General features: G+C 47.0%; 1 protein-coding gene across 1 annotated transcript; it reads left to right on the forward strand.

Moving 5' to 3' along the window:
• The first annotated feature begins 35,196 nt into the window (after window positions 1–35,196).
• LOC146009583 (uncharacterized) lies at window positions 35,197–103,235 on the forward strand. Its single transcript, XM_083150029.1, has 7 exons — window positions 35,197–35,409; window positions 93,315–93,536; window positions 95,409–95,522; window positions 95,719–95,775; window positions 97,424–97,654; window positions 98,483–98,599; window positions 103,078–103,235. The coding sequence occupies exons 1-7, from the start codon at window positions 35,197–35,199 to the stop codon at window positions 103,144–103,146; spliced, it is 1,023 nt and encodes a 340-aa protein (XP_083006155.1). The 3' UTR covers window positions 103,147–103,235.
• The last annotated feature ends 40,944 nt before the right edge of the window (window positions 103,236–144,179 follow it).

Here is a 144,179-nt window from a genome sequence, read left to right on the forward strand (position 1 = left end):
GTAGCTGGTATAGAAGATCAGTGGCATCCCCTGCTATCCCATATTCCCGGTCCAGAGCCGCTAAGTACTCTTGAGCAGTGGCTTGGGAATTACTTCTCCTTACAGCTTGGATTAATTCTCCAGCTGGACCTCTCAGGCTTTCCACTACCCGTTGTCTCTTATAGGGTTCTGAGCAATGCCATTCTGCCAGGTATTGGGAGGCCATCTCCCTCCAAGCTTCATAAGTTTCTTCCCCAGCAGGGACTGGCGTTAGTCCTGAGAAGATTCTGAGCCTTCTATAGCTCCCATCATGCTGTGACTTTCCTAACTGTTCCACCAATTGCTGTACTGCAGTGAGGAACAGTTCACTTTGACCCTTGTCAGTTTCACTAGTACAGGAGGACAGCATAGGATTTTCTTCCCTGGTGGCAGAGAATACTTGTTGGCTAATATTTCCATCAGACACTTCAGCAATAAGAGGTGTTGTAGCTAGGGGTGTTGGCTTCAAAGGAATAACAATGTTCCATCTTTGTTTACTTGGCCCAACTATGATGGAGGGAAGAAAATCTCTATCCAATTTTGCTTGTGTCTCACATAATATCAGGCTGGTCTTGTCAGCATCTCTATGTTTCTGTCCAAGTATTTTAGGCTGTTCAATCCCATAAACCCTGTGAAGCACCTGCATGACTTCATCCTCGGTCACACCTTGAGAATCCCCATAGATCCCTAAACATTGGGTTGGGTCTGCAGCCTGCTGTTCACACCACAAATACATTTCCTCTCTTATACTATCCATGGCGTCTGTGCTGAGTGGTGTTCACTGAGGGTGTCTTCAGAATCTCAGCAGTGCCTCCACTGTAACACCCCCTTCTGTAGTATGCGAAGTGAGGGTATATATGTACCAGATGATGTAGGTGTATCTCACCTCTGAACTTTATTGGCAGTGCCTCCACCCGAATCACGGCTTCTCTTCTGGGGAGTGTTCTGGAAGTACACCAGGGGGAGATTCGGGAAACCCCCTGCCCAGTACTAATACGCTGTGACACACTGTGTGCTGCAGAAGCCAACTTGGCACATTTATTTAACTGGGGCAACTAAATGCAGCTTTTATAATTTTATATGAAAATCATACATTGGAATGACATGACAGAATGACGGGAAAAATACAATAATAGGACATTGGGGATGAAAGCATAACACCAGCTCCTAGCTTATACTGTGGACAATCGGCTAGCACAATAACTCTAAATGATTCCAACAGTCTCTGACATAAACATCACTTGTCATACACTGTTACACTGACTCAGTATCTCAGAGACTAACCTTACAGGTGCTGGCTAATGGGAATAACCACATGTGCTGTATGTAGCATATTTACTTATAACTCTACAATACCTTCCATGCACAATGATACCACACACAACCACACAAATGGAGCAGTGCACTGCAAGTTGGGGCCCTTCTATATTGATGTCAGCATGGCTTGGAAACACTCTCTGTCCAGTTTACAGCTTTGCAGGAGTTGTTAATCCTTTCCAGTAAAGTAGAACAATCCCAGTGTGTACACTTGTATGCAGCAACAAATAGTAATTCCTCAGCTTGTATCCTTGCTTAGGTGTATCCTGAGACTTGTAGTTTCACAGCTTTTATTTATCATCAGGGGAATACCATGGAGTATAAGTTCAAATGCATGATGCTTGCTGTATATTTACCTGCCCTCCCATCTATCCCTAACTCTTCAGCCCTTGTGGCCAGACACAGTCCAAACCCCACTTAAATAACAGTTACTTATCTGCACACATGGGGATCACAAGACTTGAACTTGATTCTCACTCAAGATGGCTGACTAGCAATGTGTCCTTCCTCAGAGGTGCATGCAAGCCTCTCCCTGGTGCTCCTCACTGTCACTTCACAGCACTCCCTCTGGCTCTGGAATCCTTCTTCAAACTGTGAGTTCTGTCTATATCAAGAATATTGTGACTTCTTGTACAGGGTCCCCTCTCCTGGACTTCTCACACAGCACAGTCTCTCTCTCTGGATACTCTTTGATCTCCTCTCCCTCATGCACTGGGGGATTCCAGTCCTCCCACACACAGATCCGTTTTTAGCTCCTCCCCCTTTTTACAGTGGCCTCCTGGGAGGTGTAGTTTCTCTTCCTGGAATGTTAAAAGACATTGTCCATCTCTCTCCTTATTTGTGTAGAAGTTATTAGTAGCCTCTGGGTGCTCAAGTCCAACTGCAGCACTCCCAGGGGTTACACGGTATATGTGTGTGTGTACTATGCGGTATATGTGTGTGTGTGTACTATGCGGTATATGTGTGTGTGTGTACTATGCGGTATGTGTGTGTGTACTATGCGGTATATGTGTGTACTATGTGGTATATGTGTGTGTGTACTATGCGGTATGTGTGTGTGTACTATGCGGTATATGTGTGTGTGTACTATGCGGTATATGTGTGTGTGTACTATGCGGTATATGTGTGTGTACTATGCAGTATATGTGTGGGCCCCATGGGCACCTTATGTCGTAACCTCCAGTACGGCTGCAAATATCTTCTGCGATTAGGATCTAGTTTGCAAATTTGCATTTTATGGGGTCTAGTCAAGTAGAGTCGGATCCATTGTGCATTTGTCGGAATGGATCCGACAAGCCCTATTCAATGAGCGACCAAACCTGACTGTCGGATCTGAGCCAGATCTGACTCTTGGATTTGCCTGTTCCTGGTGTCCCGACCTGCTGCTAAAATCGCAGTTGGCCTGCTGGCCGGGGAGCGCTGCCGGGGGAAAGGAGCCTTACTGCGCCGCCCTCGCCACCTCATCTCCTGAATATGACTTTTTTTAAATTGAGATTGTCGGAAACAGGCCAAACTTGTCGAATTTGTCTTCCGAAAGGTTGGAGCATTCATAAAAAAAAAATGTAATAGGTGGATTTGACAAAAAAGTAGTTTCCGACAAACAGCAGTTTCTGACTCTGATTCTCTAAGCGAAAAATGAGGTAAAAACCCCGTTATCGGGGTTTTTACAGCATTTTGGGATGCTGTAAGCATCCCCCGCCGGGTTACCGTGGCGGGGGGCATCGCCAGAAAAATCTGACGATGCCCCATAGAAGCCAATGGGCTTCTACCGCAACCCTCCGCCGCCCCGCGCCGCCCCCTTCTCCCCCCTCACCTGTGTCCGGGCAGCACAGAGCTGTGCTGCCCGGACCTGTGACCTCCTCCCTGCACTGATCCTCTTCCGGGTGCAGGAAGGAGGAGAGCCCGGAGCAGCAGCAGCAGCGCCGGGTGTGTGAGGGAGGGGGGAGCCGCCGGGACCTGCTGGGACCCGGCGACTCTCACCGCAAAGGACAGCTCTTAACGCAAGATATGCGATAATTAAATATGCGATGGGCGGCGAAGGGGGGCGGAGATTCTTAGAGAATCTCCCCCTCTCATTGAATAGACCCCTTAGTGTCTGTTGCAACACAATCAAGGACTATATGTAATTAAGATGTAATTATTACATTTCTCATTGCACTTATCTTTCCTTTGTTTTCTGGACTGGCTAACTTCTACGCCTTTCAGATATTTATTTACAGTTTCTTATATAGCGCAGCAGACAATTGTAGACAGAGATAAAACAAACTGTGTAACAACAGACAGACTTGGAGGTAAGAGGACCCTGCTGCAAGCTTACAATCTACAGCACGGGTGTCAAACACAAGGCCCGCGGGCCAAATCTGGCCCGACAGACCTCATCATGTGGCCCGCGCGAGGAGATAGCACGCAGGGGCAGTGTGTCTAAAACAGGAGTGCTGCGTCCACGTCCGCCTTACCTGTTCCTCCACTGTCGGCAGCCATGTTCCTGTAGGCACATATGTATGCGGCTACAGAAACATGGCCGCCGGCCTCCACGGCTACGTGGAGGAGGGCCCGGCCGCCTGTTCCCTCTGATGCCCGGCAGTGACAGACACTGGGTGGGGACGTCATGACGATGACGCCGCCCGCCCATGCGTCTGTAGAGAAGTAGGAGCAGGCAGGGAAGCTGGACCGGGAGTTTGGGACAGTGTGGCCGCAGCAAGCAGTGAAGAAAAGCTGGAAGCCGCAGCAGCTGCAGGACAGACGGAGAAACAGTAAGTGAGGATGAGGATCACACTCACAATAAAAAAAAAATATATATATACCTGCTGTTTCCTGAGGTGTCCCCGTTTATAATAATAATAATGCCATGACACCACAGGCTGCTCCTCCTGTATAATCATTTATGTGTCATGGCATTACTTTTATTATATTATACAGGGGGAGCAGTCTGTGGTGTCATGGCATTATTATTATACAGGGGGAGCATCCCGTGGTGTCATGGCATTCATTTTATATTATACAGGGGGAGCAGCCTGTGGTGTCATGGCATTAATTTTATATTATACAGGGGGAGCAGCCTGTGGTGTCATGGCATTAAAATTATACAGGGGGTCCTACAGATACAACCGGCCCTTTGAGGGTGACCAAACTTCTGATGCGGCCCCCGATGAATTTGAGTTTGACACCCCTGATCTACAGGGACATATATAAACCATGGCATTAACCCAGTTTGGACCCTAGATGAGGTTTAAACAGGCGGTTTCATAATTTATCCCACCTGACACCTGGGTGATGGACCCAGGTTGTTCTCTGGTTGTTACCCCTTCTCTGGTTGTCACCCCTTTACCCCTTCACCCCGAGGACTGTCAAATCAGGTCTGACCCTTTTAGACCTACCATAAGAAAGACCATGGTTGACTCCTTGTGCCCCAGCAAGTTCCATGTATGAAAGAGATATTCTTTAAATATTGTTATCCAAGTAATTTAGACTCACCCAATATCCCACCTGGTGTTTGGGATGGCGATTGCTCCTTTTCACCAGTTTCCAATTCATAATGATAGAAAATGTACATTCATAGAACTAGATATACGGGAGTATTCAATATGCACCTTCTATGGCAGTTCCCAACCTCAAGTACCCCCAACAATGGGTGTATTACAGGGGTCCAACAGGCCGGACCCAGACAGCACGGTGAGCGCAACTAAGCCCCTTGCGGGCTCACTGCACTCGCCACGCTGCGGGCACGGTGGCTTGCTACGGTCGCCACCTATTCTATACTCCCTCTATGGGGGTTGTGGACCCCCACAAAGGAAAATAGAGGGTGGCCGTCGGGAACCCGGCTGTCGGTGTTTTGACAGCCGGGATCCCGACGTCGGGTAAATGCCTGTCGGGATCCCGACTGTCGGAACCGCGTCCGGCACCCCCCAACAACGCATGGTTTCCAGGTCACCCAACTGGTGCAGAGGTGCACTCATTAATTACTGACACATTTTAAAAGATCCACAGGTGGAGCTAATTATTTCACTTGCGATTCTGTGCGGGGATCTAGAAAACACAACAGTTGGGGGTACTTGAGGAAGAGTCTGACCATCACATGAGTGAAAAACTTCCTACCATTACATAGTGTTCCTCCAAACTACGGAAACTGTTCCATGGGGTTCTGATGTAAGAGGTCCTTTATTTAGCAATTATCGGCAGTTCTTCATCACAGCGACAGGAGAGTTGTAAATCTTGGGGTTCTGTTGGTGCACTTAGAGATACTGAAGTTGTCCTGTCCTTACGTAGGAGAGAGAATGTCTGACTGGTCAAAAATTGGTCACATGATCACTTGTCTCATTCTATTCCCTCCTCTCTTCCCTACAGAGCCTCTTGCATGGCTTGGCAATTATCTCCCTGCTCATTCTGACCTTGGGTACCTGCATATCTTTCATTAGTCTGTGCTGTAGACTGAAAGCTCTGTGTTCTGACTGCAAGTGTAAGGTAAGTGACGGAAGTAGTCAAGTGTGTCCAATGATGAAATTGGTTTATTTACATTCAGATGTAACCACTGCCAATTATCCCCTTCAGTGGCGGGTTTTTATTACCATGTCACCCCTCCCAGGGTGGGTTTTTAAATGATGAGTTGATCATAAAAACCCATCTTACAAAAATGCATTCAAGAATACAATAATTCGTTTTCAGAATATTTTGCCATGAAGGCAGAGTCTATAAGCAACATGATATAAACAAATTCTAATACTTTCTTCTGAAAGGCTAAAATCATCTACAGATTCATCTTCCATAAAAGTACAAATTGACTCAGCACACATTCTATTTGCTTCTTCTGCTTATTTGCTGTTTTAAAGGCTATTATTCAACTGGATACTTTGAATTAGACTGGATACTTAGTATTGCACACAACTGCTGGCTGTGGTAAAGATACATTTAGCTACCTACTGATACTTTCAGCTATAATAATGGTGCACACTGAACAATGCTGTTGAAAGCCACAAGATGGCGCAATAAGCTCATTTGTGAGGTCTCCTGACAACAAACTCAGTCAGGAGATTAGTGCAAAGCACAGCACAGAGAACGTCCGGGTTTGCAGACTTAAACATTACCGCTCAGCCAGGAAGTTTCACATGAGAACCACTGAAGTGGTTAAAGCCAATAGTCAGATACAAAAATATTTATTCCCTTTTAAAAACCCATAAGGCATGTATCCCAATGAGCATGTGTCATTTTCAGGGATTCTGCACCTTAACATCTGCATCAAAGAAATATCCCACAAAGGACGAACATCTCAACCAAATGGCCCCTCCCCCGCGATCTTATTGGTCTTTTTTTTAGGCTTCTATCCAAAAGGAACATAGCACCAATAGCACAGCACTTCCTCTAATGAGCATGTTGGTATAGTGATTGAGGGGGTGTGATATAGCTCACAGACAATGCCTAGGTCAACCAAAAAGTCGACGCACAAAACTGGCACAAGAAAAAGGTTGACGAGAGTTTTAGCTTTTTTGTGTCCGTGTCGATCCATTTGGATCCCAAATTAGTGTACCACGTCCCCTTGCTTTGCTTGCCAGACAAGCGCCAGGTGCTGTGCTTCACTACTATTGCGCTCGGCACACTTTACTGGTCACATGGGAGGTAATGTATGAAAAAGGGGTTAAAAAATTGAAAGAATCCACAAAAATGTTGACCTTTTTATGTGTTGACAATAGCAATGTTGACCTTTTCCTTGTCAACCTTTGACCATGTGAACTATATGTGTGTCAACAATATAGTGTCGACCTATTGGCTGTAATCCATCCGGATACCCTCCCATACAGTACAGTGGGTGTGATCGCTGCTGGTCACCTTTGTCACAAAGCATATGTCATTGGAGATCTTACAATGATTACCTATGAAGAGCTGAAGCAAAATGGTGATTGGCAGCAGGTTCTGCTGACTGTAAGTGCTGTACTGGCCCCAAGGCACAGGCCCATCACCCTATTCTACGTTCCAGGGGAATCCTCGCTGCCAGAGGACAGTGAGGATTCCCCCAAACAGCGAGGCTAGCGGCTAATACAGGGAGCCCGCTGCATTCAGCCGCAAGCCTCACTTTTTTAGGGCCGCACACGCCATTTCCCCACCGCTGCAAAAACCTAGTGACGGGGAAACGTGCAGGGGGCCAGTTGAAAACTGACCCTGCGAGCTGTGACAGGGAGCAGTCAGCACTGCTCCCTGTCACAGCTCACAAAAATCATTGAATATGCCCCAAAGGTTTGCATCAAATTACTACAATAAGAGGAACATTTTTTAAATTCTTCTTTTTAAAGAGAAAAATCTGCAACTGCAGTGTAAAGCCTCCCATACATTAGGCCAACTTGGACAAGTCAGTCATGATTTCCCCATAGCTCCCGGGAGAGCTCAGTAAGCTCACTTGATGTGCCATTTTCTTACATGTTATAATGCGATTTATGACATGTAAGCCTGGGGAACTGCTGGCTGGGGGGATGGCAGAATTGCAAAATCCTATTCAAAAGACTTGGCGGGCATAGGCGAATCTAGGGGGTGGTCCGGGGGTGCACAGGACCACCCATTAGCCCATTTTGTAGCTGAGGGATGGGGCTTTCCAACGAGCCCAGCCCCGTGTCTCTAGCCCCCTGGGAACCGGAGATACTGCCAGGCAAACCTGGAACGTTTTCCCTATAGGATAACATGGGACCCGCTAATTCTGACCCCCACCCAGTTCAAAGGCTGCCAGTTCCCCCTTCGGCATCACTGAAGCTCGAGTTTGATCTCAATTGAACTCAAATCGCTGGGCCTTCAATCTGATCACAGGCTGGATCCATATGGGTTAATTGGTTCCAGGGATATTGAGGTTAAACCGTTTTTTTTTTTAAATTTCTTAAATGTCATTTCATGACTGTTTATGTTCTTTGAGGGCAGATTTCTCTGGAACCAAACAGCCCAGTTTCACGGGACCAAAATCATTCAAAGCCAACTCAAAAGTTCTTCAATATGATACTGGTCTCATTTAAATGGGTCAGTTGGTTCTGAAGATATAGCTGGTTGGTTAAAGGGGGGTAGGGAGAGGGGAGTAATTGTCTCTCCCCCTCACACCCGAAAATGCAGTCCCTGCATGATCCTGGGATCATATTCCCGGGTAAATCCCTGCATTTTCTGTTGTGAAAGGGGTATTATTTCAAACAGCCGTGACCTGCAGTGCTTTAAATACAGCCGGCAGCCCTCTGCTCTCTGCCCAGCTGTCAATGACTGTCACCGCTGCAGCTTCCGCTCCAATTCTTCTCCCCGCTTTCACCTCAGCCTGCCCCCCCCTTTAAACCTGCGCCCCGTGTGCTCCCCGACGTCACACAACAGCACGCACAATATTTCAAATGTCCACTCGGCTAGAGGTGACACCAGGAGGGGAGTGGGAGCGTGCTCTGCGCTGCGCTCTGCTCCTCTCCCCATACAAGCAGCTGCACCGCTCTCCATCTCTCCCTGCAGCAGCAGCGAAGGCTCATATAAAAATTTACAGTAAGTGGCACTTTTGGGGGCATTGCTTAAGGGACGCTACAAGTGGTGGTATGTGGGGGCATTACGCTTAATGTGTAAGGGGCATTATGGTGTGCAGCATCATGTGTAAGCGGCATTATGTGTGCAGCATCATGTGTAAGGGACATTATGTGTGCGGCATCATGTGTAATGGGTACTATGGTGCGCGGCATCATGTGTAATGGGTACTATGGTGCATGGTTTATGGTCTAAAGGGTAATACCACACCCCTTTTTGTGATGTCACGCATCCTTCCCATGAGGCCACACCCCCTTTTTGCTGCGCGGCTACGCCGCGCAAAGGTCCCCCCTGCTTATTGTGTCTAGGTCTGGGACCACCCATTACCATAATTCTAGATTCGCCTATGTTGGCGGGCTCTGGTTGGCTGCATGTGATGTGATATTGCTGCTGTGAACCACCCTGAAAATGGTCCGGACTTGCCTGCATTGTCCAAGCCACGCCCACCTAACGCTGCATCACCGCCCCCATGTCATCACTCAAACTGTGACCACAGTTTCCATAATTCAACCGCAGTTTGAACCCTCGCACTGGCGCACTGCTTTGGGTGCGCACGTATAGTTGTGATAAAATAGACAAATAGCACTTTTCGCACAATATAGGCTTGCCATTGTAACATACGTTTGCTTTGTGTTCTAGAAGCCTGATGAGGATCCTCTGCTGTCCGCTGATCCTACCGGGGACATACTCACTGTATAGAGAGTCTACGCACATTATCTGCCATAATGATCATCTCCGTGACCTTAATCTCTGCCACTATTACGGCTTCTATCATATTGCAATGAAATAATGAGACTCCAGGGTGACCTGATATCAGCCAACGGAACATTACTTGTATAGGTATAAGTGCACTTACTGTATGAGCACCGTAACTTACTGCTCTCTGTTATAACGTTTCTCTAATTAAAAGATTTGTAATCTGCCAATTTGTGTACGTTGTGTTGTGTATGACATGCAATGGACTGCTGTATATTACTCACAATACTAGTCGTGTGTGTAAGGAGACTGCAGTAACCCTGGTCTAGGTAACATACTAATTGCTCAGTTAATATGTTTATAAGCAACACGGAGCTTCCAGGATTCGATGGTTTCACCCAATGATAGTCATTGCTATTCTTTCACTGGTTGGCTTGTGGACCAATCACAGCCTGAGGGTGGGGTTTCACAGATGTCAGGGGCAGAGCTATGTATCATATTCTGGTTGGAGAGGAGCAGTCCGTATTCCGTGGAATCCGAGCTGCTCCGAACAGTGCCCCCCCCCCCCCCCCCGAGCTGGCCACGAGCCACGCTCGGGAGTTTCCGACATTGCTCAGAAACCAGAGTGTGGCCGAATGGCATAGTCTCGCATCGGTTTCTCGCAAGAAGCTAAGCCTTTATAGGCTCGGCGTCTTGAGAATTCAGCGCCATTTGTCCCACGCTTCCCCAAGAAGCGCACAGCTCTGCAGAGGGGGGGGGGGTTGACATTCAACTTGTTGTACTTGTGCAAACTTAAGTTGTGCTGGGGGTTTGTGCAGGGGGTTTGGTTTGTGCAGTGACAGTAAGATTCATCACATCAGTAAGTGGGCAGGCTGTCAGTGTACTGGTCGCAGGGGCAGATTGGCAATGAAATCCGGCCCGGGAACAATCTTGAAGCAGCCCTGGGAGGGGGAGGGGGGGGGAGCGCTCGCTACTTCCCGGGGTGGGGGGCGGCGTGGAGTGTGTGTGTGTGTGTGTGGGGAGGTGCGCTACTGCCTGGGGGGGATATTACTTATCAGGCACCAGTCACCCGCCGCACCGCCAGGCTGAAGGCGGCTCGTGGATGATGTCACTGACCAGCAGCCTGGTCATAAAGAAAGGCAGGATAGCCCTAAACAAATATGGCAGCAGTACAGATGGCCCGGTTTCCCGGCGGGCCAATCCGCCCCTGACTGGTTAGGCAGGCTGTGTCAGTTAGTGTGTGTCAGTGCGCAGAGGGCAGAGGCTGTCAGTCAGTGTAGTGGGGTATAGTACACAGGCAGGCTATTGGTCAGCTTTTCTTTTCTTTTTTTACATTGTTTGTGGTGTGTGTGGTATGTGTGGTGTGCTGCACTGCACCCCAATACACCATGCTGACAGTATCAGTAAGTGTATTGGGGTGTGTATTGGGGTATGTGTATTCCGTGTGTGATTGTTCTGCCTCTACACAGTGTTGGACAAGCCCCATCCTTAAAAAAAATATATATGAATAAATTATAATTTGGTACTTGTTTCCTAGCACGGCGCCCATCTCGTTGAATGTAAGCCTTAAGTTTAAGGCATTTAAGGCATACAATCAACGCGATGGACCCGATTTTCTGTCAATCACCAGCTAATTTGCCAGTGAAGGAGAAAATCTCGTTGATCGCGTCCATCACGGCCCCTAATAAGGGGCCGCAATGCGACCGACGCGATCAACGCGATTTTAACATAGAGATTAATGTTGAATTATTTTTAAAGTGAAAATCAGGTTGATCGCGTCGGTCGCGGGCCAATAATAATGGCCCGCGATGCGATCAACGCGATTTTAGATAGGGGACAATGTGAAATGGGCCAATATGGGCCATTTCACATTGAATATGGTTAAAAAGTATATTTAATGCCCCCCCATTGTTAATGCCACCCCACTACTGACGCCAACTCGAAGCGTGGCGAGACCTTTTCATACCCCCACTATCCACGTCGGCGTGGAGTTGCTTTTATAAAGTGTGGCGAGCCCCACGAGGGGACGCGTATACCTGTGAAGTTATGCGCATCCCCTCGCGGGGCTCGCTGCGCTCGCCACACTTTATAAAATCAACTCCACGCCGACGTGGATAGTGGGGGTATGAAAAGGTCGTAGGATGCGTACCGCTGCGCTCGCCACGCTTTATAAAATCAACTCCACGCCGACGTGGATAGTGGGGGTATGAATAGGTCGGAGGACGCGTACAATACAAATAAAAACACAATTTATACAATTTAAAACACTTTACCGACAATGGCAGAATGCAGTAGAAAGAATATAACAATCCACAAACACATATATTTAAACAATCATAGCTACAAAAAAGCACAATATTTAGTATAATTAACAACAATACTACTGATACAAAGTATCAATGTGTGAAATCCTTAGAAAACAGTATATTCCAAATCATATTTGCTGTATACTCTATCAGTATATATTGATGCACTACTGCAGCCCTGCATAGTTGAACACCCTAATCATTTAAAGGATACTACAGCGTTTTTATACAAATTGCAATTGGTTCAAGACATTCCGCATGATAGCTGGTTGTGTAGTGTCGATATAACCAGTTTATATATACGATTACAGTGATGGGGTGCGAGCGGTCCGTGATTTAATTACAGATAATCCTTTATATCGGGGATTGGCTAGACCTGACACAGGGGTGCAGAGTCTTACCACGCCATAGGTGTTCCCCAGTGACCCCTCCAGTTGGGATTTGGGCTTCGCTGCTATGGACATGTCGGTCGCGGTCCCCTGAGCAGGTTCCCCATGTGGCACTGGTAACCCCGTGGGAAACAGGTAGCGTGGATTCAGGATTACGCATAGTCATTTTAGCCGGGTTGTACACTGGTAGTCACGGGGCACAGTACACAAGGATCAGACAGAAGAATAGTCAGAAGGCAAGCCAAGGTCATCCACTGGTAATCACTGGGTATCATCTGCCAAGTTGTGTACTATGTGTTTTGTATGACATGCAATGGACTGCTGTTTATTATGTACAATACAACAGAGTCATATGTATAAGAGCAGGAGACTGCAGTAACCATGTTCTGGGCAAAGCACAAGCTTCCAAGATGCAATGGTTTCACCCAATGATAGTCATCACTATTCTTTCACTGGTTGTCCCGTAAAATGACAGACTCTGATTGGTTCCTAGCACACCCTGCTACAGTTTTGCTATTTGGACATGTGTTTGCAGGGCATTCTGTTCAACAACAGCTGGAAGGCCATAGGTTCCCCATTCCTGATCTAGATTATCTCTCCCCGTCAAAGGAGGTTCCAGAGTTGGAGATTCCAGAGTTGGGGCTGCAGCGCTGTTCACTGGGGTGTGTCAACAAGTCAGGGGGTCCTGGCCTCACAGCACGTCCACTTTTATCTGTACGTTAGCCAAAAAACAGGCGGAAAGGCAGGGGTGAACTGAGATCGGGAAGTTAGCGCACAGCCAGTTTGGGCCAACCCAACAAGTAATTGGGCCTTCTAGAATTTGCTGGATGGCCAGTCCAGCCTGGAGGTCTCCTTTTCAGTACATATTTGCTCTGAGGGAGCTTAGCAGATCTTTCGATTGACACAAATGTTAAATTGCAGTTTTGTTCTGCCATGCGTGGGGTCCCCTTGTGTATGGACTATGCAAAGGCTAGCCTTTGATAGCCTCTCCTAAGGTGATTGACAGGCACCGAGCATTTGGGGGGTAACACCTGCGTTTTCCGGGAGTGCCCTTCATATGGGTCATTTAAAATGTGGAGGGGGCCTGTGTGCAATCACTGTTCAGGCCTATTCTTCTTTAGCTGGCTTCCCCACAGACTTTGAGATTTCAGCCATGTCTGAATGCCAACCAACCTACTGATTACAGTACATACCCTTTAAAAATTCTGTGATATAAAACATGGAAATTTCAGCTGCACGTGTTTTTCCACTTCATTTCTAGATAACAAATCTGTGTTCCAATTTAAAAAAAAGTTTTCTTTGGTAAACGCTTCTGTAAATGCTTCGTGATGGAATGGTATTAAGTTAATCACTAACCTTGATTCTATAAAATCAATAGAGAGTAAAGAGGCTGAGAAAACAAAAAATTCCTCTGATTCCTTCTACGGGGTGTGCCACAAACTCCATCTCTTAACTGTCCTGATTACAGGAGACGGTCTCGCTAATTGGAGACTGTCCTGCTGTCCCTCCCGCAGCCTTGAAAAAGCCCCCCATGCGGTGAAACACGTGTGGGCGGCCAGGACATGCTGTTGTCTAATGATACAATTGTATATACATGAAAAATTGTGCATAAATATGTGTTAGGAGAATTTATAAGTTGAGATATATTTTCATGTGGATGGAGAGTGGAATAATGGGAATACTTATGGAGTAAAGCCCCCCAGACAACCAAGAGGAAAACCCCGATTTAAAGGTTACCCGCCGGTCTAGGCAGGAACCAGGGGACCAGTACTTGTCTGGGAAATAAAGCGTCTAATAAGTATTACTCCCACACTCCCACTATTACTAACACCTCTGCCGCCATCTGTCCGTACTCACTTTATGAACAAGAAAGATCATCCCCTGTATTCCATAAATTGCTATATATCAACATATAATCCCCATTAATTCCATTAAGATGCATTTGAATAATTTCAACCAGCATAGCCAGGGCCAGTATTTTTAACACTATCACACAATTTCTCTCTTTATGAACACAAATTAAATGTTGTTGATGTCTAAAAAGTTTTAATCCCTGTTTCACCCTCAGGGAATTCCCCCTGTTTTCCCCAAAAGGTAGGAACATAGGGATTTTACATTGATACCAATAAAAGTGAAATTTTATTTCCAGTAACTGTCTCTCATAGGTGTGCGTCTAGTATTGGCATCTATTTTTCTTCTCTTTTTCGTGTACCAATTTATTTGCCATAGACTGCACCCCCGCAAATAAAATTATAGGTACTTGTGTATTATCACGGCGCCCGGTTTTACTACATACGCAAACGTAGTAAAATCGCATCGCATTGCATGCCATTATGGTATGGCATGCGATGCGATTTTAACACTTATAATGGCATTTCATGTACTATACCATTAAATGACATATAGGGGGAAATTTACTAAAGGAAACTTGTAAAAAATAGGTGTATTTGTATCCAGAAATACACTTATTTTTGACATTTACTATACCAAAAATACGGCAATTCGTATTCGTATTGATAGCACATCAATATAAATACGAATTGCCGTATTTTTGGGATAGTAAATGTCAAAAATAAGTGTATTTCTGGATAGAAATAAACCTTTTTTTTACAAATTTCATTTAGTAAATTTCCCCCATAATGTAATTTATTAAGGCCCCCTCAGTATCGACGTGATCCCGAAGCGTAGCGAGTGCAGTGAGCCCCGCGAGGGCCGGCGGGGCGCGTCCAGCTGACATTTTCATACCCCCACTATCCACGTCGGTGGGGAGCCGATTTTATACAGTGTGGCGAGCGCAGCGAGCCACCGAGCCCGAAGCATGGCGAGCCGACGCGTACTGTTACATGTATTACACGTCCCCTCACGTGGCTCGCTGCGCTCGCCACACTATATAAAATCAACTCCACGCCGACGTGGATAGTGGCGGTATGAAAAGGTCCGAGGACGCGTACCGCCACCACTCGCCACACTTCAGGATGACGTGGATAGTGAGGGGGGTGGGGGGCCTAAATAAATTACATGATATGTCATTTAATGGTATAGCACATTAAATGCATTATTATAGGTACAATCAGAACCGATATCTCATCGCATCACATGCCATACAATAATGGCATGCGATGCGATTTTATATCGCACCCTATGTTTTTAATTGATTCACTGACACACAGCAGTGAATACATTAAATAGGAAAATCGCATCTCATCGCAGGTGGCAATGGTGTGTTTGTGTGTGTGTGTGTGTATGTGGGGGGGGGGGAGGGGGCAGAGGGGCAGATGGGGGGAGCCGGAGATCACCGCTGCTCTGCTCCGATAATGACAAAAAATGGGGTCCCTGTGCTAGGCCATGCCCATCCACCCAAATCCACGCCCATCCACTCGGTAGATCCGCCCCATTTTCAGTCCACTCAGCAAACCAGTGACATTGCACATTCCCCCAAAATGGTCCGGACAACACAGGCGACCCAATAACTATCATTCACTGCCCCCAAAATGCTTGTTCGCCACTTCTGGACACATTTTTTTCAATGCGACTGCAGTTTAAGGCCCATTGCATGTACGTTAGCAAAAATCTCGATTTGCCATTGTTGCAAATTAGCGGGCCAAGCTGAATTGGGCCTACTTTGGGGAATACAGATAATAGGTTAATAAAAAATAAAAATTACATGATTAAGAAGCCCATTTACTGCTTATTGAGGTTTAGACGTGCTAAATCAAATTTTGTATCAGAACTATTCAACCATTTGGCGTTTGTGGGCTCATGTCAGTGTCTTATTTTTTTTCAACAAGTACAGTAGATTTTATTGACTGTTTTGGGGCTCATCTACATTTGGATGTCAGTCATTTTATGACACGCCTCTCAGACATACTTGTCTACTTTTGAAAACTAGTTTCAGGGAGATTATTATTGGTAGTAGAATTTTGCACAGCGACCAATGAGGGGGCGTATCATGCTCCACTTAAAGGGCGTGTCTAGTTCCATATATGGAGAGACTGTGAAAAAAAATTGTGAATGTGGCACCTAGAAGCGTGGGTGTGTACATCTAAATGTAGATGAGCCCCAAAGCAGTTAGTAAGATCTACTATACTTTCTAAAGTGCAGGGTAATGGTGCTGATGATTCAATGTAACTGTATCTGTCTCTTGTTCCTTTTTCCCCTTAAAATGTCACAGTATATTGTGGGCTAGGTGAAATGAGGGAGATTGCTAGACTGATGAGGGATAGAGGGAGATTGCTGTTGTTTCAGGGAGTCTCCTGCAGAATGCAGGAGGGTAGGCAACTATGCCCTCAGATGTAGCAGTACATGCCCACTGTGCTTCTAGGTGCCACCTTCACAATCTCCCTGACATGCTTCTTCAAAAGTAAGCAAGTATGCTCCAGTCATATACAATAAGTGCCACCTCTTCCCCAGCAGCACCTCCTCTGGTAAGGCTGTAGCCTTACAATACAAAGCTCAGGTACTTGGGACTATTGTACTGTATGTGCAGTTAGTGCTCGGCTGGCAGGGAGAGGCCCGGGAGCTGTGACTGTGTCTGCCGGATGGATAGTGAGTAGTTACTGTATGTTATGCCCCATACACACTACACGATCGCAGCCGCGGCCGCTGGTGGCCAATACCGTTCTTTTTTAATTATTTTTACAAATTGAATATGCAAATAGCTTATTTTAGATGCTTGTGCATTTATTTTTGAAGTTTATTTTGTTATTTGTCTTTTTATTAATTATTATTATTATTATATATTTGTTGGTATAAAGTAGTTTATATAAGCATCCTGTGATGACGCACTGCTCTGCAGCATGATCTCCAGGCTGACTGTGCGCCTGCGGTTAATTACTGCGTTGTATATATTTTGGTTAGCTTGCCTCTTCTTGTAAATACATTATAATATAGCTATCATATGCCTGGCTGAATGTTAGCTCCGGGCATTGGGATCATGGTCGGCACACAGGTGGGCTTGTCCAGCGGACATGACATCACAATCGTATCACCGTGGCAGGAATAAAAAAAACAGGCAATTTATAGCAGGGGCGGGGCTATGATAATGAGGTTCAGCACAAATTGCATCATCGGTCCCCTTGGCCTGCCCACTTTTATTGTTGGTTGATTTTTGGGGGCCTCCCAGCCATTGGAAGTAAGGGTGGCAAGTATGTTTGTGCATCCATAGTAAATACACGGAGGCGGATCCATCCAAAATACACCGAAAAATGCGGATCCACCAATAAAACGCCTCCTACATATGAGGTGAACAGGAAAAGCTGGGTCAATGTTAATTACATAGAGAAAAGATGGATAAAAGCATAAAAACACATGCGCAAACTCCAGACATCGGACGGGGGAGCATATTCAGCCCACACTGAGCGGGTCCGATTTGCCTCCTAAATTTACTCAAAGCCGTCCAGCTCCACACAATAGGGCAGATTTCTTGGTACTGGTTTCCTAGCAGGGCGCCCACTAAAGCTATTTGCTTAGTGGGCTATTCTGCGTAGTGAAATCACATCGTACATCGCATCGCACATGGCTTTTTGTGCCTTGTGATGTGTGCGATGCGATCTCAGTAGTTAATTTAGTTAATTTATTCACTGCACTCTGAGTGAAATCGCATCGCAGATGAGATGAGATCTCAGTAGTTCATATGGTAAAACACCTAAAACAGCACCACTCTCCAGTCTCCCCGAAGCGTGGCGAGTGCAGCGGAACGCATCGGACCTTTTCATACACCCACTATCCACATCGGCGCAGAGTTGATTTTATATAGTGTGGCGAGCGCAGCGAGCCACCGAGCCTGAAGTGTGGCGAGCGTACGTGGATTACTTTAAATGTATTCTGCGTCCCCTCGCAGGGCTCGCTACGCTCGCCACACTATCTAAAATCGGCTCCATGCCGACCTGGATAGTGGGGTATGAAAAGGTCGGAGGATGCGTTCCGCCACCCCTCGCGTGGCTCGCCACACTTCGGGGTGACGTGGAGAGTGGTGCTGTTTTAGGTGTTTTACCATATGAACTACTGAGATCTCGGGGGTTATTCTGGTTCACTCCTTCTGGCAAATTCCTTCTTAGATGGACAAAACCATGTGCAATGCAGGTGGGGTAGATGTTACTTGTGCAGAGAGAATTAGATTTGGGTGGGGTTCACTTCAAAGTGAGATCTATATTTCAGTGTAAAAATAAAGCAGCCAGTATTTACCCTGCACAGAAACAAAATAACTCACCCAAATCTAATTGTCTATGCACATGTTACATCTGCCCCCCTGCAGTGCACATGGTTTTGTCCATCTAAGAAGGAATTTGCCAGAAGGAGTGAACCGGAATAACCCCCCTCATCTCATCTCACATCTCATGTCACAAAAAAGGGCCACGTGATGCGATTTCACTCAGAGTGCAGTGTATAAATTAACTTAATTAACTACTACGTAGGAAATCTGGGCGCCTGCTAGGAAACAAGTACTGATTTCTCAATACTGAGATGCCTGCTGGGACTTTCACTACACCATGGCTAGAAAAATGGGGGGGGGGGGCGTAGGAGATACAGTACCCTGGGCCCACCTCTGTCAGGGGGCCCCCTGGCCAGAGCACAGTGACATCACTAGCTCTCCTGATTCCTATCCCAATCCAGACAAAGAGCATTCCAGCATGGGCAATGTTGGGAGGTAGGCACTACCCAATATACCTCCCTGGTTCAGTATTCTGTTCCCAAGCCTTAATCTGCCACTGCACCCAAACTGACCACATAGATCAGCTGGCCCAGTCACAGAGATGGAGCCTGCCAATCAGGGATTCTGGTGCAGGTAAGGTTTTTTTTAAAATTTATTTATTTTTATTTATTTTTTTCATTTTATTTTTAATTTATTCAATATGTACAAATAGACCTTTACACATTTGCATGACATACATATTACATACAAAAAAACATTACATACATTTAAAATGTGACTATTCCATTGATTCATTTTATTCAACAGTATTTACGCTGGTGCTTTCTACCATTGCCCCTTCTTATACCTAAAAGAGCCCCAGGGTCGTTGACCTTGTTATCACTAGCCTTACCCATCCATACCTCTGTTATTATTCCTGCATTACTGTACTTCTTGTTTCTCCTCCCACTCCATCTCTGTTCCCCCCCTCCCTCCGTCGTATTATTTCTCTCCCATTAAAAAGGTTCTATTCCGTTGATCTCAATCTCCATATTATACCATGATGTCGATGAGACCGTTTTTTTTTATGATTTCTCTAACCTGACTGGGTAGTTTTTTAACATGTGGTGACCATATCTCAAAAAAGGACTGAATCTTTTTGTCTTTATCTAGGACCATCTCTATCCAGTCCATCTGGTATAAATATAGAATTCTGGGTTTGAACAAGGTGATCGTGAGTGTGTTAGCCACTGTCCACTGTGATAGGATCGTTTTTCTTGTGGCTGCTGCTATTTTGGCTATAGTCTATTCTGTGTATTAGTTATATTTATGTCCCATATAGCCCACTCTGGAGTAAGTTGTATATCTATCCCGTAATTATTTTGTATGTATTCTACTACCGACTTCCAAAATTGTTGCACTTCCGGGCACTCATACATGCAGTGATACAGATCCGCTTCCGGATTCAAACATTCAAAGCAGTTTGAATCTGGGGATGTTCCCATTTGCAGTTTTTTCTTAGGCGTGTAATATGCCCAATGCAGCAGTTTGTACTGCATTTCCGTGTATGATGCCGTCCCTAGGTTTTTATTTATTCTGCCAAACGCCATCAGTATGGCTTGGAGAGATATCCCGGGGAAGTCTCCACCCCAAAGGTCTCAGTGTTGTTTATCCAGTCTATGGCGCACCTGTAATTAGCCACCAGCCCGTAGCTCCATATGCAGGGCAGGTTTATTCCTCCCATATCAGTCTTCTGGCTTAGTTTATGTATGGATATTCTTGCCTTCTTCCCTGCCCAGATAAAGGTACTAATAGCAGAATTCAGTGTTCGCAGATCTGCCTCCCCTATCATTATCGGGAGCATCTGAATATAATATAGTAATCGTGGGAAGACCACCATCTTTCATAGGGAGGTGTCACCTGATCTAAATTTATTTTCTAATGTAGTTTGTGCTAAACTTTTTTGTACTGTAATCAGGCCTATATTTAGGATGTATTCAGCATGTTCTGTATATTTAATATGGATCCGGATTTTACCCTCTTCCGATACTGCTGAAATAATAATGTCTCAGTGATAACAAATGATATATATACTAGGTGATTCATCGCGCCCTATGGGCGCTCTTCACACCGTCGTAAGGGGCTGCGCCCCCTTAATTTGTGAACATTTGTATATGAGAAAGATGGTTAGAATTGTATGAAAGATGCCTGTATTGCAACTTGAGTTATAGGTGAAATGTGTTAAATAGAGAGCATATGATGTGGAAGGGGTGTGTGTTGTTTTGTTTAATTAAAAAGTGGTTACAGAGTAAGATGTACATTGATAGTGTGGATGGTACAGTGACATTTGTGGGTGTGGGGGGGGCTGTGTGTGCATGTTGTTTAGGTGTGTGTGTGCAATAGTATAGTAGGGTGTTTTTGAGTCAGCGGCTCCCCACTGGCGGAGGTCACGACACAGGAAAACAGGAGGCTGGGTAGTGATAGGGGTGTGTGGGCATAAGGGGGACTAAAGAGGAGGGTGGGAGATACTGTGCAGCTTCTGCCAGTGGGTGAGGGTCCAGCATGGCAGTACAAGATGGTGGCCCTTAGTCAGTGTCTCCTCCTACTGGGTGGGAGTTCGGGTGCATGAGAGCAGGAGGCTGGGCTATGAGGCATGATATGGGCATGTGGGCAAAACAGCGTCAGCGACTCCCCAGTGGTGGAAGTTATAGTTCAGGAGAGCAGGAAGCTGGGTAGTGATAGGGGTGTGTGAGTATACGGGGGACTAAAGAGGGGCTTAGGGGTGCCGTGAATTGCGGGAGGGGCGCGGGGGGTGCCGTGAATCAAGGGAGGGGGGGGCGCAGGTGTCGGCGAATCGCGGGAGAGGGCGGGGGTCTGCAAAGCGTGGGAGGGGGCGTGAATTGCGCGAGGGGGGGTTGCGAATCACGGGAGGGGGGGTCCGTGAATTGCGGGAGGGAAAGGGGGGCACGGGGTGCGATGAATCACCTAGTTGGTTATATATTCTTGTAGAAGGATGGTAGGATGTTGCTGTCATTCAGAATGCATTTACATAAACAGTAATAGTAGCAGTAAAAGGTCTGACTTAAAACACCTACAGTAAAACAGAACAGGTGTTATATATTATACAAAGAATTGGTTGATGATGTGTAGGTTGACGTGCACATAGTTCATAGTTGTCACTGTAAAAAAATTGCTACAAGAAAAAATCAACACAGAAAGTTCAACACATGTAAATGTTGACATAAGTGTGGCACTTCATCGGTGTCCATGTCGACACATGAGAATGAATATGAAAACATTCCAAAAAAGAAAAATAAATCTTCAAAAACTCATGTCAACCTTTTTCATTGTCGACCATAGCCGTGCCAGTGTTTTGCATGTGCCATTTAATCCTGGGGCTGCCGTGAATCGCGCGCGGGGGTGGGGGGGGAGGGAGGAGGTGAGGGGTGTCCGCGAATCACGGGAGGAGGGGTCGTGGGTGGATGCCGTGAATTGCGGGAGGGGGGGGCGCGGGGGGTTGCAGTGAATCGCGGGAGGGTGGGTCGCGGGGGCGGGTGGTTGCCGCAATGTCAGGAGGGGGGGTCAGGGGTGGGGAATTGCGGTAGGGGGTGGTCGTGGGGGGCACCGTGAACCGCGGGAGGGGGGGCCCGGTGCGAATCGTGGGAGGGGGGGTCGCGGGGTGCCGCGAATCACAGGAGGGGGGTGTGTGTCACGGGGTGGGGCCGCGAATCGCGGGAGTCACCGGGGTGCTGCGAATTGCGGGGAGTGTGCTGCAAATCGCGGGAGGGGGGTCGCGGGGGGGGTGCCGCGAATCGCCACAAGAAAAAATCAACACAGAAAGTTCAACACATGTAAATGTTGACATAAGTGTCCATGTCGACTCATGAGAATGAATATGAAAACATTCAAAAAAAGAAAAATAAATCTTCAAAAACTCATGTCAACCTTTTTCATTGTCGACCATAGCCGTGCCAGTGTTTTGCATGTGCCATTTAATCCTGGGGTTGCCGTGAATCGCACGCGGGGGTGGGGGGGGGGAGGGAGGAGGTGAGGGGTGTCCGCGAATCACGGGAGGAGCGGTCGTGGGTGGATGCCGTGAATTGCGGGAGGGGGAGGTCGCGGGGGGTGTGGGTGCCGCGAATTGTGGGAGGGGGGGCGCGGGGGGTTGCAGTGAATCGCGGGAGTTTGGGTCGCGGGGGCGGGTGGTTGCCGCAATGACAGGAGGGGGGGTCAGGGGTGGGGAATTGTGGTAGGGGGGGTCATGAGGGGCACCATGAACCGCGGGAGGGGGGGCCCGGCGCGAATCGTTGGAGGGGGGGTCGCGGCGTGCCGCGAATCACAGGAGGGGGGGTGTCACGGGGTGGGGCCGCGAATCGCGGGAGTCACCGGGGGTGCCGCAAATTGCGGGGGGGTGTGCTGCAAATCACAGGAGGGGGGTCGCGGGGGGTGCAGCGAATCGCCACAAGAAAAAATCAACACAGAAAGTTCAACACATGTAAATGTCGACATAAGTGTCCATGTCGACACATGAGAATGAATATGAAAACATTCAAAAAAAGAAAAATAAATCTTCAAAAACTCATGTCGACCATAGCCGTGCCAGTGTTTTGCATGTGCCATTTAATCCTGGGGTTGCCGTGAATCGTGCGCGGGGGTGGGGGGGGGGGGGAGGAGGTGAGGGGTGTCCGCGAATCACGGGAGGAGGGGTCATGGGTGGATGCCGTAAATTACGGGAGGGGGGGTCGCGGGGGGGGTGTGGGTGCCGCGAATTGTGGGAGGGGGGGGGCGCGGGGGGTTGCAGTGAATCGCAGGAGGGTGGGTCGCGGGGGCGGGGGGTTGCCGCAATGACAGGAGGGGGGGTCAGGGGTGGGGAATCGCGGTAGGGGGGGTCGTGGGGGGCACCGTGAACCGCGGGAGGGGGGGCCCGGGGGGTTGGCGCGAATCGTGGGAGGGGGGGTCGCGGGGTGCTGCGAATCACAGGAGGGGATGCCGCGAATTGCGGGGGGTGTGCTGCAAATCGCGGGAGGGGGGTCGCGGGGGGTGCCGCGAATCGCCACAAGAAAAAAATCAACACAGAAAGGTCAACACATGTAAATGTTGACATAAGTGTGGCACTTCATTGGTGTCCATTTCGACACATGAGAATGAATATGAAAACATTGAAAAAGTGAAAAATAAATCTTGTCAACCTTTTTCATTGTCGACCATAGCCATGTCAGTGTTTTGCATGTGCCATTTAATCGTGGGGATGCCGTGAATGGGGGGGAGGGGGGAGGGAGGTGCATACCTCCCAACATGACCCTCTCCAGGAGGGACACATTGCTCTGTTTCTGGACTTTCTTCTTAATTTATGGATTACCATCACCTGTGCTTAAACACCTTTCTTATCAATTACCCTGTTTAAAATGGCAGGTGATGACAATCATAAATTAAGATGGAAGTCCACAACCCAGCGTTACAGCTCCAGACACACTTTGAGTGACAGATGTAGCCGAATATATAAGAGATATCTAATGTAGAAGGACTTTGAAGCTAGGCAGTAAATATACCAGGTGTGTTGACATCACTATTTCTAAGTGGAATGTTATCTCCAGGACATTGCATATTTACTTATATAGACAATGGGACAGATGCACTAAGCTTCAAAAGTGATAAAATGGAGAGTGATAAACAGCCAGCCAATCAGCTCCTACCTGTCATGTCACAGACTTTGTTTGAAAAATGTCAGGCAGGAGCTGATTGGCTGGTTGGTTATCACTCTCCATTTTATCACTTTTGAACCTTAGTACATCTGTCCCAATGTCTATATTTTTTCTACTAATGGAAAAAAAAACATTCACTAGGATTCACAATGCTAGATGACAGATATATAGGGTTAAAATTACTGAGACGGGAGTTCTGTTGAAGATGGGATGTTGCCTATTGCAACCGATAAGATTCTACTTATTTATTTAGCACCTTCTAGAAGATAATATATAATGAAGGAGATTCTCTAAGCTAAAAATGTGGTAAAAAAACTGTTATCGGGGTGTTTACCGCATTTTGGGATGCACTAAGCATCCCCCGCCGGTTACCGCGGTGGGGGGTATCACCAGAAAAATCTGGCAATGCCCTATAGAAGCCTGTGGGCTTCTAACGCGATCCCCCGCTGCCCCGTAAAATTACTGTAGGTGCCTCGGCTTATATTCGGGTCGACTTATACTCGAGTATATACGGTAACTTACTTTGGGTTTCTCACCCGCGTGCACATAATGTTATCTTTAACAGGTCCACTCCAATGGTAAGTAATTTAATCGGACATCCATGAATGGAACAAGGTAAAAACATAACACGGAGGAGGCAGCGGTCCGGCTCAAAAGTCTATGTGATGGCGCTGGCTGGTAGCGCTGCAGACGCGACAAGCTCGGCAACTCACAAAGCCATAGATGTTGTGCGCCGCTGGTCTCCTTCCACGAATCCTGAGCTCCGGCCGACTGAACGGACGTGCAGTTACGGCTGGGCGTCAACGCGTTTCGGATAAACGATCCTTTCTCAAGACGTGCCGTACTGATCTCCTAGCACTGCTTATAAAGCCCAGCATAAGTGTCATGTGACTCTAGGTGGCCACTCAGCGGACCTAAAACCCGGCTCCATATTTATAGTATCAAATAGACATTTTATGCATAATTTCAATAATCAAACAGATCATTCCGTATTACAATAAATTAGGTCACATATACATAGTCGTGCAAAATAGCTTAAAATGGTAAATAAGACTTAAAATATATAATGGTATATATAACCCATTCACATATGAGCCGGGCATAGGAAAAAGAGAAAATACAATGATTAAAAAACGATAAAAGTAGAAGTGGACCTGGAACATAAACCATGTCTGTTAATCAAATAAACCACTTATACTCAAAGTCCATGTTAAGACCTCGAGGGTGCAATGTACGTAATTCAAAAATAGTTTTCATTTCCATTTTTGCAAGATCACTTTCGGAGTTTTTGATCTCCAATTCTTGTCTGCTATTTTTGTCCCACAAAAACTTTTTATATGGGCAGTATTACATGCACGCATGTTTATCTCTAAAATGTGGGGAGACATTATGGAGCTCATATCCTTTATTCATATTACGAATATGCTCATTCAGACGCTCCTTGAGCATCCTACTAGTTCTCCCAACATACTGGTCCCCACAAATGCATTCCAGCAGGTAAATAACATTTTTAGTGCCGCATGTGATAAAGTTTTTAATTTTATATGTTTGTTTCATCACATTTGATGTATATTCTGTAAGTTTTTTGTCATAAACTTACCATCGGCAATCTTTATGCCCCACACTTTAATAAACTTATCTAAACGTATCTATTCTTAACACTAAAATAACAAGACGGACACAAGTGCTGGCGTTTAAATATGAATGTCAAATTTATTGATTGACAGTTATTTATATTGATCTATTAAAGAGGGTGGCGGCCCTAAAGAACGGTCATAGAGAAAAGAAGGGTAGGATGACATCACACCGTTCACACATCGTTGGTGTTCAACTCTCCCACGCAACCCACCCGTGCGGATGGTGTAGCCCATCCCCTGTCCAAGGGGCATGGGCTAGTGACGTATCACTGTCGGGAGAGCGCACCCCACTATCCTCATACTACTACCATTTGAACAAGGACTGTTCTTTACCTCCGCCAAGAAGATAGAAAAATAGGGACGGAGGGTGGGGCAAACCGGCCAGAGAGACAGATCACCTGACTTCCTGGCTATTCCTAACTATAGGAACTCCTCCCCTGCTCCCTAATTGGCTAATGCTTCAGCATCATAGCCCCTAGCAAAAACACACAACCTAAAGTGCAGGCAGCTCAGAATCCTTCGGTAGTTTATGTCACCTCAAGCTTAGTCAGCCTTCGGTTTTCTGTCTTACAGATTTTGCACATACTGCACTGTCCGCCCCTGTAGAAACCTTTAGAGGTGATTGTGAAAAAAAGACCAAGTAGAATCACCTCTAAAGGTTTTTACAAGTGTGGGCAGTGCAATATGTGCAGAACCTGTAAGACTGACAAAAAACTTACAGAATATACATCAAATGTGACGAACCAAACATATCACATGCGGCACTAAAAATGTTATTTACCTGCTGGAATGCATTTGTGGGGACCAGTATGTAGGGAGAACTAGTAGGATGCTCAAGGAGCGTCTGAATGAGCATATTCGTAATATAAATAAAGGATATGAGCTCCATAATGACTCCCCACATTTTAACCCCTTCCCGACATTTGACGTACATTTACGTCATGGTCGGGATGTACTTCCCGACACATGGCATAAATGTACGTCATGCCATTAAACTGTCACCGCGTCTATAGACGCGGTGACAGAGGGACGATGTTTGCTGTCCCTGACAGCAGACATCTTCCCTCATTGCCCAGGGGGGGCAGCGATGCCCCCACCCATCGGCGATCGCTGTGATTGGCTGTTCAATGTGAACAGCCAATTACAGCGTTTTCTGTGTACCGGCGAATAACGTTCGCCGGTGACACAGGGATCGGTGGTGATTGGTGCTGTTAAGTACAGCACCAATCACCACCGGGTGTAAGGGTGTCACTGGTGGTCACCCCACCTCACCCCACCTGCCCCCAAAGGCTGTGATTGGTCCGTCGGACCGACGGACCAATCACAGCCATTACACCTCAAATGAAATAACGGAGACAGCCCTGCAGCCGCCATTCCGGTCAGGAACAGCGTGCAGAGCGGTCTCCGTGCCCATCTGTGCCTATACTGACCTGATCAGCGTTGGTGGCATCCGTGCTGCCAGCTCCTGCTGTGACTTCCTGGTGGTTGTGCTGCTGGTGCTGCTGCTGCAGCAGCGTCATTGTGTCAGAGATTTAAATTGTGTGATATAATTTTGTATCTGCTGCCCCCCTTTTGTGCTGATCAGTGTAAACTAAGTGTTCAGCATTTTTTTTGGGGTGCAGGGTTTTTTTTTTATATATACCCTGTCAGGTTGCACCCACAGTTGTGTGCCTGCTGCCTCTCACTGCTAATCAGTGTTGCATCACTGATCAGCAGTTTTTTTTTTTTGAGGGTGCTGTGGGGGTTTTTTTTTACATTTTTTTTACACCCACGGTGATTTTGTGGGTGTCCTGTGGCCGCAGAGCGCTGATCAGTGATGTACATCACTGATCAGCATTTTTGATCTAATTTTTTTTTTTGGGATCAAATTCCTGTTGTCTTTGACTCATCAGAAGTTTTTTTTAATTTTTTTTTTTTGGAGGGTGCTGTGGAGTCTTTTTTTAAAATTTTTTTTACACCCACGGTGCTTTTGTGGGTGTCCTGTGCCCGCTGAGCGCTGATCAGTGACGTACATCACTGATCAGCATTTTTGATCTATTTTTTTTTGTTGGATCAAATTCCTGTTGTCTTTGACTCATCAGAAGTTTTTTTTTTTTTTTTGGAGGGTGCTGTGGAGTCTTTTTTTTTAATTTTTTTTACACCCACGGTGCTTTTGTGGGTGTCCTGTGCCGGCTGAGCGCTGATCAGTGACGGACGTTACTGACCAACATCTGTGCTCAATTTTTGGCGCAGGAGCTTATTTTTTTTCTTTTAACTTATACGTGTTAAAGCACTACATACACACTACATACCCCCCGTGTTGAAATAAAGTTTGTACCCTACACTATACACGCCTACACAAAAATAATAAAAATGTCCCAATCATCACAAAGACTGTTTTCAGCGGAGGAGGCATATGCCTTTATTGCCTCTGACACTGACACAGCCAGTGAAGAAAGCGATGAATTTGCATTCGTCTTAAGCTCCTCTTCCTCCTCTAGTGATGAGGGACCCCCTCAAAGATGCCCCCGTAGAGCAGCTGAGACCCCCCCCCAATGATTGATCTCGTATGGACCCCACCACCAGACAATTTTGAGCCCCAGGTTCCTGAGTTTTTGGCCAACCCAGGAATCCAATTTGATACTACAGGCCTCAAAGAAATTGACTTTTTCAAAGTCTTTTTCTCTGATGATTTTATAAATTTAATGGTGGACCAAAGTAATTTATATGCCCAGCAGTTTATTGCCCAAAACCCCACGTCATCATTTGCTAGGTGGACCCCTGTAGATGCAGTAGAGATGATGACGTTTTGGGGTCTGGTGTTACATATGGGCATAGTTAAAAAGCCAGAAATTAGGCAATATTGGAGTACAGATGTTCTGTACAGCACCCCATTTTACCGTATGGCCATGACTCGGACTCGTTTTGAGACAATCCTTAAATTTTTACATTACACCGATAATGCACAGTGCCCACCCAGAGATGATCCCACCTTTGACCGGCTATTCAAAGTCAGGCCGGTCATTGATCATTTCAGCGCCAAATTTGCTGAGATGTACATCCCCCAAAAATTCATTTGTGTAGACGAGTCACTTATACATTTTAAAGGAAGGGTTAAATTCCGCCAGTACCTTCCCAGTAAGAGGGCAAGGTATGGCATAAAAATGTATAAGCTGTGCAAAAGTACCTCAGGGTACACCCACAGGTTTAGAGTATATGAAGGGAAGGACACAAGAATTGAACCGCCAGAATGCCCCCCCCCTCCCTCGTAGGTGTTAGTGGAAAGATTGTCTGGGATTTAGTGCACCCCTTCCTGGATAAGGGTTATCACCTCTATGTGGATAACTTTTACACCAGCATCCCCCTGTTTAAGGCCCTTGGTTCAAGAGGTACAGCAGCTTGCGGTACTGTGCGCAAGAACCAAAGAGGCCTCCCAAAAACGCACGTTGCCCAATTACTGAGAAAGGGTGAAAGCAGGGGAATATGCACCGAAAATATGTTGTTGGTCAAATATAAGGACAAGAGGGATGTCCTTATACTGACAACAATTCACGGAGACAGTACCACCTCCGTCCCTGTACGAGGTACCAGTACCCACACCTCAAAACCTATTTGTATCCTAGATTACAATAAGTACATGGGCGGAGTGGATCTTTCAGATCAGGTACTGAAGCCGTACAGTGCCCTGCGGAAAACAAAAATATGGTATAAGAAGCTGGCCGTGTATATCATCCAGATGGCACTGTATAACGCTTACGTACTATTCCGTTCTACCAGCCAGACGGGGACATTTATGCACTTTCAAGAGGAAGTCATAAAGGGCCTAATATTTGGGAACCAGCAGGCAGAGGGCCCCAGTACTTCTAGTACTGGCCCCAGTACTTCTAGTACTGGCCCCCGTATTGTATCAGGGCAGCATTTTCCTAACGAAATCCCCTCCACTGGAAAAAAGGGCAGGACACAAAAAAAGGTGCAAAGTTTGCTATAAAAAGGGAATACGAAAGCAAACTATTTTCCACTGTGAAACTTGCCCCGACAAACCCGGCCTATGTATGAAGGAGTGCTTTAAAATATACCACACATCTATGGATTATTAGTTTCATCATTTCACCGTGCTTCGGGGGTCTTGCTAATGCGACATAGCTCCCACCATTCATTCCACCAGAATGTGTGCTGCAAAATCCAAATATCACTCCTTCCCTTCTGAGTCCTGCCATGCACCCAAATGGTATTTTTTGGTCACATATGAGGCATTGCCGTACTCGGGAGAAATTGGGGCACAGATTTTGGGGTGCTTTGTCTCCTTCATTCCTTGTGAAAATGAAATATTTTGAGCCAGAACTGCATTTTTGTGTAAAAAATGTAATTTTTCATTTTCACAGCCCAGTTGTACCACAATTGGTGAAACCCCTGGGGGTTTGAAATGTACACTATACCCCTAGATGAATTCCCTGAGGGGTGTAGTTTGCAAAATGGGGTCACTTGTGGGGGGGTTCCACTGTATTGGTGCTTCGGGGGTCTTGCTAATGCGACATAGCACCCACCATTCATTCCACCAGAATCTGTGCTGCAAAATCCAAATATCACTCCTTCCCTTCTGAGTCCTGCCATTTTTTGGTCACATATGAGGCATTGCCGTACTCGAGAGACATTGGGGCACAGATTTTGGGGTGCTTTGTCTCCTTCATTCCTTGTGAAAATGAAAAATTTTGAGCCAGAACTGCATTTTTGTGTAAAAAAATGTAATTTTTCATTTTCACAGCCCAGTTGTACCAAAATTGGTGAAACCCCTGGGGGTTTGAAATGTACACTATACCCCTAGATGAATTCCCTGAGGGGTGTAGTTTGCAAAATGGGGTCACTTGTGGGGGGGGGGTTCCACTGTATTGGTGCTTCGGGGGTCTTGCTAATGCGACATAGCACCCACCATTCATTCCACCAGAATCTGTGCTGCAAAATCCAAATATCACTCCTTCCCTTCTGAGTCCTGCCATTTTTTGGTCACATATGAGGCATTGCCGTACTCGGGAGACATTGGGGCACAGATTTTGGGGTGCTTTGTCTCCTTCATTCCTTGTGAAAATGAAATATTTTGAGCCAGAACTGCATTTTTGTGTAAAAAATGTAATTTTTCATTTTCACAGCCCAGTTGTACCACAATTGGTGAAACCCCTGGGGGTTTGAAATGTACACTATACCCCTAGATGAATTCCCTGAGGGGTGTAGTTTGCAAAATGGGGTCACTTGTGGGGGGGTTCCACTGTATTGGTGCTTCGGGGGTCTTGCTAATGCGACATAGCACCCACCATTCATTCCACCAGAATCTGTGCTGCAAAATCCAAATATCACTCCTTCCCTTCTGAGTCCTGCCATGCACCCAAATGGTATTTTTTGGTCACATATGAGGCATTGCCGTACTCGGGAGAAATTGGGGCACAGATTTTGTGGTGCTTTGTCTCCTTCATTCCTTGTGAAAATGAAAAATTTTGAGCCAGAACTGCATTTTTGTGTAAAAAAATGTAATTTTTCATTTTCACAGCCCAGTTGTACCAAAATTGGTGAAACCCCTGGGGGTTTGAAATGTACACTATACCCCTAGATGAATTCCCTGAGGGGTGTAGTTTGCAAAATGGGGTCACTTGTGGGGGGGTTCCACTGTATTGGTGCTTCGGGGGTCTTGCTAATGCGACATAGCACCCACCATTCATTCCACCAGAATGTGTGCTGCAAAATCCAAATATCACTCCTTCCCTTCTGAGTCCTGCCATGCACCCAAATGGTATTTTTTGGTCACATATGAGGCATTGCCGTACTCGGGAGAAATTGGGGCACAGATTTTGGGGTGCTTTGTCTCCTTCATTCCTTGTGAAAATAAAAAATTTGAGCCAGAACTGCATTTTTGTGTAAAAAATGTAATTTTTCATTTTCACAGCCCAGTTGTACCACAATTGGTGAAACCCCTGGGGGTTTGAAATGTACACTATACCCCTAGATGAATTCCCTGAGGGGTGTAGTTTGCAAAATGGGGTCACTTGTGGGGGGGTTCCACTGTATTGGTGCTTCGGGGGTCTTGCTAATGCGACATAGCACCCACCATTCATTCCACAAGAATCTGTGCTGCAAAATCCAAATATCACTCCTTCCCTTCTGAGTCCTGCCATGCACCCAAATGGTATTTTTTGGTCACATATGAGGCATTGCCGTACTCGGGAGAAATTGCGGCACAGATTTTGGGGTGCTTTGTCTCCTTAATTCCTTGTGAAAATGAAAAATTTTGAGCCAGAACTGCATTTTTGTGTAAAAAAATGTAATTTTTCATTTTCACAGCCCAGTTGTACCACAATTGGTGAAACCCCTGGGGGTTTGAAATGCACACTATACCCCTAGATGAATTCCCTGAGGGGTGTAGTTTTCAAAATGGGGTCACTTGTGGGGGGGTTCCTAACTTTTAGCATCTTATGGTGCCTAGAAACCTACATGGTGCCTAAAAAATAATCTCATAAAAAGGAGGCTCCAAAATCGAATAGGTGCTCCTTCTATTATGAAGCCTGTGGTTTGGTCAACGTGCACACTAGGGCCACATATAGGATATTTATGAAAACAAAAGAATTGGGGGAATCAATTTTTAGTCACATTTCTCTAATAAAATCTACTGTGTTCCTTAGAAAAATGTATTAAAATTGAAAATCTGCTAAAAAAATGAAATTTTGAAATTTCACCTTCACTTTGTTTTAATTCCTGTGAAACACCTAAAGGGTTAACAAACTTCCAAAATGCTGTTTTGAATACTGTGAGGGGTGCAGTTTTTGAAATGGCATCATTTATGGGGGTGTCTCACATACAAGTCCCTCAAAGTCACATCAGAACTGAACTGGTCCCTAAAAAAATCAGTGTTTGAAATTTTCTTGAAAATTTGAGAATTTGCTATTCATATTTTAAGCCTCCTAGTGTCCAAAAAAATTAAAAGGAGGTTGAAATAATGATGGAAACATAAAGTATACATATGGTCTATGTTAGTTATTAACTATTTTGAGTGGTATGATTATTTGTCTCACAAGCAGAAAATTTAACATTTTGCAAATTGCTAAATTTTCAATTTTTTTTACGACATTTTGGTATTTTTCAAAAAAACACAGACTGTATCGACCAAAATTTACCACTAACTTGAAGTACAATGTGTCACGAGAAAACAATCTCAAAATCACTGGGATAAGTTAAAAGCAAAAAAAAGTTATCCCCACTTAAGTGATACATGTCAGGTTTGAAAAAAAGGGCTCTGTCAGGAAGGCAAAAACAGGCTGCGTCGGTAAGGGGTTAAAGATAAGCGTGCGTGCATGTAATACTGCCCATATAAAAAGTTTTGGTACCTGTGTAATATCTGGACGCCTGATTTTTTCATTGTATTACATCGCATCGCATCGATAGTGGCATACAATTCATGTGATGTGATTTTTCATTGTAAAGACCTAATTTTTAATTGTATAGTCACCCATGGGTGATTTCATACCCCCACTATCCAACTACGCATGGAGTTGATTTTATATAGTGTGCCGAGCGCAGCGAGCCACCGAGCCCAAAGCGTGGCAAGCGGACGCAGAATACATGTAAAGTAATCCGTGTCCCCTCGCGGGGCTTGCTGTGCTTGCCATGCTTCGGGCTATATAGTTGGATAGTGGGGGTATGAAATCACCCATGGTTGACTATACAATTAAAAATCGGGTCTTTACAATGAAAAATTGCATCGCATCGCATGCCTTAAATAGTGGCATGCGATGAAAACATCGGGCGCCCAGATAATACACAAGTACCAAAGTTTTTGTGGGATAAAAACAGCAGACAAGAATTGGAGATCAAAAAACTCCGAAAGTGATCTTGCAAAAAAGGAAATGAAAACTATTTTTGAATTACGTACATTGCACCCTCGAGGTCTTAACATGGACTTTGAGTATAAGTGGTTTATTTGATTAACAGACATGGTTTATGTTCCAGGTCCACTTCTACTTTTATCGTTTTTTTAATCATTGTATTTTCTCTTTTTCCTATGCCCGGCTCATATGTGAATGGGTTATATATACCATTATATATTATTTTAAGTCTTATTTACCATTTTAAGCTATTTTGCACGACTATGTATATGTGAATTAATTTATTGTAATACGGAATGATCTGTTTGATTATTGAAATTATGCATAAAATGTCTATTTGATACTATAAATATGGAGCCGGGTTTTAGGTCCGCTGAGTGGCCACCTAGAGTCACATGACACTTATGCTGGGCTTTATAAGCAGTGCTAGGAGATCAGTACGGCACGTCTTGAGAAAGGATCGTTTATCCGAAACGCGTTGACGTCCAGCCGTAACTGCACGTCCGTTCACTCAGCCGGAGCTCAGGATTCGTGGCAGAGATGGGCAAAACGGATCATTAAGCTGAGCCGGGATCTGGCGGATCTCTCGGTAAAAAGATACTTATCTTTTAGGCAGATCCTCGACTCGCTTTAAAAAAAAAAGGGGGAATATACATGAACGAGTAAAAACACTGATTGATGGCTGGGTGCAGAATCGCCATCGATGATAACCATCGATGGCGTCCGCACCGATGGCCATCCCTGGCAGCAGCAGCTAATCTTTCTATCACTTGTAGTCACAGCACTGTACTTAGTCTACAGAGGTAGTACATCTCAGCTGCCACAGGTGGCAGCACTGAGATCAGGAAAATGCATTGTAAACTGAAACGGATCACCTTTTTGGGATCAGGGGCTCATTCGTTCTTGGGTGGGATCCGTTCAAAAGATCCGGTTAGTTCGCGAACGACCCATCTCTAATTCGTGGGAGGAGACCAGCGGCGCACACCATCTCTGTCTTTGTGAGTTGCCTAGCTCGTCGCGTCTGCAGCGCTACCAGCCAGCGCCATCACATAGACTTTTGAGCCGGACCGCTGCCTCCTCAGTGTTATGTTTTTACCTTGATGTTTGTTCCATTCATGGATGTCCAATTAATTCCGTTTTTACTTACCATTGGAGTGGACCTGTTAAAGATAACGTTATGTGCACGTGGGTGAGAAACCCAAAGTAAGTTATATCGTTTCTGCCACATTATACCGACCGTGCGATTTTAAACTAAAAGATACCTTGATGTGAATGCGGGTGAGAACTTTAAAGTAAGTTCCTGCCCACATGAGTTTCTAGAGGTCGCCCTTAGAAACTTTTATGTGCACTCGTGGGTGAACCTATATGTTTGGTTCCCTAAGGGTGCAGTTTGATAGATCACCTGCAATCAATTTAGAGCGCTGGGATTATCCAAAAGCCCTTTGTGTATCCTGTGTCTATTCTTTCAGAGGTTGATGGTCTCTGAGGATTTTCTACCAGCTGCTTGTTATTTATTTAACTACATTTGGCGCTAGTCTTGAAAAATCTTTTTTCTGCAATATTGTATAGATTCGTTATTAATATATAACTTTTCCCTTAACTCTGCTATTTTCCCCGTTATCTCAAGTTGCACAAAATGGTCCAGATCAGCACAATAAACATTGAAAATGGGAAAGTCTCCAACAAGACTACGGGTGGAACCGTGATCAACATCAGCATTAATCAGCCTTCTGCCGTGGATTGTCTGCTGGACAAGATCCGGACGCTCTCGATCAAGGCAAAATCTCTTACGGAGACCAAGCCGACCTGTGGGACTGTTCATAGCCATGGGGACGCTCTGTGGCTCGGGGTAAGTGTCTTCGTTTAGAAGTCATACTTGTTTCGATTTTGCAGCAGCATGGAATCCCCATCATGCCCATCAGCCACGACTCATGGTGGTAGCCGCCATTGGTCAGTCTGTATAAGCCAGGCATGTCCAAACGATGGCCCTCCAGCTGTTGTGAAACTTCAAGTCCCATCATGTCTTGCCCCAGTTTTCCTATTAAGAAATGCAAAAACTATGGCAAGGCATGCTGGGATGTGTAGTTTCACAACAGCTGGTGGGCCACAGTTTGCACATGCCTGGTAAAAGCCAAAGTTTACTCGGGCCGCTCCTACTCCTTACATCATGATAGTGATACGGACTATGCTTATTGGTTGAGAAATCGTTAACGTCCAAAATATTTATGTCTGGACCAGAAGGCCCAGTAAGAGTCCTAGATGACGGCCATTAGTATAACCCAACATTAGTACAGAGGCATAACACAATCCTGTCGCATTCACAGGTGGCATGATGTAGGTAAGGAGAAGAGATAAGGATCTGGAATAAAGGCTCGACAGTGTCTAGATAGGCGGTCAACACCAAAAGGTCGACATGCAAAAGGCTGACATTGGCCAAATGTTGACACACGCAAAATATAAATGTTCGACACATAAATGATCGACTTCAGTTTTTCACGTTTTTTGGTGCCAGTGTCGACACCTCAATTGTGGCACGTATCCTCGCATGGCTCACTAGGCTTCAGGCCTGGTGACTCGCTCCTCCACCGCTGCGCTCGGCACACTTTTCCGTCCACTAACATAGTACATATGGGTGTTAAAGTATGAAAAATTCCAAAATGTAAAAAAAAAACCATGAAAAAATCATGTCAACCACTGCATGTCAACCTTTTGGTGTCAACATATTGCCTGTCTATCTAGACCGTGTTGACCTATCATCCGGATACCAGGAGAAAAGCAATAGATGTCTTATTGGGGATCCAGTCACTAGGTCGACAGTGTCTGTGTCGACAAGTGCCACCACTGGCCAGAACAATTTCTATAGGTGCCATGACAATTTTTATTGACATTAGACTTTGAGCACCACGACTTCTGGAAACTGTACAGCGACGAGTTCATTACCATAAATCCAATGAGTCACGTGTTCACCTGAACTCTGTGGCAGTGGTATGATGTGGGCTGGAATTATGGGAACGTCTGCTCTGAAGCTATGGTGCTCCCATTAGGCCTCATCACTTAACATGCATGCAAGAGGCTATGTATAACACATGATTTATATGGCATGCGTGTGGTACATTTGGTTGACGTTTATGTCCCAGTGCTCTAGAGGCTATTAGCGTGGTTGGCTCTATGTGTCTCCATGGAGATATATAGCTCAGCCCTGATTGGCTGAAAGCATCTCCATGGAGACGCATAGAGCCAACCACGCTCATAGCTTCTATAGCACTGGGACACTATAAAGCTGTTAGCAGCGACAGAGGAAGCCGGCTCACCCCACTGTCAGTGTGGGGTGAGCTGGCTGTGAAGGAGGGAGTCAGCGCTGGACCCTGGTTCGGTAAGTACAGTATGTTGGTGTAAAAGTGAGGTGTGTTTGTGTATGTAATAAAGTTGGACTTTTCTCTGTATGTGTTTTTTATTTTAACATTCTTTTTACAGGTGGACTACAAGTCCCAGCGGGCCCATTAATGCCCCACATGCTGGGAGGGGGAGGCCTGCTGGAACTTGTAGTTCACCTGTATAAAGCAATGTTATGTATGAATGATTTAACCCAGGCCGGCGTCCAAGGCCCATGGACGCCGGTGACAGCCGCGGGATTCAGCCCTGGATGGGTGAAGCCTGAGGGGGGACCCCTTTATTGGGGCGGTCCCCACTCCCCCAGGTACCCCGACCAAGGCTGACCCGCCACGGTGCTCATGGTATGGCCAGGGGACCTTATGTAAAAAGTGTCCCCCGGCTGTGGCATGACACCGCGGGCTGTTGGAGCGCGGTGCTGGCTTCAGAATATGGAGGAGCCCCAGATTTTTTGTCCTCCCTAATTTTGGAACCAGGACCGGTCCAAGAGTACAGGGCTGGTTATGCTCAGGAGCGGGGGACCCCACGCCATATATATATTTTTTTACTTTTACACATTTTTTAAGACAGAGGGCCAGATGTATCAAGCTTCAAAAGTGGTAAATTGGAGAGTGATAAACAATCAGCCAATCAGCTGCTACCTGTCATTTTTCAAACCCAGTCAGTGACATGGCAGGTAGGAGCTGATTGGCTGGTTGTTTATCACTCTACATGTTATCACTTTTTGAAGCTTGATACATCTGGCCCAGAACCATGTACATATCTCAATGATCTGTGCATGGTTCTGGCAAATTCGCCTGTCAGATCCTGGTCTGCATGTGTGGCGATTTTTAGACACATTTTCACGAATTTGCATCTCATCAAATATGCGATTTGTATACTTTATAATGGGAAAACATCTGGATGCGAGTTCAGGCATTACTAAAAATCACAACTTCAAAATGTGCGATTTCGCAGCAAAATGCATGATTTTTGCCGCAATTCGCATATCATTAAGTATGCAATTTCGGGAAAAATAGTGAAAACGGCCATTTTTGGCAAAAATATCACCAAAAATAAAAAATCTCATCCCATTAAATATCACCCTTTTTCTCTATCTGCACCTACCTTCAATCTCTGTCTTCCCAGCTCCCTCTCTCTATGGGGCCTATTTATCAAGTAATATTTGCGGTTAAATCCCCGGGGGTTAACGGCAAATATTAAGTAGCATGGGCAAACTATTAAGGGGGACCGCAGCAGGAATCTCCGATCCCTGCTGCGAATCCCCCCTGCAGCGCTGCTGGCCGCATCCCCCATAGGTTTCTATGGGCTATCGCCATTGGGATATGGCGATAGCCCCAGTGGCGTAGCTATGTTTTGGGCGCCCCCCGCCGCCCCGCCAAGCACCCCTACCCCCCCGCCGCCGCCGCCCATGCAAACCCCCCTCAATCCCCCACAGCCTTACCTATCGCGCTGGTCCCGGCGGCTCCGTTCTTCTGCTGAGGACCACCACAAAATGGCCGCCCCCATACAGCAGACAGTTTCAGAGAACAGTGTGCTATATATGGGGGCAGCCATTTTGTGGTGGTCCTCAGCAGATGAACGGAGCCGCTGGGACCAGAGAGATAGGTAAGTCTGCGGGGGATTGGGGAGGGGGGTTTAACTATATCACCGCAGCCCCCGGCGCCCCCACATGCACAGCGCCCCCCCCGCGGTGGCGGGGGCTGCGGTGCTATAGTTACGTCGCTGGATAGCCCTATATCCAGCAAGTTTGAAACAGATCATTTGCTTTAACTTATTTAGTCCGTCAAGTGACCTCTAGTGGTCATTGTCAGTACTTCACCCCAAAAAGCTGAGCAATAGTCAGGCTTTTATATATAGATTCTGGGGGTTATTCTGGTTCACTTGCAAAGGCACAATCACTCTCTAATGGACAAAACCATGTGCACTGCAGGTGGGGCTGATGTAACATGTGCAGAGAGAGTTAGATTTGGGTGTTTTATTGTTTCTGTGCAGGGTAAATACTGGCTGCTTTATTTTTACACTGCAATATAGAGCACAGTTTGAAGTACAAACCCCACCCAAATCTAACTCTCTCTGCACATGTTACATCAGCCCCACCTGCAGTGAATATGGTTTTGTCCATTAGAGAGTGATTGTGCCTTTGTTAGTGAACCAGAATAACCCCCTCTGTCCTATGATGCCTTATGGTGCCCATACACTATGCGATTTTGGGCCGATTTCACCCGATTTCGGCACTTTGGGCTGATAAATCGGGTGAAATTTCCCCAAAATCGCATTTGTGTGAAATTTGATCCAATGTGCGGTCCAATGCCCATAAGACCGGATCAGGAGGCCGGACTTGCAGCATTTACAACAGTATCTGACATCAGGCAGTGGCGGCTATTAGAATTTTAAAATAATGTGTCAAATGACTGGCCAACCTCTGATTGGCTGAGAGAGAGCTCTCTCAGCTAATCAGTGGCTGCCAGGAAGGTAATTTGTCACTTCTAATAGCCGGTGCTGCCCACCCACTGCACTGATCTCCACCGCTGCACCCACTGTCCGCCCCACTTTTCCTCACCACCACTGCACCTGCCGCCTGCCCCACTGCTCCTCACCGCCCTTCACCTCCCCGGTTTTATATGTGATAAATTGCACATATATGGCCCATCAACCGTCAAATTGTAGGATTTTGTGGTTCGGGGTTTTTTCTCAGGCGCTCACAAAGGTTGCAGCTGGTGATGTATCGGCTGGGTCTAACCTTAAAGGCCCAAAGTATAGACGTGGAGGAAAATAGGGGGTGATACACCACAATATAGCGCTACCCTTGTTGGGACACCACTGTGACGGAAGAAAAAATAAATAAATACTTCCCCTTCCTTTAAGTTCGGGTATATTTCTTTCTATTTCTGATAGAGTGGTTCTGTCCGATAGACTCCAAATATGTTTTCCAGATGTATATATGGAAATGGAGAGAAAACAAACAAAAGGCCACTGGTTTTGTATCTGGCGTTATATCTCTTTCTTTTTTTGAAATATTATGTTTGTGAGGCTTGAAATCAATGCATACCTCACTTACATAATATCAGATGTAGTCAATCACATAAAGGTATCTTTACATTCATTGGTTGGTGTACCCGTACTCACGATGTAATGGCGATGTAGACACGTATCAAGGTATCTTTTTCCCAGAATCTTGTGCCAAAAAATGTATTTATTGATGTAAGTACAATACAGAATAAAAGGTAAAAATGAAGCTGGAGAATACTATAAAAAACGTATCAGAGCATGACCGTACCACGCTTATAGAAGCCAAGAAAGTCGGAGGAGAAAATAAAGAACTAAATCTACAACAACAACAACAGAATAATTTCCAATTTGCATTTATATCAAGGTTTGACAAAAATCATAAAAAGCTGGAAAGTATATTCAAGAAAAACTGGCATATTCTACAGAGGGATCCCATCTTAAGAGAAGTGTTACCACCCAAACCTAAATTTATATATCGAAAATCAAAAAAATTTGAAGATCTTTTGGTGAGAAGCACACTACCTGAAGGACAGACAATGATTAGAACACGAGGGTTCCATCGATGCAGCTTATGCCAAGGGTGCAAATGGATACCAAGCACGGAATCAAAAACAACCACCATCTGCATTAATGGGACAAATGTTAAAATAGAGGATTTCATAACATGTCAAACCTCAAATATAGTTTACGCCATAGAATGCTCCTGTGGCCTTTTCTATATAGGTCGCACCACCAGACCCCTTAAAACCCGCGTAGCCGAACACCTAAGAAATATTAAACGAGGTCTACAAACCCATCACCTCTCCAACCATTTTAAGAATATACATTCATGCTCCACAAAACATCTTAAACGATTTGTAGGCATTAAAAAAATCACCTCCACATGGAAAGACCACAATGTGGAGACAAATCTAGCTAAAGCGGAGATGAAGTTAATTCATACTTTGAAAACCTTGAATCCGAAAGGCCTGAACCAGGACTTTGAACTTAAATGGTTCCTGTAACACGGTCACCCTCCAGGCAAAAACTGCTCCCTTCTAGTTTATGTCTCTCTTACCTTCTTTTAATTATTTTCCACAAGTTTTTAATCCCCACAAAAACCTTTTAGACATCCTTTCACATGATTTTTTAACTTGCATATATATATATGTCTGAATTTTATTATTTTATATATATATCTGAATTTTACTGTTTATACCTGCAATTGTTATACTTGCATATTTACACTTGTTTATATCCATTCACTAAAGGTATAATAGAACCAGGAGTACCAAATTCAATAGATATTGCCCATAAGAATAAAACGCAATACAAAGGAGGAAGCTCTAAACAGAAGAAAACTGAAATTCATACACGCGTTCCCATGACAACCAGAAATGCACCTTAGTGAAATAGAATGGTACTGACTCTCCATGTCCGGCTATTGAAACGCAAGCGATGCGTTCCAAAGAAAGAGGAGGACTTCCGTAATTTCAGAAGACCGTCAAATCCGGAAATTGTAAAAGATTGCGTCTACAACATCCGGCCGCTGGAACGCAAGCCGTGCGTTCCATAGACGGAAGATGACTTCCGGAAATTCAGAAAAGGAGAACTTTGAAACGCTGCAACAAGGCGTCTTCCCGAAAATAACTTTTAAATAATACAGCGTTATATTAACAGAGTGTACACCCTATTTATATGTCAAGTATGTTAAACATATAAGTTTATTTTATGTCACGGAGATCACCGGAAGTGACACCTCCGATAACAGGAAGTCCCTCTGGGGGAGGGTATTTAAACCAGTATAGTGTGGTTCAAGCTCCCACCTTGAAAAAGGGACGTGGAGTCCCGAAACATGTTGGTCTAGGAGCTTGTAACCACTTTTTTATCCATCCTATTGTTGTGGACCGGAGGTAGGAACTATAGAGTGTCTGGCATATAGACCAGTTTTTTGTCTTGTCCGGATCGAGCATCACTGTTTACATTGCCAGCCACCTTAAGAACCTGCCACGCTCCAGCTTCATTTTTACCTTTTATTCTGTATTGTACTTACATCAATAAATACATTTTTTGGCACAAGATTCTGGGAAAAAGATACCTTGATACGTGTCTACATCGCCATTACATCGTGAGTACGGGTACGCCACCCAATGAATGTAAAGATACCTTTATGTGATTGACTACATCTGATATTATGTAAGTGAGGTATGCATTGATTTCAAGCCTCACAAACATAATATTTCAAAAAAAGAAAGAGATATAACGCCAGATACAAAACCAGTGGCCTTTTGTTTGTTTTCTCTCCATTTCCATATATACATCTGGAAAACATATTTGGAGTCTATCGGACAGAACCACTCTATCAGAAATAGAAAGAAATATACCCGAACTTAAAGGAAGGGGAAGTATTTATTTATTTTTTCTTCCGTCACAGTGGTGTCCCAACAAGGGTAGCGCTATATTGTGGTGTATCACCCCCTATTTTCCTCAACTGTCAAATTGTATCTGAGCCTCCCGGGAAGCTGCCGGGGGCGGCTTGCGGGAGAATTGGGTTCGACTTGTCCTTAGGACAAGTCGTCCTTTAGGCGTGGCATTTTTTACAGTAAGGGCAGACAAACTATGGAACTCTCTTCCTGGTGAGGTGGTGTCGGCAGACACAATAAATATTTTTAATATAAGGTTGGACAAACATCTATTGGTTAAAAACATCCAGGGGTACAAGCAATAGTCATAATCTGTCTTTAAATATATCAGAATACACTACGTATAACAAGGGAGGAAGCTAATCGATCATACTCGCTAACAGCAAGGTTGAACTAGATGGACGGGAGTCTTTATTCAGCCTTAAATACTATGTAACTATGTAACTATGACCTCATTCTCTAATAGTACCATAGAGAACTCACAGAATCCAGACTAGCAGGAAATAATCGCCAGTTTCTGAGCTGGCTTGATACATTGCATTGTATGTATACATACCTCCCAACTTTGAGGAGGGATGAGGAGGGACGCTCGTGCGCGCAGTAGATGCGCCCAAAATTTTGGGGGCATGGCCTAGCGAAAAGTGGGCATGGCTCTTGTGAGACCACACACCTATTTTTGCTGTTAAGGGGGCATGAATAGATGCTGTGCGAAAAAACCAGATGATCCTGCGGAAAGCGGGACAGTTGGGAGGTACGTGTGTAATTGTATATACGATACAACATGTAGGCAACACTGAAGATAATTATTTGTCTCTGTCTGTAGGCTATGTTGATCAGCTCGGGCTGTGTCTGCATCCTGATGGCGGTATACTTTGTATTGTACAACCAAGTCTCTTCATCTCATATCGTGGTATACATATATCTTCCTGTAAGTATTGTCTCAGATGTACACAATAAAAATGGCACAGAATATATTATACCAATGTTCTAATGTTCTTTGGCTGTATCCCCTGCTGAAGTTTTTTTCCACTGACCGTTACAGTGTATTTGAAATGAAGAGCGCTGCACTGGGAAAATCATATTATTTGTCTCTAAATATAGGGCCTGATTCAGGATGGTTCGCTGCTTCGCAAGCTCGTATACACTGCCTGACCAAAAGCCCCCCCACTTCTGCTGCCCGCCCGCTGCACTGATCTCCCCCGCTGCACCTGCTGTCTGCCCCACTTTTCCTCACCGCCACTGCACCTGCCGCCTGCCCCACTGCTCCTCACCACCCATCAGCTCCCCTGTTTACATGTGATAAATTGCATGCGATTTATCACATGTAAAAAATGGCACATCAAGTGTCAAATTGTATCTGAGCCAGTGGCGTAACTACTGTAAGGCAGCCCCAGCAGCCGCTTGGGGGAGCAAGCAGCAGCAGGGTCTGTGTGGGTGCCAGCACCCGCTCGACTCACTGACATGCTGCTGCCTGCCGCTGCCCACTGGCTGAGCACCGGAGGCAAGTCAACTGCAGCGCGGGTGCTGCCATGGCAGAGACGACAAATCCCCCCACTGATTCAATTGACTGTACACAGAGCCGGCTATTGGCTACTGTGTACAGGATGGGCGGGTGCGTCGGAGCCAAGGGAAGCAGCAGTGTCTGCTGGTCTCTCTTCCTCTCTCCTGCTTCACCTTCTCCGTTATGCACGTAACATCATCACATCACACGGTGGTGAAACATTTTTGGAGAGGAGCCTGGGGAAGGGAGGGGGGGGGGTCACCACAAACTTTTTGGCAGGAGGGAGCAAAATTGATAGTTACGCCACTGATCTGAGCCTCCCGGGAAGCTGACGGGTGGCTCGCCGGAGAATTGGGTCCGACTTGTCCTTAGGACAAGTCGTCCTTTAGGTGTGGCAGACAAACTATGAAACTCTCTTCCTGGTGAGGTGGTGTCGGCAGACCCAATAAATATGTTTAAAATAAGGTTGGACAAACATCTATTGGTTAAAAACATCCAGGGGTACAAGCAATAGTCATAATCTGTCTTTAAAGATATCAGAATACACTACGTATAACAAGGGAGGAAGCTAATTGATCATACTCGCTAACACCAAGGTTGAACTAGATGGACGGGAGTCTTTATTCAGCCTTAAATACTATGTAACTATGACCTCATTCTCTAATAGTACCATAGAGAACTCACAGAATCCAGACTAGCAGGAAATAATCGCCAGTTTTTGAGCTGGCTTGATACATTGCATTGTATGTATACATACCTCCCAACTTTGAGGAGGGACGCTCGTGCGCACAGTAGATGCGCCCGGAATTTTGGGGGCATGGCCTAGCAAAAAGTGGGCATGGCTCTTGTGAGGCCACGCCCCTGTTTTTGCTGTTGAATAGATACTGTGCGAAAAAAACGGATGATCCTGCGGAAAGCGGGACAGTTGGGAGGTACGTGTATAATTGTATATACTCACTATCTGAAGACGCCGCTGAGACCCAAGGGAGGCGGAGAAACGCGTTATACCACAATTTGATTTTGTTGAGCGTCCATCTTTCTGGTGATCACACGGGATCCCTCCTGTCTACCTGCTGATATTATCACCCCCCCCCCACTAAGTGGCTGATCCGGGGTATTACCACCACAGCTTCACACTCCTCAGTGAGTCGCTGACCCAAGGTACCACTACCACAGCTCCACAGAACAGCCCTGAGTTCCAGAGTCTGCACCACCAGTAAGGGCTACAAAAATCTATCTAAATTGGGGTGAATAACCACACAGCAGGTACCCGGAGAATTCTCCCGTTTTATTTTTATTCTAAAAAAAAAAAAATTCTGTCTGGCCAGACAAGAGGATAGAGAGCACTGGCCTCTATTCCTTATAAGAGGACATATTTCATGGGAATTCTACCAAACATCAAACCAAAGTTGAACTAACCTCCTTTGGATCCAATAAATCCATTACTATTAACTAGACTGGATTAACTTTACTAACCATATAGGATTAACCCTATCAGTTCACTAATAAGCTTACGATTAACATAATTCTTGTTCTTTTAACTAATCAAATTCGTTTTTTTTTTTAAATTTTGTGTATTTTTTTTTATATATGTTTTGTGTTGTGATGTCCACTGCCCAGTGTATTTTAGTATAATAAATAAGATAAGATAATAGTTTATTGTCAGTGTGACACAACATAAAAATTGTAAAACAACAAAATTACATTCTGAGTCACAGAGAAGCACAAATTAACAATTTTGATTAAAATCGATAATTGCCACTGGGAATAAACAATTTTTCATACGCGATGTCCTTGACTTATTGCACCTTAGCCGTTTCTTTGAAGGTAAAAAAGAAAATATATAATTATAGGGATGATGGCAATCTTGCACAATGCTATCTCTTTTTCGACGACAATTACTAAAAAATATATCCTCAATAAAAGACACCTCGCAGCCAATAATGGCCGCTGCAGTGTGTATCACCCACTCCAATTTATTAAGATTTTTTTTGTGCTATTACGGAACCACACTACAACACAATATGACAGGATACTTTCAATAACCCATTTATAAAACCCCAATAGGTGAATGTAGAAATATGGTAATGGCTGTTCCCATATCCAAACTCACAAGCAAGGGGGACCTTTGCGCGGTGTAGCCGCGCGGCGAGAATGGGGCGTGGCCTCATGGGATGGAGGCGTGGCATCACAAAATTGTGCGTGGTATTACACTTTAGACCACAACGTAATGCCCATTGGGGGAGGGAATTGCTCGTTTCCAAGGTGGGGAGGAAATTGCTAATTGCCAAGGAGGATGTCATACTACTGGATGCACCTAAAGAAATGACAGCCGGGCAGAGAGCCGGCTGTTTAGTCTAAGGAATTGCTTGTTGCCAAGGGGGATGTCTCACGCTGCTGGACTCACCTAATTGAAATAAATGACAGCCGGGCAGAGAGCGCTGTGCGCTGCCCGGCTGTAGTCTAAGCAGTAACATCGATATTTTCAGTTCTCGCACTGAGGTCCGGCAGCCAATCAGGAGCAGCTACCAATACCACCAATGCCACCAATGCCACTCCTGATTGGCTGCCGGCGGTCCAGAGGGAAAACTGAAAATATCGATGCCACTGCTTAGACTACAGCCGGGCAGCGCACAGCGCTCTCTGCTGTCATTTATTTCAATTAGGTGCGTTCAGTGGCGTGAGACATCCTCCTTGGCAACAAGCAATTCCTTATGGTGTGTACACACGGGGGCGATATGGATTCCGATGTTCCCGATTTAGTGAACATCGGAAGCCATATCGCATGTTGATTGGTGGCTTTTTAGGGCTAACGAGCCCGATGCGCTGCCGATGCGCGCTCCCAAGTGAGCATAAATCTGCAGCGATATAGTGAGGGCAGGCAGATCTGCACTATATAGTCTAAATTGTGTCCCTGCCGCATGCCGTGCGATGCGAGTCCGGATACCAGCTGATCGTATCGGGACTCACATAGCACGGCATATCTGCCGTCTGTACACACCTTAAGACTAGGTGGTCCGGTGCACCCCTTAGATTCACCTTTGCCCTCCCATATAATACATTAGGTCCCCCACTCAGATAATAGTACAGCACATAGGCCCCCAATAAAAACACATTACATAGGTCCCACCAACTCAAATAATACAGCACATAGGCCCCCCCATATAATACATTACATAGGCCCCCAATAACATACATTACATAGGTCCCCCCAACTCAAATAGTACAGCACATAGGCCCCCAATAACATACATTACATAGGTCCCCCCACTCAAATAGTACAGCACATAGGCCCCCAATAACAAACATTACATAGGTCCCCCCACTCAAATAGTGCAGCACATAGGCCCCCAATAACATACATTACATAGGTCCCCCCACTCAAATAGTGCAGCACATAGGCCCCCAATAACATACATTACATAGGTCCCCCCACTCAAATAGTACAGCACATAGGCTCCCAATAACATACATTACATAGGTCCCCCCACTCAAATAGTGCAGCACATAGGCCCCCAATAACATACATTACATAGGTCCCCCCACTCAAATAGTGCAGCACATAGGCCCCCAATAACATACATAGGTCCCCCCACTCAAATAGTACAGCACATAGGCCCCCCAATAACATACATTACATAGGTCCCCCCACTCAAATAGTGCAGCACATAGGCCCCCAATATAGTACATTACATAGATCCTCCCTACACAGATAATATGGCGCACACACACACACACATACATACACATACACACACACATATACATACATACACACACACATACACAATACAGCGCATACCCCTAAAAAACAACAACACAGAATATAAAAAAAGTTAATACTGCAAATGGTTAGGCTAGTTACCTACCAGTTTGCAGACGGGTAACAAAAGCAGTTTTCTCTCTACCCCCACAGCTCTTATTGTGCTGGGGGGGGGGGGGGATCTGTGCTGCTGTTTGGGGCCCCGGCGGTGGCTGCTCCCATCCTGTGCAGACCCGCCTGAATCAGGTGGCCTGATGTGCTGCGCCGGCAGGAGTTGGGACAACTGTCACTGTGGCGTCTGATGTCATGACGCAGCGCGACAGGGTTCCAGCTCCTAAGCCCTGCTTGCAGCTGCCGTGCCTTTGCTATTGCGGAGGCGGGGAGAGGGATAAAGAGTGATAGCCCCGCCCCCTAAACAAGTGGGCGGGGTCCAAAATCACCGGGGCCCACCGGGGGATTCCCCGGTTCCCCCCCAGGCCAGTCCGAGCCTGGACAAAACAGTAGAGGCCAGAGAGTCCACATCAGTGGCATAACTATAACTTTTGCTCCCCCCTGCCAAAGAAATTGTGCCCCCCCAGACTGCTCTCCAGCGTGTTTCCCCAGTATGTGACGTGATGAAGCAGGATAGAGGAAGTGAGACCACCAGACACTGCTGCTTCCCTTGGCTCCGACGCATCCCAGGCCGCCCTAGCACGCCCATCCGCCAACCCATCCTGTACACAGTAGCCAATAGCCAGCTCTGTGTACAGTAAATTGAATCATTGGAGGGATTTGTCATCTCTGCCATGGCCGCACCACGCAGCGGTTGACTGGCCTTCGGTGCTCAGCCAGTGGGCAGCGACAGGCAGCAGCCATATCAGTGCGTCAAGCAGGTGCCGATGCCCACACAGACCCCACTGTGGCTTGCTCCCCCAAGCGGCAGCTGGGGCTGCCTTACAGTAGTTAAGCCACTGGTCCACATCTACTAAGGAGTCGTTAGTGGATTCTTGAACAAACAGATTCCAGTCTGTGGTATCAAGACAGTCTCGTAATTCATCCAACACTCCATTCGGCCAAGTACAAACCATTTTTCTAGCAGGTTTAACGCATTTAGCAACAGGCTTATATTTCGGTGCAAAAAATAAAGATACGTGATCCGAAAGACCTATATGAGAACGAACCACTACTTTATAAGCATCTTCAATATTGCAGTAGAGTCGATCCAAAATATTTCCCCCCCCCCCCCCAAATATCTCATGTCTTAATATTATATATTGTTTCCAGCGCGTTTATATGTCTCTTTTTCTAGTTGTATATACGATATAAGATGTAGGAAACACTAATTATTTGTCTCTGTCTGTAGGGTTTGTTTATCAGCTCGGGCTGTGTCTGCATCCTGATGGCGGTATACTTTATATTGTACAACCAAGTCTCTTCATCTTGTATGATGCTATACTGTACCAGGGCCGGTGCTAGGGTGTCCGGCGCCCTCCTGCAAACCATACATTTTGCGCCCTTTCCATTGCAACAAGCTGCAGCCCGATTGTGGGAGCATATGAAACATGCAATCCTATGGAGGATCTCGGGTGCATACACCATCTCAGTGCTGTGTCCGCAAAATGTAGCAGGCGATCAGAAAGCAGTACAAAAAGTATGTGCAGCACTCGTGAATGAGGGGGAAAGGAGGGGAGAGAAGGAGGAGATGGAAGAAGAGGGGAGAAGATAGAGGGGGCGGAGTGTTGAGGACTGGCAACGGCACTGGCACAGCACACTGAGAAGAGGGAAGGAAGGGGAGCCGGCGCTTCTGCCTGTTCGTCTTTTGATTGACAGCTGACAGGAGACAATGGGTAGGGGGCGGATCCGGACATGACATGTCATCCAGGCATTCACAGACAGCCCTACATGCCTCAGCGCAAGTGTCCATGAGGAAGAGGGGGCAGGTCGCAGGAGGAGAACAGTGTGTGTGCAGTGCAGGGAGCTGCTCAGCCTCTCCATACTGCCGCCCGCTGTCAGACATTCGCTGCGGGTGGCATGCAGTGACAGTGAGGGCTGAGGCAGATTTTAGCAGAGCAGGGAGGGAGACAGCGCCTTTTCAGCATGGCGCCTCCCTGCTTTGCAGGAGCTGCTGAGTGGGTAGCGCCGGCCCTGTACTGTACATATGTCTTAGTATGTCTTCCTGTGAGTATTGTCTCAAATGTACACAATAAACATGGTACAGAATATTATACCAATGTTCTAATGTTCTTTGGCTGTATCCCCTGCTGAAGTTTTTTTCCACTGACCATTACAGTGTATTTGAAATGAAGAGCGCTGCACTGTGAAAATCCTATTATTTGTCTCTAAATATAGGGCCTGATTCAGTACGTTCGCTGCTTCGCAAGCTCGTATACACTGCCTGGCCGAAACCCCCCCCCATCCCCTTGCATGCGGCCATAGGGGAGAGAAATCATATGAATCATTCGCCGACCATCGTGTGATTTCTCCCCCCCTTCGGATATAAAAGTTAGTCTAAACTTGACTGTTATTTCCGTTGGAGTCCGCCAAAGAGGGGGCAGGCGCTACGTCATGTGCTGAGCAGGGAAAGCCCCGCCTGCGTTCCCAGGGGAATGTCCATAAAACTCGGGGTTCCCCCGTAGCGGCCCCCAGCTCCCCCTCCCCGCAGCGAACGGCCGGCAAGTATGTAACTCGCCAAAGCCGTTCGCTGCTGAGGTTTGCTCATGTGCAGAACCGAGCGATCCTGAATCGGACCCATTTTGTGTTGTTATATAGTTCATTTTATCTGGTGTGTTGAAAGTTGTGTCTTACAGCAATCCAAGGACATCCTGGGTTATGTCTGGATTGTTATTTTATCATCAAGGGCCAGATGCACTTAGGGCCAGATGTATCAAGTTTCAAAAAGTGATAAAATGGAGAGTGATAAACAACCAGGCAATCAGCTCCTGCCTGACATTTTTTCAAACACAGTCTGTGACATGGCAGGTAGGAGCTGATTGGCTGGCTGTTTATCACTCTCCATTTTATCACTTTAGAAGCTTAGTGCATCTGGCCCTTAGCCTGTTTGCCCAATTTGTTTTACCTCTGTAAACTAGTGTATATCTGAAATAGCTTTGGTTGTTTCAGCTGGTCAATTGGCGGTAAAATGTAAATATAATGTTCCAACAACCACCAATCTCAGAGGGACACCCAGCCCTCCACAATTGAATCTAGGGATGACCATCGATGATTCACATTCATCGATGGTTTAAGACCGCTGTTGAAGGGTATTGCCATCGATGGGTTTTGCAACTTTTTGTAGTGTTGATGCCTGCTTGGGGCAGTTGACGTGACAGGATGGCAGCGCCTTCCCCAAATTTGGCCATCTCCGGCCAGGATAAAAGTCAGTTTATACTCACTTTAGTTTATGGGGAACAAAAATAATTTGATGGTGAGCGACCATTGAATTTTTTCCACCGTGCGACCGCATGCGACTGGACGTGCAAGCGCACACATCCACTCATATGCTAATGCAGGAATTTGCATGGTGAGGGGGGGGGGGGGGGCAGTGTTTGCATGTCTGAATCAGGCCTAATGTACAGTATGTACAGTAACACAAGTTGTCACAGTAGCATACTGTAAGTTGTATGTCATATGGGGACGATAAAAGCTTTATTAAGTAAATAGCCATATCCCAGGGTGGCTAATGGCGGATGTCTGATGTTTTTGTTAGATTGCAGCGCTCAGCGCCTGTCTCATACACTGTTTAGTGTAAGGCTCACAGTCTGCCTTGTCCCCTTGCAGCCAACGTAGCTAGGCGTCACCCTGAGTGACAGCTCGCTTAAGCGAATAGCAGGGCAGAGACCCCTGACCCTGCTGGCAGCGTCCCTTTCCTGTTTGGAAGTCCCCGCGTAGTGTGTGCCTCAGAGAGAGCGTGTGTGACTCCGTCCATGCTGTTTGTAGCTCCACGTGCACCGGAGCGCATAGGAGCAAGCCCCGCTGTAATCCCCGTTACAAGCGTGACCTTTGCACAGGGAGATCCATCATCATTGGCAGCAGCGAGACTGGGAGAGATACCGCAGCGTAAACCAGCTAACTGTCATTAACCCTGCACAAGCCAAACGCTACAGCTAAGTAACAACCTGACACTGTGACCCAATGTACCAGTTGTATTACTGCTTGAAGTTAACTGCAAAAGTACTGTTGTAATCTACAAGCCTGCCACTTGAATAAATCCTTCAGTTGGTTATATCTTCGGAGTGTGTGTTTAACAACCACCCTGCACGTACTTATAGACACTCTGCCAATAGGTTATGGGCCCAGCACGTCACGTGCGCGAAGATTAACCCCCTAAAGACAAAGTGCTAGCGCAGTACATAAAAGAACACAAAGGAATTATTTCTGAATTGCCATTTGTGGAAGAGTTAACGAGAATGCACAGTACAGGGCATAGCATGAACTTTCCAAAGCTCAAAGGCTCAGAGAATTATACTACATGGAAGTTCGCTATGGAAATGCAGCTTAAGAGGGAGAAGCTATGGAAAGTCACAATAGCCCCAGGAGATAGTCCAAACCCAGAAGAGGTAGACAAGGCCATTGGCACAATAGGCCTGGCTGTGGAGCAGCATGTTTATTCTACTATCTGTGGGAAGGAGTCCGCTAAGGACATGTGGACAACTCTACAAGGTGCTTATGAGAATAAAGGCTTAATGAGAAGGATAAGTCTGAGACGCACACTGTATGGAACAAAGCTGAATGCATGCAAGGACATGAACGATTATATTGATAAGATACTATCGATAGCTCAGCAATTGGCATGTGTAGGAGCAAAAGTGGATGAGGAAGAAGTGGCGATGGTAATGCTGCAGAACTTGACAGAAGAATTTGACTTCCTAGTTGTCGCACTAGAGTCAAATGAAACCAAGCTTACAACTGAAGTTGTGAGAGCCAAGCTACTACAGTTCCAAGAGAGAATCCACAAGGATGCCATGGCTGAGGGTTCTGCCTTAGTAGCAAAGGGTGCGAAACCCAAGAAATGCACGTTCAAATGTTATGTGTGCCACAAAGTAGGACACAAGGCTTCAGAATGCAGGATGAAGAACACTAGTGGCATGCACAAGCGGCATGATAAGAAGAACGAGTCAGCACTGAATGTAACAGACAAGCCAAGGAGGGATCTCTGGTACATGGACTCGGGAGCCTCTAGACACTTCAGCTGCAACAAGGAGTGGTTCGATTCTTTAACACAGTGTACACCCACAACAGTTACCGGGATTGGTGAAAAGGTCCTTACTGCATCAAATGTTGGGACAATCACAGTGAGACTAAGAATTGAGGGACAGACAGTAGTCACAGATATTCAAGACGTCCTGTATGTACCAGAATTGGGAAGTAACCTCATCGCTATCAGCGTACTCGAGGCAAAAGGCTACAGAGTCCAGTTTGCAAAGGGCAGGTGTATGGTGCATAATGAAAGAGGGACTGTAATTGCTTCAGCAACCCGATGCAACCAACTATACGTCCTAGACACGGATGAATGTGTAGCTTTGGCAGCCTCTGCTGAAAATGAGTCGATGGAACTCTGGCACAGACGTTTGGGACACTTAGGATATGATAATGTCCAGAAATTAGCTGATGGGATGGCAACAGGAATCACAGTGAAAGACACCGGAAGACCTGTGTGCGAGAGTTGCATAAAAGGCAAGCAGACCCGCAACCCATTTCCCAAGTCAGCAGGCAGAGCAGAATCACAACTAGCTCTGGTGCACACAGATGTGTGCGGACCAATGGAAGAGGAGTCAACCAGTGGTTACAAATACTTCATGACTCTCATCGATGACGCCACAAGAATGACACACGTATACTTCATAAGGAAGAAAAGTGAGGTGATCAAGAAAATTGTGGAGTACAAGAACCTAGTGGAAACTCAGACGGGCCTAAAGCTAAAGGTCCTGAGATCCGACAATGGGGGAGAGTACGAAAATGGAGAAGTAACCGACTTCCTAAAAAGGCATGGCATAAAGCATCAGCTGACGATGGCCTACACGCCTGAACAGAATGGCGTAAGTGAAAGGGCGAACAGAACAATCGTTGAAAGAGCACGAGCGATGGTGAACGATGCTGGCCTTGAGAAGAGTTTTTGGGCAGAAGCTGTATCTACTGCAGTATACCTGAAAAACAGAACACCTACGGTGGCCGTGAAGGGAAAAACCCCCTTAGAGGCCTGGTCTGGGAAGAAGCCAGACATCAGTCATCTCCGTGTCTTTGGGAGCAGAGCTTATGCGCATATACCAAAGGAGAAAAGGAAGAAACTTGACCCAAAATCAAGACAGTGCATATTGCTAGGCTATTGTGAGGAGAGCAAAGGGTACAGGCTCTGGGATGCAGAGAACAGACGTCTTCTGAAATCAAGAGATGTGATATTCCAAGAAACAGCACCACCCACAAAAGCAAAAGAACAAGAAAAGCAAGCACTAGTAGAGGTGTGTGAAATAGAAAGCATACCTGAAACAGAAAATACTGAAGAGGGAAGCGAACCAACAAACAGAGCTTCTGTAAGAAGAAACAAGGGCATACCAGCCAGGAGATATGAGGAAGAATATGCGAATATTGCTTTCAGTGAACCTCAGAGTATTCAAGAAGCGAAAGCGTGCAGTGATTGGGCGAAATGGAAATCTGCAATAGACACAGAGCTATCAGCACTGAGAGAGAACGATACTTGGACCATAGTAGATAGGCCAAGCAACCGCAAGACAGTCAAGAACAAGTGGGTCTTCTGCAAGAAGTTAAATTCAGACGGAGAAGTTGCCCGTTACAAAGCCCGTCTTGTTGCTAAGGGATACACACAGAGATCCGGAATTGACTATGGGGAGATATACTCACCTGTTGCGAGGTATAACACTCTCAGGTTAGTAATTGCAGTCGCCACCTTACAAGACTTACTGCTATACCAACTAGACTTCGACTCAGCGTTCCTAAATGGAGAGCTACTTGAAGAAATCTATATGGAATCGCCAGATCATTATAATGAGGATGAACTTCAGACAGAAAAGGTGTGTCTTCTGAAGAAATCCATATACGGTCTAAAGCAGAGTGGTCGTTGCTGGTACATAAAATTGGACACAGTACTACTTGAAATGAATTTTATTAGATCAGAGACTGACCACTGCCTTTATCACAAAACTCTAGGAGAAAAGTTGTTCATCATAGCAGTCTATGTGGATGATATACTTATAGCAGGTCACGAAGATCACATCACAAGTGTGAGAGATCAACTGAAACAGAGATTCAAGTTGAAAGACTTAGGTCCAGCCAATCATCTGTTGGGCATGAGAATTGTTCAAAACTTGCAAAAGGGAACAGTCACAGTCGACCAACAAATGTACATCGAGGCAACAATCTTGAAGTATGGGATGGCAGACTCCAAGTCAGTGAATACACCAATTGACAAAAGCATCAAGATTACAAAAGGTATGTCACCAACCACACAAGAAGAAGCAGAGAAAATGCAAGATGTTCCTTACAAGAACGTGGTTGGAAGTCTTATGTATGCAAGTATTGGAACCCGTCCAGACATCACTCATGCAGTCAGTCGGGTGAGCCAATTTGCAATAAATCCTGGAAGACAACACTGGATCGCAGTGAAGAGGATTCTGAGATACCTAAAAGGTACCAGTTCCTTGAAATTAAAATTCGCCAAGACAAGCAATTCAAATTTGAAAGTCTTCTGCGATGCCGACTGGGGAGCAGATGAAGATGATCGTCGTTCCCACACCGGTTACCTGTTCACACTGGCCGGAGCAGCAGTTAGTTGGGCGAGTAGGAAACAACCAACCGTTGCTCTCTCAACAACTGAGGCCGAATACATGGCTCTTACAGAGACATCAAAAGAAGCACTCTGGATCAAAGAGACTTTGTGTGAGTTAGGTCTACTTTATGAAGAAGAGACTATCAGTATCGCATGTGACAACAGGGGAGCAATAGATCTTTCTTGTACTACCAAGCATCATGGAAGGTCGAAACACATCGCGATAAGACACCACTCCATCAGAGAACTAGTGGAGAACAAGTCCATCGATGTTGAATACATTGCAAGTGAACAGAATGTTGCCGACATGCTTACTAAAGGACTGTCGTCAAACTTGCTTATTAAGTTCGTGAAGGACTGTGGACTTGTCTAAGTTCAAAATGTTGACTTGAAGTTTTTGATGTTCTAAATGTCTCTTCTCTCTAACCATGTTTTCGGTTACAGGTATCACAAAAGGACAAAGCACTGTATTAAGTTCTTTTATGTAGCCGAAGACAGCCTTGAGCGAGGGGGAGTGTTAGATTGCAGCGCTCAGCGCCTGTCTCATACACTGTTTAGTGTAAGGCTCACAGTCTGCCTTGTCCCCTTGCAGCCAACGTAGCTAGGCGTCACCCTGAGTGACAGCTCGCTTAAGCGAATAGCAGGGCAGAGACCCCTGACCCTGCTGGCAGCGTCCCTTTCCTGTTTGGAAGTCCCCGCGTAGTGTGTGCCTCAGAGAGAGCGTGTGTGACTCCGTCCATGCTGTTTGTAGCTCCACGTGCACCGGAGCGCATAGGAGCAAGCCCCGCTGTAATCCCCGTTACAAGCGTGACCTTTGCACAGGGAGATCCATCATCATTGGCAGCAGCGAGACTGGGAGAGATACCGCAGCGTAAACCAGCTAACTGTCATTAACCCTGCACAAGCCAAACGCTACAGCTAAGTAACAACCTGACACTCTGACCCAATGTACCAGTTGTATTACTGCTTGAAGTTAACTGCAAAAGTACTGTTGTAATCTACAAGCCTGCCACTTGAATAAATCCTTCAGTTGGTTATATCTTCGGAGTGTGTGTTTAACAACCACCCTGCACGTACTTATAGACACTCTGCCAATAGTTTTCACGCTGTCAGGCGGCCCAGTTACTGTAATCTGCGCAAGTCCAAACCCCAACAGCGAACGGCTGCGGCGAGTTACACACTTTACACACGTTTCGCAGCGGGGAGGAAGGGAAGGGGCGGAAGAGGGCTTTGCCGGTGCCAGACCATGGGAACGCCCATTGTTTTATGGATGTCTCCATGCTTCTTAAATACCCCTTTCGCATTGCCAAAATAACCCGGGTAATTCCCGGGTTGCTGACTTGTCGACCCAGGTGCGGTGTGAAAGCACCAAACCTAATAACCTGAGTCTACCGACTCGACAATTCGACCCAAGTTATAAGAAGGGTTAAACTCAGGTCATCCTCTGTAAAATGGGCGACTCGGGTTTAGTGTGAAAACGCAGGACCTATAGCATATTCATAACCCTTTATATATGCTATTAGGGGGCAGCCATTTTGTCGTGACATTTTTCATTACTGCAGGAGACGGAGCCCGGAGGCTATCTGCGGTGCCGGACTGAATGCGGTGGCGGCGGTATGCGGAGGGGTAAGGGGGGGTCTGACCAGAGTGCCCGGGCACCGGGGGCGCCCCGCTGGCGCTTGCTCCCCCAAGCAGCCGCGGTGGCTGCCTTACGGTAGCTACGCCTCTGGTTATGGTATATTAGACTCCTCCCATCACTCTGTGCCCCCACAATGCTGCCATGTATGTGCTGTCTGCTGCCTACACATGTGATGTGATGGGTTATGGTATATTAGACTCCTCCCATCACTCTGTGCCTCCACAATGCTGCCATGTATGTGCTGTCTGCTGACTACACATGTGATGTGATGGGTTATGGTATATTAGACTCCTCCCATCATTTTTAGGCCTCCACAATGCTGCCATGTATGTGCTGTATGCTGACTACACATGTGATGTGATGACCTTCTGCAGTAACTTGCTGGGGTCCTATAATTATTTTTATTGCCTGATGGGGTCCCGGAGCAAATGAGTTTGAAGACCCCTGAATTAACTTAATTAAAATATTTATTGCATATACTGTAAATTAGGTAGGCAAATTTTGAGTTAATAGAGTATGAAAATATTGAATTAGAACAAATCGCAATGATTTGGTGTATGACCTACAATGCCAGCAAATCGTTGTCCAATAGGGAGGACTTTGAGACCAAAATTTACTTAGTGTCTCATTCTTCTACTTTAAAAGTGTCATCACTGGGATATGTTATTTGTAAGATGATATCACATATGTTTGCTTTGCATTACAGGCACCAAATAAAGAGAAGGAAGACCCCTCTGCTGTCCGCTGATCATACCGGGGACATAATCACTATTTAGAGAGAGAAGTGTCTACTCACACAGGGGTCCTCTGAAGCTCTCTCTGCGAAGCGTACGCAGACCACACACATCGTGTGTGTGCTTCCAGCCTCCCCCTCCCTCATGAAATGTTGAAATTTTTTAACTGTTTAGCTTAAACCTAATGAGCGGTCTCGGTCCTGGTAACATACCCGTCTCAGCCTGAAGACACATGGGGTGACATTCTATGGGATGAGAAGTTTAGACTTTTGCGAGTTTTTTCGCAAAAACGGCCGAAATCGCATTTTTTTGCATTTTCGCATGTTTAATGAGCTGCGAAAATGTGAAAAAAGTGCGATTTTGGCCAACAAGTTGGACACACTGGAAATGCGATGGCTGCTTTTCGCAGCACATCGCATCCAGATGTTTTCACATGAAAAAGTATACAAATCGCATATTTAATGGTATGCGATTTGTATAAAGTGTGTCTATAATTCAGACCAGGTTCTGATGGGCGAATTAGCCTGAACCCTACACAGATCGCAATGATCTGTGCAGGGTTCTGGTGTAAAAAATAAATAAACAGTTAAAATAAAAAAAAAAACGAGCACGGAATCCCCCGCCCGAGCATAACCAGCCCCGGGCTCATTGAGCCGGTGCTGGTGACATTAAATCAGGGTCCCCGACAATTAGGGGTCCCCTTGATTTAATGAAACCAGCACCAGGCTCAAGGTCCGGCGCTGGTTCCCAAAATACGGGGGACAAAATGACTAGGGGTCCCCCGTATTTTAAGAACCAGCACCAGACCCAACCAGCCAGCAGGGTAATGCCACAGCCGGGGGACACTTATTATATAAGGTCCCGCGGCCAAAGCTTTATCCCCCTGGCTGGTCAGCATGGGCAGGGGTCCTGGGGAAGTGGGGACCCCCCCAATGAAGAGGTCCCCCCCCTCCAGAACTTACCAGCCCATGCTGAAAGTCCAGGGGCTGTCCCCGATGCCCCTGCGCGGTGGGCATCGGGCTGATGTAAAGTGTAAAAAAAAGAAGATAAACTATTGTTTTCTACTGTCGAACTATGAGTCCCAGCAAGCCTACCCCGCATGCTGGGACTTGGAGAACCACAAGTCCCAGCATGCGGGGCATTAAAGGGCCCGCTGGCACTTGTAGTTCTACAGTACAAAAAATAGTTAAAGAAAACACACTGACACCCTGAAAAATAAAAGTTTAATACACACATAACACACACACACACACTGATACTTACCTACCTTGAGCCCGTAGGTCGGTCCCTGTATCCTGGGTCCGGGCTCCGGGGCACCAGGGCTGAAGAGTCCGGTTCCGGGGCCTTGGTCCTGGTTCCGGGGCTGGTCCTGGGGTTCCGGAGCTCCAGGGCTGAAGAGTCCGGTTCCGGGGCCTTGGTCCTGGTTCCGGGGCTGGTCCGGGGTCCAGGATCTGATGAAGTCCACAGGGGTACCTGAGGAAGGAAATCCTACTCACCTGGTCCCCGGCGACGACATCGGCATCCTCTCCGGCAGACGCGCTGCTCCTGGCTGCTGTGGTACCCGCTCTCGGACTGAAGAGGCGCAGAGATGTTTCATCTTCCGCGCCTCTTCTCAGAGATCCGAGAAAGTCGGCTCCTGATTGGCCGCTAGGCGGCCAATAGAATCATCCGGAGGAAAGGCGCGGAAGATGAAAATCTCTGCGTCTCTTCAGTCTGAGAGCGGGTACCACAGCAGCCGGGAGCAGCGCGTCTGCCGGAGAGGATGCCGATGTCGTCGCCGGGGACCAGGTGAGTAGGATTTCCTTCCTCAGGTACCCCTGTGGACTTCATCGGATCCTGGACCCCGGACCAGCCCCGGAACCAGGACCAAGGCCCAGAACCGGACTCTTCAGCCCCGGAACCCCAGGACCAGCCCCGGAACCAGGACCAAGGCCCCGGAACCGGACTCTTCAGCCCTGGAGCCCCGGAGCCCGGACCCAGGATCCAGGGACCGACCTACGGGCTCAAGGTAGGTAAGTATCAGTGTGTGTGTGTTATGTGTGTATTAAACTTTTATTTTTCAGGGTGTCAGTGTGTTTTCTTTAACTATTTTTTAATGCCCCGCATGCTGGGACTTGTGGTTCTCCAAGTCCCAGCATGCGGGGTAGGCTTGCTGGGACTCATAGTTCGACAGTAGAAAACAATAGTTTATCTTCTTTTTTTTACACTTTACATCAGCCCGATGCCCACCACCCAGGGGCATCGGGGACAGCCCTGGACTTTCAGCATGGGCTGGTAAGTCCTGGAGGGGGGGGGGACCCCTTCATTGGGGGGGTCCCCACTTCCCCAGGACCCCTGCCCATGCTGACCAGCCAGGGGGATAATGCTTTGGCCGCGGGACCTTATATAATAAGTGTCCCCCGGCTGTGGCATTACCCTGCTGGCTGGTTGGGTCCGGTGCTGGTTCTTAAAATACGGGGGACCCCTAGTCATTTTGTCCCCCGTATTTTGGGAACCAGCGCCGGACCTTGAGCCTGGTGCTGGTTTCATTAAATCAAGGGGACCCCTATTTGTCGGGGACCCTGATTTTATGTCACCAGCACCGGCTCAATGAGCCCGGGGCTGGTTATGCTCGGGCGGGGGACCCCGCGCTCGTTTTTTTTTTTATTTGCGCTTTCCTGCAAACGTGCGATTTTCAGACATGAAAATCGCACATTTTCAGGACTAAAGACATCGCACCACCTCGCACCTATTCGCACTATTTGGCCCGTTTTTCGCATCTCATTAAATATGCGAAAAACGGGCCAATCTTGCGATTTTAAAAAGGGCGAAGTGATGCGATAAAAAAAATGCGCATTTAGCACATCCCATAGAATGTCACCCTGTGTCTCACCGTGGCACACGGCGTCCAGCTTACAGCACCTCCAGGCAGACGGAGTAGTGAGAGTGCAGCAGTGTACCTTAACCGATGTCACTCATTGCAGAAAAGCTGCGGCGGCTTGTGTGTATTGCTGTGTTCCCTGCCGAATACTGAGCAAGCCAGGCTCACGGCATCACACGGAAATAAAACAGCATTCATCTCACTCCCGCCGCCAATTATATATGTTATCCATACCCATATCTGCCTATTAAATTATTTCCGGATCAGAGATGCCGACATACTGTGTCAACACTGCCATTTACCTATAGGGTTAAGATAGCAGTTCTAAAAACACACACTTATCAGCTAACTACTATACTGAAGTGAGACATACCCTGGGGCCCCACGGTGTGAGGATTCTATATCCTTTTTATATGTCATTGTTTTGTTTCATGTGTATATGTGTTTTATATTTCGCAGTTTAAAAAAAAAATATTGAATAAAAGTTAAATTTTGCAAACTCTCTAGGTGCACCACACAGAGACATTCTTTTCTTTCTTATGTGCCAGTAACCCTGTGTCCTGTGGTAGCACACCCCTTATCAGATATATGTCAAGCTGAATCAGATCTATTTAGGATGGGTCCACCATAAAATTTACCTTTGGGGGGTGACCCCCCAAAATATTCTCCATCTACTCACACTGGGCCAGATGCACTAAGCTTCAAAAGTGATAAAATGGAGAGTGATAAACAACCAATCAGCTCCTGCCTGACATTTTTCAAACACAGTCTGTTAAATGGCAGGTATGAGCTGATTGGCTGGCTGTCCATTTCATCACTTTTGAAGCTTAGTCCATCTGGCCCATAATCTGCCATTATTATCATCACCGTGACCTCAGCTTTGCCATTATTAGGGTTTCTATCATGTTAAAATTAAATACTGAGACACCAGGGTTCATGTTCAGTCTGTAATACTTTACACTGAAATGCATGTACAGTATTTAAGGAATAACATGCAATCCTGTGAAATATAAGAATATATCCTTTTGGTGTACGATTGCTTTTAATTTGTCATGAAACTCGTTGGTGGGTCTAGTCAGGGCCGGCGCTACCCGCTCAGCAAGACCTGCAAAGCAGGGAGGAGCCGGGCTCTAGAGGCGCTCTCCCTGCTGATGGCTGCTGCGCCTGTTACATCAGGACAGACAGCATCAACGCTGGCATAGTGAAAACTCTATGTCCTCCCCTTCCCTATCCTCTATACTCCTCCTTCTGTCCTGTCAAACAGCATAACACATGCAGCAGCACCGCGGAAGAAGTCTGCAGGGAAGTAGGGAGAAGCCTGCAGGGAAGGACTCACGTGGAGCGCATGGGAGAGTGAGGAGCCCCAGCACCGCAGAGCACAGGTGGCAAGTAAGGGGTGCAGCAGAGCCCAGTCCCAGAGTGCAGCAGCAGCAGCAGCAGAGCCCAGCAACATTTTGAACCCAGCTGAACCCTGCCTGCTAATCATGAGTGTGTCATTGTGATTTATGGGCTGCTGTGTCAAAGCAAATGGCCAAAGGGTGAGGGCATAGATGGAGTTAATCCTTGGCAGGCCATCAGAATAATTTGGTTATAGGACGTTCCCAGTAACGTACCGAGGTGTAGCTGAGTGTGGCAACGTGAAAGCGCCCACACTAGCCTGACCTGAAGGTTGCACCAAGAATTGCCATGGCCTCATCCATATAGAGACCTGCCTTTGAGGTTCCTGGAAAATACCTTAAGGACCAGGTTACTTTTTAAGGGTCTACATCAGAATCCCTGGAGTAATAGTGCCACCCGGTGGCCCAAGAGTAAAAGTACAGCCTTTGTTATATCTTGAAGAGAAGACCTTTACTAGTCAAAGTGTGATTTTCTCCCTGGACGCTAACACGGTGCACCGGTTCCGTTCAGGACTGGCCGGCCCTAGTAATAGAGAGTACCCGGGTACTGCAGGTTAGCATGTATTGTGATTATTGTTGATTATTGCTGAATTATTGTTGAATTTCTGCATTGTGATTATTGTGTGCTATTGAAGTCCTTATTTTGTGCTGAATACTGGAAGGTTGGTGCCCCTAGTTACAGACCCCAGAATAAAAGGTCAAAATTTATATTTGTTGTCCATCTTTCCTTGGTGTCCATTACGTGGAAGTGAGAAGACTACTGACCGGTACGAAGAAGACTGGGTGTGAATTGGTTTCAGCACCTGCAAGCCAAGGTAATTGTGTTCGCTTTGCCAGTGGTTACAGCTGTATGTGCTCTAACAGCAGATGACGGGCAGCGCCCCCTAATGCTGTGCTGAGTCAGGGTTATTTCACACGCTCTGGCTCCTGCCGGGCGTGTGAAATAGCCCTGCAGGCAGCCAATAGCCCGCAGCCAAAAGCCGTGCTGTGCACAGTAGTTAATATTGGACACGATTGTGCCCAGTTGCAGCTGGCTGTCACCACTGGAAGGCTGTGGCCATCCCCACCATTCTAAACTTCCTTGTGCGGCACGATTTCTCGGCCGTGCGGGGTTTCGCCGCCTGGCAGGAGCCGGAGCGTGTGAAATAGGCCTCAGTGTGTTGCTTCCTGCTGAGGCACGAACAGGAAGTCACATGATTGTCCACACTGGAGGAGCTGGCCCAGCAGGCAAGACAGGAGAGGAGCAGCCCAGCTTGTGTAGTAGCCTGAAGCAGCACCCACACCACCCACCTCCACCTGCACACAGAGGAGCAGCTACTCAGCAATGCCTCAGGTAAGATCTGCTGCAAGTTCTTATACCAACAATGGGTGGTAGTGTTAGTGACATGTCACTGATGATAGTACCATGCATTGTCATTAAAACATGTGTGCTGTTATATTTTTTTTTTGGTGGGGTGGGTGGGTTAATGGACTGTCTGTCACCCAGTGACTCTCCCTGACTGTCACCTCTCTCTCCTGTCTCCCACTGACTCTCTCTCCCTGTTACGTCTATTACCTGTCTACCAGTGACTCTCTTTCTCTCCCCATCACCTCTCTCCTGTCAGTAGTGTAACATAAAATTTTGCCCCCCCCCTCCCCAGCCAAAAATAGTCTGTGGCGCCCCCTCCCAACATTCTGGACTGCTGCTGTGCCGTACTCTCACCCCGGGGTCCAGCCACCAGTGCATGCCATGCATTCTCCTCTGTCCAGGAGGGGGCTGGTCACTTAGGACAAATGAAGCATACAGCGAAGTGTGCAGTGCTGGAGGGGGTGAAGTGACATGGGGCAAGCTGACAGGGGGCAATAGGTGGAGATGACTTCATCCCCGCTGACTCTATCCCTCTCCCCGTCACCTGCTGACTCTATCCCTCTCCCTGTCACCCACTGACCCTCTCCATGTCACCTCTCTCTCCTGTCACCCGCTGACTCTCACTCTCCCTATCACCTGTCTCATGTCACCCGCTGACTCCCTCCTGGTCACCTCTCTCATGTCACCCGCTGACTCCCTCCTGGTCACCTCTCTCCTGTCACCCGCTGACTCTTTCCATCACCTCTCTCTCTCCTGTCACCCGCTGACTCTCTCCCTCTCCAAGTCACCTCTCTCTCCTGTCACCCATTGACTCCTTTCCTGTCACCCGCTGACTCTCTCCATCACCTCTCCTGTCACCCGCTGACTCTTTCCATCACCTCTCTCTCTCCTGTCACCCGCTGACTCTCTCCCTCTCCAAGTCACCTCTCTCTCCTGTCACCCATTGACTCTTTTCCTGTCACCCGCTGACTCTCTCCATCACCTCTCCGGTCACCCGCTGACTCCCTCCTGGTCACCTCTCTCATGTCACCGCTGACTCCCTCCTGGTCACCTCTCTCCTGTCACCCGCTAACTCTTTCCATCACCTCTCTCTCTCCTGTCACCCGCTGACTCTCTCCCTCTCCCAGTCACCTCTCTCTCCTGTCACCCATTGACTCTTTTCCTGTCACCCGCTGACTCTCTCCATCATCTCTCCGGTCACCCGCTGACTCTTTCCCTGTCACCTCTCTCTCCTGTCACCCACTGACTCTCTCCTCCCCATCACCTCTCCTGTCACCCACTGACTCTCTCACTCTCCTCGTTACCTCTCCTGTCACCCACTGACTCTCTCCTCCCCATCACCTCTCCTGTCACCCACTGACTCTCTCACTCTCCTCGTCACCTCTCCTGTCACCCGCTGACTCTTTCCCTGTCACCTCTCTTCTGTCATCTTTCTCATGTCACCCGCTGACTCTCACTCTCTCCATCACCTCTCCTGTCACCCGCTGACTCTTTCCCTGTCACCTCTCTCTCTCTACTGTCACCCACTGACTCTCTCCTTCTCCCCATCACCTCTCCTGTCACCTACTTACTTTCCCCCCTCCCAGTCACTCTCATTTTTGACTCTATGCTTGTCTCCCTCTACCTCTCACTGTCACCCCCGGCCTCTCCCTATAATCACTCTCTGCCCGTCTCCATTGCCTTTCCCCTGCTGTTATCCTCTCCCCATCACCTCTCTCTTCTGTCGCCTTTTTCCTGTCACCCACTAAATCTCACCCTCTCCAAGTCTCCCTTTCAAACTATGAAGAATTGTAAAGATACATATCAAGAGGACAAACAGATGTGTCCCTTCTTAGCCGAAACGCTTATTGCAGCTTACTTGACTCATTTGCTTCGATAAGCGCACCCATGAATGTGCATGCGCCCACAATTCATAAGATTGCATGGTGAGTACCCTCCCATGAGCGGGCCATGGCTAGGCACACGCATGATGCAGAATGACACTGACAACATCTGTATTTGTAAGAGGGTGCAAACTTTACAGTTTGCAGGAGGGAGCTGGACACCATAGCGCCGGCCCTGGGTCTAGTATTCAATTTAGAATTCTCAGAGGGAGGTACAGTAGCTAGACTCTCATTCCAAGTGGTATATTTACTAAGCACCACTTTTTCAAAGCAGCTGCTTATGAGTCGCGGGGTTTCAACTGGCAATAATAATAAAATCAGGCATTTTTTGCATTTTCTACTGTTGCCGCTTTAAACCCTGAAGATGGAACCGCCGAAATCTCATATCCTGTCTCCGGATCCAAGTGTAGTGAGTGCCAGAAGTATGGCGAGCGGACACTGTGTACTTATTTGGTGTCCATGTTGACCTATGTCCACCTAGTAACTGTCAATCACATCTCCGTCTATCTAAAGGTCCATACACAATGGGCGACTATGCCCAGCGTGTATGGACAGCGATGATCACTATCATCGCTGCATACACACTGATCGGCTTTCCCCCTGCCCACCGCCGACGGAGGGGGGGAAGATGGTGTTGCATAGCGCAGAGCTATGCAAAGCCGCCCTGAAAGCTGCTCATCTGCTGGTATAACCAGCAGATGAGCGGCTTTCCCGGCGACGTTGTGGGAGCGCGTAGCAGCGCTTATTGCCGGGCCATACACACTGGGCGGCGTTGAGGCTGTTTTGAGCAACTTTCAGCTCAAAGCCGCCCAGTGTGTATGGGTCTTAAAACTTGCATCTAACTTCCATTATTCTCGATCTAGATGCTGTCGACTATCTTTAGGTGTCTAGATGTCTTCGACCAAGAGTGTTCGAGCACGGGATTGTCAACCCGCTATACCAGAACCCCAAAATCTACGGCTCTAAAAAGCTGCAGCCTAGTAAGTATATTCCAACCACCAGTATTCACAACATAGCATTAAAAAAAGTCCCAAATAAAAGTTCCCCTCAAAAAATGTTTGCGCAGTTGACTGTAGTGTTTTGTACTGAACCTTCGTCTGAGGCACGATGCACCTGTACAATGGTGCATCCAAATTTCCTTGCACGCCGTAACATAAATCCCTGAGATAGCAGCATTGCTGAAGGTTACACTGTCAGTCACATCAATCACTTCCTATGTCCAATGCATGACACAGCCACCTGTCAACACCAATCTATTACCTGGGTAATAATTGAAGCAGAATCAGATGGCTAAACTAATCCTTTTTGACCCATCTGATATGCAATCATTCAGTGTACCACAGAGAGATAAAGGGGAGAGAGATAAGGTCATAGTTGCCTACTGTTAATGTCTATTAAATATGACCAAAGAAACAATAAGTGAAAAGCGCAGGTTACGTATTATGTCCGTAACCTGCGTACCCTTTATACCTAGCTACGTGCGAACAAAACGTAGCGCAGCGTAGCGTACCTTTATTGTGTATTACACACCAAAGAACCAGTACCTTAATAAGAGATCCTTTCGCAGTACTTTGAATCTAATCTGCGAATATACCTTTTTGGACAGTGTCCGTAATATACCTTATCGCTATGCGAATAACAGACACAACCACGGTATAGAAGTAAGGAGATAGAAACTCTGTAAAAGGATGTATTTAAGTCCCTAATGGACAAAAGGGGGTTACAGGAATAGAAAATACAGGTATAACAAGTAATACAGTAGTCTAACAATGAGTATAATAATCAGGCTCTGCTAGGGGAAGAAAAACAGATACAGGATACAATCATAATCAGCCACATTACATAAAAAGGGGAATACGAATGTTTACCTTCAGGGGAAATAGCGCAGCGCAGTCCGGTCGGAGCTCACTATGTTCAGGTTTGAACATAGTCCGGTCAATGGTCAGGGAAAGGAAGATGTGCCGAAGTGACCAAGGTCGCCCTGGGTCACCTATCTTATAGGATCAGAAGGGGGAGGTCAAAGGCCATTCCTATTGGTCAGGGTTCGTATGTCAAGTCCTCTGTGATTGGGGCAAAGTAATACAACTGGTTTGCAAAGGTGCAGGGGGAAGGTGAACTTTGGAGTCCTTTGTTCTGTTGGTATCGTCGTCAGGGGTTGTAAATAGCAGTGAGAACCGGTTTTAATAGATTCCTTTGTTATACACTTTTTAACAGAAACTGTCTTGGAAATATGGATTTTGTCCATAACTATCGGACCGTATGTCTTGCGAAATATTCGCAATGACCGGAATACTGCGCATAAGAAACGGAACGTAACGGTACTAAACATGATACAGACGGATGTACAGTATGCAATGCTAACTAAGCTATGTGTGGCGTTCTAAACCTTTAACGGTACTTGTTTCCTAGCACGGCCACACCGATTTACATCGGGGTGGTCGTGTCGGAAAAATCGGGTCGATCGCATCGCATGCGATTTGGTCGCATGCGATGCGATCGACGCGACCGACCCGATTTTTTGATTGAATGAAATGTAAATCGGGTCCCTGGGACCCGATTTTACATTGGATTCAATGTAAAATATTCCCAACCCCCCCAAATTTAACGGCGTAAACCACACCCCACGATAGACGCCAACCCGAAGCGTGGCGAGCGCAGCGAGCCCGCGAGGGGCGGCGGTGCGCGTCCTCCGACCTTTTCATTCCCCTACTATCCACGTCGGCGTGGAGTTGAGAATAGAATAGTGTGGCTAGCGCAGCAAGCCACCGAGCCCGAAGCGTGGCGAGCGCAGCGAGCCCCGCGAGGGGACGCGTATACCTGTGAAGTTATACGCGGCCCCTCGCGGGGCTCGCTGCGCTCGCCACGCTTCGGGCTCGGTGGCTCGCTGCGCTCGCCACACTATTTTATTCTCAACTCCACGCCGACGTGGATAGTAGGGGAATGAAAAGGTCGGAGGACACGCACCGCCGCCCCTCGCGGGCTCGCTGCGCTCGCCACGCTTCGGGTTGGCGTCTATCGTGGGGTGACGACGGGGACATCTATAATGTGAAATGGGTCATATTGGCCCATTTCACATTTTTCACATTTTCTCAGGATTTCAATGTTAAAAAATATTTTAACATTGAAGCCTATGAAAAAATCGGGGGCATCGCGTCGGGGCCAATGTTAATGGTCCCGACCGACGCGATGCCCCCGATATTTTACCTTTCCCGACACGATTTCAATGTTAAAATATTTTTTAACATTGAAGCCTATGGAAAAATCGGGGGCATCGCGTCGGTCGCGTCGGGACCAATGTTAATGGTCCCGACCGACGCGATGCCCCCGATATTGTGTCTTAGCCGGCCAAATGGACCTGATTTCAAAGAAAATCGGGTCCATCGTGTGGATCGTGTACCTTAACCCCTTCCTGACGCAGCATGTTTTTGCCTTCCTGACAGAGCCCTTTTTTTCAAATCTGACATGTATCACTTAAGTGGGGATAACTTTTTTTTGCTTTTACTTATCGCAGTGATTTTGAGACTGTTTTCTCGTGACACATTGTACTTCAAGTTAGTGGTAAATTTGGGTCGATACAGTCTGTGTTTTTTTGTGAAAAATACCAAAATGTCGTAAAAAAATGGAAAATTTAGCAATTTTCAAAATGTTAAATTTTCTGCTTGTGAGACAAATAATCATACCACTCAAAATAGTTAATAACTAATATAGACCATATGTCTACTTTATGTTTCCATCATTATTTCAACATCCTTTTAATTTTTTTGGACACTAGGAGGCTTAAAATATGAATAGCACATTCTCAAATTTTCAAGAAAATTTCAAACACTGATTTTTTTAGGGACCAGTTCAGTTCTGATGTGACTTTGAGGGACTTGTATGTGAGACACCCCCATAAATGATGCCATTTCAAAAACTGCACCCCTCACAGTATTCAAAACAGCATTTTGGAAGTTTGTTAACCCTTTAGGTGTTTCACAGGAATTAAAACAAAGTGTAGGTGAAATTTCAAAATTTCATTTTTTTTGCAGATTTGCAATTTTAATAAATTTTTCTAAGGAACACAGTAGATTTTACTAGAGAAATGTGACTAAAAATTGATTCCCCCAATTCTTTTGTTTTCATAAATATCCTATATGTGGCCCTAGTGTGCACGTTGACCAAACCACAGGCTTCATAATAGAAGGAGCACCTACTTGATTTTGGAGCCTCCTTTTTATGAGATTATTTTTTAGGCACCATGTAGGTTTCTAGGCACCATAAGATGCTAAAAGTTAGGAACCCCCCCACAAGTGACCCCATTTTGCAAACTACACCCCTCAGGGAATTCATCTAGGGGTATAGTGTACATTTCAAACCCCCAGGGGTTTCACCAATTGTGGTACAACTGGGCAGTGAAAATGAAAAATTAATTTTTTTACACAAAAATGCAGTTCTGGCTCCAAATTTTTCATTTTCACAAGGAATGAAGGAGACAAAGCACCCCAAAATCTGTGCCCCAATTTCTCCCGAGTACGGCAATGCCTCACATGTGACCAAAAAATACCATTTGGGTGCATGGCAGGACTCAGAAGGGAAGGAGTGATTTTTGGATTTTGCAGCTCAGATTCTGGTGGAATGTTGGTGTGTGCTATGTCGCATTAGCAAGACCCCCGAAGCACCAATACAGTGGAACCCCCCCACAAGTGACCCCATTTTGCAAACTACACCCCTCAGGGAATTCATCTAGGGGTATAGTGTACATTTCAAACCCCCAGGGGTTTCACCAATTTTGATACAACTGGGCTGTGCAAATGAAAAATTAAATTTTTTACACAAAAATGCAGTTCTGGCTCCAAATTTTTCATTTTCACAAGGAATGAAGGAGACAAAGCACCCCAAAATATGTGCCCCAATTTCTCCCGAGTACGGCAATGCCTCACATGTGACCAAAAAAATACCATTTGGGTGCATGGCAGGACTCAGAAGGGAAGGAGTGATATTTGGATTTTGCAGCACAGATTCTGGTGGAATGTTGGTGGGTGCTATGTCGCATTAGCAAGACCCCCGAAGCACCAATACAGTGGAACCCCCCCACAAGTGACCCCATTTTGCAAACTACACCCCTCAGGGAATTCATCTAGGGGTATAGTGTACATTTCAAACCCCCAGGGGTTTCACCAATTGTGGTACAACTGGGCAGTGAAAATGAAAAATTAATTTTTTTACACAAAAATGCAGTTCTGGCTCCAAATTTTTCATTTTCACAAGGAATGAAGGAGACAAAGCACCCCAAAATCTGTGCCCCAATTTCTCCCGAGTACGGCAATGCCTCACATGTGACCAAAAAATACCATTTGGGTGCATGGCAGGACTCAGAAGGGAAGGAGTGATTTTTGGATTTTGCAGCTCAGATTCTGGTGGAATGAATGGTGGGTGCTATGTGGCATTAGCAAGACCCCCGAAGCACGGTGAAATGATGAACCTAATAATCCATAGATGTGTGGTATATTTTAAAACACTCCTTTATACATAGGCCGGGTTTGTCGGGGCAAGTTTCACAGTGGAAAATAGAATCCTTTCTTATTCCCTTTTTATAGCAAACTTTGCACCTTTTTTGTGTCCTGCCCTTTCTTGCAGTGGAGGGGATTTCGTTAGGAAAATGCTGCCCTGGTACAATACGGGGGCCAGTACTAGAAGTACTGGGGCCCTCTGCCTGCTGGTTCCCAAATATTAGGCCCTTTATGACTTCCTCTTGAAAGTGCATAAATGTCCCCCTCTGGCTGGTAGAACGGAATAGCACGTAAGCGTTATACAGTGCCATCTGGATGATATACACGGCCAGCTTCTTGTACCAGATTTTTGTTTTCCGCAGGGGACTGTACGGCTTCAGTACCTGATCTGAAAGATCCACTCCGCCCATGTACTTATTGTAATCTAGGATACAATTAGGTTTTGAGGTGTGGGTACTGGTACCTCGTACAGGGATGGAGGTGGTACTGTCTCCATGAATTGTTGTCAGTATAAGGACATCCCTCTTGTCCTTATATTTGACCAACAACATATTTTCGGTGGATTGTGCCCTGCTTTCACCCCTTCTCAGTACTTGGGCAATGTGCGTTTTTGGGAGGCCTCTTTGGTTCTTGCGCACAGTACCGCAAGCTGCTGTACCTCTTGAACAAAGGGCCTTAAACAGAGGGATGCTAGTGTAAAAGTTATCCACATAGAGGTGAAAACCTTTATCCAGGAAGGGGTGCACTAAATCCCAGACAATTTTTCCACTAACACCTACGAGGGAGGGGGGGCATTCTGGCGGTTCAATTCTTGAATCCTTCCCTTCATATACCCTAAACCTGTGGGTGTACCCTGAGGTGCTTTCACACAGTTTATACATTTTTATGCCATACCTTGCCCTCTTACTGGGAAGGTACTGGCGGAATTGAACCCTTCCTTTAAAATGTATAAGGGACTCGTCGATACAAATAAATTTTTCAGGGATGTACATCTCTGCAAATTTGGCAAGGAAATGATCAATGACCGGCCTGACTTTGAATAGCCGGTCAAAGGTGGGATCATCTCTGGGTGGGCACTGTGCATTATCGGTGTAATGTAAAAATTTAAGGATTGTCTCAAAACGAGTCTGAGTCATGGCCATACGGTAAAATGGGGTGCTGTACAGAACATCTGTACTCCAATATTGCCTAATTTCTGGCTTTTTTACTATGCCCATATGTAACACCAGACCCCAAAACGTCATCATCTCTACTGCATCTACAGGGGTCCACCTAGCAAATGATGACGTGGGGTTTTGAGCAATAAACTGCTGGGCATATAAATTACTTTGGTCCACCATTAAATTTATAAAATCATCAGAGAAAAATAATTTGAAAAAGTCAATTTCTCTGAGACCTGTTGAATCAAATTGGATTCCTGGGGCTCAAAATTGTCTGGTGGTGGGGTCCATACGGGATCAATCATTTGGGGGGGGTCTCAGCTGCTCTACGGGGGCGTCTTTGAGGGGGTCCCTCATCACTAGAGGAGGAAGAGGAGCTTAAGACGAATCCTTCAAATTCCCCGCTTGCATCACTGGCTGTGTCAGAGTCAGAGGCAAGCATGGCATATGCCTCCTCCGCTGAATACATTCTTCTGGATGACTGGGATGACATTTGGGATGACATTTGGGATGACATTTTTATTTTTGTGTTTCTGTAAGTGTAATGTTTCAACACGTGTATAGTGTAGGGGGGGTACAAACTTTATTTCAACACGGGGGGTATGTAGTGTGTAGTGTGTATGTAGTGCAGAAAAAAAAATACTTTATACAGGAATTTGATCCCAATAAAAAAAAAAAATTGAAGGGGTTAAAAAAAAAAAAAAAAAAGGTCCTGCGCCAAAAATTGAGCACAGATCCGTCACTGAACAGCGCTCAAAGGCAACAGGACACCCACAAAAGCAACGTGGGTGTAAAAACAATTAAAAAAATAAATAAACCACAGCACTCTCCAAAAAAAAAAACAATAAAAAAAAACTGCAGAAAAAAAATGATATCAACCCTGTGCCAAAAATGCTGTTCAGTGATGTACGTCACTGATCAGTGGCCACAGGACACCCACAAAAGCAACGTGGGTGTAATAAACCACAGCACTCTCCAAAAAAAAAAAAAAATTAAAAAAACTGCAGAAAAAAAATGATATCAACCCTGTGCCAAAAATGCTGTTCAGTGATGTACGTCACTGATCAGCGGCCACAGGACACCCACAAAAGCAACGTGGGTGTAATAAACCACAGCACTCTCCCAAAAAAAAAACAATTAAAAAAAACTGCAGAAAAAAAATGATATCAACCCTGTGCCAAAAATGCTGTTCAGTGATGTACGTCACTGATCAGCGGCCACAGGACACCCACAAAAGCACCCACAAAAGCAACGTGGGTGTAAAAACAAAACCCCACTGCAATCCCCCCCCCCCAAAAAAAAAACTGCAGATCAGTGATGCAGTGATGCGACACTGATTAGCAGTGAGGGGCAGCAGGCAGACAACTTTGGGTGCAACCTGACAGGGTATATATATATATAAAAAAAAAAAACCCTGGACCCCCAAAAAGTTGCTGATCAGTTAATTAATTTAAACTGATCAGCACAAAAGGGTGGGGAAGCAGTCAGTTGCACAGGCAGCACAACCTTTGGTGCAACTGACAGGTATATATATAAAAAAAACAAAAACCAAAAAGTTGCTGATCAGCACAGATATACTGATCAGCACAAAAGGGGTGCAACAGACACAAAATATAGCACTCTCTATCACTCTCTGTCACTCTCTGTCACTATCTGTCACTATCTGTCACTATCTCTCACGATCTGTGACTCTATGACACTGCAGCAGCAGGACACAGGAAGTCACAAGATCCAGGAAGCATCCAGCTGCTGGCAGCACGCCACCAGCGGTGATCAGTGGTGATCAGGTAAGTATCAGGCAAGGTTCAGGTATGTATATCACGACAGAGTGGCCGGTGACCGCTCTGCACGCAATTCCAGACCGGAATGGCGTCTGCAGCGCAGTCACCGTTAGTTTAAATGATGCGCCTTGGCTGTGATTGGTCCGTCGGTCCGACGGACCAATCACAGCCTTGGGGGCAGGTGGGGTGAGGTGGGGTGAGGTGTGGTCATCACCGGTGACCCCCTCATGCCCCCTCACACCCGGCGGTGATTGACACCTGTGTTACCGAGCGTCTGATTCGCCGGTAACACAGGAAAACGCTGCGACTGGCTGTTCACATTGAACAGCCAATCACAGCGATCGCCGACGGGGGGGAGGCATCGCCACCCCCCCTGGGCATGCAGGGACATGTCTGCTGTCAGGGACAGCAGACATGTTTAAACTGTCCCCGCGTCTATAGACACGGGGACAGTTTAAAGTCATGACGTATATATACGTCATGTGTCGGGAAGTACATCCCGGCCATGACGCATATATACGTCAAATGTCGGGAAGGGGTTAAATTAAAGGTACACGATCCATAAGATTGTGGCCGTGCTAGGAAACAAGTACCCCTTTAACTATATTTTATTTAGTGTCAGTATGTTCTTATGAATTTATGTGTAATAGTATGGCTACGCTTCTGGTCCACTTTGTCACACAGACTCGGGTATGGAAACTTTATTTGCGCAACTCTGCGAACCAAAATGGCGGCCATACTATTCTAAAATGGCGTGTGTGCAACTCGACTTTAACACTACCCTCCTACATTATGGAGTAGACTCCCTGAAATAGCATACATACAGATAGTGGTAGATGCTCAATTAGTTCAGTAGCATTTCCCAGGTGCATGAGGGAGGGGTTAAATACTGGGTAAGTAAAACAAGACATTTTTTCCCTCAGCACACTGAGCAATGCTAGTAACCAATCTAGAACACTACATGATAATAGAATTTAGAGATATTGGTTACATATACCTGCGCAGGTGTATGCTATGCCCCCAAGCCGCGTCAAGGCTTCTCTGTATATTGGGGGTCCATAGTGCTTGTCAACTGTTTTTACCTTTGCACACTGAACTGGAAAGGAAGAGGTAAGTGGATGAGTGACTGTCCACACGTTTTTTAGGTCCGGACTCCTGGGAAATTTGTGTGTAGACTACACTTCATCACTGCCTCTACCTAGTAACCAGACTAAAGTGTACATGTTTTGGATTAAAAATGTTCTGGAATATTGTTTGAATAAAAATTTATCTTTGAGAGAAAACCGTTTCAAAGAAACCATTATATACGTGGAAAGCTACCCTTGATCGTGAGTAGTGGTACGCAGTGTTGCAAGTAAGGGGGTACGGCGTGGTACGGAGTACCTGTAAGAAATATGTTGCAGGTACGCAGTACCACTTACCCCCTGAGCCACTGTCAATTCTATTTTTATTTTAAGTCTAAATATAATGCATCCACAGCCCACCCAGCGTTATGATTGGTGCTGTATGCAGCTACCGGCTACTGCTGATTTAGCCTGTCACACTGACAGGCATCAGCGGCGCTGACAGCATGAAGAGCAGGCTCCACAATTGTAAGCACAAGCTGCCCGGCTCTCCCCCAAGCAAGAGCCAACCCACCCCCAGTCATTCCCTGTTTCTCATTCCCCGTCTCCTGATGCCACGCCACTATTGTCATTTAGTCACTCCTCTAGCTTTGTGTGACCACACCCCCTCATGACACATAGCCACGCCCATTTTTGGTGGAGGCTATCAGTACCACCAAGAAAAAAATTCTACTTGCACCACTGGTGGTACGACATCCTATTACAAAAAGATACCTTTATACGTGCGTCTCAGCTTACCACTAGTGAGTTGATGTACGCCCACGTGATGTGATTCGATTAATTGATCATAACTTTACGAATACGTTCTTTACACATTGGATTTTCTATATTTCTTATTTTTCATAATCAACATCGAGGATACGCCAGAGAAATAGGAGAAAATTGAGGAAAAGTGGAACGGAGGACTGCACATATAAGGAGAGTATTGTGTATATTCCTAAATTTTCTCCTATCTTCCAGATTAAATCACTGAGAAAGGGGCGCCCAGTTTAGAGTAAAATAAAAATTATTTTTGCCATATCTTGTATTGGGTATTTTGGGAAAATACCCCTTTACTCTGAATAGGCGACCCAGAAATCATATTAGCGCCAGGAGACTCACTCAAAACCATATAAGATAGCTTCCGTTATATAGTCTATAGTGTTTTGAATGACGACACTGCCGCCTTTATCGGCGGCTTTAACCGCGATAGAGGTGTCTTTTTTTAGTACAACAAACAAAAGGATTTTTTATAGATTAACCCGGTGCTTGATCGCTGCCTTAGGTATCTGACGGTTTGTATGATTCACCTTACATACAGAAAGCAGAAAGAGTACCGACAGTTTCCTTAGGCGCTGATCTTGAATATATTCTCATGTGGTGAGTACCCAAAAGAAAAAAAAAGAAATTGCCACAATGGTGTAATATAGTTTTTAAGAAATGTACAATATAACACTCTCTCAAAAATAAAATGGACTCGTACCCTCTGGTTTGATCTACTTTTTAGGGTAGACCAAGGATAGCCTGGGGGGGGAGTGGTCTCGTCACCGTCAAAGCACCCAATTTTTCAATTCCACTTGCACATATAGAAGAAAGAAAGCTGGTATGGTGTAATACCGCTTTATTCACATAACATTTAAAAACATAAGCAATGGGATGATAAACAGCAGACTCTCACCGAGTTTCGGTGTCTACAAAGCATAGGCAGACAAATAGGCAGATGTTTAGATACCAGGCGTCCCTGCAGCCTCTATCAGTGATAGTCCAGTGTGATCACCCCTTCACTCCGAGGCCAACGCGTTTCTAGACCACAATGGTCTCTTTTTCAAGACATGTGGAGTGTGTAACAAATGCACATATTTATACCCCCTTTCGGGGAGGCCTAATTCCAGACATAGATCATCTACAAATTAAATCCCCCTTGCACCCCGCTCCCAAATCCGGAATTACCGTCCACATTTTATGTAGTATCAGCTGTCCGCAGCTGTTTCAAGTTGTGGTCAGAATTCGTCTCCCGCTGCTGGCGGAAGTGACGCTTATCCTCTTCCGTCTGGTGTGAAACGCATTTGCGTTCCACACTCGATTACAGGCTCCGGCTTTCATCATGGGCGGAAATGATGTGTGTTATTTCTCTGTTGAACGCGGATGATGTTATTGCGTTCCACACGTTATCATGTCCAGGAAGTCCCGCGGTTTGTGCGTTCCACTGATTTTCAGCATGTCACCTTTCATTCTTTATAACCTCCGGCTGTTTACTTCATAACAGGGAGCATGATCTCCCATGTATTCACAATGTTTTATGTGAACAGAAAAAATATATCAATTAGATCATTTTGGAGATACATGATGGGGGATATAGTTTTCAAAAGTGACTGCTCTATTTTCCCATTGATTTGTGCTGCACTACCATTATGGGACCACGGTAAAACAAACAGCATTTTCTAGCACATCTATAAAACATTGCCACAAAACAGTGACAATTTCCCATATTTATGTTGTATGGTAATGACATGTACAATTTAACAAACCAAGCACTTCAGCAAAAGGGGCTGCCATCTTTGTGGCTGAAGTGGTTGTTTAATTTTTAGGCCTCCACAAACAATTGATTGGGAAGGACTCATATAACTAATGAAGAGATTGCTGATGAAAATGTTGGCAATGGAGATGAAATGGACTGGTCCAAACTGCAGTTAGCTAATACTGATAACTAGGTGATTCATCGCGCCCTACGGGCGCTCTTCACACCGTCGTAAGGGGCTGTGCCCCCTTAATTTGTGAACGTTTGTATATGAGAAATATGGTTAGAATTGTATGAAAGATGCCCTGTATTGCAACTTAGGTGTCCGCGAATCGCGGGAGGGGGGGTCGCGGAGGGTGCCGCGAATTGCAGGAGGGGGGGTCGCGGGGGGTGCCGCGAATTGCAGGAGGGGGGGTTGTGGGGGGGTGGATGCTGCGAATCGCGGGAGGGGAGGGATTGCAGAGAATCGCGGGAGGGGGGTCGCGGGGTGGGTTGCCGCAAATCGCGGGAGAGGGTTACGGGGGCGGGGGTTGCGGCGAATCATGGTAGGGGGGGTCGCGGGGGGTGTGCCGTGAATCACGGGAGGGGGGTCACGGGGTGGGGTGCCGAGAATCGCGGGGGGGTGTGTGTGTGCCGTGAATCGCGGGAGTGGGGGTTGCGGGGGGGGGTGACGTGAATCGCCACAAGAAAATCAACACAGAAAGGTCAACACATGTAAATGTTGACATAAGTGTGGCACTTCATTGGTGTCCATGTCGACACATGAGAATGAATATGAAAACATTAAAAAAATGAAATAAATCTTCAAAAACTCATGTCAACCTTTTTCATTGTCGACCATAGCCGTGCCAGTATTTTGCATGTGCCATTTAATCCTGGGGCTGCCGCGAATCGCGGGGGGTGCCGCGATTTGCGGGAGGGGGGGGTTGCGGGGGGTGGGTGCCGCGAATCGCGGGAGAGCGGGGTTCATGGGGGTTCCTGTGGGGGGTTGCCGCGAATTGCGGGAGGGGGGGGGGTCGCGGGGGGGGGGGGTGCCGGGGTGCCGCGAATCGCCGGAGGGGGGGTTGCGGGGGGTGTGACGCAAATCACACCACAAGATCAAAATCAACACAGAAAGGTCAACACATGTAAATGTTGACATAAGTGTGGCACTTCATTGGTGTCCATGTCGACACATGAGAATGAATATGAAAATATTCAAAAAATTACAAAAAAACTTCAAAAACTCATGTCAACCTTTTTCATTGTCGACCATAGCCATGTCAGTGTTTTCCATGTGCAATTTAATTCTGGAGCTGCCGCGAATCACGGGGGGGGGGGGGGTGCCGCGAATTGCGGGAGGGGGGGTCGCGGGGGTGGGTGCCGCGAATCGCGGGAGGGCGGGGTTCACAGGGGTTCCAGTGGGGGGTTGCCGCGAATTGCGGGAGGTGGGGGGTCACGGGGGTGCCGCGAATCGCGGGAGGGGGGGTTGCGGGGGGGTGTGACGCGAATCGCCACAAGAAAAAATCAACACAGAAAGGTCAACACATGTAAATGTTGACATAAGTGTGCCACTTCATTGGTGTCCATGTCGACACATGACAATGAATATGAAAAAATTAAAAAAATTAAAAATAAATCTTCAAAAACTCATGTCAACCTTTTTCATTGTCGACCATAGCCATGTCAGTGTTTTGCATGTGCCATTTAATCCTGGGGCTGCTGCGAATCGCGGTGGGGGGGTCGCGGGGGAGCGGGTGTTTTTGCCGCGAATCCCGGGAGGGGGGCGCGCGGGGGGGGAGGTTTTGCCGCAAATCGCGGGAGGGGGGCGCTCACCTGGTGGCTGTGGAGTAGCAGTGCTGGGCAACATGGGAAGGCAGTGGGTGTCTGGCACTGTCTGTGGGCTCACTGGGCTGGTTCTCTGTCACATACCTCCCAACATGACCCTCTCCAGGAGGGACACAATGCTCTGTTTCTAGACTTCCCCTTAATGTATGATTGCCATCACCTGTTTTAAACAGGTTAATTTCTCAGAAAGGTGTTCAGCACCGATGAAGGCAATCACACATTAAGAGGAAAGTCCAGGAACAGAGCGTTATAGACACAGACACCCACTTTGAGTGACAGATGTAGCCAAATATATAGGAGATACTAGATATTATTTTAGAAATTATTATAATTCTGTATGTCCAATAAATTGCATGAACTTGCGGCAAATGACGTACAACACGGAGGTGCCTCGATGGTAAACGTCCCTACCTCTACTAACTTTGGCCTAAAAAATGGAGCAGATGCCATCACAAACATTGTCAGGCATAACACTGGCTTCCTTTTTATTACGGACAAGAACTGATGCCACTAGTGGCGGACTTACACAAACAACCTTATCAACATCTTCACTATCGTCTGATATAAACAATTATCCCGTCATCCTGTTGTACTTCCACACTTTCATCCTCAATTTCTATTATGTCATCATGACCATGTTTGCTTGTACGGTTCATCACTACATTTGCAGATGGTGCAGAAATGGTGGAGGGAGGTAAAGAATGCTTCTCTATGAGTACAGTGTAATACATGTAAGACTCATGTCACACCAGGGGTCTGAGTCGACGTGACTGAGACCTCTGGTGGGGACCTGGACCGGTACCTGAACCGGGGAGGTTGGAGAGGACCCTTACGCATGCCATGCGTGACAGTGCACCTTGAGCCAGAAAACAGTCAGGGTAAGATACAACCGAGTTTTATTATTGCAGATGGTTGTACACACAGACAGTAAAGTATGCAGATGATGAATATACAAAGTCACTGTAATGGCAATACTTTACTGCTGGTCCGGATGATGTAATCGATGGTGGAACATCGGAAGAAATATGGAGATGATGACTGTGGGTCCGGAACAACGGACTTGAAGAGGAAAACTGTGGGTCCGGAATGACGGACTGGAGCTGGAGCTGTGGGTCCGGAATATCGGACTTGCAGGAAGACTGTAGGTCCGGAGTATCGGACTAACGATGGTGGAACATCGATGGACCAGAGTCCTGGAGCTAGGCTTGGAATGCTGGGCCGGAGATGCAGGATCACAGGAGATGTATAACCTGGACTTCACAGGAGATGGTATGCCTGGAGTACTCTGCAGATGGAAGATAATATGCACCAGCAAGAAAACAACTTGAACAAGACAAGGACAGCTGATCACACACTGGAGACAACTGAAGCACTAGCAATGGTTCTGAGAGCTCCCAGCATACTTATCCCCACTGGGTGGCCAGGATTGGCCGAGGAAGTATGACAGGGAGATCAGAACCTTCAGGATTGGACAGTGCAGACATGTGACTGAAATGAACATGGCAGCCCCCATGTCAGTTTTGGCGGGAAAGAGTGTTTGTTGCTGCCATGCTTGTGGCCGGGAGCAATGGCGGCGGACAGATGGATGCCGGGCGCTGGATACTGTCTCTGGGAGCCAGGAGAGTGGTGCACCGCGCAGCCGCAGTCTCAGCAGCGCTGAGAGGACTGGATGATGACAGCAGGGATGGCGCACGGCAGGCAGGACGCCGGCTGAGATGGGATCTGAACCGCAAGCTGAGCCTGCGGAGGCGCTTAGCTGGTAAGATGGTCTGCCGTAGAACCCGGATCGTGACAGCACCCCCCCCCTTTAGGGGTGGCCCCAGGACACCTTTTCGGCTTGCGGGGAAACTTGGAGTAGAACGCCCGGATCAGTCTGGGAGCATGGACATCGCTGGCATTGGTCCATGATCTCTCTTCGGGGCCGTAGCCCTTCCAATCGATCAGATACTGCAGTCGACCATATCGGATGCGAGAGTCCAAGATTTTACTGACCTCGTATTCTGTTCCACGCTGGGTGCAAACTTTAGGTGCCTTGGGGAGCCTGGAATGAAAGCGGTTGAGAACCAGCGGTTTGAGTAGCGAAATGTGGAAGGTAGCTGGAACTTTCAAATAAGGCGGCAGTTTGAGTTTGTAGGCCACGGGGTTGACGACTCGCTCAACTGGAAATGGACCAATATACCGGGGAGCAAACTTCATGGATGGCACTCTCAAACGAAGGTTCTTGGTTGACAGCCAGACACGATCTCCTGGACGTAGGGCTGGCACAGCTCTGCGTTTCCTGTCGGCAAATTTCTTGTACCTGCTGGAAGCTTTCAGGAGAGAAGCACGAATGAGCTTCCAGGCTTTGACGAATTGCCGGATGGTCGTGTCGACCGCTGGAACTGAAGACACAGGTTGCAGACTGAAGTCAGGAACTCGAGGATGGAACCCATAATTGGCGAGGAATGGAGTGGCATCTGAAGAAGAGTGGTATTGGTTATTGTGGCAGAACTCTGCCCATGGAAGAAGTTGAGCCCAGTCGTCTTGAGAAGAAGAAATATATGTGCGTAGAAAAGCTTCAAGATCCTGATTCACCCTCTCCGTTTGGCCGTTTGTCTGAGGGTGATAAGCTGTGGAAAACTTTAGCTTGACTTGAAGCAGGGAGCACAGACTTCGCCAGAATTTGGCTACGAATTGGACCCCTCTATCGGAGATGATTTCTAGAGGCAGTCCATGAAGCTTGAATATCTCCTTTATGAAAAGTTGAGATAATTTGGAAGCTGACGGAAGACCGGTGAGGGGAATGAAGTGAGCCATCTTGGTGAACCGGTCGACAACCACCCAGATGGTATTGAATTTGTCAGACTCTGGAAGATCAGTTACAAAGTCCATCAAAATATGAGTCCAGGGACGATGTGGTACTGACAATGGCATCAATTGCCCAGGAGGAGACTGACGACTGATCTTGTGCTGGGCACACTTAGCACAAGAAGACACAAAGTCCTGTACATCCTGTTTGAGGGACGGCCACCAGTAGGACCTGGTGATAAACTCATAAGTTTTCTGAATGCCTGCATGGCCAGCGAATTTTGAAGAATGCGCCCAACAGAGCAATTTCTTTCGTAGAGCTGGCTTTACATAACTTTTCCCTGCAGGGGGCGTGAGATTTGTTACTCCTGTTGCGGAGAAGGCCACCGGGTCAATAATAAAGTGTTGACTTGTGGACTTAGACTCACCATCTTGCTCCCATGATCGGGAAAGGGCATCAGCTTTTCGGTTTTGAGTCCCTGGACAGAATGACAGCTTGAAACGGAATCTGGAAAAGAAGAGCGCCCATCTGGCTTGACGTGGATTTAAACATTGAGCAGACTTGAGATACAGAAGATTCTTGTGGTCTGTGATAATTGTGACCTCATGAACAGCGCCCTCTAGAAGATATCTCCACTCTTCTAGTGCCAATTTGATGGCGAGGAGTTCTTGATCACCGATGGCATAATTACACTCTGCAGGCAGGAACTTATGAGAAAAGAACCCACAGGGGTGAAGACGTCCATCAGGCGCTTTCTGTGAGAGAACTGCCCCCACGCCCACAGAGGAGGCGTCGACCTCGATGATGAAGGGTAGAGTGGTGTCAGGTTGTCGTAACACAGGAGCTGAAGTGAACCTCTGTTTTAACAGGTGGAAGGCTTCGATGGCATCAGCCGGCCACTTCGCTGGATTAGACCCTTTCTTTGTCAAGGCAGTGATGGGTGCCACAATAGACGAGAAATTGCGAATGAATTTTCTGTAATAGTTGGCAAAACCGAGAAAACGTTGAACACCTTTCAGCGTAGAGGGGATTGGCCAATCTTGAATAGCCTGCAATTTTCCTGGGTCCATTTGAAGACCAGAACCGGAGACGATGTACCCTAGGAAGGGTATAGACTTCACCTCGAAGACACATTTCTCCAATTTACAATACAGATGATTGGCTCGGAGTCGGGACAAGACTTCTTTGACCCAATAACGATGTTCTTCGATGTTATTGGCGTAGATCAAGATGTCATCGAGATATACAACTACATGTTGATATAGAATGTCCCGAAATATCTCATTAACATAATGCTGGAATACGGCTGGGGCGTTGCTGAGCCCAAAGAGCATGACGAGGTACTCGTAGTGGCCGTCTCTGGTGTTGAACGCCGTCTTCCACTCGTCGCCCTCTCGTATACGGATAAGGTTATATGCACCCCTCAGGTCGAGTTTAGTGAAGATGGTCACACCACTGACACGGTCAAATAACTCGGTGATGAGGGGTAACGGATATCTGTTTTTCACAGTAATGTCGTTGAGACCACGATAATCGATGCACGGACGTAGACCTCCGTCCTTCTTTTTCACGAAGAAGAATCCTGCACCAGCAGGAGAAGATGAAGGACGAATGAATCCCTTTGCCAGGTTTTCATTAATGTAGTCAGTCATGGCCTGAGTTTATGGAAGAGATAACGGATAAGTTCTACCTCTAAGAGGTTCTTTACCTGGCACAAGATCAATAGGACAGTCCCAGGGTCTGTGAGGAGGCAGAACATCAGCGCCAGATTTGCTAAAAACATCAGAATATTCTCTGTAGGGAAGAGGTGGAAGGTCTGTTGCATCTGATGAAGAATGACGAGCTGGAAGTACCTTTTGGAGGCAGGTACCGGAGCAGGAGGGATCCCAGGAAAGGATTTCGGATGTCTTCCAATCAAGACGAGGATTATGAAGACGAAGCCAGGGTAAGCCCAGGACCAGAGCATGAGTGGCTCTGGGTAGTACCAGGAAAGACAAAAGTTCTGTGTGCAGAGCTCCCACTCTAACAGTAAGTGGCAAAGTTCTGCGGGAGACTGTTGCATCAGGAATCCTACTGCCATCCACAGCAGTGAGGAAAACAGTCTGGGGAAGACATTCAGTGGGTAACCCCAACTTACGGACCAGTTCAGCAGTCACAAAGTTGCCAGCAGCACCGGAAACAAGAAGAGCAGAAACAGTCTTGAAATGCTGGCCAACTCGTATGGAGACTGACAAAACACAATCGATTGCTGTTGGAGAGGACTTGATTACTCCTAGCCTACCCTCTCCTTGATGGGCTAGAAGGAGGAGTTTTCCTGACGCTTTGGGCATGCAGAAATCTGATGTGTTGGGTCGGCACAGTATAGGCAGAGTTGTGCCAGTCGACGGCGTCGCCGTTCTCCTGGAGATAGACGGAAACGGTTTATCTCCATGGGTTCTTCTTTAGGATGGACCACCGGAGTAGCAGGAAAAGAAGACGAGGGAGTCGGCATTTTAGCTGGAGTCGACACTTTAACTGGAGAATTTCTGTTGCGCTCTATAGCCCTTTCACGAAAGCGCAGGTCCACTTTAATGCAAAGTGAGATAAGATCGTCTAAGCTAGACGGTAAGTCTCTTGTAGCAAGTTCATCCTTGATGCGGTCGGATAGACCCTGCCAGAAGGCTGTGTATAAGGCCCCATTACACCAGGAGAGCTCGGATGCAAGGATCTGGAACTGGACCAGGTATTGCCCGACGGAGCGGGATCCTTGCCTGAGTCGGAGGAGTTCAGTGGAGGCAGACGCTGCTCGCCCAGGCTCATCGAAGATGCGTCGGAATGATGTCACAAAGTTCTTGTAATTGGACAGGATGGCATCAGATTTTTCCCACAATGGGGACGCCCATTCCAACGCTGCTCCACATAGGAGGGAGATGATGTAGGCGACCTTGACCCTTTCAGTAGGGAAGTTACTGGGTTGCAGTTCGAAATGAATCTCGCACTGATTGAGGAAGCCCCTGCAGGTCTTCGGATTCCCATCATACTTGGTGGGCACAGAGAGATGAAGACGAGGTGCAGCAGCCAATACAGGAGGATGAATAGACACGGAAGGTACACTGACTGGCTCGGGGCCACTGAGAGTGGTCTGTAGCTTATCCAGCCGGGAAGACAGGTCGTGGAGACATTGGATCACTTGACCCTGCGCAGCTTCTTGCTGATCCAAGCGTACAGCCAGTTGTTGTACCGGGCTGGGTGGAGGGGCTTGGCTCGCGGCTGGATCCATTTGGCTAGTGCTTACTGTCACACCAGGGGTCTGAGTCGACGTGACTGAGACCTCTGGTGGGGACCTGGACCGGTACCTGAACCGGGGAGGTTGGAGAGGACCCTTACGCATGCAATGCGTGACAGTGCACCTGGAGCCAGAAAACAGTCAGGGTAAGATACAACCGAGTTTTATTATTGCAGATGGTTGTACACACAGACAGTAAAGTATGCAGATGATGAATATACAAAGTCACTGTAATGGCAATACTTTACTGCTGGTCCGGATGATGTAATCGATGGTGGAACATCGGAAGAAATATGGAGATGATGACTGTGGGTCCGGAACAACGGACTTGAAGAGGAAAACTGTGGGTCCGGAATGACGGACTGGAGCTGGAGCTGTGGGTCCGGAATATCGGACTTGCAGGAAGACTGTAGGTCCAGAGTATCGGACTAACGATGGTGGAACATCGATGGACCAGAGTCCTGGAGCTAGGCTTGGAATGCTGGGCCGGAGATGCAGGATCACAGGAGATGTATAACCTGGACTTCACAGGAGATGGTATGCCTGGAGTACTCTGCAGATGGAAGATAATATGCACCAGCAAGAAAACAACTTGAACAAGACAAGGACAGCTGATCACACACTGGAGACAACTGAAGCACTAGCAATGGTTCTGAGAGCTCCCAGCATACTTATCCCCACTGGGTGGCCAGGATTGGCCGAGGAAGTATGACAGGGAGATCAGAACCTTCAGGATTGGACAGTGCAGACATGTGACTGAAATGAACATGGCAATCCCCATGTCAGTTTTGGCGGGAAAGAGTGTTTGTTGCTGCCATGCTTGTGGCCGGGAGCAATGGCGGCGGACAGATGGATGCCGGGCGCTGGATACTGTCTCTGGGAGCCAGGAGAGCGGTGCACCGCGCAGCCGCAGTCTCAGCAGCGCTGAGAGGACTGGATGATGACAGCAGGGATGGCGCACGGCAGGCAGGACGCCGGCTGAGATGGGATCTGAACCGCAAGCTGAGCCTGCGGAGGCACTTAGCTGGTAAGATGGTCTGCCGTAGAACCCGGATCGTGACAACTCACACATAGCTAAAATTGATCCTCAGGGATTTGTAAACACACAACCTCAGTGTTTTCTTTTAGCACCTGCTCTTCTATTGACTGATTGTGATGCCAGTGCTTATATTTATAAATTCAGTGGGGCACAGCATTTACTGGGATTTATTGAATGTACTAGTTGTACAACAACAATAAAAACAACCTTTGGGGGGTATTCAATGTTTAGGTCACGTGACCCTGTCCCGTTCTCGGTCAGCCCGTCCGAGAACATGCAGGTGGGATTCAATGTCCCGCCTGCCGGGGAGCGAGAAGGGGGCGTGGCCGCGAGATGCAGTCGGGAAGAGGTGAGCTGCAGCCAGCAGTTCGTCACTTCCCGGCCATTCTGCTCAACAGCCGGGAAGACAGCATTGAATAGGGCCCGGCGGCCATCTCCCCGTGGTCGCCGGTGATTGAATACCCCCCTTTTGTGCTTTTTCACAAATGCAACTCACACTACGGGCTCACGGTGCTTATATTTATTAACGCAGTTGGGCACGACCTGGTCCTGAACACAAATGTTTTATTTTTATATATTTTTTGTTTTACGCACTGCAACCAGGGCTTAAAGTGGTCATGTAGAGGTGGGGAACTCGCCTTGGTACTTCATATGTGCATACCAGAGATTCCATGGGCTGCAGCTGAAGCAGCCCATAGAGGCATCGCAGAGTGAGGGAACACCTCCCAATGGGAATGCCTTGGATCACAGTGCAGTCTCACAGACTGCATCTGGCTTCACTTAGGAAGAACGCAGTGGCGGAATTCATCTGGGGGGACTGCAGTCCTGCAGCCCATTGGTAGAAACTGCCACTGCTGATATGTTAATTTCTGCCCTGGCAGTGTAGTGTGTGCTCTCCCTCTGGCACCCGTATTACACTGTGATGGACTTATATCGAATCCAAAATACGAGAGTGCGACGCCGGGAAATACTATGTTTTGCCTTGTTTTGGAATCCGATCCTGACCTTAAATCCCAAACCACTGCTCAGATTCCACCAGATCCTGGGAGTTCAAGTGGGTTTGGTTCTCCCAGAACCGAGCCAGCTCATCTCTACTACTAAGCTTCTCTGTTCCACTGTATAGGAACAATAGAAAGTAAACTGAAGCTTAGAAACAAATAGTCCTCTGATTTCTCCCATATCCTTCCACCATATACAATGTGCCGGCCTCTTCCCCAGCAGCAGCGCCTCCTCTGTTACAGGCTGTTTCCTAACAATACAAAGCTCAGGTACTTGGGACTATTGAACTGTATGTACAGTTACTGCTCATCTGGCAGGGAGACGCCCGGGAGCTGTGACTGTGTCTGCTGCACTGATAGTGAGTATACTGTATGTTATTCCTATTCCCACTGCACTACGCACACAAGGTGATGTTATGTATATATATATATATATATATATATATATATATATATATATATATATATATATATATATATATATATATATTGTGACAAGTAAGCATGTATACTGGATCAGATGAAGTCTTGGAGACTTTATTTTTGTAGCAGGTGAGCAGCATACCAGGTAATCAACACAGCAATAAAGGTCACAGCATTGCAGCATACAGGTCTCACAGCATAGTACAAACACTTCAGAAAGCTCCAGTGGTCCCTACTGTAGCCCACACCCCGGCCTGTCACTTGGGCCGCTGTTCCACCATCAGGAGCAATAACCCTCTACGCTTGAAACACTTATATCAGGGGAGCACAGGTGCTGCTTAATCAGCCCAAACCTAATTACATCAGTTTCCCTGCTGCTGCTGCTCCAAAACCTGGACCGGATGCTCCAAATTATCGTCATGCGTGAAGATGCTGTATTAATGTGCGCTTAACTACTACTATTGGGCAATAACTCATGGGACCCCGGAATACGTTTCCGGACTGATGTGTTGTCACCGCTAAAGGGGGTCTACTCTGGCTGCTTGTTGGGGGTTATGCTTGACCTTCCTTAGGCATACGTAGCATAATTCCAAAAAATATATCAGCACTGGGGCTAATAGGATAGCTTACTGTATGTCTAAAGAAGAGGATGGCTAAATAAGGTATGCTATTATAAATATCCCATGCTGGTGCCATCACCCATGACTAGACAGGTAGCTGGCTTACCCAAGGTTCACTGCTGTATGTAGCGGAGCCGTAACTACAAGTTCGTGGGCCCCATAGCAAAATCCTGAGAGGGGTTCCCCCTCCATTGTCACTGCAAAAGACAAAAAAGGCAATATAATATATTGTTATTGTTTAATTAAACTGATAGGTTTCTAACTAATGAGCCCTGAGACTTTAAATATAATATATGTGTAGGAGGAGGAGGAGGGGGGGAGAGAGGAGAAGGGGGGGGAGAGAGGGGGAGGGGAGAGGTGGGAAGAGAGGGGGAGCAAGGGTTTGAAAGTGTTCGATTGGTTACCAACCCCGGGCAGTGGACTGAACTCACCAGCTCCTTTCACTGGTGCTGGGCTCTCCTGCTCTTCTGTGCTTCCCAGCACCGCGGTCCCCTGCTCCCCTCCGAGAGGCTTGTCTGCTGGCTGCTGCCACTGGCTTTACTGCTCCTCCGGCCGGCTCCAGGTGGCGTAGGCTTTACTGATTTACGGCGCTGGGCTCCCCGGGCGGCGCCGTCAATTACTTCTCACCGGGCGGTGCTAATAGTCTGTACTGCAGTGCTTCCGGTCCCTAGGCTGAGGCTCACTGCTCCCCAGTGGCGGCGCAACTGACTTTAGAAGACGGCAGCGTGGCCACCATTGCCTCAGTGCCTGCCCTGCAATTTTTATATAAAAAAAACTGAAAAGAAAAAAAAAGATCATGGGGGTGCAGGGGATAGCCTGCTGGGGCCCCGGGCCCCGCCAAGGCCCAGGCCCCATAGCAATTGCATCCTCTGCACCCACTATATTTACGCCACTGGTATGTAGTTTCCAGCTGAGATATGCCCCACAATTTGACAAGGAATCAAATACACTGGATAAGATGAAGTCTTAAGCCGGGATGCACTAAAGGAAAAATGCGGTAAAAACCCCATTATCGGCAGCCAGCAGCCGGGTAGGAGGGTAGAGCTGCTGGGGACCCGATCACCCTCCGCCGGCTGCTTCGCATAGGGCAGCTATTATCTCAAGAGTCGTTGCTATTCTAATCGCATATGTTAGAGCAGTGGTAGCCAACTCCAGTCCTCAACAGCTACCAACAGTTCACATTTTCCAGACAACCTAGCTGCTGCAAAGGTGCACTCATTACTCACTGGCCTGTTTCCCTGGTTACCCAGCTGCTGCACAGGTGTACACGTTACTCACTGACCTGTTTCCCTGGTTACCTAGCTGCTGCACAGGTGCACTTTTTACTCACTGACATGTTTCCCAGATCACCCAGCAGGTGCACAGGTGCACTCATTATTTACTGACACATTTTAAAAGATCCACAGGTGGAGCAAATTACTTCACTTGTGATTCTGTGAGGAGACATGGAAAAATGTGCACTGTTGGTAGCTCTCGAGGACTGGAGTTGGCTAACCTAGTGTTAGAGCATATGCAATTAGTATCGTTGTGGTAGCCGGCAGAGGGGGTCGCTAACTGGCGGTAGAGGATAATGCATCCCACCCTTGGTTTTTTTTTTTAAACACCTTTTACATACCCTCCAACATGACCCATTCCATTCGGTACACAATGCTCTGTTCCTGGACGTCCCTTGTAATGTATGATTGCCATCACCTGTGTTGAAACACCCTTCTCTTCAATTACCTAGTTCCACACAGGTGCTGGCAATCATACATTACCAGGGACGTCCAGGAACAGAGCATTGTGTACCGAATGGAATGGGTCATGTTGGAGGGTATGCTTTTATTGGGTGAATCACTTTCAATTGACAGGTATAACAAAGTACCTTGGCATTTACAAATCACCCTTGGTTTTTAATTTTGGAGCAGTTCACAGCATGCCAGGTACACAGCATAGGCAAGTATAGTTACAGCATTGCAGCGAGTCATATGCAGTCTGTGGCTCACATGGACTATTGGAAGTCCTACCTGCCAGTCACCAACAGGGCAGGCAGTCCCCTTGGGAGATGTTCTTCAATGCCATATTTAAATCCTACTGTCCCAGAATGACCATTATGATCACGAAAGTTGGGTGGCCCTCCCGTCCACCCATAAAGGAGGGCAAGCCTTCAGTATGCTGGAAACATCTCCTGGAGAAGTTATGGGTAGCCGGAGCATCACTCCCTGCTACCTTCTCCGGCTCCCCTGTCCCCAATGTACTGTGCCATGACATTAAGTCAACAATGTACGTGGACAAGGTGGACAATGTACGTGGACAAGGTGGACAATGTACGGGGACAAATCCCTGGGTTGGATTAACCCCTTCCCGACGAGGCCTTTTTTGTTAATTTTTTTTTTTTCCTCCTCGCGTTCAAATAAGCGTAACTTTTTTAATTTTCCGGCTATATAGACACATGAGGGCTTTTTTTTTGCGGGACAAGTTGTACTTTTTAATGGTACCATTTACTATACCGTATAATATTCTGGGGAATCAGGAAATAATTCAATGTGGGGTAAAAAAGAAAAAAAACGCAATTCCACAATTTTGCGCTGGTTACGTTTTTTTTGGAGTTCATAGTTCGTTTAAAATGATGGGTTATCTTTATTCTATGGGTCGTTACGATTCCGGTGATACCAAACTTATATAGTTTTCGTTATGTTTTACCACTAAAAAAAAAAAATAGAAAATTTTACGGTTTTTCTAATTTGCGTCGCGTCGCCATGTTCTGCGGCTTATAACTTTTTTATTTTTCCACCTACGGACCTGGGTGAGGGCTCATTTTTTGCGGGCTGAAGTGTACTTTTTAATTAATACCATTATGGGATATGGGCGACTTTCTGATCTCTTTTAGTTATTTTTTTTTGGGTAGGCAATGCGACCAAAAAACGTAGTTTTGGCGTTGGGAATTATTTTCCGTTTACGCCTTTAACCGTGCGGGATAACTAATGTTATATTTTAATAGATCGGACTTTTAGGAACGCGGCGATACCAAATATGTTTATTTTTTTTATTTTTTATTTATTTTTATTTGTGAAATGGGGAAAGGGGGGTGATTTGAACTTTTAAAATTTTTTTTTTTTTTTTAAACTTATTTTTTTTTTTTTTTTACTTTTACTACAAGGCCCCCTAGTGTACTTGACCACTAGGGGGCGCGATCGCCTGTACTAGGTTCAGCCATAGAGCTCTATGGCTGAACATAGTGATTTTCAGCACTTTCTATTACATCCTGCCTCAGGCAGGATGTAATAGGAATGCTGACACGGCCAGCACAGGGGTCTACATTAGACCCCTGGCTACCATGGCAACCGATCGGCACCCTCCGATCTCGCCGCGGGGGGCCCCGATCGGCGCCGGAGGGGGGCGCCCCCCCTCCGATCAGCTATTTAAGCACTGCGGGCGCTTTGCCCGCGGTGCTTAAAGGGTTAAACGGCCACGATCGGCGAACTCGCCGCTCGTGGCCGTGAGAGCAGGTACCTGGCTGTAATATACAGCCATTACCTGCTCTCTTTCAAGCCAGCTCACTCCGTGAGCTGGCTTGATTCCCCCGCAACCGACATATGACGTAAATGTATGTCATATGTCGGGAAGGGGTTAAGAAGTGGAACTACTGTATAGTGGGTCTATTCTTTTTTGGAGCAAATCCTGTGTCATTGCACACCCACACACAGTGCTGCGTCATTGCCCACCAACCCAGTGCCCGCTGAGCCACATCCTGATTGGCTGAAGCCATATGGTGGCGGGTGTGGGTGAAGCTGGGCAGCATTCCCAAAATAGGGGCTGTGCATCTTCCAATGCAGACATCCTGGCCCCAGCTACAGAGCTTCAAGGGCCAAATGGAGTAACCTCAGAGATAGTCAGACGGACAATGGTCTCACAGATGATCCGATGCTGCATTTTGACGTCAATCTTTTATCATAACCGCTGGTTTCCAGCATACTTAGATACGGTTTTTCTATTTGTACTGCCGTTGGGCACATGGGTCCTGATTCAATCCTGTTCGCTAGGCTGCCAGGTATATGGATTCAGGATATGATTGATTGTGTATAAAGAGCATTAGTGCTTGGGTGGATGTTTTTTTTTTTTCAAAAATGTGTTTATTTGCGAATCACAATACAATATAGAAATAGCTCCATAACACAGAGACAATAAAGTCCACATTTAGAATAGAACAATCAGCTGTGGTGCAATACGAAAACAAAGACGTGATTCATTTTAACAGTTTTATAGGGAGATAGGAAGAAATTGTGGGTAGAGGATAGGTGAGAAAGGGAAGAGAGTGAAACCAAGCGGTATAGAGGGAGTAGAATGGAGGTAGAGAGAGAAATAGAAAGGGAAGGAAAGCGAAAGAGGAAGAAGGTTGAAGAAGGTTGGGTCCTCGGTGGCATATGATGGTGACAGTATTATATTAGGGATCAGTCGGCTAGGCTCGGTATCATATACTGAAAGGGGAGGTGGTCTGTTGGAGGGTTGCCCAGGGGGTCCAAACAGAATTGAATTTTTTGGAGGAATGGTTAAGGATGCTTGTCATATACTCCATGCGGTACACATGCCACAAGCGGGATATTATGGAGTGCATGGAGGGAACCACCAGCTTTTTCCAATCCATCGCGATCTGGCAGGTGGTCGCAGAGACCACGTGACGCATCAGTTTGTTTTGTGGCTTGGAGAGAGATGGGACATCCAGTGGTAGGAGAAAATATTTGGGATCGTTTGGGATGGGAGCAGATAATAGATTTTCTATGTATTGGATGACCTCTTTCCATAGATCCGCTATCTTAGGGCATGTCCACCATATATCCATGAATGATCCTTCAGCATCACATCCTCTCCAGCATCTGTCCGATACATTTGGGTATATTTAGCTAAGTTTGGAGGGGACGTCGTAATACCACCTATAAATCAGTTTATAGGTGTTTTCTTTCATTTTGACACATATAGAGCTTGAGGCAGCATTGTCCCAGATCTCCGACCAGTCCTCTTCACTTGGATGTTACATTCTTAATATATAACTGAAGTCTGCTTGTTCTTTATCTCTAGTTGTACAAAATGGTTCCAATCAGCACCATAAACACTGAACATGGGAAAGTTTCCTGTGAGACTCGGGATGGAACCGTGATCAACATCAGCATTAACCAGCGATCTGTCCTGGACTGTCTGCTGGACAAGATCCGGATGCTCCGGACCACGGCGAAATCTAATACAGAGACCAAGCCGACCTCTGGGACTGCTCCTAGTCAGGTGTCCCCTCTGTGGCTCGGGGTAAGGCCTCCTGAATTAGAAAACCCTTTATGATCTTGTTCCATTAACTAAAATGTCATATAGGATAATCTGCTAATGATCGGATAAGCTTAAGGAAGCGGCAAGCAACCGCGTGTGGGGTCCCCTCCAATTGTCTGCCCAGCTAGCAGGGGCTTCTGGCTTCCTTTGCAGTCAGGGTGCCATTGCCGGAATGCGGGGAGGTGACGGTGAGCAATCCGGCACTCAAGTGGGTCAGCTCCTGCCAGGTGCGCCCTAACCTGGCGGGTAGGGGACCGGAGCTGCGGGTTGATCATTGCAGCGTCTGTGCCTTTGTCAGCAGCCCTTGTGTGTATTAACTAGCTTAATGAGACACACCTTCAGCATGTAAAACCTATGCTCGTTCCATAGATGTGGGCTTCCACAAAGCCCTGGTTCATGCTTGGTAGCCAATTTGTTAACCCGCTCGGTGCTCGAGCCTGGCCTGCTCGTACTGTTCATACTGTAGCGGAAATTTGTGTTTAACCAGTGTAGCGCAATGAGACGCACGTACGTAAGCAGTGCCCTTACACAAATGTAAACTTTGCAGTCATTAGCTATATATTTGTGGGCTCCCATGAAGCCCTGGCTGGTAGCCATTTTGTTAACCCGAGTTACTGTAGCCCTGGCTGGTAGCCATTTTGTTAACCCGAGTCTGGCCTGCTACAGTATGTACTTCAACCACACTGTACTGTATACTCGCTCACTTATCCCCATGGCTCTAAATTGGGTAATGAGATGCACGTCTATGCATTAGTATTTTCTGAGAATAATGCAGGGTTGCCAAGTTGCAAAAAATCCTCTCCGTGAGAAGCCCGGAGAGGAATATTTCATACGAGTTTGGGGGCGGGGCTTAACAGTGACATCATTAAGCCCCGCCCCCATTACGGCAAACTGATCTCCATGGAGGGGGCAGGGCTAAAATGACACGATTGTGCCATTTTAGCTCCGCCCCCTCCTCTGAGACCCGCGGATTGCGGCATTTAAATGCCGCGATCGGGGGTGGTGGGGGGGGGGGGGTTCGCTCAGTGGGGGTCCCCCTGATTCCGGGAGGGTTTCCCACCCTTCTGGGGGCCGGGAGGGGGCGGGACCCGATTTTCGGGAGACTCCCGCAAATTCCGGGAGGGTCGGCAACCCTGGAATAATGTCTATTTAACATACTGTACGGTAAAGTATTTCTTGCATTATAGTGCATTTCCATGGACACTTTATGCACGTGGATTCTTTCACTATAGCATTGCATAAGACAGCTGACGCTTGTGCAGTGGTGATTTTAAAATGCGGCATCTGGTGGATGATCGCTGGTATTGCACTCATTCGGTAACACCATATGCCACAGGGTTGCCGACCCTCCCGGAATTTCCGGGAGTCTCCCGAAAATCGGGTCCCCCCTCCCGGCTCCCGGAAGGGTGGGCAACCCTCCCGGATTAAGGGGGCACCCCCGCTGTCCCCCGGATCGCGGCATTAAAATGCCGCAATCCTCGGGTCTCGGAGGAGGGGGCGGAGCTAAAACGACACAATCGCGTCATTTTAGCCCCGCCCCCTCCACAGAGATCCGTAAAATTACTGGTTTCGCATCATGGGGGCGGGGCTTAGGGATGTCACGCTTAAGCCCCGCCCCCTGAACGGCTGCTGAAACTCTCCTCTCCGGGCTTCTCCCGGAGAGGAGAATAACAAAGTCGGCAACCCTGATATGCCATATGACATACCGTGCGACTCACTGCGCTGCAGAGCGACTAGGAATGCTGTGACGAATTGGCGGGACAAACGCCCTAGGCAGGCAAGATGACGGCTGCTCCATCTGTACGATATAACATGTCAGAAACACTAAACAGAATTGTTTGTCTCTGTCTGTAGGCTACGCTGATCAGTTTGGGCTGTGTCTGTGTCATGCTGGCTGTAATACTCTGTGTTGTACAGCCTAACCTCTTCATCTTTTATACCGGTGCACACTTCTGGGTAGGATTTCCGGTGAGTATTGAGATAAAAGCAAAATGTACACAATAAACATGGCGCAGAATATATTATGCCAATGTTCTAATGTTACGGAACTTTTTTCTCGTTGAAATGTTTTTTCCACTGACCAGTGCAGTGTCTTAGAAATGAAGAGCGCTGTACCGGGAAAATTATATTATTTGTCTCTAAAATATTGTGTATTGCTTTATAGTTAATTGTCTCGGGTGCGCTGAATGTTGTGTCTTACAGCAATCCGAAGACATCCAGGGTGAGTGTTATATCTGGATTGTTATTTTTATCTTTCTAATGCCCCGTACACACGGGGGAGATATATTGCTCAGCAATATATTGCTGAGTGTCTCTCCTGTTCATCAGCGACCAGAGATGGTCGCTGATAATCAGGAGACTCTGCCGGGGGAAGAGGCAGGGAAATAGCTGATCGCAGGAGCAAGCTCCTGCGACCAGCGACCATCAGGGGCTGCACACGGGAGCGCGCACCCGGCGATTCATCGCCGACAGCACACACAAATCACTGGCAATATGGTCGCTTAGCGACCATATTCCCAGGGATATGTGCTGAAATTGCACCCGTGTGTACTCACCTTAAGGGCCAGATGTACTAAGCTTCAAAAGTGATAAAATGGAGAGTGATAAACAGCCAGCCAATCAGCTCCTGCCTGCCATGTCACAGACTGTGTTTGAAAAATGTCAGGCAGGAGCTCATTGGTTGGTTGTTTCTCACTCTCCATTTTAGTACTTTTGAAGCTTAGTGTCTTGTTTTGTCATACTTGTCTGCCTTAAGAGTATCCTCTCTGGGAGAAGCCCAGAGAGGAGACTATCTGCAGCTTATTCGGAGGGTGGGGCTTGTTGTCATTGAGCCACGCCCCATTGATGTAAATGCCATGGTTCATGGCTCTTCGGGGAGGGGTGGTACTAAATTACATGATTTGCTTAATTTTAGCCCCACCCCCTCCCCAAAGAGCCACCAATGTCGGTTTTGATTGGCAGAGAGAGAGGGTGCTGGGGCTGATCCTGGGGCACCGTTAAATGCGGAGGCTTGCCCAACTTTCTGGTGGGCCACGAGGCGGACCCGACTGTCGGGACCCTCCCGGCCATTCCCGGGAGGGTAGGTAAGAATGCTGTAAATAAGTGTAGATGTTAAATAGCTTTGGTTGTTCCAGCCGGTCAGTTGATGGTAAATGCTTCGATAAACTTCCAGAAGTCACCAAGCTCAGAGGGACACCCAGCTCTCAGCAATTCTATCTAGGGATGACCATCGATGATTCAGAATCATTGATGGTTTATGACCAAATTTGAATGGTTTTGCCATCAATGGGAGAGAACCAGATAGTTTCCCTCCATCAATGGCACAGAATCAACAACTTTTTGTTCGCTTAACTTTTTTGGGGGGGGATTTGTCAAAACTTGGCGAGAGATAAAGCATAGGGGTTGCCCCTACCGACCAATCAACATCTGTGCTAGAAAAATGCCAGACCTAGACTTCATTCCCTTATGTATATCTATGTATACGTGAATTAGTTCTCATTCCAGTACCTTGCATCTTCCAAAACCCGTGCAGTTCCTCTTCCCTGTCTGAGGTGTCGCTTTCTGCTGTGGTGCTTCTAGCACAGTCTGGTCTGCATATCAATGCTTAAATACAGACCACACTGTGCTAGAAGTATCACAGCAGAGAGCAGCACCCCAGGCAGGGAAAAGGAACTTCATGGGTTTCGGAAGATGCCGGGTGCTATGATTCTCATTAAGTCATGTAATGTATGAGAGCATCTATGTAAGCACCGGGGAGATTTGATCTCCTGCTACTGGGTGCGGTGGTCACTGGTGGACATAATCTTCGTTTCCATACACTGACGCCAAACTGTTCCTAATTCTCCTGTCTCATTTGTATTCTCCCACAGAAGGTAATGGCCTCCCTCGGCCTCTTGGCCAGCCTTGCCGTTTCCATTGCAGGCCTGGTCATTGCTGTTGGTGATCGGAGATATATGTACTACGACACTATTGTCTGTGACAATCTTCACAAGGGGACAATCTATGGCAACTCCGGCTACGTAGTGACAAGGTCTCCCAGAGAATATGAGAACTTATCCTGGGATTTTCAGAGATGCAGGACAGGATTTCTGGAGTTCCAGGTGTGTACTCTGCGGTATTTGGGTGGGCCCCATGTGTTCCTTAAGCTGCAATCTCCAGTGTGGCTGTAAATATCTTCTGCAGCTGGGGTAGGGATGGCCATTGACCATCCATGATTCTAAATTATCGATGGTTTATGGTCAATGCAGAATAGTTTTGCTATCGATGGTGGAGAACCAGATGGTTTACCTCCATTGATGTCCAGCATCTGACCATTATGGGAGGGGCCTAATATGAGCAAACATCTTCCTACCTATACAGTGTTCTTCTACAAAAACACTTGGGGCAGGATGTATTAAAATACATCGCTGCTCCTCGCTGTGCCACCGCAGCGATGTTATCGAATATGTACTGTACTAACATCATCGTAATGTTGTGACGGAGGCCCCCCCTCGATACCTGTGATGTGGTATGTGGGGGGGGGGTCACCTTCGCATCCCTGGGCTCTTCCTCTTCTGGGGGGTGGCGGCTGGTGTTAAGAAGCCCATAGGCTTCTATAGGGTATCGCCACCCAAAGGTGGCAATACTCTGGGTGGCGAAAATGCGGTGGCCAGGTCTAAGTATATTTTAAAAATGCAGTAAAACCCCTGAAAACAGGGGTTTTGCCGCATTTTTTCCTTAGTACATCCCACCCTTGGTGAGACTGGGCCATAGGGTTCTAAATCCAGGGTTCTGTAGATGCACTCAAAAGATACTGCAGTTGTCCTATCGGGGTGTACCATCCTTAAGTAGGGGGGACAGTGACTTACTGGCTGTGATTAGCGGTACAACTCTGTCACATAATCACAAGCACCCCTCTCGTATTATGTTCTGTCCTCTCCTCCCTACAGAGTCTGTTGCATGGCTTACTAATTATGACGCAGGTCTTGATGGTCTCTGGTCTCTCCATATCTGTCATTGGTCTGGGCTGCAGACTGATAGCTCTGTGTTCTGGCCGCACATGTCAGGTAAGGGATCGTACATCGCATCACTACCCATCAGTATTATACTATACCGCGCCTTTGTGCATTGGCACCTAGAATAGCACATTTTGGGGGAAATTTACCAATATGAAAAACCTAGTTTTTCGTATTGGTTGTTTCCCTACGACTGCATACGACTGTTTAAGTCGTATGCAAAGTCGTGTTCCGGAGGGGGATTTACAAAGCAGTCAGATACGACTGCTTTGTAACCCTCCGATGGTGTAATGATTCGTATTAGCGGCCGTATATACGGCCGCTAATACGAATTATTTCTAGCAGTCTGCACGGATCAAGTCAGATCCGTGCAGGCTGCAAGGTGTAAAAAAAATAGAAAAATAAATAAATAAAAAAAAAAAACGGCGTGGGGTCCCCCCCACAGCTGTAACCAGCACCAGGCTGACGGAGCCGGGGCCGGTAATTGAAAATCAGGGAACCCGACAAATAGGGGTTCCCCGATTTTTAACAACCAGCCCCAGGCTCCAGGTCCGGGGCTGGTTCCCAAAATACGGGGGACAAAATGAGTAGGGGTCCCCCGTATTTTAAGAACCAGCCCCAGGCACAACCAGCCGGCAGGGTAATGTCACAGCCGGGGGACACTTATAATATAAGGTCCCGCGGCCAAAACATTCTCCCTACCGACCAGTCAGCCTGGCCAGGGGCCCTGGGGGAGTGGGGACCCCCCCAATAAAGGGGTCCCCCCCCTCCAGGACTTACCTGACCAGGCTGAAGCCTGGTGCTGTCCTCGATGCCCCTGGGCGGTGGGCATCGAGCTGATAAATGTTGTAAAAAATAGATAAACCATTGTTTTTTACTGTGGCACTACAAGTGCCAGCAAGCCTCCCCAGCAAGCTGGGACTTGGAGAACCACAAGTCCCAGCCTGCTGGGCATTAAAGGGCCCGCTGGCACTTGTAGTTCTACAGTTAAAAAAATAGTGCACAAAACACACTGACACACTTTTAAAATAAAACTTTATTACACACAAAGCCCACACACACTAATACTTACCTATCTTCTCTCCGTAGGTAGCCCTGATGTCCTGTGTCGGCGTCTTCTGGTCCTGTGTCGTCTTCTTCCTCCATGTCGACGTCGCTGTCGGCGATGGTGTCCCCGTCCGGATCCGAAGAAATCCATTTGGGAAGCTGTGGAAGGAAACCATACTCACCTGTCCCAGCGCGACGTAGTCCAGGTAAGGGTCTTTGCAAAAAAATAAACCGAAAACCCCGAAACCAAACCGGACACGACGGAGACGCACGGTGTGTTTACATCGTGCGGCTCCGCCTCCCGAATGCCGCTATTGGCCGCCTTGCGGCCTAGCGGCCAATAGCGGCATTCGGGAGGCGGAGCCGCACGATGTAAACAAACACACCGTGCGTCTCCGTCGTGTCCGGTTTGGTTTCGGGGTTTTCGGTTTATTTTTTTGCAAAGACCCTTACCTGGACTACGTCGCGCTGGGACAGGTGAGTATGGTTTCCTTCCACAGCTTCCCAAATGGATTTCTTCGGATCCGGACGGGGACACCATCGCCGACAGCGACGTCGACATGGAGGAAGAAGACGACACAGGACCAGAAGACGCCGACACAGGACATCAGGGCTACCTACGGAGAGAAGATAGGTAAGTATTAGTGTGTGTGGGCTTTGTGTGTAATAAAGTTTTATTTTAAAAGTGTGTCAGTGTGTTTTGTGCACTATTTTTTTAACTGTAGAACTACAAGTGCCAGCGGGCCCTTTAATGCCCAGCAGGCTGGGACTTGTGGTTCTCCAAGTCCCAGCTTGCTGGGGAGGCTTGCTGGCACTTGTAGTGCCACAGTAAAAAACAATGGTTTATCTATTTTTTACAACATTTATCAGCTCGATGCCCACCGCCCAGGGGCATCGAGGACAGCACCAGGCTTCAGCCTGGTCAGGTAAGTCCTGGAGGGGGGGGACCCCTTTATTGGGGGGGTCCCCACTCCCCCAGGGCCCCTGGCCAGGCTGACTGGTCGGTAGGGAGAATGTTTTGGCCGCGGGACCTTATATTATAAGTGTCCCCCGGCTGTGACATTACCCTGCCGGCTGGTTGTGCCTGGGGCTGGTTCTTAAAATACGGGGGACCCCTACTCATTTTGTCCCCCGTATTTTGGGAACCAGCCCCGGACCTGGAGCCTGGGGCTGGTTGTTAAAAATCGGGGAACCCCTATTTGTCGGGCTCCCTGATTTTTAATTACCGGCCCCGGCTCCTTCAGCCTGGTGCTGGTTATGGCTGTGGGGGGGACCCCACGCCGTTTTTTTTTTTTATTTATTTATTTTTCTATTTTTTTTACACTGAAGCCTGCACGGATCTGACTGATCCGTGCAGGCTAAAACGCAAATAGAACAGGAAAATGGTGTTCTATTTTCCTGTCGTATTTGCGTGGGTGTTTCACACCACTAAGCAGCCGTATTGTCAGTACGGCTGCTTAGTAAATCAGAAACCACCATTCTTTTGAATGGTGATTTCTGTCGTATCCTATCGATGGTGTAGACATTCGTATTTGTAACTACAAATACGAATGTTCCATCTTTAGGACTACGAATTGTTGTATTTTTGGGATTGTAAATCCCGAAAATACAAATTCGTAAAAAAAAGGTGTATTTCTCCCTACGAATACACCTTTTTTCTACGAATCCATTTTGGTAAATGTCCCCCAATATGTTTTATCCACATATTTATTTAATACCATAATATATATACATTAGCATAAGCTGTCAGAATAGCATACATTGGGGCTTATTCTGGTTGATTCGCAAGGCTGCGTATTCGCAGCCTTGCGAGTCCACCAAACCCCGCCCAGCGAATGAGAACGGTCTGCCCCCCCATTGTCTTAATAGAGAAAATGTGACCATACAGCTTAAAGCTTGATTAAGGAAATGGCTATACCTCAGGTCGGCTGATGTTTGCAGGATGTGTTAGAAAGCAGCGCCCTGCGTCTGTCTCCATACACTGTTTAGTGTGCAGCCTACAGACTGCCTTGTCCCCTTGCAGCCACTGTAGCTAGACGTCACCCTGAGTGACAGCTCACATAGCGAATAGCAGGGCAGAGACCCCTGACCCTGCTGGCAGCGTTTCCTTTCTTGTAGGGAAGTGATAGCGTGATAGTGTGCCTCAGCGCGTGTGTGACATCCTCCATGCCTGTTTGCAGCTCCACGTGCACCGGAGCGCGTAAGAGCAAGCCCCGCTGTACTCCCGTTACAAGCGTGACCTTTATACAGGGAGATTCATCATCTGTGGCAGCAGCCTCGCTGGGAGAGATACCGCAGCGTAAACCAGTCAATTGCCATTAACCCTGCACAAGCTGAACGCTACAGTTAAGTAACACCTGAGACTGTGATTCCATGCATCAGTTGTATTACACCTGAAGTTAACTACTGAAGTACTGTTATATTCTACAAGCTTGTCACTTGAATAAACCTCAAGCTGGTTATATCTTCTAAGTGTGTCGTCTAACAACCACACAGCACGTATATATAGACACTCTGCCAATAGGATGTTCGGGCTATGTTCACTAGAGCACCCAGGGAGAGCTTCTGAGTACCCAGAAACCTCCTCAGAATAGAGAAACAAACCAAGCCCTGTCCCCTCGTGGCATTTTGCAGGTCAATGTGGAGTGGGAGGAGCCAGTGTGATGAGATTCCTTTAGAATGATGTCATTTTAGCCACACCCTCTCCCAGAAGTTGTAATGTTGTGTGCACACACGTGCGATTAGCCCTTTGATTTTTACTATATAGTCATAATCGAATCGCTATTGCATAGACATCGTATGGAGACCGACCATGGTTTTAAAGGTTTCAATCCCGATTCGATGCCGATGAGCACTACCGTTTAGCCGAAATCGAATAGCCAAATAGTTACAGGCTTGATTTGAAATATGACAGGCTGCGCTATCTCTTATATATTTAGCCAGATCTGTCACTCATCCCCTGTGTAGCTAACGTTCCCGCCCAGCGGCATAAACAAACCCGCCCCCCCCTAGGGAAAAGACCAGTGTTTTATGTGTATAACGTTTATCTAGTTACGCCCCTTTTTGTAATTCCAGTAGACCTCACAAACAGGGAATTAGGTGCCTGATTCTGGTATGATCGGATGGGCCCCTATGTTCCTGATAATTCCTTTTCTTGTATGTATACGATGGCTTCCTAGGGTTACCAGCCATGTTTGAGGTGTTACAGTAGACACATTTATGGCAAATTTGTTCTGCGATTTGTTCTCTGTAATTGGAGTTGCTGGAGGAATCCATCATGCATCTGACCGCGCAAAACAAGTTTTCGGGAATAAAGAAACGGAGGCAATGCCGTTCACTACACATGCGCCAGTGGGAAAACACCACACCATCTATCGGCAAATACATGAACCCACTGCGGTTAGATAGAACGCTGCTACAGCAATCTACTGCAGGCTTGTTATTTGTAAGATGACATCACATATGTTTGCTTTGCATTACAGGCGCCTCACGAAGAGAAGGAAGATCCTCTGCTTTCCGCGGATCATACTGGAGACATAATCACTATCTAGAGAGAGAACGATCAACTCACATAAACTGCCATAATTATCATCACCGTGACCTCAGCTTTGCCATTATTAGGGTATATGTCATGTTAAAATTAAATACCGAGACACCGTGGTTCATGTTCAGTATTTAACCCTTTCAGGTTCAACGTCTAGTCAGGCTCAACAGCCCTAGCGCTAGTAGCAGATCCAATGGGGAGCCACTTTAAAATAAGAACTTTAACAACGTTCAACATTCAATGTAGACCAGCGGTTCCCAAACTGTGCGCCGCGGCTCCCTGGGGTGCCGCGGCGCTGTCACAGGGGTGCTGCGGCTGGTGGCTTTATCATGCAGACTGACAGCCACATACCTTTCTCCTCACGTTATCTCTGGCATCTTTTTCACCAGACCTCTAAGCTCCCGGCGCCACCTGGATGAGGTCACGCTGGTGCAACGGCTTAGGAGGCTCAGCAGTTGTCAGGTACCCGACGCCCTTGCTCCTGGAATCCCGACAGTTGGTCTCTGAGCAGGATGCGGCCCAGTAGAGGCCCCAGCAGGACGTCATCTCTGGTTTCCTGGTGGTCGCAGGAGCTCCGTGCTCCCAGCGCCCCCAGACCATTGCCCAGAAACCAGATGCCCACATTCCCGGTAACTCATCTTCTGGTGGCGGCCTCCGTGATGTGACAGACCTCAAGGTGAGGGGGCTTCTGCCCTAGGAGGCTCCAGCGGCCTCCCTAGACCCACGCTGGCCTAGCCTTGGCCCCTGCTAGTCCCCCCCCATAATAAAGTGATACCCCAGGTCTTTCGCAGCAGCTGCACCCCCCTAGAGTGAAGTTGTGACATCCCCCCTAAACCCTGGAGTCATGCCATGGGGGGAGGCGGGGGGATTAAAAGGAACACAGTCATATCTGTACTGGGAGGGGGTAGAGATATATACACACAATGATGCCTGTCTCTGTGTGTGTGTCTCTCTCTCCACACTCTCTCTCTATTCTCCATCTCTCTCTGCTTTCCAAATCTCTCTCCCTCTGCTCTCTGCTCCTTTTCTTTTTCTCTCCTTTTCTTTCTCTCTCTCTCTCTCTCTCTCTCTCTCTCTCTCTCTCCCTCCGCTCTCCATTTCTTTCTCTCTGTTCTGCATCTCTCTCTTTCTACTCTACATCTCTCTCGCCCCCCATTCTCCAATTATCTCTCTCTCTCATTGTTCTACATCTATCTCTTTCTCCACTCCTCCTCAGTGGTGGCTCCAGAGGGGTGGCTGTAGCGCAGTCCAAAATTCAGATAGAAGAGTTACACCAACTGCCACTCCAAATACTGCCAGTAAGTCATGGCCGGAGATGTTTGGCAGTATTTGGAGTGGTAGTTTTTGTAACCCTTCCACCATCCTTTTTGCAAAAAAAATAAGTATTTTTTTCCCTAATCCAAAAACGAATCTCATTATTTTTACCCAACTACTTAAAAAAAGGGAGACTTTGGTTATTATTTTTGCTTGAGGTTGCCTTCAAAGAATCTTAGAGACCCAAAGGGTGCCTTTAACTAAAAAAGTTTGGGAACCCCTGGGTTAAGGGATAACATCCCATCCTATGAAATATAAGACTATATAATTTTGGTGTACCATAGCATGTTGCATTCAATTTGTCGTGAAACTCATTGGTGGGTCTAGTGTTCAATTTAGAATTCTTAGAGGGAGGTACAGTATCTAGACTCTAGTATCTTTGCATTTACTACTGTTGCCGCTTTAAACCCTGAAGACAGAACCGCCAAAATCTACGGTTCTAAAAAGCTGAAGCTTAGCAAGTAAGTAAGTAAGTTTTATTTATATAGCGCACTTTCTCCAACAGGACTCAAGGCGCTTTACAGACATTAAGAATAACAATGTGCATACTGTAATACAAAGGGTTATCAGTACAAGGATTAAGCAACAATGGCAGTACAGTTATACATCACACGTACAGATGCTGTATGCACTAGACGCATTCTAATAAGGGACTCGGACGTGGGGAACATATTTACCGAGCTGTGCAGCACCCAAACAGCCATTCAGCGGCGCCACATGGTGATTGCACAGCCAGCTAGGTAGCCAGTAACAGTACTGATATATATATACTGTATATATACTAGATGTACTCTAATGAGGGACACGGACATGGGGAACATATAATTACCGAGCTGTGCAGCACCCAGGCAGCCATTCAGTGGCGCCACATGGTGATTGCACCAGCCAGATAGGTAGCCAAGTAACAGTACAGATATATATATATATATATATATATATATATATATATATATATATATATATAGTCTGCAGATAGGTCCGGCACTCCACATACACAAATAATTCACCGTGTGCTCCTGCCACATAGGGTAATGTAGTATTCCAAGCGGGCTTGTTGACAAACAGGCTCAATGGCGGCACCACAGATTTGAGTAATCAAAAGTTTTTATTAACGTTTCGGAGAACGTCAGTCTCCGTCGTCAGAACAAACAAATTGCTGTTTGCTGTTCTGACGACAGAGACTAACGTACTCCGAAACGTTAATAAAAACTTTTGATTACTCAAATCCGTGGTGCCGCCATTGAGCCTGTTTGTCAACAAGCCCGCTTGGAATACTATATATATATATATGGAAAGAAATTAAAAAAGATAATGGCGACCAATTATTGTGAATTTAAAAGATATGAAAAAATATATAAATATATAAAAAGTATTTATTGGGATGACAATATAAGGGTAGGACAGTAAAAGATAAGACAACTATGCATACATGAGCATATCAATCTATATAAAAGGACAATGCTGTGGGTATTATATAGAAAAAATAGGACGATAAAAAAATGGGAAATTAGGATAAAACGACACTTGAATCTAACAAATGGAGGAACTAGAGATAAAAAGGTTCAAATATAAAAAGATATATGTATATATAAAAGTTAAGATATAAGAATCCTTAACTTATGAGGTAGTAGGAGGTAGGTGTCCCAACGCGTTTCGTCGATGTGACTTCTTCAAGAGCCCTTGAAGAAGTCACATCGACGAAACGCGTTGGGACACCTACCTCCTACTACCTCATAAGTTAAGGATTCTTATATCTTAACTTTTATATATACATATATCTTTTTATATTTGAACCTTTTTATCTCTAGTTCCTCCATTTTTTAGATTCAAGTGTCGTTTTATCCTAATTTCCCATTTTTTTATCGTCCTATTTTTTCTATATAATACCCACAGCATTGTCCTTTTATATAAATTGATATGCTCATGTATGCATAGTTGTCTTATCTTTTACTGTCCTACCCTTATATTGTCATCCCAATAAATACTTTTTATATATTTATATATTTTTTCATATCTTTTAAATTCACAGTAATTGGTCGCCATTATCTTTTTTCATTTCTTTCCATAACCTTATAAGTAACATACCATTACTTTTATTGAAAGATAGGCTGACACCTTCATAATATAAGGGAACATTATTGTGAGTCTTCTATTTATCTAGCACAGGTGGCGCCTCTTTTCCAAAACAAACAATATATATATATATATATATATATATATATATATATATATATATATATATATATATTGTACCTCCCAATACAACATAGTAAATTCACATCAAAATACACATTTCTGAAATTAGTGTTCTTGTGTTTGAGGATGTTCCCAATGATTAGGCTCAGTCCATTTCAGGGTAAATTGTCCTTTTATTGGTGAAGAAAAACTGACGCGTTTCGTCTCTAAGACTTCATCAGGGGTAAGAACCAATAGGCGAATTCATTTTGTGTTGCTGGTCCTATTGGAAATTTCTGCTGATCACAGCTGATTCAAAAAAATATATATCACCAAGTAATTTTCGATAGATCTCGATTAAATGGATTTATTCTGTACTAAGTTGAAAGTTTAGTATGGGTCCTTGCTGGGAACAATATCAGGACGCTCTCTCTGTAGTAACCTCCTCGCTCTGCATTCAGAATGGGAATGCAGAGCGAGGAGGTTACTACAGAGAGAGCGTCCTGATATTGTTCCCAGCAAGGACCCATACTAAACTTTCAACTTAGTACAGAATAAATCCATTTAATCGAGATCTATCGAAAATTACTTGGTGATATATATTTTTTTGAATCAGCTGTGATCAGCAGAAATTTCCAATAGGACCAACTATACAAAATTAATTCGCCTATTGGTTCTTACCCCTGATGAAGTCTTAGAGACGAAAGGCGTCGGGTTTTTTCTTCACCAATAAAAGGACTATTTACCCTGAAATAGACTGAGCCTAATCATTGGGAACATCCTCAAACACAAGAACACTAATTTCAGAAATGTGTATTTTGATGTGATTTTACTATGTTGTATTGGGAGGTACATCCTCCGCACTCGGCACTCTCCGTCTCCCCCCTCCTTCCTCCATACCATCCTCTGTCCTCCTCCCATCCTCACACGGCAAAACACACCTCTGGGGCAGAGGATGGAAGCTCCGAGGATGGAGTATCGGAGCTCACGTGAATGCGACCATCACCGGCCCCCACCGGAAGCATAGTCATTATAGTCCAACCCCTGCATTGCAAATAAACAAATGCATTCGTCTGTGCACCACAATAGAGATGTTCAGTGGAAAAACAGCAACCACAGAGATAAATATATCTTGCACACAGTACATTGAGAAATTATTTGTTGAGTATTCCAGCTGTAATTACAATAAAAATAAATTAAAATAAAATACAACTTGAAAGATAAAGCAAAAATGTCTTGTGTGTGGTTTTTTCCCATATAAGTCATTTAGTCCCCAGGGAAAATACCGCAACCCGAGTCTAAGAATATAAGACAATAGGGGGGTTACCCAATAGGGCCCTGGCAATGAGTATGTAAACCCCTGGCAATGAGCATGTAACTTCCTGACAAGTATGTAACCCACTGGTAACAAGCAAAAACAAAAAAAAAAAACACTGCCAATGAATAAGAAATCCCTTAAAATAAGCATGTAACCTCTGGCACTGAATATGAAACACCTGGCAACAGCATGTACCTTATGTCAATGAGCATGAAACCCCTGGTAATGAGCATTTAGGTAAAAAAAAAACATAATAAATGTATGGGGGTGTTTGGGGGCGATGGGCAATTATTTACGCTACTGCTACACACCTTGTATTATACCAGCTGTGTTTAGATCTTAAATAATCTCACCCACTGGAGGCATCTCAGGTCCACACCACAGCTTGTGTACATGTTGTATATGCAACCATCAAGCGTATATCGGTGGATTGACCTTCTGAGTAATTCTATCGCTGAACAGAGTGGCCAATAGAATGGAGATGCCTGAGCCATTTCAGGTCTGATGCATGAGAAAAAACGAGACAGAAAAAACATTGTTTTTTATGATCACAACAACATGTATGTATTTTGGTTTGTAAAAGCCTAAATTGCGTATCCACTTAGTGCCTCATTCTCAGGCAGTTTATACAGTTTATGGCACATCTATGAAACATTGCGACAAATAATTGACAAATTCCCACATAATAATGACATGTACAGCTTAACAAACCAAGCACTTCAGCAAAAGGGACTGACACTTTTGTGGCTGAAGTGATTGTTTTATTTTTAGGCGTCCACAAACAATTTTTCGGGAAGGACTATATCTAATCACTAATGAGGAGGTTGATGATGAGGGTGTTGGCAGTGGAGATTGTATGGACTGGTCCAAACTGCTGATAGCTAATACTGGACTGCTTGATATTGTTTTACAAATTGCTATAATTTTGTATGTCCGATAAATTTCATGAACTTGCCACAAATGACGTACAACATGGAGGTGCCTAGATCTTTAACGTCCCCACATCTACTAACTTTGGCCTCAAAAAATGGAGCAGATGCCTTCACAAACATTGTCAGGCACTAGCTTTCTTTTTATCACGGGCAAGAACTGGCGCTACTGGTGGCTGACTTACACAAACATCTTCAACATCCTCATCCACCTCATTATCGTCAGATAAAAATAAATATCCCATCATCCTGTTGTACTTCCGCACTAGGGTCCTCAATTTCTATGATGTCATCATCACAATCTTTCTGTGTATGGTTCATCCCTACATCTGCAGATGGTGCAGAAATGGTGGAGGGAGGTAAAGGTTATCTAGTACAGTGTAAGAAATTTCAGATTCACACCCCTAGACTCTTCTCAGGGATTGGTGAACACAGTTTCTTTTTCAGCCTAAGTAGGTTTTTTTAGCACTTGCTTTTCTATCGACTGATTGTAAAACCTGTTGACTCTGAGTGCTTATATTTATAAATGCAATGGGGCACGGCACGTACTGGGATTTAATGAATATACTAGGTGTACTACAACAATAAAAACAACCTCTTGTGTTTTTTCACAAATGGCACCTTCCACTGTGGGTTCACAGTGCTTTTACTTATTAACGCAGTAGGGCACCGCCTAGTCTATACGTTTTTTTATGTATATTTATTATTTTACACACAGAGGTGTGTAAAATACACCTCTGTGCCATCTAATTATAGATGCTTTGGGTACTCCCATAACCGAGCCAGCTCACCTCTACTACTAAGCTACTCTGTTCTACTGTATAGGAACTATAGAAAGTAAACTGAAGCTTAGAAAACAAATAGTCCTCTGATTCCTCCCATATCCTTCCACCATATACAATAAGTGCCGGCCTCTTCCACAGCAGCAGCGCCTCCTCTGTTACGGGCCGTATCCTTACAATACAAAGCTCAGGTACTTGGGACTATTGTACTGTATGTACAGTTATTGCTCGTCTGGCAGGGAGACGCCCGGGAGCTGTGACTGTGTCTGCTGCACTGATAGTGAGTATACTGTATGTTATTCCTATTCCCACACAAGGTGATGTTACAGTATGTATACAGTATATATATGTGTGTGTGTATGTATATATATATATATCAGAGGAAGTCTTGGTCTTTATTTTTGTAGCAGGTGAACAGCATACCAGGTAATCAACACAGCAATAAAGGTCACAGCATTGCAGCATACAGGTGTCACAGCATAGTACAAACACTTCAGAAAGCTCCAGTGGCCCCTACCATAGCCCACACACTGGACTGTCACTTGGGCAGCTATTCCACCATCAGGAGCAATAACCCTCTACGCTGGAAACACTTATATCATGGGAGCACAGGTGCTGCTAATTAGCACAAACCGAACACATCAGCTTCCCTGCTGCTGCTGCTGGTGCGGATGCTCAAAATTATCGTCAAGTGTGAAGATGCTGCATAAATGTGCGGTTACCTAATACTATTGGTTCAATAACTCATGGGACCCTGGGATACCGCAAAAAGGCATCTCCTCTGGCTGCTTGATGAGGGAAATGTCCGCATTGGGGCTAATAGGATAGCTTATGTCTAAAGAAGAGGATGGCTAAATAATTGATGCTATTATAAATATCCCATGCTGGTGCCATCACCCATGCCTGCTTTACTAGCCACTTTTAACACAAAACTCCAGAATGTTAATGATGTGGTGGCCCTTTAAGGCTGCCTGCCTCTCACACCACAAGTTTTACCCAAGGTTCTCTGCTGTATGTAGTTTCCAGCTGAGATGTGCCCCATGTTGGGCGCCAAATGTGACAAGGGATCAAATACACTGAAGTAGATGAAGTCTTGGTCTTTATTTTTGAAGCAGGTCGCAGCATACCAGGCACACAGCATAGGCAAGTATTGTTAGAGCATTGAAGCATTCAGGTGATCACAGCATAGTTCAACTTCAAACTCTTCAGAATGCTCCAGTGGACCCTACATATATAAAATTATGTTTCTTTATAGCACACAGGGGTCAGATTACTAAGATAGTTCTATTGAAGATAGGATGTTGCCCAGAGCAAACCAATCAGATTCTATCTATTTTCTTCTAGAAAGTTCTTCATAAATAAGATGTGGAACCTGACTGGTTGCTACGGGCAACATCATATATTCAATAGAACTCCCATCATAGTAAACTTACCCCCCCCCTATGTAATAATATCTATGTAGTGTGTAATAGCATCCTGTTTTACTACGCACTGAGATGTCCAGGCCAAACGTGTGTCTGTGGTTATTAATTACTGTGCCATTTATTATTATACATCTTGCCTCTCTTTGTAAATACATTACAGTAAAAGGTGTTAAACTAGGACTTTTGTCAGCCGGGCAATGATGCAGTAATGTGTCAACACCCGTGAGGCTCCAGTGGCGGATCCCAAGTAAGGCGGTGGATGCTGATGACCGTGGGTGGTCTCAGTGACCCTGCCTGATCTACTGACCAGATCCTCTCCTGCTCCTTCGACGTCCGATTCTTCACATTGCAGGTCTACTGTGAAGAATACATGCGCATAGACGGGCATGCACAGAATTCGGCCTGCAATGAGCGGACCTGAATCACCCCCAAAGTACGAACCAGTCATCTCCTAACTGCCAGAAAGAAACAGAATAGAACTGCGCCATAAAGGGGGAAATAGTACATGCAATTTATTTATGTACTGATAAAAAACACATATAAAACATAGAATAATATAACACAATTTTAGGAAAAAATTAATATACTTACTATTACATAAAAAAGTATATAAGGGAAAATTAAGTAAAAAGTTATTACTACACAACCGGTCGTGTCGGGTTAATGGATTAAAACCAAAATAGATTTGCTTCCCTTTTAGCTTGTTGCGGTCATATTAGTAAATTAGTTGTAGTTAGATTGTTGGTTACGTAACAGTCTTTGTTTTGGGTTAGTGAATGTAACTGTCCAGGTTTTATGTCTGGCCAGACAATATTATATTGGGGTACCTTACAGCTGCCACCTGTACTTCCTCCGGGCTCCCAGTGGATGGTGCCGAATCACCTTATTAGTCCAACTTTGTCTGGAGTCTCCTTTGGGCTGGTGGTCTGGATGTACAGCTGCGTGGTATCCCCTGTGGTGCAAAAAAGGTTATTTAATGACCCAACGCGTTTCCCCGCCTCCGATAACGGTCTCAGCGGCTTTTTCAAGGAAAGAGAAAAAGGAAGAGTCTGTGTTTGAAAATGACAGTTAGGAGCTAATTGGTTGCTTCTTTGTCTCTCTCCACTTTATCTCTCTGTAAGCTTGGATACGTCTCCCCAATGCATTATCAGGAGCCGGATGCGACAGAAGCGATTCAGGGTCTGCTTGTTTGTGTATGAGAGCATTAGTGCGTGGGTATTACATTCCAGATATTGTACAGATTCATTATTAATATATAACTGAAATCTGATTGTTCTTTATCTCTAGTTGCACAAAATGATCCCAGTCAGCGCCATAAACACTGGAAATGGGAAATTCTCCTGCGAGACTCCGGATGGAACCGTCATCAACATCAGCATCAATCAGCGATCTGTCCTGGACTGTCTGCTGGACGCCATCCGGACGCTCCGGACCACGGCGCAATTTCCTACAGTAACGGAGACCAAGCCGACCAGAAGTACTGATCATGGTCAGGTGTCCTCTCTGTGGCTTGGGGTAAGACCTCTTAAATTAGAAAACCCTTTTCTTATTTTGTTACGTGTAATTAAAATGTCATATAGGATGAAATTAGGGCTGCTCATGATGGGATCAGCCTTCGGTCAGTCTGCGTAAACCAAAGCTTATTCTGCCCGGCTGTCAGTCAGTCAGCCGGGTCCAGAAAGTCTGCACTTTTTAAAACACACCCTGTCACCACCCCTGCTTCCCCCACCACAGACCGCATTATGTCAGTTATGCTGCAGCTAAGGTAGGGATCTGTGAGTGACATCACAGGATCTGATCTGTAAATGCGCATATTGTTTCTGTGAAGGTAAATACTGGCTGCTTTTGCATGTAGATGTTAGACAGCTTTATTTTGACTCTACAATTAAGATTTCAATCTCAGCACACCTCACCCTAAAGGTGCCCATACACGGTGCGAGTGTCGTATGTGTTATGGGCCAGATCGCATCGCATGGGTTTTGCGTGCAATGCGATGCGATCAGAAGGCAGTACAAAAAGTATGCGCAGCTTACACTTTTTGTACTGTGCGATGACATGCCTGCCGAAGCGCACATTGCATTGTACGGTGCAAACACTACATGTATGGGCGCAGCTAGGTTTTGCCCATTTTTGCGCTTTTTTCTTTGCTAACAAAGCTGAATCAACCATTACTTTAGTTGCCATGACGATTTTTATTGTAAGTTGGACTTTGAGCACCAGGACATCCTTAAACTGTCTTGCTGAGCTTTAAAAGTTTACTACCATAAAGCCAATGTATCATGTTTCTCATGAACTCTGTAGCATATGTTGATACAGGCTGGAATTATGGGAATGTCTGCTCTGAAGCTATGGTGTTGTTACTGAATCCCATTTACACCTGGAATGGCCGGGAGGCTCCCAAAAATCAGGTCCACCTCCCAGCCCCTCAGAAGGGTGGGCAACCCTCCTGGATACAAGTGCCCCCCCCCCCCCCCCCCCCCCCCCCCAGCATCTGTACCTGCGGCAGCGTCAATGTCCCGCGATTCGTGGCTTTTCAGGGGAGGGGCTAAAGATGCAAATTTCTGTATTTAGCCCCACCCCCTCCTCAAAGACCCGCAAATCGCGAGATTTGCAGTACTGGGGCTACATCAGACCCCGCCCCCGAAGTGCTGCTGACAGTCTCCTCTCCGGCCTTCTCCCAGAGAGGAGACTTTAAAAGTAGGCAACCCTGATTTACCCACTTTTTATGGCTTCAATTTCATAGTGTCGACACAGCATCCAAAAGACATGATTTATATGACACAAATCAAAATACCGACAGTCACTTAGCCAACACTGTTATACCAACAGGGTGTAAATATCGATGGTCAATATCCCAACAGGTACAAAATACTAACATTTGAATTGTCGACACACAATATACCAATATGATCATAATGTTAAACATGCTAAAATGCTGACACAGTTGTAATATCGACATGAACACCGTATTAGTGTGCTGCACTCGTCACACTATTATATTCTCCCTCTATGCCCACTGGGATGGAAAAATGAAGGCAAGTTGTTTGGTACTTGTTTCCTATCTGGGCGCCCAGGTTTTCTACGTACGGCACCGTACTGAAATCGGATCGCATCGCATCGTACACATACACGATATTGAACGATGCGATGCGATCCGATTCGATTTCCCATAGGAAACAATGTGAAATGGCTCAATTTAGCCAAATTATAATAGGAACAATAGTAAATGGGCCAAAAACACCCCTGAACATTGAAATGTCCCCCCAAAAGTAGTTGACGCCACCCCGCCATCAACGTAAACCCGAAGCGTGGTGAGCGCAGCGAGCCCGCGAGGGGCGGCGGTACGCGTCCTCCGACCTTTTCATGCCCTACTATCCACTAGGGCGTGGAGTGAGAATAGAATAGTGTGGCGAGCGCAGCGAGCCACCGAGCCCGAAGCGTGGCGAGCGCAGCGAGCCCGCGAGGGGCGGCGGTACGCGTCCTCCGACCTTTTCATGCCCTACTATCCACTAGGGCGTGGAGTGAGAATAGAATAGTGTGGCGAGCGCAGCGAGCCACCGAGCCCGAAGCGTGGCGAGCGCAGCGAGCCCCGCGAGGGGACGCGGATACCTTCACAGTTATACGCGTCCCCTCGCGGGCTTCCCAGGTGTCCATGGCGACGCGGACACCTGGGAAGCCCGCGAAGGGACGCGTTTACCTGTGAAGGTATCCGCGTCCCCTCGCGGGGCTCGCTGCGCTCGCCACGCTTCGGGCTCGGTGGCTCGCTGCGCTCGCCACACTATTCTATTCTCACTCCACGCCCTAGTGGATAGTAGGGCATGAAAAGGTCGGAGGACGCGTACCGCCACCCCTCGCAGGCTCGCTGCACTCGCCACGCTTCGGGTTCACGTTGATGGCGGGGTGGCGTCAACTACTTTTGGGGGGACATTCCACTGCTCTGTGGGTTTTTTTGGGGTTTCTGGCCCATTTACCATTCTTCCCTATGCTGATTTGGGTAAATTGATCCATTTAACATTGTTTCCTATGGGAAATCGAATCGGATCGCATCGCATCGTTCAATATCGTGTATGTGTACGATGCGATGCGATCAGATTTCTCTACGGAGAATAGCATGGTGCGCAATTAACTTAGCGGGCGCCCAGATAGGAAACAAGTACCAGTTGTTTTTATGAAAAACTATATTCTGTATTATTTGTCTCAATATTTTGGCTGTTGGCATTATGGTTCAACTGTGTTTTGTACCTGTTGTGTTTCGATTGTCTGTATTTTGTTGTGCATTTGGTTGTGAGGATTTTGTCAACCAGTATTTTAGGCAGCCTGCCTTACCCCTTTTTTTTCTGCCACCGCCGGGACACGCAGATCTACTTGTCTTCGGCACCGGCACTCCTCCTGATTCCTGCTAATGAAAAATAGCCCACACAAAATGTCCACCCCCTTACAACAGACACTTTTTGTGGATGCTAGAGGAGACGGCGGCCTCCTCTAGCATCCTCAAAAATAGTCTGCTGTTAGGCATTTTCATTAGCAGGAGCCAGCCAGGAAGAGCACTGGGACCGCAGACAAGTGCAGATGAAGCGGCCTTCTTTGCAGGGGCTGGCGGTGGATTCGCCACGTGCCAGTCCCGCCAGCAGCCAGAAGGGGACGCATGCACACAAGACGCGCGTGCGTCCCCTTACAACGGGTCTCCCCCCGGTTCCCTGCCGCCTTGCCGCCGGTCCACGCCGCATTACCCCACCTCCTTGCTCCCCCCTAATCCTGCCTGAAGCGGAGATGTGCAGGTTTCCCGCCCCCCCCCCCCTCCCCCCCCCCTGCCGACAGGTAACTGGGACGTGCGTGTGGGATGCTGGATAAGTGGCGCTACATCTGTAGATCTGCAGGTCCCGGCCACCATGGGGTAAGACAGGGTTGGGGGGGGGGGGCATTTCAGTAATTTCCAGTGGGGGGGCGCATTTTATAGTTACACCACTGCCTGGCGGGACATCATCGCCCGCCCAATATTCAGTGGATACCGTCCGGAATAAAAGTCAGTCTAGATCAGGCAAAGAGGCTCTCGAAAATCCGGTCCCCCTCCCGGCCCCCCAGAAAGGTGGGCAACCCTCCCAGATTCCACCAGATCTCCCCGTAAATCCATTGAATACTCTTTCCCTATGTGGTGCAATCAATCAGCTGCAGGGCGAACCCCGCAGCAATTTGAAGACGCTCCAAAACATTGATTAACGATTTAACTTGTCTGAATTATTAAACAGAATTGTTTGTCTCTTGCTGTAGGTGACCGCAATCAGCTTGGGCTGTGTCTGCGTCATGCTGGCTGTTATGTTCTCTGTTGCACAGCCGGAACTGAAAATCTTCTATAGCGAAACCCAGTTCTGGGTGGGATTTCCGGTGAGTGCTGTCTGTAAAGGAAGGTTTCTCCTTCTTGTAATACTAAATATAGGTAAACCCTTTTTTGGGTCTGTGGCCAAGATGTGCTAAACCCAGTTTTTGGAGTATTTATCGTATTTTCATATGTTCCCAAGCTCCGGGGTGTGGTATGACACACCGACAGTCGGGATTCCGACAGTCATTACTCCGACGTCGGAATCCCGACTGCACAGCGGGGGGAGCGCAATGAAGCCCCTTGCGGGCTCACTGCGCTCGCCACCTATTTTATTCTCCCTCTATGGGGGTCGTGGACCCCCACGAGGGAGCAGTCCGGATTCCGACGTCCGAGTAATGATTGTCGGAGAGCCGTCCCGCACCCAGCTCCGGGATCCCGATACCATCCCACTGTTCATATACAGAGCTGCAGTACTATATGCAGTGTAAACTGGGAGAGTGCAAACAAAACGGTTCTTTGCAGGACAACACAATAATAGACCCTCACTGCCAGCCAATCACAAGTGGTTTCCCATGTACTCAACCTCTCCTTGTCCCATAAGCTCTGACAAAACAAAATGTACACATTAAACAAGCCCCAGAAATGGAGGTTTCTATACTGGGAAAATCCCATTATTTGTTTGTAACTATTGTCTGTTGTCTTACAGCTAATTGTCTCTGGTGCGCTGAGTGTCGTATCTTACAGATATCCAAAGGCATGCTGGGTAAGTGTTTTTTTTATTTTTATTAAGGCATGGGGATGAGTTATCCTTAGCGATGATACATGGGGCGAGTTATCCTTAGCGATGTGTGCTAAACCACCGCCATCATGGGCTGTACACACGGAGCGATCCGTGCTTATTTTTTAAGCGTTCTAGACAGATAGCTTAGAAAAACAGGCCAAAATCGGCCCATGGGTGTGGACCTTAAGCCTGTCATGTCCAATGGGTGAGCAATTTATAGAATGGGTCATATTTTTTTGTAACCCGTAATGTAATGTTAAATAACTTGGCTTGCTTCAGCCAAACTCAATAAAGCGAAGTGGGATTATAGAACTGAAGTTGTAAAAGTTGATGGAAAAATTGAAGTTTTTGGGATGTCTGGAAGTGTGGTCTTATCAGATGCAGTAGGTTTGGGGTTTACATAGGCAAATAAAGGGGGGGGGTTGCTGATTGCCCATAAACCCCCCTCCTCTTGGCAAATGTCATTGTTATGACAGCAATAGCACTGGTATATAATATGATCAAAAGAGCTGCCACCACACCATGCAGTGTAAGGGACAGAGCAGAGCTGCTGCACATGCCCAGTGTACCAGCTTCTTATAACACATTTACTGCCGTCAAACATCGAAATCGGACCAGAGAGTAGCTGGCAAGAGGAAGAGACAGGAGCCTTACCATGAAGTGGGAGATTGTGAGCTTAGAAAGTGCAGTACTGGTTCTATTATGTTTGTTTATATATATATATTATGATCTTGAAACATTTCCTGACCATTATATTATTTAAATGTTTAAAACAGCCTACATACTATAGACCATCTGTACCGTTAAATATTAATGCTGTATTCCATACAGTATCCAATGTATAAAAAGACCAATTTTTGGGGCTGTTACCGCTCCCCTAGACTCCCGTACTTACTCCAATGTAGGGATGGCCATCGACCATCGATGATTCCAAATCATCGATGGTTCATGGCCGATGTCGAATACATTTGCCATCGATGGGGGAGAACCAGATGGTTTCCCTCCATCGATGGAACAGCAAAACAATGTTTTGCTTTTTTTCTTCTTCAAAGTGCCGGGACACGGAGCATAGCTCTGCCCCCCGACACCCACAAAGCCCCGCCCCTGTGTTTTGATTGGCCCACAGGCTAATCAATCAAACAAAATGGATGACCATTGATATGTAAAAATATTGATGGTCATCCATTGCATAGTTTAGCACCATCGATGGCCAGTTGCCGAATTGCCATCGATGGCAACCATCGATGGCAATGGCAACGATGGCCATCCCTACTCCAATGCGCTGCAGAGTGGGAGATTTTGGATTATATTTGGAAACCCCCCTCTAAAAATCCTGCGTTTTCCACTGCTTTCCATAACATGGTCTGAGATGACCACTGGGTGGCAGCCACCAATCTCATTGAGACTTCCCAACCCCCCTGCACCCATGGCTCGGCTCCTCCTTCCAGTGTGCCCCAATCACTGTGGCCTGCAGGCAGTATCTCCCTCCAAGCCGTTGGTGATTCCTGTGCCTCCTCAGTATGCATATTTGGCGGTTCTTAGATAGCAGCAGCAGCCGCCTGGGAAAATCATCGCTACCAACATGCCTCAATTTATTCAAGCCATCAGCCAGACAGTTCTCAACAATTGAATTCCCCCCTCTGTGTCCAGGCGTTGCAGAGTCATGTGACGTTCCCACACAATGACACCTGACTCTTCTTAATATTTCTTAACTCCCCACAGGAGGGACTTGCTTTCATCAGTCACTTGGCCAGCCTTGGTGTTTCCATTGTTGGCATGGTCAATGCTGCTTATGATAATGGCAAACTTTGGTATGATGATATGGCTACAACCTGTGAAGCTCTTCGCTATGGGAGGCAAAGCTACGTCATCTATGGAAACAGAGCGACAAGACCTCCCAGAGACTATTACAGAAATGATTACCTAGAGACGAGTCTGGCGGATTGTAAGATGGGACTTCGTCGGCGTCAGGTGTGAACCATAGTGCGTATGTGCGCGTCCAATGTGTATCTCATGCTACAATCTCAAGTGCGTATGTAAATATGATGGTGTGCAGATAAGGAATGTCCTAATGGGGTGTAGCACTTTAATGTAGGGGGTGTGGCTGACTGACAGGCTGTGATTAGTGGAGCGACTCTGTCACATGATCACAAGCCCCTCCCTCATTCTATTCTGCCCTCTTCTCCCTACAGAGCCTGTTGCATGGCTTGGTAATTATGACCCTGCTCCTGATGACCTGGGGTATCTGCATATCGGTCATTGGTCTGGGCTGTAGACTGAAAGCTCTGTGGTCTAACTGCACATGTCAAGTAAGTGATGACACATAATTATCTTCATTACTATATATTTTTTTTGAGTGATAAACAACCAGCTAATCAGCTCATAACTGGCATTTTCAAATCCAGCCTTTAACAAGGCAGTTAGGATCTACAAAAATATATATATACACAAGGTATATCAGGCGCAGATAAATATAAGAATAAATGTATAATTTAAAGTACAAAATAATTAATATAATTATGGATTAGCCACAGTTTTAATTTAATGTCGGGTTGTTCCCACAAGAATGATCAAATTCAACAAGGAAAACAAAATATTTATAATTTAAGAGAGAGCGGACTGAGGTGATTAAATAATTATTTCATGTATATAAGAAAATGGATTAACATGTCACATGTATATTTGCACACATAGATAACAATTTATTATAAAGATAAAAAATAATAACTGTAAAAATCAATATTCAAGTTAAATATAAAAGCATAACATATGTCCAGCAGCGTCCACAGTTACCCTATAAATGTATCCACTTTAGGTTGGCTCTTACCCACTTTATATAGCATCACAGTCTCCTTTAGGTGGGGAGCCTCTAGTGTCATAAGTCCGAAGTTTTTGAACGGAGCCCAAGATAGGCACCGGGGGACAAGCTTCTTAATGTTTGTTGTATAGGAGTGTTCCTTTAAATGTTTGGGGTCGGATCCCAATTTGGAAAGAAAGTCTCCTTTATACATACGGTGTTCGTAGGGTTACCACCTAGTCCCTTTAATTCCGGACACATATCAATTACACAGGTTCTGTGGCTGGCTGACTTCAAGACTCCACTTCACCTGATTTTAAACTGCCACAGAACCTGTGTAATTAACATGTGTCCGGAATTAAAGGGACTAGGTGGTAACCCTAGGTGTTCGCTGTATAATGGGTGTATTGACGTGAGCGAGGTTAGGGCTGTGTAGTGGGCATGATTTGATGTTGGCGGTCCTCTACAACCAGTGTGGCTCTGTTGGAATATGAGCCTGCGCCGGGAGCAGATCTACACGGATTCGGCATGAAAAGCCGGCGGTCGGGATCCCGGCGTTCAAAATCCCGACGCCGGAATCCCGAACGCCGAAATCCCGACAAGGGGGGGAAGTGAATCGTCCCCCTTGCGGGCTCGCTGCGCTCGCCACGCAGCGGGCCCGGTGCCTCGCTACACTAATTTATTCTCCCTCCGAGGGTGTCGTGGACACCCACGGGGGGAGAAAGTGTCGGGATTTCGGCGTTCAGGATTCCGGGGTCGGGATTTTGAATGCCGGGATCCCGACCGCCGGGATTTAAACTGCATCCCGATCCACACACCCCCACCTCTCGCTTCCTTCTCTGATGGCAAAGAGAGGTGTCACACTCACCCGGCCAGGTGTCAGCACCAACGAGCTCGCCGCAGGTCACTCCTTGGTGCGGCCGAGGAACAGCGGGTATCTGTGGGGAGATAAAGGGGTCCGGTTGTAAACGAGCAGCTTTGGGGTTAACTGGTGTTGCTGGATCGCAGATTCCACTAGCTTGACATGTTTCTCCATCCACACTATCTGACGGTTTCCTCAGAAGTATCCTGTGCATTTGTGTTACAGAAGCCTGATGAAGAGGAGGATGAACCTCTGCTGTCCGCCGATGCTACGGGTGATATAATCACTGTTTAGAAGGAAGAGCCTACGCACATGGGGCTAGTTCAACACGGACCGCTAATCTGAGAAATCGCAGTGGACTGTGAGGAGAAAGCTGCTGCCCGGGCAGATAGAGAAGACATGTATTGCTAAAGTGCAAAAGAACGGCAAATAAATTGTTTATCGCTATCCATGCAATTATCGAACCATCAAAGAGTATTTGCCTCCTGTGCAATTGTGAGTAACTCTGAGGCAGGCTGTAAGCGGTCCGTGCTGATGTCACAGATCCGCCTTAAAAAAACCACCTGGGCACACCTGCGTTTCAGACACACCCAGAAAACGTTCAGAGGCAGATTTACTAAGCTTGGTGAAGTGATAAAGTGTCTGGTTTTTATCACCGGAAAATCAGCTCGTAACTGTGTAGTTACAGGCTTGGTTTGAAAAATGACAGGTAGGAGCTGATTGGCCGGTGATAAAAACCAGACACTTTGGGCCTTAAGGTGGCCATACACACGCAGATTTATCTTCAGATCTGGCTGGTTAGAACAAAAACATGGTTATGGATGAGAGCAAATGACAGTTGACCATTTGCTTGGAAATGCTGGAAAACTGACAAACTGTCACTCATCCATAACCATGTTTTTGTCCCAACCAGCCAGATCTGAAGATAAATCTTACTAGTGTATGGGCACCTTTATTCTGCTCCATACGGTGGGACCGTATACGGGCGGATCGTTTTTTTTTTTTCATCTGCGCATGCGTAGCTTTCACAATGCTCAGGTACGGCGACCTCACACCGCTCACGGACGGGTCTCTCGTTGCGAAAAAACCTGTCCGTAAGAGTACGGTCATTGTGGGCGGCATGGGGGCGTTTTTAGGGGAGCGGCCGGAATAATGAGGAAAACTGGGCGTAAACATGGGCGTACAGGGGGGTGTGCACCAAAAATGTACGGTTCTACAACCGCTCGATCGGCGAACGCACCGTGCATTTTGGGCCAAAAACAGGCGGACGCCAAAGATTGCTCCAGACCACCCCTAGAGATACCGCATGAGAGCGGACGCCTGGGTCTGCTAATTAACGCTGATTACTACACCTGAATGTAATAAGCAATGCTGCAGGCTATTAAGTGAAAACCATGATTTCACTACCTGCAAGCCACACACAGCACTGAAACACCTTGGAAGCATATCTTTCTACACTTCTCTACATGTAAAGGTTATTTTAATTTTAGGTAATATTCATTCTAAGACCTGCTTACATATGTCAAGGTAGTTATTTTATAACCATCTACACCCATTCAGTAAGTGTTTTTGTAAACTTTAAAAAGCAGGACACTCAATTCACAGAAGTCGACATGTGTCAACTTTTTCACTGTAACACCAACTTAACTTTATTTAAAAGTAAAACCAATGTGGGGACACATAGATAGTAATTAAAATGCAACATTAGAACATAATAAATATACATGTAATGAGGGTTAAAATGTTGTTTTATTAGGGTGTTTATTAAGGTAGACAATTGAGTTAATAGAAAACAATTATTGAATAACAGTTAGAATAATTAATTAATTGTCTTAATCATAGCTGAAAGGCTAGATTAGCAGGTCCATATATGTGAAGGGTATGCCACCATGCACGGACGTATGCTCACTCTCACGATCGGTGACATACGCTGAGTTTTCCATTGAAAAAAGGCGAGACCCGTCCGTGCATGGTGGCGTACGCTCAGATATACGGAAGATGTCGGTGTGAAAACAGACGACGCCCGTCCGTATACGTTGGCGTACGTTCTGTTGTACGCCAGTTAATGGTGTCTAAGAGGAGACCCGTCCGTATACGGTGGCGTACGCTCAAGTGTACGCCACTCCCCATTGTCGGTGTTTGTGATCGTCCATATGCGGATGTTTTGTGGGCGGACTTACGCTCACCATCCGCGTACAGGAAACGTACGGTGAAACGGACCGTACATACATTGCACCGACCGAACCAGAATAAGGCCCTTTATCACTTCACCGAGCTTAATAAATCTACCCCTCAGTTACCATACGCATTTTTAGCCGCTATTTTTCGTCGGGCATGTGTGGTGTGCACAGTATGCATGCGCAGTCATTCTATAATTGCTCAATTCGCAAATTCTCAGATTAGCGATAAATGCGGAGTTAGACCAGTAATCTGTCGTTCTCTCCTCTCCGTGACATCACATACATCTCTGCCATTACTAGAACAGGTATAGGATCCTGGCCCACATATGCCATTTCTGTGTGTGCATAGCAGATGATTTTATTATGGGGGAATTAAAGCTTCTTAATAAGGAACACTTGCCTATGATTCATTAGTGTAATACATAGGAATGACATGAATGGTAGCTTTCTCTGCTGTCACTATAAAAACCTATTTGTATTCTCCGCCAATGTGTTTCCTAGTGTTGTGTAACTGCACAATTGCCCACGCTTCCAGAAGGTTTGGGAGACGCACCCAGGGCCGGTTCAACATTTTTCCGCACCCTAGGAAAAGACTAGTGCACAGCCAGGACTGATTCCCACAGCACTCACCTGGTCGCCAATCACTGACACTGTGCAAGTATGAGGCTGCCCTGCTGAACCTGCCAACCAACCTCAGTGCCCGCTATGCAGGGTGGGAGCGAAGTCACCCCTCCTCTCGCCACACACAGTGCAGGAGCTGGGTAGGGGAGCTCTGTATAGACTTGCCAGTGCCACCTTTGTTCTGGTAAAATAAAGGACAGGGGGTGTGGCCAAATATGGGAGGTGTGGCCATTTCTCCTTACCAAAAAGTAGAACAGAATAGCAGCAGAGCTTCAAACTGGACAGGGTACCCATTAGCAACTGACACAGGTGCCCACCAGAGCCCACCAACAAGCCCAGGATAAGAATACAGTAGAGTCTATAATGTTTGTGTGTGCGCTAAATAAAAACGCACCGTACATATATGGTTTCATCGCAACAGGGACCGCTAAAGAAATTGATCCTTCTGGGGCAGACGGCGTCTTCAGTCTGTATTCAATACTCATCACATAACTGAGGATCAATCAGCCTCATACTCCTGTGTCACCTCCTGACGTGTTTCAGTGTCGGATTAAAGGGGGGGGGGCGCAGACGGTCAGTAACCCTGGGCCCCCTCTATCTAGGGGTCCCCTGTGGTTGGCATGTATTTAAAAAATATATAATTTTTTTTTTTTTGCTAAAAGTATTGTGCATGGGAGTGGGGTAGTGCTGCAGCTTCGCCTATCTGCCAATGTGACAATGATTAATGGTGCTGAGCATCGGGGGCCAAGTCAGTGCATTACTGTGAGTTGACTAAGTCCCATGAGACTTTGCACAAGAGGTCAGAGTCTGAGAGGCTTGTGCTGAGCTCTGCTTGGTGGAGCTCGTCATATGCTTTTCAGGTCCATGGAGGACAGCACTGGTGGCCTCATCATGGGAGGGTTTTTAATTGGAGGCAGTGCTGAGGGGCTGTCAGGGCTCCTACAGAGTCAGGTACAGAGGGACAAACACAGGCTTTTCATGTGGTATTATATATATATATATATGTATATATATTTATGTTTATATTAATCCCGCCCCCCTGCAGTTACCCATTGACCAAGTTTATACTGCCGTTACTTGTGCTTTGACAGTGTAATTGTTACGGACTTGGGGGTTACCCACCGTGGAAATCCAGAGACAGTACGTGAGGATGCAGGAGGCAGGGAGTTGGAGATCAGGCGTGAGCCCGTAGCCGGAACCGCTGGTTAGAACGGCCACAGCGAAACCCTACACTGACTCTGTTGAGTCCCCCGGGCAGATGGAATACCCCTGCGGTAGTGCTAGGCTTCGCCTGTAGCCGCCGCGTTCGAAGGAGCCGGTTAAGCCTGCTCCGACCCCGATGCAGCCAGGTGTTATGTGGTGACAAGGGGTGAGCGATCGCCAGGGGGTATCTCAAAAGGCAGATCTAACTAACGGGCCTACCTGAAAAAACCCCTGACTAACCGGCACCAGGCCAAGGACGGGACAGCGCGACCGAGTCGCAAACACCAGAACAAAGCAACAATAGGGTGCCACCAAACCAACACACGCCAACATAAAAATAGTACTCTTAAAGTGACGGTACCCCAAAACAGACGTAAACCCACAGTTGTGGGCCTCTCCGAACCACGGAGAGCAGAACCAGGATAATAATGATTATAACTAAGGAGGAAGGGCCGCTTGCCCGTAGGAATAAAGAATAAGGAACCAGGCTCCACTGGAGCACTTACGTGACCGGCCCAAGACTGGACACTGACCGCAGCAATCGGGCGGCTGGATAACGGCTGGACTACGGCTGTACAGTGACCGCAGTGAGACGGCAGCTGGACAATGGCTGCACCACGGCTGGAGGTCCCTGGACTAGGACAGCAAGGGGACAATGATATTTGATCCAGACTGCAGCAGGATAGTACACTTGACTGGACCCAGACAACACAGGACAAGACTGTAAACAGGACCCAGACTGAAGTGAGAAGGACTCCGACAGAATCCAGACTGAATGGAACAGGAGCAGGACCTAGGACCAGAGAGCAGTATATCTGCAGCTACCAGCACAGAAAAACAGCAAGCTATCACTGGCAGAGATCCCCAGGAGAGCATGGCTTATAAAGGCCTCAGGTGATTGAAACAGCTGGTGAATCTCCAGGCTGCTCCTGATTAACGAGCTAATACCTCACAGCCTGTGAATAATAGCTCAAAGAACACAGGGCTGTAATGGCAACAGACCTACCACTGGAGGTCACCAGTGAGTCAAAAGCCAAACAGAAACAAAACAGATTGAACCATAAAACCTGGCTCCTGACAGTACCCCCCCCTTGAGGAGGGGTCAACAGACCCCAAAATCCAGACCTCCAAAAAATAATGAGCATCTGGACCCTGGAAAACGGGGCAAAGGCAACAGAAAGGTGAACACAAGCTAAAACCACGGCTTGTCTCAGTGCCCCCCCCTAGAGGGTGACCACAGGGCACAACCAAAAAGACAAATAAGATGATCCAGGAAACAGAAAAAGATTAATGCTTCTTCTTTTTCTTTTTCCTAGATTTTGATGGAATCAGCAGTTTAAGGCCCCACACATTATCAGATCTGATGGTACCTTCTATCAAATCACAGCTATGGGTTACCAAATCAGAAACAGAGTTGAAGTCTCGATCTGAGGAGATCATGAGAGTCTTTTTAACAGATGGAATCTCAGAAAGGGAAGAATGTCTTAATTGGCCATAGGCAGAACTCTTATTGGATTCCCTAGACCCAGAATTACAGGTACCAGATGTGTCCAAAAATTTTTTGTCAGGAGTCAGTGAGACAAAACCAATAGCTAAACTCCTGGATTCCGGACCAAGCGATGAGGCAGAAGAATGAACAAACAGAGACTGTGAGTCTCCAGAAGCCAGGACCTTAAGCCCCTGGCTTATGCTGGGCACCACATTTCCAGGAGCTGGTGGAACCCCATCCTTCTTTTTGGGACTGAACTTCTTAATAACAGCATCACAAAAAGAGGAGAGATCCTGAAGGCAAGGGTCACAACACCTGATCAGCTTGTAAGCCCATGTCTGAGGTCTACCCCTAAAGGCAGAAATGAGGAGGTATATAATATTAGTCCAAGTGACCCCTGAAGCTGGTCCTGATTCAAAAAGGGAAGTATAGTGTTTAACCAGGGCAATAAAATGGGCAAGATCTCCATCAAAAATGATGGACGTAGGGACATCCACCTCTGGGACCTCAGAACTGGAATTCTCTATGGGAGCAACAACCTTTGGGTCTAAGATTTCTGAAGCCTCCCGAGAAGCTGGCAAGACAGAAATGCTCACTGGGTTTGCGGCCCTCAAGAGCCTCGCTGAGGCTGTGGTCTTTGGGACCTCAGACAAGGATATGGCCACCCCTTCCGGGGACACAGCTTCTATGATACCACTTGAGGCTAGATGGACTGAGCCCCCCTCAGGGCCCGGACTGACAGAGTCCACTTCCGGGACCGGACTGGCAGAGTCCCCCTCAGGGACCGGACTGGCAGAGTCCCCCTCAGGGACCGGACTGGCAGAGTCCCCCTCAGGGACCGGACTGGCAGAGTCCCCCTCAGGGACCGGACTGGCAGAGTCCCCCTCAGGGACCGGACTGGCAGAGTCCCCCTCAGGGACCGGACTGGCAGAGTCCCCCTCAGGGACCGGACTGGCAGAGTCCCCCTCAGGGACCGGACTGACTTGCCCACCTTCTGGGGCGAAACAGACTTGCCCACCTTCTGGGGCGAAACAGACTTGCCCACCTTCTGGGGCGAAACAGACTTGCCCACCTTCTGGGGCGAAACAGACTTGCCCACCTTCTGGGGCGAAACAGACTTGCCCACCTTCTGGGGCGAAACAGACTTGCCCACCTTCTGGGGCGAAACAGGCCTTTGAGCCCCCACTCGGGGCTACGGCCTTTGGGCCCCCACTCGGGGCTACGGCCTTTGGGCCCCCACTCGGGGCTACGGCCTTTGGGCCCCCACTCGGGGCTACGGCCTTTGGGCCCCCACTCGGGGCTATGGCCTTTGGGCCCCCACTCGGGGCTACGGCCTTTGGGCCCCCACTCGGGGCTACGGCCTTCGGGCTGAACACTTTCCGCACGGTTTTTAGGAAACCCGGAAGATCCCTTAGGATGGGATCGTCAGCCTCTATGAGAGGTTTAACCCACTCCAAAGCTCCTCCTCTAAAGCATGATAAGAGATAACGAACAGCAGAAGTAGGAGTTATCTTCATATTATGTGAGAAGTCCATTTTAGCGAGGAATTGCTGAGCAATTGGTCGGAGCTGGGCCAAATCTCCATCGAAGTATGGAGTGTTAGGAGTATCATCAGACATGCCCGGCGGGCCTTGGGCATCAAATTGGCTCGACTGACCTCGAGCACCACAAACTTTCAATGAGCCCCAAGCGCCCTTGCCGCTAGATGAGCCCCCGGCATCGGACTCGCCTAAGGAGACCGGGACTCCTGGATCCACAACCTCAGAGGCAACACCGAGAACCCCAAGATCGGGGAAGATGTCACTAGAAATCCCGGCTGAGACTGATGTCAGGGATTCTTTTTTCGGAGTTATGCCTCCCAAGGCCTCATCAGGAGCAATGACCTCCATAACTCCATGTGGGGTTAAGTTCCCCAAGACCCTCTTAGGGGCGACTGTTTCAAGGACCCCCTCTGGGATTATGCCACTTGAAGCCCCTTTTGAGGGAAAAACCTGAGACTCCTCTACAGGACTTAGCAACTCCAACATTGAAAGAACGTTGAGCTCCCTGACTGGAAGACTAGCATCCAACGTCTTTCTGTCTGGAATCTTTGTGGATGAATTCCACATTCCCGTCTGATTCCGTACCACAACATGGGGCGCTCTAGTCCTAGGACCCCAGTTGTAAGTCGGAGCGCTACGTATGTGGGGGGTGTGGTCAGGTTCCTCCTGCTTAGAGGAGACAGGTATAGATGTAACCTCCTGATACCACTTGGATTGAGGAAAATCCTTCCCGCTACCACCACCAGGTCTGCGCAATTCGCAATACTGGAGAAAGTGGCCTGATTCCCCACAATACAGACATAGGTTAAAGTTTTTACGCCGTCGCCGCTCTTCGGGTGTGAGCCTTGGCCTTAAAAAACTTCTATGTCCCTTCTGAATCTCCTGATCTGAAGTTTGACTGACTACCCCCTTAGCCAGGGTCTCCCTAGGAGCTGGTTGAGCCCCAAAAACCTCAGACAGATCCAGGAAAATTTGGGTTAACAGATCTTGCAATTGCAGAAATGACTGCTGTAGACCCTTAACCCGCTCAGGTTTTAATTCTGTAAAGGCCGTGTTTAAGGCCATCAAGGAAGCTTGCAAGGCCTGCATGATAAGTACAGCAATGAAACAAACAGATAAGACCAACTGGGCAAGCTAAATAAAGCAAAACCCTGTAACGGGCAAAATGCGGGAAAAAAAAAAATCTTAATATGAAAAAATCTATAAGTCCCGCAACCAATCAAAAACACCCAAATCACCTTGAAACAAAATTTTATATATGCATGTATACCTATGACTACTGCGAACACATGCATATATCGGTATGGCCAGTGATAATGTTACGGACTTGGGGGTTACCCACCGTGGAAATCCAGAGACAGTACGTGAGGATGCAGGAGGCAGGGAGTTGGAGATCAGGCGTGAGCCCGTAGCCGGAACCGCTGGTTAGAACGGCCACAGCGAAACCCTACACTGACTCTGTTGAGTCCCCTGGGCAGATGGAATACCCCTGCGGTAGTGCTAGGCTTCGCCTGTAGCCGCCGCGTTCGAAGGAGCCGGTTAAGCCTGCTCCGACCCCGATGCAGCCAGGTGTTATGTGGTGACAAGGGGTGAGCGATCGCCAGGGGGTATCTCAAAAGGCAGATCTAACTAACGGGCCTACCTGAAAAAACCCCTGACTAACCGGCACCAGGCCAAGGACGGGACAGCGCGACCGAGTCGCAAACACCAGAACAAAGCAACAATAGGGTGCCACCAAACCAACACACGCCAACATAAAAATAGTACTCTTAAAGTGACGGTACCCCAAAACAGACGTAAACCCACAGTTGTGGGCCTCTCCGAACCACGGAGAGCAGAACCAGGATAATAATGATTATAACTAAGGAGGAAGGGCCGCTTGCCCGTAGGAATAAAGAATAAGGAACCAGGCTCCACTGGAGCACTTACGTGACCGGCCCAAGACTGGACACTGACCGCAGCAATCGGGCGGCTGGATAACGGCTGGACTACGGCTGTACAGTGACCGCAGTGAGACGGCAGCTGGACAATGGCTGCACCACGGCTGGAGGTCCCTGGACTAGGACAGCAAGGGGACAATGATATTTGATCCAGACTGCAGCAGGATAGTACACTTGACTGGACCCAGACAACACAGGACAAGACTGTAAACAGGACCCAGACTGAAGTGAGAAGGACTCCGACAGAATCCAGACTGAATGGAACAGGAGCAGGACCTAGGACCAGAGAGCAGTATATCTGCAGCTACCAGCACAGAAAAACAACAAGCTATCACTGGCAGAGATCCCCAGGAGAGCATGGCTTATAAAGGCCTCAGGTGATTGAAACAGCTGGTGAATCTCCAGGCTGCTCCTGATTAACGAGCTAATACCTCACAGCCTGTGAATAATAGCTCAAAGAACACAGGGCTGTAATGGCAACAGACCTACCACTGGAGGTCACCAGTGAGTCAAAAGCCAAACAGAAACAAAACAGATTGAACCATAAAACCTGGCTCCTGACAGTAATATTCTCCTGTGCAGTTTGCGGCCAGCAATGACAATTGGGTTGGGGGCCCCTTTTTCTAAAGTAACCCCAGGACTTCCGAAGGCTTAATCCGGCCCTGACTTGTTTGCCCTTCAGCCTCTTACACTGTACTGTATGTCTAGCCCCCTGCCCCATCTTTCCAACCTCTTATCCAGGGCTTAAAGTGGTCCTGAAAAGATGGTGGAACTCATTTTTCTTCCTTCCGATCATCAACCCCACCCCAATACCCCCATAAGCACCCATTATTCACTTTATGACAGACATTATTGTCCCTTAGCATGACATCACATACACTCTGCCAGAAAATTGGAAGGGGACAGGGAAAAGTTTGTGTGGTGCGCCAATAGAGAAAAGACAATATAAACGTTACCTTTTATTAATTATTAATAATAAAATGGCGAAATATAAAAACAACACAAAACATGTAATACAAACAAGGTGAATAGTGTTAAAAAGCACATGAGGACTCTCCATGCACCTAATATAATCCTCCTTAAGTAGATAAGTGTGTCGCAGATAGATGTGGGTCCCTTAAAGTAACTTGTCCTCTTTTGATAAATGTGGCTTAATTGGCCAATTCTATGGCAGGTATTCAATGCTTTCTCTGGGGATCTGCAGCGAATCCTGTGTAGGATTCGCTGCACTTTCTCCCCAATTCTCCCTGTAGGGAGATTCGCCCTGCAGTCGTCCGTTCTCCCTATTCAATGCCTCAGGGGCTCTCTGCCCCTGGCGGCGAATTTTAACCCCCCCGGCGAATGCCGCCGGGGAGCTGGGGCACGGCTGCAGGCAGGGAGATGGAAGCCTCCCTGCCTGCACCGGACACTGCAGGGGTGAAGGAGGGCTGTGGGGGACAGAGGGAGAGCCCCCAGAGCTGGCAGGGGGCTGTGTTAGGGAGCCGCTACACACTGGTCCCGATCGTGCATGTGTAAGTGAATATATGAATATTAATGAGCGGCTCCCGGCTCGGCCCCCTGCTGGTGAATGTGTAAAAAAAAAAAAAAATATTGTTTAAAAAAAAAAAAAATTAAATATATTCATGTGCAGCAAACACATGAATAAAAATAGCATGCCCCTTCAGAGAAAAAAAAATCTGATTTTTTTACACCAAAATAAAAATAAAAAACGCTTTATTTTCAAAGATCACATTCCAGTTCTCCAGAAAAAGATGACGAATGTAAAATGGAGAATCCGGGGAAAATAACTGGAGAAAGCAGTTCTCCACTTCAGCATTAATTACACTCGGCAAATTCCACTAAAAACCCCATTGAAAACCACTAGCGAATCGCGGAGAATCACAAACAGAGAATCGCCAGACATTCGCTCTTCATTTGCAGAGAATTGTGTCCATTGAATAGGGCGAATTGTTTTTCCAGTTAGAAAATTACCTGTAAACCCGGGGAATTGACTGATTCCCCAGAAAATATGGAGAATCAGAGGCATTGAATACTGGCCTATATGAGAGAGGAGACACTGGGGCACACTGGTCTATCCAGAGGAATGAACACCTATACTAAGTTCCCAGACAGTTAATATTAATAATAATATAATATTGAATCAATTCTGTATGTCAGAGGTTTGAATTCCTTATTTCAATGTGTTGCTAAATGTTGGTTTCGCCATTAAATGTATAGTTTATTCCAGATTGGTTAACATGTTGCTAATGTGGAATGTGCCTGCTAATATGTTGCCAATAATCTGCTGCTGTCCTGGAGGTCTCATCCCAAACAGTACAATGTAACTTTCAACACATTTTACTATTTATATCTTCCCTGTTTGTAGGGCCGGGTGATGGCGGCACCTGCCCCAAGCAGGCAGGAGATCTCCTGGGTTTGCTGTGGACCACCCAGCGTTTCCGTGGGTCTGCCCACCATTTTTGTGTCCACCTCGGAATGCCCCCTGCCTGTCACTCAGGCTGAAGAAAATCTAAGCTGAAGGCGCTCGCAGTCAGGGTCTGCGCATGTGCAAAACATTAGCAGAGGGGCCTGAATCAGTCCCATTGGTTCATCTCGTTGAGGCTTAAAGGTTGTACAGAGCGAGCTTGCTGAGTAAGCTAAGAGACAACTTTATTGAGAAAGGAAAGATTTGTCATATGGTGGTGCACCATTCAGAAGAAAATTAGTCATAAAATATACCTTTTATTGGTTATGATTTAAAAAGACGCGAAATATGACATACAACAGAAAACATGTACACAAGTGAAAACAGTGTGATTAAAAGGCACGTGCGGGTTCAAAGAACAACTACCTTAACCAAAAATAGATCTATGACACCATTATATCGCTCCTTCTCATAACGTAAAACAATTGTTGAGGAGGGAGGTGCTTATTAAGTTGGAGTTTGTGTGTGTAATATCAAAAGTTAAGCAGGCCGTTTCTATAGCTACCATGTGGTGACAATTTTGGCAATTATTGATGCCCTAGATAAATAACTCAATTAATCAAAGTGCATAAGCACTGACAATGCTTGTGAGCTGGGCTGTATCAATACTACAATACAGAGATATTGTCTACACAAATATGTGTGAGATTGTGTTTCCTTGCACTCAATATTTGCTACATTCGAGTATCTGTTTATTCCATATCGATACAATCTGGCAATCAGCCTAACATGTGTCACTCGTGAGTTGGATACAAATACAGTCTATGTAGGTAGGCATTTAGTGTGGTCATATAACTGCCCCGCTATCTGCAGTCACTCCCTGTGCTAGGGACAAGTGCTGCGATGCGGGCTACTGTATACCGGCTGTCTCTCTCTGCACCACTGCCAGCTGTGCTGGTAACACGGTGGTTACAGGGAGACAGTGGGTGCCAGACGGGTCCCCGACAGGCGGGATTCCGACAGTCATTCCTCCGACATCGGAATCCTGACTGCTCCCTCGTGGGGATCCACGACCCCCATAGAGGGAGAATAAAATAGGTGGCGAGTGCAGCTCGCCACCTTGCCGCAGCGTGGCGAGCACAGCGAGCCCGCAAGAGGCTTCATTGCGCTCCCCACGCTGTGCAGTCGGGATTCCGATGTCTGAGTGACTGTCGGAATCCCGACTGTCGGGGTAATGTACCACACCCCTTACAGTGAGGTTATTATAGATGTTTAGGTGACACTTATATTGGGATTTCTGTTGGTACTTTATTTGTTCCCATATCAGTTGTAATTAGGTTATTGTCAGGGCTATTTTTCAGCAGGCTCCAGCAGGAACTGAGGCCCTTATTCTAGTTCACTCTTTCTGACAAAATATTTCTTAGATGGACAAAACCATGTGCACTGCAGGTAAGGCAGGTGTAAAACCCCACCCAAATCTAATTATCTCTGCACAAGTAACACCTGCCTCACCTGCAGTGCACATGGTTTTGTCCATCTAAGAAATATTTTGTCAGAAAGAGTGAACTAGAATAAGGGCCTCATTTCCTGCTGGAGCCTGCTGAAAAATATTGTATATAATTTATGCTGTGTTTTATCTACAGGTTATGCTGTCACTGATACTGGTCTTATCTCTCAGTGTATTGTCTCCCTGATTCTGGTCACTCTCTATACAGTGTTCAAATAATTAGAGGTTCAGCATGTCATCTGTATGCTGTCTTGCAATGTATTGTGGGAGATGGATGCTATGCTTTATTCGTGGTGATCTGCTGACCTCCTTGTGGTCAGTAGACAGATTTACACTTACATTTATATTTTTAGCCTTTGATATGGGGGCTTCTCCTCTCCTTGGGAGAGTATCCCTTTGATGAGCACCAAACACCAGTATTATAATTTCTATAAGTGCTTTTTTTGCAACATAGTTATAGTCACCTGTAGGTTTAAATTAGATTCTTATATATGGTTTCTCTGCAGGTTATAATGTCACTTATACAGATTTTATATGTCTGCAGGTCATCTCACTGATTTTGATCACTCTTTACATAGTTAGGAGCTCAGCATGACATTTCTATGCTGTCTTCCAATATATTGAAGGAGATTGTTTCCACACTGTATTTGTGGTGATCTGCTGACCTCCTGTGGCCAGTAGGCAAAATTACACACCTCTCTCTCTCTCTCTCTCTCTCTCTCTCTCTCTCTCTCTCTCTCTCTCTCTCTCTCTCTCTCTCTCTCTCTCTCTCTCTCTCTCTCTCTCTCTCTCTCTCTCTCTCTCTCTCTCTCTCTCTCTCTCATACAGGGTTGCCGACTTTAAGATTCTCCTCTCCGGGAGAAGCCCGGAGAGGAGAGTTTCACCAGCCGCTCAGGGGCGGGGCTTATGAGTGACATCACTAAGCCCCGCCCCCATGCTGGTAAAACAAGGCATTCACAGATTTCCGTGGAGGGGGCGGGGCTAAAATGACGCGATTGTGTCGTTTTAGCTCCGCCCCCTCCTCTGAGCCCCGAGGATTGCGGCATTTTAATGCCGCGATCCGGAGGACAGCGGGGGTCCCCCCCTGAATCCGGGAGGGTTGCCCACCCTTCCGGGGGGCCGGGAGGGGGTCCCGATTTTCGGGAGACTCCCGGAAATTCCGGGAGGGTCGGCAACCCTGCTCTAAAATAACCTCTCATAGCATAACCGCTGTCTGTATTTATGGCTAATTGCTCTCCTCTAGAAAGGGTTAGTTGCTATTCCTAAAATGGGAGTTCTTCCTTCCCATGGGAGGGTATCTCTTTGTTAGGCACCGCTGCCCTTAGAGTTATTACATACCGTATAAGCTTTTTACAGTTTATATCATACATATTAGGTAATAATAATAATGTTGACATAGAAGAACAAAGGCCTATTGTTCCTGTTGACACGTGTTTCACAACATGCTGCATGCCACCTATTTGAAACAGTGTATTATTCCAAACTAGAAAGGAGCAAAAGAGTTACATTATTACAGTGGAATCTACATTGACATAAAGACTTAGAGGCCTATTTTAAATCTATATACACACTTTTCTCACTCTTTAAAGTGCGGTATAAGCACTCCACACTATATGTACATTTGTCCAATGTGTGTCCTAATATTTTTAACCCCTTAAACATTTTCGCAACCAATAAGGTGGGACATTACCCGTGAACCTATAAAATTAAACGAACATGGAAAAAGCTCCCCCTTATCTTTTAATGAATAATCAATAAAGTACAAGTTTTACTAATTGATTATATCCTCTTAGGTGTGCATCCATAGCGCAAATCTTTTCTTTCTCTTCATACTCTGCACATACACACAAACATGCAATACAGTGCAAGATTTAAAACCAAAATGTCTCTTTAAACCTCTGCCTATTTTCTGTTGTTACAACTCCCTAACTAGAACTGGCTAGCTTACACCCACCCCTGGCTGTTCCTGCTGCTCCTACCTGGAGGCCAGAGAGGTAACAGACGCACAGCCTGTCCACCTCTTAACCCCAACCACCAACAGGAAACTACACACTCTGGGGTAAACCACAATACTGGGCCTAGCGCACTCCCCTAATCACCTTTCAACAAGTGCCCAACCTCTTAACTACTCCCAGGCTGTTCATGTCCACATGCCTAATGCCTGAAAATAAAACAGAGCCTCGGGCCTAGTGCCTGACCTATAAGGAGCCTTGGGCCTGGAGGGCCTGACTAACAGTCTATGGGTCTGGAGGGCCCGACATTTAAATGGCCCTGGGCTGAGAGGGCCCGACTAAAGTGCACACAGGCTGGAAGGGCTTGATTCTGCCCATGGGCCTAGTGCCCGAGCATCTGGTGGTTCAGGGTAGGGGTAGGTGACCTGAGGCCGCCTACCTGATTTTGGGGGAGGCCGCGGAGGGAGCTTCATTAGCTCTCTTGCATCCCACCCCCACTGGCATCTCCGGGACCAGCCACCATCTTCTCTCACTGGCCCATCCTGGCCAGTGGTGGTACCGCTTCTTCTGCTAGTCCAGAAGGCATCAAAGATCTTCTTTCTGGATACCAGCATCTTCTGGCCTCTTCAGTGGCCAGCGGTGCTGTTAAGGCCGTCGCCGCCTTCTTTTTCTCCTGGTCGTGTCTTCTGTAGTATTCCAAAGTGCTCCTCTGCTTCACCAACGGGGTCCCATCTTCCTCCCGCCGGCATCTGACTTAAGAGTGCCGTTTGGCTCGCTGCGGGCGTTTTCTATTGGCTGCCACTTCGTGCTGGGGAGGACACAGCTCCATCAGCCCTTATCGCTACTGCTCTGGTGCTGGGGACCGGGGCACATTCTTACAGGGGCATTGGGGTATTAATGATTACAAATTGAGCCCCATTTAGCTTGGGCCGCTGAATGCTAAAAACGCCTACCACTATTGGTTAACAGCCAATAGGGCGACATTAAAAAAGGTTGACATACATTAGGTCCTCCATCGACAAAAGGTCAATACATGCAAAAGGTCAACATGAGGTTTTTTTTTAAACCAACTTTTTGTTCTTTACATCCCAGTGGGCATAGAAGGAGAATAGCCCCTGTATGTAAGGATCCCGACTGTCGGGCTTTTAACAGTTGGGATTCTGATGACGGTTGGGGCTGGTAGGGAGTCCTCACAGTTGGAGATCTGCCCTTTGTGTTTACAATCTGTCACGTCTTTTGTCCAGCCTGTTTTGCATCTTTGTTCTATTGGGTGTTGCCACTGCTGTCACTATGGGGGGGCGGACATGACACTCCTGAGTTATATTAAAATGCTCTCTATTTACGGACTGTACCTTTGGCACCCTTCCTTCCTCTAGTTGGCAAACCTTCTCGAGACTAGCGCTGTTATTTTTACATTTATATTTCCCTATACTGTGGGACAGACTGTCCCACTTTTATACTGCAGATAGAAATAAGAGCCCATATCAGCGCCTGTTTCTCGTCCAAGTTTCGCTTGGTTGCTTTCTGCCTAGGATCCAAGGTGCCCAACATTCCAAAGAGGGTGCAGTTAAACCTCTCAGGTTTGTATATGCTGGGATCCATGACGTTCGTATCCCATTGAACTCACACAAATCCCAAATAAGCCGACTCTAAATATACTGTTCCATCCCTAAAACGCTCAGGCACACCTACGTTTTCCCAGACACTCCCAGCAGTTTTCTTGGCGCATCTGGTTTCCACCCCCAGACACCTACTTCCTGTCAATCACCTTGAGACACAATGCGCATATAGAAATAGTAGCAGGATTTCATCGCAGCTCGGCTTCACACACGCATACTGAGAACTGTACGCAGTGTATTGATAATCGACGGCCGTGCGATCAGATCTGAATCTGGCTTCCTGTGTAGGTGTTATTCTTTTTATTACACTGTAATCAGCTTGTGCGTCCATTGGACACACATAGCTGATTACTCTGCTCGGATCCCCACACAGTAGGGCAGAGAACTCAGTGCAAGGGTCAGAAATCCACAGTGAGCATGTGATTCACCAGCTGAAGATGGCGTTATTATCACAGGGCTCTCTGAAGAATTTTTTTTGTTTGTTTACTTTTTTTTTTTTCAGTGAATTCAGCCATATTGCATTTCCCATTATAAGTATGACAAATGCAAACTGGTTACCAGTACAAATAAAAATGGCAATTAAAGGGTTTGGAGTTTCATGAAAACTACTCCAAAAGTCATCAAATGCATTCAAGTGATACAAAAAAAAAAAAAAAAAATGGTGATACAATACACGCTTCGGGCACGGTGGCTCGCTGCGCTCGCCACACTATATAAAATCAACTCCATGCGTAGTTGGATAGTAGGGGTATGAAAAAATGGGGTGCATTTAACATGGGAGCCCAGATAATACATAAGTACCCAATACTTTTCTGTGTCTTCTACAATTTTGGACCAATAAAATCATTCAGAATTAGACCAAATTTCTTATCACTTCCAAAATACCCATGATCATCATACAACGAGGTTTCACTGACCCCCCCCGAAGCGTGGTGAGCGGCGGTGGAACGCGCCCTCCCGACCTTTTCATACCCCCATGCAGTTGATCTTATATAGTGTGGCGAGCGCAGCGAGCCACCGAGCCCAAAGTGTGACGAGCGGATGCGGATTACTTTACATGTATTCCGCGTCCCCTCGCGGGGCTCGCTGCGATTGCCACGCTTCGGGCTCGGTGGCTCGTTGCGCTCGCCACACTATATAAAATAAACTAGTAGTAGAGGTAATAGTAGAGGTATGAAAAGGTCGGGAGGACGCGTTCCGCCGCCGCTCGCCACGCTTCAGGGTGGCATGGATAGTGGGGGGGGGGGGTCAGTGAAACCTCATTGTAGGTCATACAAGTGTATAGCTAATGGCATGGCCTCGCACCCTATAAAATCTCATGCAATTTATCGGGAGGTGCAATGCAATGCAATCCCCTAGGGCCAACAGAGCAGTGAATAAATTACATTAAAAAATCGCATCGCATGGCACTATAATGGCCCATGAGATGCAATGCGATTTTGCTACGGTAGCGTACGTAAGAAAACTGGGTGCCCTGCTTGAATTTGCCATCTTTTGTCATAAAAAATACCCCAACAAGGGGTAAAAAATTACAGGGTGGTGGGGGGGGGGGGGGGGGGGCACCATGATAGGTGAAGGTAGGATGGTTAGTCTATTCATGCCCTTTGTAGTGTGGTCTGGCCTCACTGCAAAGGGCAGGATTGTGGGTGACAGGCTAGTGGGTGGTAGACCCAGCAGCGTAACTAGAAATACAGCTCCCCCTGCCAAAAAGAAATTTGGCGCCCCCCACCCCCACACAGGGACAGTGCAAGTACAGAATAAACAGTACCTGCTCTGCTTTTATCTGTCCGGAAGCAGGGCATCTGAACCTGCTCTCTACAAGAAGCAGTGTCCTGCTGGGAGCGGCGGTCGGCCACGGTGGAAGGCGGAGCGGCAGGTTGGGTGGAAGCCAGGAAAGAGCTCTCTGGCTGTCTGTGTGAGGACGCTCAGTGACCCGCCCCATGGGCGTTTCATGGGGCGGGTCATTGAGCGTCCTCACACAGACAGCCGAGGAGAGAAGTCTGCATCCATATATTTTTAATGGCTGTTGCTGCAGACGGGACTGTCATTCCTTTTAGTACATCCCCTGCAGACTCCTGGCGTGGCATCTGACAGCCTCCGTGACCCTGCGCCCCTGTGGCGCCTGCTCCCCCCCGCCACCGCTGGGGCTGCGGAGCGGTAGCTACGCCACTGGGTAGACCATGGGTGATGAGGAGAGAAAGGGTGACAAGAAGGTGGTGACAGTGAGGAGGTGCTTAACAGCCTGGGTAACAGCGAGCAGCAGTGATTAACAGGAAGAGGGTAACAGTCAGAGGCCGAGGAACTAAAATGTGTGAAAGGAAAAAGCAATGGGGGAGAGGCAGAGGCTATCTGAGGTCTTTGTACAAATGAGTTAAGGGGGTAAATTCGGTTGGAAGGGTTCACTTGAACATTATTATTATTATTATTTTATTTATAAGTGTTTTGCAGCGCCGTACAAAGGAACAGTACAGGGGAGACAAAACTTACAGTAAATAAATAACAGAAATAGATTACAGGAAAAATGAATGCCACAGTTCAATACACATTACAGCTTAAAAGTAGGTAGTGAGGACTTGATACAGTACGTACTACTAGGGGCTGGTAGTCAGAGATGGACACTGATTGTTTGAGTATAGTAGCTGTGAGTGAAATGTGAAGAGAAGAGGGCATAGACAACAGGAGGGAAGAGGGCCCTGCTCTGAAGAGCTTACAGTCTAGTAGTAAGGGGAAATATTAGTGGGGGAGACAGGCAGAAAAAGAAACAAGAGGATACAACATGAGAGCAACGGCCCCCATACACTATGCGAGTCGGGAGGCCTGACCGGATGCACATAAGATTTGTTAAATCTTATGTGCAGCCTCCGGGCAGTGGACGCTGCGAGGTGGGCAGGGGATGCTGCGAGGTGGGCAGGGGTGGGGGTTGCTGCGAGCCGGGCAAGGGTAGTGGGCAGGGGATGCTGCGAGGTGGGCAGGGGTGGGGGTTGCAAGGGTAGTGGGCAGGGGATGCTGCGGGGCAGGCAGGGGACACAGAGGCGGTGGATGCTGTGAGAAGAACGGAGAGCCGGCCAGGAGGAGCAGCAAGAAAAAAAAACAATTGCTGATTGGCTGAGAGAGCGCTCAGCCAATCACTGGCTTTTGTATGGGCTTTTTTTTTTCTTGCAGCACTGTGACTGACAGCTCCCTCTCCCCCTGCCCATCTCTCTATTTCCCCTCGCCGGCTCACCGGCGTCCGCTGACTCCCTTCTCCCTCCACCTTGCAGCTCCCTGCTCCCCCTGCCCGGCACTCCGCTCCCCATCGCCGGCTCACCGGCATCCTACGTCCACCGCCTCTATGTCCGCTGCCCCCTGCAGCTCCACGGGAGTTGTATATGATAAATCGCATATGATATTCGTGTGTCCCCCTCCCGGAGAGCTTCCGGGGAAATCAGGTCTGACTTGTCCTTAGGACAAGTCGTACTAATGTATGGGCCTTAAGAGAGAGGGGGGGGGGGGGGGGGGGGGGGGGGTTGAAAGATTGCACTGCATCCATTGCTACAACTCACATCGCAACCATAGAACCCCCCCATCCCTCATGCTATAAGTGTCCCGATCTTGCAGCTTACCATCAGCCTGGCATTCAGCGGTTCTCTCAGCATGGCAGAGAGAAGTGAGCAGCAGCGCAGGGGCCTTCAGGGGGTCACAGAGTAACCGCGGCGTCTGCTCTCCCTTCTGCTGAGTTCCCGCTGCAGCCAGAACTTCTTGCATGACCGCATCACCTGTGTATGGCCCACACTTATGTCACTATATGGGAGAACACAGCTCACTGGAGTTCTGGCTGCAGGGGAAACTCAGCAGCAGGAAGAGTAGACGCCGTGGGCAGAGAGCCAAGTAGTACGTGGCACTGTTAGTTTATGACCCTGCGTGGCTGCTCACTTTTCTTTGCCAGGCTGAGAGTAAGCTGTGAGACAGGGACACTCATAACATGGAGGATGGGGGCATGACCGTGTCCACTACAATTAAAAAATAAGTGTCCGAAATGTCGTCGTCCCCCCCCCCTGGAATCTGCCACTGAATGTAATCAGTTATCCCATTGCGGATTGGGGCGATGTTATCACATGACATCCGCATCTAAGATGCCCATTGTGGTAAATATGCCCCTTAGGGTTTTCTGCTTCCAACGCCTACAGGTGATAGTGCATCGTACGCATCTCAGTGACTTGTAGCCGCCTGGGAATAAGTTTGTGGTAGTGCGGGAATGTGTGATTTGGCGGCACTGAGTGAAGGCTGTATGTATACAGTGGTTCCGGTTGTTAGATCTACAGTGTCTCATTCCTCCCAACTGTCACGATTACAGCAGGACAGTCCCGATTTTCGGGTCCTATCCCGCTGTCCCACCCGCGGCAGGCATTGTCCCGCTGCGGGGGGTGGCAGTTGGGAGACCCCCCAATCTAATAGAATAGACGCTGTGCGCATGCGCACAGCGTCTATTCTCGTATGAAAATGAGGTTGCGGCTAATTAGCATAAACCCTGCCCTCATTTACATACGCCCTGCCCCCTTTTCAGACGTTCGCGCGGCTTCGCAGCGCGAGTGTCCCTATTTCACCAGCACAGAAGTTGGGAGGTATGGTGTCTAGGTAGACAGTCAATAGGTCTACCCCAAAGGACAACATGCAATAGGTCGACAGATTAAAAAGGTCGACAGTCAAAATGTCGACATGGTCATGATGTCGACATGAAAAAAGGTAGACACATGAAAAGGGGTAACCAGACAGGACCCTGGAACGCCGGACCGGACAGGCTCCATTCACCAATATATGTAATTCTGGAGCTTGTAGTGTCCGGTTTGGGGGGGGTGCCTGTCCGGGGGGTGTCCAGGGCCGGCGCCACCACTAGGCAAATCTAGGCATTTGCCTAGGGCGCCAGCCACTGGAGGGCGGCACTTCGCCCCTCGCCTCTCGCATGGAGGCTGCAGGGGTGTCTGTGCCGGGTACCTGCGGCGCTGTGTGATCTGGCGGCGGGGTCCCTGCAGTGATGCGCGCTATCCGGCAGCCAGGCGGCGGCGCGGGAAGCGCTGCTGGGTTTGAAAACATTCCGCATGCTGATTGGCTGAGATTCAGCCAATCAGCGTGCGGCGAGTTTCAAACCCATCAGCGCTTCCCGCGCCGCCGCCTGGCTGCCGGATAGCGCGCATCACTGCAGGGTGTCCTGTCCGGTGGGGCTGCTGTGACACCTGTCACCAGGAGAAAGGGCAGAATACAGCCTCCATGCATGGTCCGGGGTTGTAATAAAAACTGGAATGGTCCAGACCACACGGGGAGGCTGTGATCTCCCCTTCCCCATGTCCCTGGTGAAAGCTATCACAGGTATCCCCCCTTGATAAGACCCCGGAACGCCGGATCGGACATCAAACTCTGCATTCTGGAGTTTGTAGTGTCCGGTCCGGTGTTCCAGGGTGTTGTCCAGGTCCGGTTTCTACTTAGTCCCATGAGAAGTCCATCATTAGTTTTCATGTTTTTTTTTTTTAACCCGGCTTGTTCTTACTTCACATCCATGTCAGCATAGAGGAAGAATATAACAGGGTACCCGAAGCATGGCGAGCAAAGCAACACACATTGGGGGTCCATGTTGACAGTTGTCGACATTGGTACCGAATATAAAAAGTTAGAATCTAATTTTGACCTTTCCATGCATCTACCTTTTTTCATTTTGACATTTTGACCCTGTTGACCTCTCCCATGTCACCCTTTTGACCCTGTCAACCTTATTGCATGTCAACCTATTGGGGCAGAGCTATTGAATCTCTATCTAGACACTATCTAATAATCCACACCCCCATACAGAGATCTCATACCCTCCAACATTTCATACGTAAAATTGGTACACATTGGGGAGAGGGCGTGATCGCTGTGAGGGGGGTGGCCACTGGTAAAAGGGGAGTGACCATGTCCCCTTTTCCTATCTTTTTCATGGATTGGTAGCATGTCTGGGTTGCAGAGAGAGGAGTCCGGCAGGAGTGGCGGCTGCAGGTGGTGGGGTGGGAAGGGAGGGATGCAGCTGATGGCTGCCGTTGCTGTCCCACTGCTCTGGACACTTGCCGGAGCCCGGGGAGGTGGCAGCGCTGCGCCGGGGGAGGAGGCGGAGGGAGGGAGCCGTAAACTGGTACAAAAGGGATATTGATTTTAGCCGGTACAAACCATAAATAAAGCGGTACTGTACCTGTTAAAACAGTAGCATACCTCCCAACTGTCCCGTTTACCGCGGGATAGTTCCAGTTTTTGGGGACATTCCCGTGGCCCGCCCGAGTCCAGCAGTGTCCCATGGCAGGGGGGCAGTTGGGATTCCCCGCTGCCAACCTCTTGTCAGCGTCTTTTCCCCGCAGGTAGAGGGGCAGCAGCAGTAAAACAGTGGCCTTGCATGAGTGACGTGATTTAAAGGCCACGCCCCCTCAATGTGAGGCCACGCTCCCAAAATTTCGAGCGAGTGGCTGTGCAACACGAGAAGGTCCTGCTGGACCACCAATGAAAGTTGGGAGGTATGCGGTACAGTTGGAGGGTATGAGATCTGCCTAATTGCTGACATCTCTTTTGCACCTGATATATGCCAAGTGGGTGCCGGTACTAATGACGGGTGCCGGCTGACCTCCCGACAGTCGGGATTCTCATACCCCACCCCTAATGACATCTACAGCATTTACGCAAGCAGGGGCTGTTGCAGAGATGCACAAAACTCAGCGTATGCATAAATATCCGCGACAAGTTTCCTAATTGCTTTTATTGGGGGCACATATTTGTGGTAATAATATTTGGATTAGTTAGTTCATAACTGTCTACATAAACTCTTCTCCCCAGAACAGAGAAGCAGCAGACTGCCATTGCAGGGAAAGGGCAGGGCTGCAAAACACTAGG

This window comes from Crinia signifera, chromosome 6, assembly GCF_055691185.1.
Source record: "Crinia signifera chromosome 6, ASM5569118v1, whole genome shotgun sequence".
NCBI lineage: Eukaryota > Metazoa > Chordata > Amphibia > Anura > Myobatrachidae > Crinia > Crinia signifera.

What these genes read in the sequence shown, in the direction of transcription:
- LOC146009583 (XM_083150029.1), top strand. Translation starts at nt 35,197, where the DNA reads ATGGTCCAGATCAGCACAATAAACATTGAAAATGGGAAAGTCTCCAAC. An exon ending in GGGACGCTCTGTGGCTCGGG is followed by an intron (nt 35,410 to 93,314) that starts GTAAGTGTCTTC and finishes CTTTATCTCTAG; the next exon opens with TTGTACAAAATGGTTCCAAT. An exon ending in GCAATCCGAAGACATCCAGG is followed by an intron (nt 95,776 to 97,423) that starts GTGAGTGTTATA and finishes ATTCTCCCACAG; the next exon opens with AAGGTAATGGCCTCCCTCGG.